This window comes from Cetorhinus maximus, chromosome 16, assembly GCF_964194155.1.
Source record: "Cetorhinus maximus chromosome 16, sCetMax3.hap1.1, whole genome shotgun sequence".
NCBI lineage: Eukaryota > Metazoa > Chordata > Chondrichthyes > Lamniformes > Cetorhinidae > Cetorhinus > Cetorhinus maximus.
The window spans coordinates 82,122,770-82,266,948 of record NC_135894.1 but is presented as its reverse complement, the minus strand read 5'-3'; positions in this window follow the sequence as shown (position 1 = coordinate 82,266,948).

The following is a 144,179-nucleotide window of genomic DNA, read 5'->3' as shown; positions in this document are numbered from 1 at the left end:
TTAGATGGAAGGAAGGACGTTGGAATCTATAACTATTTTCTCCAGTGGCTGCAATTGCCTTTCGAACAATTTGTATGTTTTCTTTGTGAACTTAAGCAAGAGTACCTTCTAACTATATTTAAGACTAAGCTGTAATTCCTTCACATGTTGAAACCTGAATTGCAAAGTCAGATTGCTATTTAATGCAAAGGACAGTGAATGGGGAAAAAACTGCAATCCACTTGAGACCATGTGAAATATGGTATGGACTTCCCCTCACTCCCAGGGAATATATGGTGCTCAGCTAAGGTTGGCACCTGTATGATATTTTTACAGTGGTGTCCCATTTTTAAGATCAGCCTGACATTTCTAAAATATAAACCAGACATTGAAATCTAGGTTTTAAAATATAATTCACCCCCACCACCACCACCGACCCCTCTCTCCTCTTTTCTCCCCCACCCCCCCCCCCCCACTCACTTCTGTTATGATATGGATACATTGGATTATTCATGTTTTCAATGGGCAGAATTTTGCCCTTATTGGGCGGGAAGCTGACCACTGCCCGCGGTCAGAGCCGGACCACAATTTCACGTTGGCGGATCAATTAAGGCCTGCCCAGCGTGAAACGCGAGCAGCAGCGCTCAGCGCTGCCTGTGTTGGGAGGGGGGGGTGGGGGAGAAGAGGGCGAGCACGAACTTCACACATGCCTACGAGTGCGCGCTTGAAAATCTCCAAGGCACAGAGCTGCCTCAGATGAACAGTTTCCAAAATAAAAAATAAAAATGTTATAAAACGTGTCCCCTCATGTGACTCTCACATGGCTGTGACTCTCACATGGCAGTGACTCTCACATGGCAGTGACTCTCACATGGCAGTGACTCTCACATGGCAGTGACTCTCACATGGCTGTGACTCTCACATGGCAGTGACTCTCACATGGCTGTGACTCTCACATGGCTGTGACTCTCACATGGCTGTGACTCTCACATGGCTGTGACTCTCACATGGCTGTGACTCTCACATGGCTGTGACTCTCACATGGCTGTGACTCTCACATGGCTGTGACTCTCACATGGCTGTGACTCTCACATGGCTGTGACTCTCACATGGCTGTGACTCTCACATGGCTGTGACTCTCACATGGCTGTGACTCTCACATGGCTGTGACTCTCACATGGCTGTGACTCTCACATGGCTGTGACTCTCACATGGCTGTGACTCTCACATGGCTGTGACTCTCACATGGCTGTGACTCTCACATGGCTGTGACTCTCACATGGCTGTGACTCTCACATGGCTGTGACTCTCACATGGCTGTGACTCTCACATGGCTGTGACTCTCACATGGCTGTGACTCTCACATGGCTGTGACTCTCACATGGCTGTGACTCTCACATGGCTGTGACTCTCACATGGCTGTGACTCTCACATGGCTGTGACTCTCACATGGCTGTGACTCTCACATGGCTGTGACTCTCACATGGCTGTGACTCTCACATGGCTGTGACTCTCACATGGCTGTGACTCTCACATGGCTGTGACTCTCACATGGCTGTGACTCTCACATGGCTGTGACTCTCACATGGCTGTGACTCTCACATGGCTGTGACTCTCACATGGCTGTGACTCTCACATGGCTGTGACTCTCACATGGCTGTGACTCTCACATGGCTGTGACTCTCACATGGCTGTGACTCTCACATGGCTGTGACTCTCACATGGCTGTGACTCTCACATGGCTGTGACTCTCACATGGCTGTGACTCTCACATGGCTGTGACTCTCACATGGCTGTGACTCTCACATGGCTGTGACTCTCACATGGCTGTGACTCTCACATGGCTGTGACTCTCACATGGCTGTGACTCTCACATGGCTGTGACTCTCACATGGCTGTGACTCTCACATGGCTGTGACTCTCACATGGCTGTGACTCTCACATGGCTGTGACTCTCACATGGCTGTGACTCTCACATGGCTGTGACTCTCACATGGCTGTGACTCTCACATGGCTGTGACTCTCACATGGCTGTGACTCTCACATGGCTGTGACTCTCACATGGCTGTGACTCTCACATGGCTGTGACTCTCACATGGCTGTGACTCTCACATGGCTGTGACTCTCACATGGCTGTGACTCTCACATGGCTGTGACTCTCACATGGCTGTGACTCTCACATGGCTGTGACTCTCACATGGCTGTGACTCTCACATGGCTGTGACTCTCACATGGCTGTGACTCTCACATGGCTGTGACTCTCACATGGCTGTGACTCTCACATGGCTGTGACTCTCACATGGCTGTGACTCTCACATGGCTGTGACTCTCACATGGCTGTGACTCTCACATGGCTGTGACTCTCACATGGCTGTGACTCTCACATGGCTGTGACTCTCACATGGCTGTGACTCTCACATGGCTGTGACTCTCACATGGCTGTGACTCTCACATGGCTGTGACTCTCACATGGCTGTGACTCTCACATGGCTGTGACTCTCACATGGCTGTGACTCTCACATGGCTGTGACTCTCACATGGCTGTGACTCTCACATGGCTGTGACTCTCACATGGCTGTGACTCTCACATGGCTGTGACTCTCACATGGCTGTGACTCTCACATGGCTGTGACTCTCACATGGCTGTGACTCTCACATGGCTGTGACTCTCACATGGCTGTGACTCTCACATGGCTGTGACTCTCACATGGCTGTGACTCTCACATGGCTGTGACTCTCACATGGCTGTGACTCTCACATGGCTGTGACTCTCACATGGCTGTGACTCTCACATGGCTGTGACTCTCACATGGCTGTGACTCTCACATGGCTGTGACTCTCACATGGCTGTGACTCTCACATGGCTGTGACTCTCACATGGCTGTGACTCTCACATGGCTGTGACTCTCACATGGCTGTGACTCTCACATGGCTGTGACTCTCACATGGCTGTGACTCTCACATGGCTGTGACTCTCACATGGCTGTGACTCTCACATGGCTGTGACTCTCACATGGCTGTGACTCTCACATGGCTGTGACTCTCACATGGCTGTGACTCTCACATGGCTGTGACTCTCACATGGCTGTGACTCTCACATGGCTGTGACTCTCACATGGCTGTGACTCTCACATGGCTGTGACTCTCACATGGCTGTGACTCTCACATGGCTGTGACTCTCACATGGCTGTGACTCTCACATGGCTGTGACTCTCACATGGCTGTGACTCTCACATGGCTGTGACTCTCACATGGCTGTGACTCTCACATGGCTGTGACTCTCACATGGCTGTGACTCTCACATGGCTGTGACTCTCACATGGCTGTGACTCTCACATGGCTGTGACTCTCACATGGCTGTGACTCTCACATGGCTGTGACTCTCACATGGCTGTGACTCTCACATGGCTGTGACTCTCACATGGCTGTGACTCTCACATGGCTGTGACTCTCACATGGCTGTGACTCTCACATGGCTGTGACTCTCACATGGCTGTGACTCTCACATGGCTGTGACTCTCACATGGCTGTGACTCTCACATGGCTGTGACTCTCACATGGCTGTGACTCTCACATGGCTGTGACTCTCACATGGCTGTGACTCTCACATGGCTGTGACTCTCACATGGCTGTGACTCTCACATGGCTGTGACTCTCACATGGCTGTGACTCTCACATGGCTGTGACTCTCACATGGCTGTGACTCTCACATGGCTGTGACTCTCACATGGCTGTGACTCTCACATGGCTGTGACTCTCACATGGCTGTGACTCTCACATGGCTGTGACTCTCACATGGCTGTGACTCTCACATGGCTGTGACTCTCACATGGCTGTGACTCTCACATGGCTGTGACTCTCACATGGCTGTGACTCTCACATGGCTGTGACTCTCACATGGCTGTGACTCTCACATGGCTGTGACTCTCACATGGCTGTGACTCTCACATGGCTGTGACTCTCACATGGCTGTGACTCTCACATGGCTGTGACTCTCACATGGCTGTGACTCTCACATGGCTGTGACTCTCACATGGCTGTGACTCTCACATGGCTGTGACTCTCACATGGCTGTGACTCTCACATGGCTGTGACTCTCACATGGCTGTGACTCTCACATGGCTGTGACTCTCACATGGCTGTGACTCTCACATGGCTGTGACTCTCACATGGCTGTGACTCTCACATGGCTGTGACTCTCACATGGCTGTGACTCTCACATGGCTGTGACTCTCACATGGCTGTGACTCTCACATGGCTGTGACTCTCACATGGCTGTGACTCTCACATGGCTGTGACTCTCACATGGCTGTGACTCTCACATGGCTGTGACTCTCACATGGCTGTGACTCTCACATGGCTGTGACTCTCACATGGCTGTGACTCTCACATGGCTGTGACTCTCACATGGCTGTGACTCTCACATGGCTGTGACTCTCACATGGCTGTGACTCTCACATGGCTGTGACTCTCACATGGCTGTGACTCTCACATGGCTGTGACTCTCACATGGCTGTGACTCTCACATGGCTGTGACTCTCACATGGCTGTGACTCTCACATGGCTGTGACTCTCACATGGCTGTGACTCTCACATGGCTGTGACTCTCACATGGCTGTGACTCTCACATGGCTGTGACTCTCACATGGCTGTGACTCTCACATGGCTGTGACTCTCACATGGCTGTGACTCTCACATGGCTGTGACTCTCACATGGCTGTGACTCTCACATGGCTGTGACTCTCACATGGCTGTGACTCTCACATGGCTGTGACTCTCACATGGCTGTGACTCTCACATGGCTGTGACTCTCACATGGCTGTGACTCTCACATGGCTGTGACTCTCACATGGCTGTGACTCTCACATGGCTGTGACTCTCACATGGCTGTGACTCTCACATGGCTGTGACTCTCACATGGCTGTGACTCTCACATGGCTGTGACTCTCACATGGCTGTGACTCTCACATGGCTGTGACTCTCACATGGCTGTGACTCTCACATGGCTGTGACTCTCACATGGCTGTGACTCTCACATGGCTGTGACTCTCACATGGCTGTGACTCTCACATGGCTGTGACTCTCACATGGCTGTGACTCTCACATGGCTGTGACTCTCACATGGCTGTGACTCTCACATGGCTGTGACTCTCACATGGCTGTGACTCTCACATGGCTGTGACTCTCACATGGCTGTGACTCTCACATGGCTGTGACTCTCACATGGCTGTGACTCTCACATGGCTGTGACTCTCACATGGCTGTGACTCTCACATGGCTGTGACTCTCACATGGCTGTGACTCTCACATGGCTGTGACTCTCACATGGCTGTGACTCTCACATGGCTGTGACTCTCACATGGCTGTGACTCTCACATGGCTGTGACTCTCACATGGCTGTGACTCTCACATGGCTGTGACTCTCACATGGCTGTGACTCTCACATGGCTGTGACTCTCACATGGCTGTGACTCTCACATGGCTGTGACTCTCACATGGCTGTGACTCTCACATGGCTGTGACTCTCACATGGCTGTGACTCTCACATGGCTGTGACTCTCACATGGCTGTGACTCTCACATGGCTGTGACTCTCACATGGCTGTGACTCTCACATGGCTGTGACTCTCACATGGCTGTGACTCTCTCATGGCTGTGACTCTCTCATGGCTGTGACTCTCTCATGGCTGTGACTCTCTCATGGCTGTGACTCTCTCATGGCTGTGACTCTCTCATGGCTGTGACTCTCTCATGGCTGTGACTCTCTCATGGCTGTGACTCTCTCATGGCTGTGACTCTCTCATGGCTGTGACTCTCTCATGGCTGTGACTCTCTCATGGCTGTGACTCTCTCATGGCTGTGACTCTCTCATGGCTGTGACTCTCTCATGGCTGTGACTCTCTCATGGCTGTGACTCTCTCATGGCTGTGACTCTCTCATGGCTGTGACTCTCTCATGGCTGTGACTCTCTCATGGCTGTGACTCTCTCATGGCTGTGACTCTCTCATGGCTGTGACTCTCTCATGGCTGTGACTCTCTCATGGCTGTGACTCTCTCATGGCTGTGACTCTCTCATGGCTGTGACTCTCTCATGGCTGTGACTCTCTCATGGCTGTGACTCTCTCATGGCTGTGACTCTCTCATGGCTGTGACTCTCTCATGGCTGTGACTCTCATACTCATGGCTGTGACTCTCTCATGGCTGTGACTCTCTCATGGCTGTGACTCTCTCATGGCTGTGACTCTCTCATGGCTGTGACTCTCTCATGGCTGTGACTCTCTCATGCTGTGACTCTCTCATGGGCTGTGACTCTCCTGTGACTCTCTCATGGCTGTGACTCTCTCATGGCTGTGACTCTCTCATGGCTGTGACTCTCTCATGGCTGTGACTCTCTCATGGCTGTGACTCTCTCATGGCTGTGACTCTCTCATGGCTGTGACTCTCTCATGGCTGTGACTCTCTCATGGCTGTGACTCTCTCATGGCTGTGACTCTCTCATGGCTGTGACTCTCTCATGGCTGTGACTCTCTCATGGCTGTGACTCTCTCATGGCTGTGACTCTCTCATGGCTGTGACTCTCTCATGGCTGTGACTCTCTCATGGCTGTGACTCTCTCATGGCTGTGACTCTCTCATGGCTGTGACTCTCTCATGGCTGTGACTCTCTCATGGCTGTGACTCTCTCATGGCTGTGACTCTCTCATGGCTGTGACTCTCTCATGGCTGTGACTCTCTCATGGCTGTGACTCTCTCATGGCTGTGACTCTCTCATGGCTGTGACTCTCTCATGGCTGTGACTCTCTCATGGCTGTGACTCTCTCATGGCTGTGACTCTCTCATGGCTGTGACTCTCTCATGGCTGTGACTCTCTCATGGCTGTGACTCTCTCATGGCTGTGACTCTCTCATGGCTGTGACTCTCTCATGGCTGTGACTCTCTCATGGCTGTGACTCTCTCATGGCTGTGACTCTCTCATGGCTGTGACTCTCTCATGGCTGTGACTCTCTCATGGCTGTGACTCTCTCATGGCTGTGACTCTCTCATGGCTGTGACTCTCTCATGGCTGTGACTCTCTCATGGCTGTGACTCTCTCATGGCTGTGACTCTCTCATGGCTGTGACTCTCTCATGGCTGTGACTCTCTCATGGCTGTGACTCTCTCATGGCTGTGACTCTCTCATGGCTGTGACTCTCTCATGGCTGTGACTCTCTCATGGCTGTGACTCTCTCATGGCTGTGACTCTCTCATGGCTGTGACTCTCTCATGGCTGTGACTCTCTCATGGCTGTGACTCTCTCATGGCTGTGACTCTCTCATGGCTGTGACTCTCTCATGGCTGTGACTCTCTCATGGCTGTGACTCTCTCATGGCTGTGACTCTCTCATGGCTGTGACTCTCTCATGGCTGTGACTCTCTCATGGCTGTGACTCTCTCATGGCTGTGACTCTCTCATGGCTGTGACTCTCTCATGGCTGTGACTCTCTCATGGCTGTGACTCTCTCATGGCTGTGACTCTCTCATGGCTGTGACTCTCTCATGGCTGTGACTCTCTCATGGCTGTGACTCTCTCATGGCTGTGACTCTCTCATGGCTGTGACTCTCTCATGGCTGTGACTCTCTCATGGCTGTGACTCTCTCATGGCTGTGACTCTCTCATGGCTGTGACTCTCTCATGGCTGTGACTCTCTCATGGCTGTGACTCTCTCATGGCTGTGACTCTCTCATGGCTGTGACTCTCTCATGGCTGTGACTCTCTCATGGCTGTGACTCTCTCATGGCTGTGACTCTCTCATGGCTGTGACTCTCTCATGGCTGTGACTCTCTCATGGCTGTGACTCTCTCATGGCTGTGACTCTCTCATGGCTGTGACTCTCTCATGGCTGTGACTCTCTCATGGCTGTGACTCTCTCATGGCTGTGACTCTCTCATGGCTGTGACTCTCTCATGGCTGTGACTCTCTCATGGCTGTGACTCTCTCATGGCTGTGACTCTCTCATGGCTGTGACTCTCTCATGGCTGTGACTCTCTCATGGCTGTGACTCTCTCATGGCTGTGACTCTCTCATGGCTGTGACTCTCTCATGGCTGTGACTCTCTCATGGCTGTGACTCTCTCATGGCTGTGACTCTCTCATGGCTGTGACTCTCTCATGGCTGTGACTCTCTCATGGCTGTGACTCTCTCATGGCTGTGACTCTCTCATGGCTGTGACTCTCTCATGGCTGTGACTCTCTCATGGCTGTGACTCTCTCATGGCTGTGACTCTCTCATGGCTGTGACTCTCTCATGGCTGTGACTCTCTCATGGCTGTGACTCTCTCATGGCTGTGACTCTCTCATGGCTGTGACTCTCTCATGGCTGTGACTCTCTCATGGCTGTGACTCTCTCATGGCTGTGACTCTCTCATGGCTGTGACTCTCTCATGGCTGTGACTCTCTCATGGCTGTGACTCTCTCATGGCTGTGACTCTCTCATGGCTGTGACTCTCTCATGGCTGTGACTCTCTCATGGCTGTGACTCTCTCATGGCTGTGACTCTCTCATGGCTGTGACTCTCTCATGGCTGTGACTCTCTCATGGCTGTGACTCTCTCATGGCTGTGACTCTCTCATGGCTGTGACTCTCTCATGGCTGTGACTCTCTCATGGCTGTGACTCTCTCATGGCTGTGACTCTCTCATGGCTGTGACTCTCTCATGGCTGTGACTCTCTCATGGCTGTGACTCTCTCATGGCTGTGACTCTCTCATGGCTGTGACTCTCTCATGGCTGTGACTCTCTCATGGCTGTGACTCTCTCATGGCTGTGACTCTCTCATGGCTGTGACTCTCTCATGGCTGTGACTCTCTCATGGCTGTGACTCTCTCATGGCTGTGACTCTCTCATGGCTGTGACTCTCTCATGGCTGTGACTCTCTCATGGCTGTGACTCTCTCATGGCTGTGACTCTCTCATGGCTGTGACTCTCTCATGGCTGTGACTCTCTCATGGCTGTGACTCTCTCATGGCTGTGACTCTCTCATGGCTGTGACTCTCTCATGGCTGTGACTCTCTCATGGCTGTGACTCTCTCATGGCTGTGACTCTCTCATGGCTGTGACTCTCTCATGGCTGTGACTCTCTCATGGCTGTGACTCTCTCATGGCTGTGACTCTCTCATGGCTGTGACTCTCTCATGGCTGTGACTCTCTCATGGCTGTGACTCTCTCATGGCTGTGACTCTCTCATGGCTGTGACTCTCTCATGGCTGTGACTCTCTCATGGCTGTGACTCTCTCATGGCTGTGACTCTCTCATGGCTGTGACTCTCTCATGGCTGTGACTCTCTCATGGCTGTGACTCTCTCATGGCTGTGACTCTCTCATGGCTGTGACTCTCTCATGGCTGTGACTCTCTCATGGCTGTGACTCTCTCATGGCTGTGACTCTCTCATGGCTGTGACTCTCTCATGGCTGTGACTCTCTCATGGCTGTGACTCTCTCATGGCTGTGACTCTCTCATGGCTGTGACTCTCTCATGGCTGTGACTCTCTCATGGCTGTGACTCTCTCATGGCTGTGACTCTCTCATGGCTGTGACTCTCTCATGGCTGTGACTCTCTCATGGCTGTGACTCTCTCATGGCTGTGACTCTCTCATGGCTGTGACTCTCTCATGGCTGTGACTCTCTCATGGCTGTGACTCTCTCATGGCTGTGACTCTCTCATGGCTGTGACTCTCTCATGGCTGTGACTCTCTCATGGCTGTGACTCTCTCATGGCTGTGACTCTCTCATGGCTGTGACTCTCTCATGGCTGTGACTCTCTCATGGCTGTGACTCTCTCATGGCTGTGACTCTCTCATGGCTGTGACTCTCTCATGGCTGTGACTCTCTCATGGCTGTGACTCTCTCATGGCTGTGACTCTCTCATGGCTGTGACTCTCTCATGGCTGTGACTCTCTCATGGCTGTGACTCTCTCATGGCTGTGACTCTCTCATGGCTGTGACTCTCTCATGGCTGTGACTCTCTCATGGCTGTGACTCTCTCATGGCTGTGACTCTCTCATGGCTGTGACTCTCTCATGGCTGTGACTCTCTCATGGCTGTGACTCTCTCATGGCTGTGACTCTCTCATGGCTGTGACTCTCTCATGGCTGTGACTCTCTCATGGCTGTGACTCTCTCATGGCTGTGACTCTCTCATGGCTGTGACTCTCTCATGGCTGTGACTCTCTCATGGCTGTGACTCTCTCATGGCTGTGACTCTCTCATGGCTGTGACTCTCTCATGGCTGTGACTCTCTCATGGCTGTGACTCTCTCATGGCTGTGACTCTCTCATGGCTGTGACTCTCTCATGGCTGTGACTCTCTCATGGCTGTGACTCTCTCATGGCTGTGACTCTCTCATGGCTGTGACTCTCTCATGGCTGTGACTCTCTCATGGCTGTGACTCTCTCATGGCTGTGACTCTCTCATGGCTGTGACTCTCTCATGGCTGTGACTCTCTCATGGCTGTGACTCTCTCATGGCTGTGACTCTCTCATGGCTGTGACTCTCTCATGGCTGTGACTCTCTCATGGCTGTGACTCTCTCATGGCTGTGACTCTCTCATGGCTGTGACTCTCTCATGGCTGTGACTCTCTCATGGCTGTGACTCTCTCATGGCTGTGACTCTCTCATGGCTGTGACTCTCTCATGGCTGTGACTCTCTCATGGCTGTGACTCTCTCATGGCTGTGACTCTCTCATGGCTGTGACTCTCTCATGGCTGTGACTCTCTCATGGCTGTGACTCTCTCATGGCTGTGACTCTCTCATGGCTGTGACTCTCTCATGGCTGTGACTCTCTCATGGCTGTGACTCTCTCATGGCTGTGACTCTCTCATGGCTGTGACTCTCTCATGGCTGTGACTCTCTCATGGCTGTGACTCTCTCATGGCTGTGACTCTCTCATGGCTGTGACTCTCTCATGGCTGTGACTCTCTCATGGCTGTGACTCTCTCATGGCTGTGACTCTCTCATGGCTGTGACTCTCTCATGGCTGTGACTCTCTCATGGCTGTGACTCTCTCATGGCTGTGACTCTCTCATGGCTGTGACTCTCTCATGGCTGTGACTCTCTCATGGCTGTGACTCTCTCATGGCTGTGACTCTCTCATGGCTGTGACTCTCTCATGGCTGTGACTCTCTCATGGCTGTGACTCTCTCATGGCTGTGACTCTCTCATGGCTGTGACTCTCTCATGGCTGTGACTCTCTCATGGCTGTGACTCTCTCATGGCTGTGACTCTCTCATGGCTGTGACTCTCTCATGGCTGTGACTCTCTCATGGCTGTGACTCTCTCATGGCTGTGACTCTCTCATGGCTGTGACTCTCTCATGGCTGTGACTCTCTCATGGCTGTGACTCTCTCATGGCTGTGACTCTCTCATGGCTGTGACTCTCTCATGGCTGTGACTCTCTCATGGCTGTGACTCTCTCATGGCTGTGACTCTCTCATGGCTGTGACTCTCTCATGGCTGTGACTCTCTCATGGCTGTGACTCTCTCATGGCTGTGACTCTCTCATGGCTGTGACTCTCTCATGGCTGTGACTCTCTCATGGCTGTGACTCTCTCATGGCTGTGACTCTCTCATGGCTGTGACTCTCTCATGGCTGTGACTCTCTCATGGCTGTGACTCTCTCATGGCTGTGACTCTCTCATGGCTGTGACTCTCTATTAATTAAATTTTTAAGTTTTTATTTTATTTTTATTTGCTGTTGGAAACCTGATCCCGCCCGCGGTTGAGGCTTCCAAAAAAACAAAACGGCCACGAGCTGCGAAAAATTTCTTTTAACTAACTTTTTGTTGGCCTTGATAGGCCTCTTGTCGTCGGACGTGCTGCCGACTCTGGCACACGGCCACCAAACAAAATATTGCGCGAGCGTGCGATGATGTCGGGGACGCTCGCCCGATGTCATCGCGCGTCATTTTACGCACGGTCAGGTCGGACACGTGCTCGTCCGCTGAGCTAAAAATTCAGCCCTGTAAATTTCATCAGCAAAGCAAATACCAGAGCTTGTGCCATGATCTCCATCTTCCCTGTCCTCATGTTTGGTTTAGACTCCTTTTAAAAGCAACAATCCTGTGTCTAGCTTCTAACAGCAGTCAACCTTAGTTTGTGTGATAAAAGCAAAATACTGCGGATGCTGGAAATCTAGAACAAAAACAAAAATACCTGGAAAAACTCAGCAGGTCTGACTGCATCTGCGGAGAGGGATACAGTTGACGTTTCGAGTCCGTATGACCCTTCATCAGAACTAAGACATATAGAAATGAGATGAAATATAAGCTGGTAGAAGGGGGATGGGACAGGAGAGCTCGATAGGGGGCCAGTGATAGGTGGAGGCCAAGAAGAGACTAATTTGTTTGAATTGGATTTAATGTATGTACTTTATACAGATCAGCATTGTAAATTTATATTGAAGATGTCATTAACAGGAAGAAACAAGCTTCATCACAGAATTTTTCCCCAGAGTAACAATGTTTTGCTACTGACAGTATCACTATCATTAAACTTCCAGTAACACACTCTCCTCTCTTGCTGTCCTAATATAGTTTAGGCTTCTTCATGTTAACAGTGACAGGTACTAACATTCGAATGAAGGCTAAGTAAATTGATGGAAAACCTTTACATCTTGTGAATTTTTTATGGGATCACATGCAAAAACATAGCATAGAGGCAGCGTTACATGTGAAGTTTCTAACTTGATCAAAGGAGTCAATTTTAACCCTATCCCTCAGCAGAAACACTCTGGGCTGGGTAGTTAAAAGTGAGCAAGTTACTTAGCTGCTTGAAATTTGATTTTTTTTTTCATGCCATTTCCCATTTTAACCTGCAGGCAAAAATGGCAGGTGGGAGGGAACGTCATGAATTCCTGCACACTCATACAGCAAAAGAACCTGGGTTAAATTTTAACTAGGACCTGAGCAAGGAAATCACTGCAGCGTTCCCACCAATCTGAAGCAGGTCTGCAGCTGGCCTGGAGACAGAAGAGGTCCTGCAAGATTAATGTAAAGTTTCCCTTTACAGGGAAAGGAAAGGAGCAGGAGTGCTGAAGTGCAGGTGCTCTGTGTCGAGCTAGGATGTTGGTAGGATGTTACAAATAACTTTTATGTTCTGAGGGGGAAATAATGGTCAACCAAAATTCATACTCCAAATCACTACCCCTTGACCCCTGTTTGTACAGTTGAAAATTAGCTAAGAATGTGATCAGGGTTCATTTGGATGCCCCTCTCACTGGTGACCACTATCAAATCAATACAGAAAGATAGCAACTGAGAGAGCTATTGAGGCCCATGGAGCAGTACTCAAAAGTTAGTCACTATTTTTAGGTGAGAAAATCTAAAGGGGGAAAAAAATTAGGAAGGGGCAGAGAAAGCAAAAGCATCCAAATCTAAGAACAGGAGCTCAATCTGCCATTCAATTAGACCATGGTTAATCTGTATCTTTTGACCTACATTAGTCCATATCCCTTAATACCCTTACTGAACAGAAATCTGTCAACCTCAGTTTTGAACTTTTTAATTGACTAGCCCCAACAGTTTTTTGGGGAAAGAGTGCTCCAGATTTCAAATTGTATATCAGAAGCCTTGGAAATAGGCTGTGAATTAACCAGCTCTAAAACTTTTCAGGCATCAGTACTATTTCAGGGTCCTGACCTTCCACAAGTCAAAGATCACTGACCACAGAGACGGCGGGCGGGCGGGTTCCCAAGGCAGCAATGCTGAATACCTCGGCTGACACCAGTGAAGGCTGGTAGTGCCCAACATGGGAAAAGTGGGAATACTGCCGAGAAACAGGCTGATGGACTGGCAAAAAGGCACTGCAGCTGCTCTAGCGTTCATGGAATGGCTGACAATTTTAATGCCTATGGTAATCACAGACAGCTGTCTCCACTATTTCAGAGCTCAATGGCAAGGCTGCAATATGAACAGACAGGAGCCTTATGCTGCCAGTGAGCTCCTCCACAGCCTGAAAAGTTACAAGACTCTGACCTCCCACTGTGAGACTGCCTCCACCTCCTTGGGGGAGGGAGTGGGCATAGGAGGAGTCCTTTGTGCTCTTCACAAGTCTCATGGCACTCAGATTAATCTTTCTAGCTGACATCTAACTTACCCTAATTGTCTGCCTGCCAATGTCGCTTATAGCCCACCTCTGGCAAAAGCGCACGGAGGTGGGAACGTGTCAGTGAGCTGAGCTGACGCACGTCTTCCCAAATTTACACTCACCCCCACCTGCGAAGCCACCCCCACAGGGCTGATAAGTTCCACCCACAGTGAGAAGTTCTTACAAGTGTCACACTTGTATCACTTTGCCCGTCACACGTTCCTCAACGCACTTGCTGATAACACTCCCATGGCTGTAAAACACTGTCTGTAAACTCATTGAGAGAATGCCACAGGAGATCTGCTAGTGTATTCAATAAAAACAAGACGTTTCATAAGACAAACCACTCTTTGCAGCAAGGATTGGGCTTTAAATGCCTGGAGAGTCACATGTTTAGAAAGTTGAGTCAAATGATCCTCCCATAGCTATTGCATGTCTGCAATTTTCATTTGCAGCTGGCACCTGAATTGTCTCATCTCTTGGTGCTTATTAAATGTGAATGGTGAAAAATTAAACATTCTTATTCCAACTTGCAACAGTGCTGGACATTCCTGCAGCACAAAATAAGACGTTTCAACTCCCACAATGGGCTGATAATCCAGCATATGCCTCCCCTGCTCTCTTGGCATTTGACAGCCAGAATTTAGACTGGTTAAATGAAATAATGAATTTGAGAAAATTTGTGATTCTGACCCAGCTCCTTTGGGAACTGTCTTTCTATAACTTGGCAACCTTCACTAAGATCCCAATCTCTATTCTCTGAATAGAGAATTCAATCTCAGATCTCCTGCAATGAGGTAGAGTGACTGTTAGAAGAGTTAGCTACCTAATACCTCATCTGACAGATCCTGAGATCATCAGTTGCTTCCGGCAAAGTATTTTTCATTTCCACTATTCATCCCTACATAGTTTAATACAGCCAGTAGTTTGGAAAAATACTAGCAGATGTGGTGTGGCAGTGAGTAGATGGAAATGCTGTTTCATGACAATAAAGGTAATAACAAAAATGTATGATAGGGAAAGTTACAGAAGCTAAATGCCACTCACAGGAATATTTTTTTAATATTATATATAAAGATATTATACATGTAATATATAATTAGCAGATGTCCTATGGCATTGTGAGTTGGAAGATACACTGCTTTATAATACATTTTATGATATGTTGCTTTAGGTGGTGTGGTGGTGATATCACTGGACAAGTAATCCAGGACAAAAACAGAATTACCTGGAAAAACTCAGCAGGTCTGGCAGCATCGGCGGAGAAGAAAAGAGTTGATGTTTCGAGTCCTCATGACCCTTCAACAGAACTGAGTAATATTAGGAGAGGGGTGAAATATAAGCTGGTTTAAGGTGGGGTGGGGGGTGGGCGAAGAGAAGTTGGTGGGGGGGGGGGGGGGGGGGGTGGTGGTTGTAGGGATAAGCAAGCAGTGATAGGAGCAGATAATCAAAAGATGTCACAGACAAAGGAACAAAGAGGTGTTAAAGGTGGTGATATTATCTAAAAGAATGTGCTAATTAAGAATGGATGGCAGGACACTGGAGCCTAGGCTAATCCTTTGGGGACAAAGGTACAAATCCCACCATGGAGGCTGATAGAATTCAAATTCAATTAACAAATCTGAAAGTGAAAGCTAGTCTCAGTGATGGTGATCATGACAACTATCATCAATTGTAAAAACCCATCTGCTTCACTTAGGGAAGGAAATCTGCCATCCTCACCTGGTCTGGACTTTTTGGGACTCCAAACCCTCAGAAATGTGGTTGACTCTTAACTGCTCTCTCAAATGGTCTAGTAAGCCACTTGGGTTCAAAGGCAATTAGGGAAGGACAATGAATGCCAGCAACACCTGCATCCCATCAAAGAATTTTTTTAAAAAGCAGTGTTTTCAAAGAAAACTGATAGGCAGAAGTGTGATGGAAACAGTAAAGGAAGTGTCCACTATGTACAAGAGTTTTATAAGCAATAAATTTAGGCATTCAGATACTGTTTTCAGATTCTTTTCTCCCCGATGTTCATGATTCATATCCTTTCTTCCCCAATGCTCATGGAGGGAAATAGAATGACGCACGCACACAGTCACAGTGACTGAAATACCAGTCGGGTGAATGTTCCCCACAATGTGGGCTTCTTCGTCCCATTTGATCATGATGGAAGGCAGTGAGGAAAATCCTGCCACAAAGGTCAGGTACCTTATGGCTTACAGGAAAGTGCTCTTTACTCTGTCTGAACCCCTGTTGGAACAAAGTCATACGTTCAGTTTTCCCACACCAGCCATCCTTTGAATGTCTCAGTGAAATTCTGGATTTTGTGCAAAATGACTGGTAATCTTGTCTGTCGGCATATGCTCATTGGGAATTAAGTTGGCTCTGCTCAGACTTATTTCATACAAAACCCTTAGAACTCATTAGAGAAAGAAGACAGCTGTCCTCTGGATGGGGTCCTAGGTTCAAGAGTCAAAAAGCAGTAATTTAACCTATTTTATCACACACTCCTTATTCAGTACTTTTCCAAATGCAAATACAGACGTGTCACTGATATCATCTATAACCTGTTTTTTTTTAAAGAAAACACTGTGGAAGAACTATCCAGAGAAAATTTGTGTACTCAGTAATTCACCTAATTTATATAAAAAGTTCTAAATTTATAAGGAAACACGAGATTTCTCATATTTTTGTCCTTTCTCTGTCATTAGTGAGTCAAACAGCCTGGGCCTATGCAGCCTGTCCATTCAGTGCTCCTATGACATTTCCATTTAAATCAAGGATAGATTAAGGATAAGAAAGAACTTGCATTTATATACTGCCTTTCACATTTTTAAACCATCCCAAAGTGCCTCACAGCAAATAATTAAAGCTTAGTCATTGTTGCTTATAGGCAAACACAATCATTAAGCCCTATCCCAACCAAAAGGTTTCAAGCTCCCCTCCAAATCCCTGATTGTCTTGACTTGTTCATATACTCCCATTACTTGAACATATACCACTGTCAGAAATCCTGAAATTCTCTACCACTGTGGGAACACCATCATCGCAAGGACTTTGCCACCTTCTCGGAGCAACCTTCCCTGCACCTCCCACATCCCAAAGAACAGATTTTTTAAAAACTACGTAAGTTTTAGAATATCCATAGGCCAATCACTGGGAAACATATCCATAGGCCAATCACTGGGAAACATATCCATAGGCCAATCACTGGGAAACATATCCATAGGCTAATCACTGGGAAACACTAGCTGTAGTTTTCAGAAACAGTGATGCACTTTAAGAATTACAACCCCTTTGGCTCATTTCCAATGAGGTGCATTCATGCTGTTTAAAGAGCTTATCAGGTGAATTAAATTTGGTAGAAGTTAATGCCAGGTAAAGTAGCCTTTTAGACATCAAGTCTGAGCACAAAAACGACACCCACATTGCACAGCTGGATTATTTTCCTGTGGCAAACGTACCTTCTAGTCCATTCAACTGCCGCTTTTAATTTGAGGGATATGTAATAATTGAGTGTTAAGTAATCTTTCTGGTGAATTTTTTAAAATAAAAAGTGGGATTCTGCATCGGTAGAGATTCCTCATCAGCATTTAATTCTTCATCAATGCTGACCTCCTCTAAAAGGGTCAGGAGCTCCTCTCTATCCCTCAGCAGCAGCATGCTGTATTGCAAAGCATTTACACTCTTGTGGTTTTATTGACGTGATGTTTACATGCAGTGCCTCATACAATGAGATGACATGATTTCTTTTGGCCTGATTGGCGTATGGAAGTATAACCACCATCTGCTCAAAATCAATCTGTCTTAACCCCATTTGTAGCCTCAGAAAATCAAACATTAGCCTGGTTTAGGCCACCCCCACTGGCTTTAAGGAAATAACTTGCAAATTCCATGAATTAATCTCCTCCAGCTCATTTGACAACTAAAGAGAGACGTCCGTCCTTTTATTTCCCTAACTCGCTATATATCTGCCTCTCCCTAAATATTTTTCCACTCCACATTTCCTGTCTCTCTACACATAGCTTAAACCACTTGATGAGTTTACACCCGCCAATTTCAACACATTTAGTCACATTCTTCTCTGCCAGCCCTTGATCTATTACTATCAACATTTCCAGACAGCGACACTGTCCGACTTTTATGAGTTCTGAGTAATATGGCGTTTCTCTCATTGTCATCAGCCTCACTCACTTTATCCTGTCCGCCATGAGGAGCCTCTCAATCATAACTCAAGCAGTCACTACCACTCATCCAAGTTCCAGTCACCTTCATGCTTCAGCATTAAGTCCATTGTCAGGGGAACTGAGAGCTTGCACTTTCTTCTGTGATGTTGACCACGCAAAACATTATCACCAGCTCAATTTTATGTTTAACAGAAACCCTTTCACTTATGTCAACTCCTCTTCTTCAGGTGCTGCCCTTTGTTCAACTGCAGCTGCATAAATCATCGGAAGATATTAGATGACATAAGTAAAATAATTTTATTTCCAATTTGTTCACTCTAAGGTCATTTATCTCCATGATAATTGCCTATGTCTGCTTGTTCCCTCTTATTGTAGTAAATGTTCTCTTACTATAACTGAGCGAGAGCAGGTACAAATCCTGTTTATACTGCCTAATAATGTTCTTTCAGATTTTTTATTTTTAATGTCCATCAAATGCAAACCTCTAAATATTTAAACCATCAGGTATGTATAAAGAGATTGCTAGGGGACAGGGGGCAGGGAGATTGCATTTTTTCTTATATATTGCTCATCCCAAATATTTGTTCCCTTAATTCTCTTGCTATCTCTCCTGAAAGCACCAACCAATGATGGGATATGGTTGCATGGACACCATTGGCCATTTCAGTACATTGATCAAGTGGTCATTACTCATCTATGAGCCGGACAGTGGATGTAGTTAACCGTACAAGACATCACAACTGAGCTCAATCCTTTTATCAATTCTATGTTTATACTTTTAAGCAGGGATCAATGTACTGTGACCCCAGCTGATTTGTTTTCTCCACCTTAGCACAGGAGCATGAAGTGCATTTACAGTGTCCCCAAATCCTGCCATGTTTAAAATTAACTAACTAAATCAGCATTGACTTGGCATTGGAACTAAGATACAGCACAACAATTTAAAAGAAAAGTGTACGCATTTTAATTAGTACAGAATCATAATGCTAATATTTAAAAATGAACTTCTCAGGGCCATAGCTTTTCATGGACAATGAGGAATAAGAGACAGCAATACATAAACACATAAATATCCCCTTCACAACTGGGAGGATTACATGGCAAATCAAAGCAATACAATTTTTTTCTGAAAATAACAGTTCAAAGCAACATTTGGATAGAGTAGGAGGGAAGGGATTGAATTCTTTTAAAGTTAACACGCAAAGAGTTACAATTAGTGATTGACAGCAACAGAATTTCATTGCTGCCAGCTTCCATTGCGGAATCAGTAACCGACCGCCGGTCACCCACGCAGGGCATGCAGCACAACAGCATTTGTCCAGATCGGCCAGTGCCACCTGTCTAATGGGGCTGCCAATACCCAGTCCTGACAAGGACAGATACGGACAGGTTGCTCTGCATTTATTTCTGGCTTTGAATAACAGGTTTTCTGTTCTACTCGCAAGAATTCCAGATGCTGCTTACTGCCAGCCTGAGATTTCAGCCTACACCACAGCAGAAGAAAGAAAATGCTCATGAAAAAGTGGTCTGCTGTGTTTGAATAAGTCCCTAATTACCCTCATTGTACTTTTGTGTGGCAAATTCAGCAGTGCTGGAAATTTCTCCCAAGTTGCTTTTTACCCACATGGGTCACATGTTTTACACTTAAAATTTTCACATGCACACGCACAGTCCCTTTCTGGAGGTGATATACTGGTATAAGTTTGACCAATTAGGCAGACAGAATAATGTACTTACTGCTATAGGGTGGCCGAGTTGTATTATTAATGATAGAGTTGATCGGCAGACACTTCTTGGGAGGAAACATTAAGTTTATTTACAATATACTCAGCAGCAACTACACATGTGCTTTCAACTCTAACTCTACACTGACTGCTGAGGTGGCCCGCGCTACTCTCCTATTGGTTACTACAGATGATGTGATCTTCCATAACAAGTATTATTCTTAAAGGTACCTTGCACATTATATAAAACCATAATTACTACATTCCTCCCCCTTTAACTCGGCTATACATATTTTTTAAGACAACATAATATTTACACTGGGTAAGGAATTTATAAGTTCAGTCTTTCAGGTAGTTTCCTGGTACGTGTGGAATGTCACAGCTCCACAACTTCAGATTCTTTGTCAGGAACGTCTTTTTCCGGAGTTGCCTGAACATCAGGTGCTTCGGTGAGAACTTGCAGTTCTATATCCTCAACTCTTACAGAAACATCAGACATGTCAGTCCAGGGTTGAGTGTCCTCAACAGGAAACGCAGACCCCATCACGATCACTGGTGGTACCAAATCTTGGTGATTTGTCTCTCTCTTCCTTAAATGGTCCATACGTTTACGGATAATCCAGCCATCCACCTCCACGTGGTAGGATAGATGTCCAGTCACTGCACTTATTTCACCCAGTAACCACTTTGGTCCTTCCCTGAAATTTTCCACAAACACCAGCTCTCCCATGGATATACCAGCTCTCCCATGGTAAATTTCCCCTCATGACTATGCCAGTCGTGTCTAGTTTTCTGGATTGCCTGACTCCTTTCCAACTGCCCCTCTAAATACGGCATTATTAGCTCAATCTTTTCCTGATACGTTTCAACAATAACTCCCTAGGTGTGGCACCTGTCGTTTTGAGGGGTAGTCCTGTAATGAAAAAGAAAGCGTGCTAGCTTGGTCACCAAGGAATCGACAGTTAGCTTTTTCATGTCTGCCTTTGAACGTTTGAATTGCCCTTTTGGCCGGTCCGTTTGAGGGAGGGTGGTACGGTGCAATTTTCACATGAATAATACCATTGAGACTGATAAATCGTTGAAACTCAGTACTCATAAATGCCGTCCCATTATCAGAAACAACTACTTCTGGTAGTCCATGAATGGCAAAACTCTGACGTAGTTTCTCAACTGTAGTGGCTGACGGTGACTTCACCTCATGTATGTCCAAACATTTTGAATGGGCATCGACAATGAGCAGAAACATTGTTCTCAGGAAAGGGCCAATGTAGTCAATGTATAACCGCACCCATGGCCTACCTGGCCACTCCCATGGTGTAATGGAGCTGTCACTGGCAACTTTTGCAGTTGCTGACATTGCACACAATGCTTTACTAAACTCTTTATTTCGCCATCCATCCCAGGCCACCATAGATAGCTGCATGCTATGGCCTTCATTTGGGAAATTCTTGGATGGGCACTGTGTAGTTCATTTAAAAGTGGCTCACTTCCCTTTGGAAGAACTATCATTTGTGCTCCCCACAATAAGATGCCATCCTGGCTGGTTATTTCATGTCTCCTATTGAAGTATGGTTTCATTTCATCAGATACGAGCTCCTGTCACCAACCATGTAGCATTTGTTCTCGTACTTGAGATAGGACTGAGTCCTGACTTGTCCAGTCTCTGATCCATTGAGAACATACCGGTGAGGAACCTAAGAAATTTAACAGTAAAACAAGTTCCTGTGGAACTGGGATGTGCTTATCATTTTCTTATAAAGGCAAATGACTAAGGGCATCAGGGTTTGTGATTTGATTACCATGCCTATGTACAAAAGTGTATTTGTATGTTGCCAGAATTAAAGCCCATCATTGTATTCTTGTGGAGGCTATGGGTGGTAAAGCATTGTTCTCACTAAACAATCCTAGCAATGGTTTGTGGTCTGAAATGATTGCAAAATGGTGGCCATGTACGTACTGGTGAAATTTATTGACACCAAAGATGATAGACACAACTTCTTTTTATATCTGGGAGTGTCCCTTTTCTGCTGAGGTGAGTGTTCTCGATACATAACCTATTAGCTGTTCCATACCATCGTCCATCCGATGAGAGAGCACTGCTCCCACTCCGTAGGGAGATGCCTCACATGTCAGCACCAATTCTTACGTCTGGTCATAATGCACTAATAAGTTGGACGAGTGCAACAATTGTTTCACCTTTATGAAAGATTCTTTCTGGAGCACCTCCCAAGACCAACATTGGCTTTTTTGAGTAGAGAATGCAGAGGGGCCAGCACTGTAACAAACTGGGTAAGAACTGCTCATAATAGTTGATTATTCCTAGGATTTGAGCATTTTTTGACGCAGGTGCCTCTATTATGGCTCTCACCTTCTCCTCAACCGGGTGGAGGCCCTGTGAATCTACCCAGTGACCTAAATAGGCTACAACCTGGGACAGAACCAGCAGTAAGCTTTCCATTGTTCTCTGAAAGGTAGCACAAGCAGAGGAGACACAGAAAGACAATCATGTATATTGGTACAAACCTTTGTGGGTATTAATGTGACAAATTCCCAGGAGGTATTATCCAACTCTCGTTGTTGATAAGCATGACACATGTCAAGCTTTGTGTACATTGTCCCTCCTAACAGCTTGGCATACAGGTCTTCGATTTTTGGAATGGGGTGTCTGTCTAGCCTAGCTACTTTATTAACCATCAGTTTGTAGTCTCAACAAATTTGGATGTTTTGGTCGGGTTTAAGGGTAGGGACTATGGATGCTGCCCATTCTGAGAGCTGAACTGCTTGTATACTGTTTGCCCAGTTTCTCTAGTCTGTTCAGTTCAATGTTGACTTTTCCTCGAAGGCATATGGCACCAGTCTTGCCCTCATGAAGCGGGGGGTTGCTCCCGGATCCACATGAATCTTGGCCTGCAGGCCTTGGATTTTCCCCAATTCATCCTTAAAGACAGTGGCTTACTTTCTAAGTAGCTCTGGTCGCCCACCTGTTTTCAATTGAAAATTTCAGCCGATTCTAACTTAATCTCATTTAACCAATTTTGCCCCAGGAGGCTTGGCCCTTCACCTGCTACCAGCATCAAGGGTAGCTTTACCGATTGGCTTCCATAATAGACAGGTATTCTGCTTATGCCTTTTACTTGAATGTCTTCGCCCGTATATGTTTTTAGCTTGGTGGCTGTTTCTTCTAAACTTAATTGATGTTCACCATTATTCAGATATCTGAAGGTATGTTCCCCAATTACTCTAGTGGAAGCTCCCGTGTTCATGTCCATTCTAACAGGTTTACCATTTGTTTTCACTGTGACAAATATTGGTTCAGTCTTTCCAACTTTCAGATTAAACAATGAGTAAATGTCTGAATTTGTTGTTTCAGGCTCTTCTACATTGTAGATTTCATTGGGCTTCTTCTTTCATTTACAAGTCTGCTTGAATCTTCCCTTGCACTGCCTCGTCATATGCCCATTTCTGTTACCATACCAGCATTCAATTTTTTTAAATCACCAATCACTAAAAGACTGATTGTTTCCACCTCTATTAAAATTATTCTTCAATTGTTCTTTATTCTTCGGCTAGCAGGGGCTGTTTCCCGCTTCTCGGCAGAGTCTCGCTTTCTCGTGCCACTTTTGGCTGAGGTTTCCCACCTGATATGGAGGACGGTGCCATTTTGTGCACCCTGTATTGCTTTTGAATCTCTTACTGCTTCTTTCCATGGCCAGCGCTATCTTTAGGGCCTTCTTGAAATCCAAGTTCACTTTGGACAATCATCTTTTCTGAAAAGAGTCCTCCTTCACACTAAATGATCTCTGAAAATGTCATTCAGAGTCGTACCGAACTCACAATGTTCCATTAGCTGCTTCAAATTTACCACGAAGCTTGCAAATATCTCACCCGAGGCCCTATTTCGCAGTTTAAATCTGAACCACTGCATCATGACTGAGGGCTTGGGTTGAAAGTGACCCTTCACAAGGTCCACAAATTCATCAAAATTCTTCCAATCTGGGGCACTATCAAACTTCAAATCAGACTGTCGGTTTTTCTCCCACAAGTACTCAAGATGATCACTCGCCTCTTCTCTTCCCCCGTAATCTCGTTCGTTTGAAAAAAGAATGTGAGGTGTTCTATGAGACTAAACATCTGTGGCAGGTTCAAAACCATGAGACGTAAGACGTAGGAGCAGAAGTAGGTCATTCGGCTCATAGAGTCTGCTCCACCATTCAATGAGATCATGGCTGATCTGATAATCCTCAACTCCACTTTCCTGCCTTTTCCCCATAACCTTTGATTCCCTTACTGATTAAAAATCTGTCTATCTCATCTTGAATATACTTAGCAACCCAGCCTCTACAGCCCTCTGTGGTAAAGAATTCCACAGATTAACTACCCTCTGAGAGAAAAAATTCCTCCTCATCTCTGTCGTAAATGAGTGACCCCTTACTCTGAGATTATGCCCTCTGGTCCTAGACTCTCCCGCAAGGGAAAACAGCCTCTCAGCATCTACCCCATCAAGCCCCCTAAGAATCTTATATGTTTCAATAAGGTCGCCTCTCATTCTTCTATACTCCAATGAGTAGGCCCAACCTACTCAACCTCTCCTCATTAGGAAATCCCTCCATACCTGGGATGAACCTTCTCTGAATTATCTCCAATGCCAGTACATCTTTCCTTAGACAAGGGGACCAAAACGGTTCACAGTATTCTAGGTGTGGGCTAACTAGTCCCTTATATAGTTTTAGCAAGACTTCCCTATTTTTATACTCCATTCCCTTTGGAATAATGGCCGACATCAATTCTTCCAAACTGTGGCATTTTGAGAGAGGATAACTCCTTCAATTCTAACAGAGCATGCTACTTACAACCACTGGGTGAGGTACAATGCCAATTTCATTTTAAACTTGATTTCTTCTGTTCATTCCTGTTTTATCCTTGTCGCCAGTTTGTTATCGGGTGGCTGAGTTGTACTATTAATGATAGAGTTGAGCGCAGACACATCTTGGGTGGAAACTTTAAGTTTATTTACAATATACTCAGCAGCAACTACACATGTGCTTTCAACTCCAACTCTAACTCTACACTGACTGCTGAGGTCGCCCGCGCTACTCTCCTATTGGTTATTACAGATGATGTAATCTTCCTTAACAAGTATTATTCTTAAAGGTACATTACACACTATACAAAACCATAATTACTACACTTACCCTTTTGGGCAGAACATTGTTATCCAATGATACACCACAGGATGCTTCTCACTGAGCCTGATTCAGATACAGAAACTAGTCCAATGTTTCCGTTAAACTGAGCTACATGCTGAACTTGTGAGTGTTCCTCAATTTAACCTTCAATGCAAATACATTAATTATCTCATGCAACACCTCCATTTACTGCAATCCTGAGAAGTAGATTTGCTCTGACTGCTATGAGTAGTGGCATTCAAAAAAATAATCTTTATGATCACACTGGGAATAGCGATTGGGGCAAGCCTCTCCCCCATAGAGCTGGAGGGAGTTAGTGAAGTAACATTGTAAACAGTGTGCACAGTGTTTTGTCGGCAACACCACAGAAGTTCAATTCACTATTTCATTTCGCTATCTCAAATGATTGTTTTCCGATAAAATCATAAATAAATGTGTCTTTTGATGCTTTTAGAGAAAATGCAACAGCACAGCATCTGACTGTTCCTGTGGTCACAATGGACAGCTGAAGAGGTTTAAGAATAGTTGATGCCGTGCTGTTCCTTTAAGGCCTGTCAGAAGCCTCTGAAGAGTTAGGTAGATTTTTTTAACAGATGGCCTGCTCTGAAAGCAAGCAGATAGTTGCCAGAAGTAGAGTTCCGGTCCCTCGAGTGTGTTATAATGAACGATGTAGACTGGACTGATCTGGATTGAAATCGAGTCCAAACTGCATGTCAGGATTAACCTTTCCTTTAGTAAATGACTGTGTAAGAGAACCCTGCCTCCCACAGCCAGCAACGTGTAGTCGGCCCCCTCCATTTCCTACTCAGAGGTTACCTGAACTTGAGTGAGGCTTGGAGACTGCATTGGCAATGAGCTCGACTCTGACCCCAAGTGTGGATTGTTCATCATTCTGCACCATGGGAAACCCAGGCTAGAAGGCTTTTCCTGCTAGCAGGGAAAAGAAGTGCTTCTTGTTTCAAAACATAAAATGTGAGACCACATTGACTTTAAAATAAATTGCCGTCTCTTCGGTTGCATGTGGTTTAGAATAACACGGAAACTATCACTGCCTTCAAGTTCAAAACATAAAGCCGCAGGCGTGAGCTTCAAACCAGCTGGGCTGAACTGCACTCATCAACATTCTTACCACCATCCACACCAGTAACCACCCCCCACCCCCCATCACACAGCACCTTGTGCCACACATGATGGCTCCCTGGATAGCAGCCATAGTCAGTAATAAACAACCTTCAAACCTGAACATTACATCATGCTGCAGCAAAAAAAAAAGTACCAAAAGTCAGCTGTAACTTAATTCCTGTGTGCAGGAGTAATTGATAGCTCCCATCATTCATCTATTTCTGAAATTAATTTAGCCCCATTTATGACCATCGACTTCATTTAAAAATGATTGACTTCTCAGCTGTCAGTTCATTCTTAATAGGGAGAGTCATATCTTTTTGATACAAGTTTGCTTCAGAAATATATCAATGCCAATGCATTTGAATGCCACAAAATATGTTACAGCTACACGATCTGACATTAGGGCTGGGTGAGCTAATATTAGCAGTGCATGGCCTAATGTCAGGGCTGCGAGGACTGACATTGGCGGCGTGAAGTCTAACACTGGGGCTGTAAGATCTAAGATTTGAAGTTTTGGTCTAACTTTGTGGGGCTATGAGAGCTAAGGTTAGTAGTGTGGGGTCTAACATTGTGGTTGTGAGAGTTCATTGGCAGTGAAGGATCTAACATTGGGACTGTGAGGGTTGACATTGGAAGAGTGGGGTTTAACACTGGGACTAAGAGCTGACATAGACCCCACATTTGTGTTACAGTCAAACACAAGTAACATCTCAAGACGATGACAAATTGCAGGAATAATTGCAAAACTGATATTTTTTTTCCTTTCATGATGTTCATTCCCGAGTTCTGGAAGCAGTACAAGTAGTCTATCACATGTTACTGTCCATCTGATTGTTTTCTCTTGGAGAAGCTTCTCCTGATTGCAAAAGACAATCTATAAGCACAAGCAGTGTGCCATAAGGACCTTTCCTTCCTTCCAATTCAGTAGAATAGATTCACCTTACTCCCACTTCCTCAACTCTAGAAAGAAGCCCTTATACGAACACACAAAAATGCCAGACATGATAAGTCCTACTGGTCCAGCCAGCCGAACCCCACACAGCTGATGCCTATGTATCTCCTGCCCAGAGGCATGTAATCTCTGGGTGAGGTGTAAAAATGGATAAAAAGTCAGACTAATTAGGGGGAAAAAGGGCGGCAACTTCCTCTCCAACTCCTCAGGTAATCAAAACTAGTACAGGTCGTCACATTCATCCTGATTTATGTTGCAGGATACCTACCTACCTCTTGCATGAGATGATCTCCACCCAAGGCAGAAACAGGTCCAGCTCTCGCTTGAAGGAATACAGCAAACTAGCGTTCACCATACTAACTAGTGGCCTGCTTATACTGAAAAAAAGACATAATTCTAAATGGCAACACCCTGTTGAATAAAGTGACTAGGGAATTTTTTGAGAGGATAATGTTACATACAAATGACATGATGAAGCATTTCAAGTTAATTTGTCACCTATTTAATTTTTTCATAAAGGTGAATGCCACAACACTAGCATCCATCACCTTGTTAACTGTGCAACTCACATGGAAACAAAGTTTTAAAACGGACATAAAAACTGGGCAATTTAAATCGGCAAGTGCTTCCTCTGCAGTACTCTTCCTTTAAGCGTCATTGTGTTTTCTTCAAGGTATTTAGTCTTTTATTTCCAGTTAAAAGACCCATTTTAAATTGAGTAGCTTTGTCAAATGCATTGCATTTTCCTTTCCCAAGACCGGATACATTTTCTAGTTTCCAAGCTAATGAGCTGGATGTTGGTCCCAGTGTGGAATTGACAGTATTTCAAAGTGTTTAATATTTTACCTGCTTTGCTGAATGCCCCTAATTAGTCCAATTACAGCTAGGCTGATTACTCATCCCTGCCAATTACTCATGAAAATGGCTGACTTAGGTTCTGCACTTTAAAAATAATTAGGAAACAATAACAATTCTACTGGTTTCAAGAGCACAGGTTTAAACACCACCAAACCCTGACCAAAGTATCTTCTGCTCATCTCAGCATCTTTTTAAAATACCATCTGTAAAAATGAATTGAATCGTATTGATCTTACATGGACAGTGTTTTGTATTGCATCTAACAAATGAGCATGGTCACTAAATGAATTATTACAAACAAATTTCTAATTATTGTACAAACTATCACAGCAGCTGAGGTGATGGCTGTCTTACAGTTTTTCATTAATGAAAAATATAATACCAAATGTATAATAAAAGCAGGATAACCAGATTCAGGATCAGAGTGACATCAAGTCCTTTAAACACATTAACCCTTATTGTCTTGGTAGTTGACAGGATGTATTTGCCTTATGTTGTAGGATGTTGGATACCATTCAGCAGGTCTTAATGAAGTGTTCGTAGCCTTAAGTAGGTTAACTGTATGTATTAATTAACTACAAGAACTATGTACATATATACCTTAAAATGTTCAGGCTAGGAGCTGTCTCAATGCTTACTTGTGCACATAACTCTGTCCAACACTGGACTGACCCCTAGGTGCAGGTCATATGTTCCCTTACATCACTGTGTGGGCAGTACAGTACTCAGTCCCACATTAACTCTGCATGTGTCAGGCCCTTATACTACACCTTCCCCCAAGTCTTCATCCAAGTTATTTCAAGTTATTTTAGTTTACTCCATGTATTTATATCTTTATTACTACCCCACCTCACTCCTTCAAGTCTCCGAGTTCATAGGTTCAGGCAGTCTGGAGGCCTTACCCTTCCCTGTCTCATTCGCACTACTGTCAGAGGAGTGATAGGCTCTGTCGTTAATTTGGAGGTTGTTCTGGCATCTGGGTATCTCTTTATCTTCCTTTTCCATTCCTTGGTATTGAACTGCTCTTTGTCGATTTGGCAGTTGTGGTGATCGGTGGTTGTTGTTCCATCCTGCTTCTTGCAGGGAGGACAAACATTGTGTTCATCTCCATGTCGTTCTTCCCTCTTCTTCTTTCGTCATGTGGGTCGTCGCGATGTCCTCTGTGGTGGAAGATGGCCATTCCTCTTCTGAGGAGTGTTTTTTTTTTAGTAAGCTCACCTTTCCGTTTGGTGGTGTGGTGTGCTGTCGACAATGGGCGGCTGCTACTTGCTTCCAGCATCATCTATGGCACTGTTATGCTGGCCAGGAGTTGCAGCATTTGCTCTGTGGTCACAGTGTTGACCTCACCAATAGTCATCGGAGCCGGAGGTTGAGGCTCTTCTGGTTGTTGCTTGCTCTCTTGTCTATCCTCCACTGGATAACCATTGAATGGTTGGCTGATCTGACCACTGAGGGCTTTCTGGCACCTTAATGAAAATGGACAAACCTGCACTACAAAGCGAGAAGACAATTCAGAGCTGAAGTCCCAGTCAGAATATTCTTTCCTGTTCTGTAAAATTTACAACAGTTGTTGTCTTGACATGTTCTGCTGTTTTGAGGAGATTCAGGGCTACCCAGACATCTCTGCTCAAGAGAGAAAAAAATGGTTACGGCTGACATACTTCCGCTCGCAGATTTGTTTGCCACCATACCTTAATGATTCCAAAATCATGCCTCTGAAGTCAGATTCCTCTGGGCCCACAGAGAGGTGTGTCTGTTGTTTGAAGCCAGAGGTGTCTCAGCAACAATTCTTTGTCCAGTAGAACCATAACATTGGCTCCCATGCCCAATTTAAAGTTAGTGAGATGGCTGTTAACCAAAATATCCACATTCCAAAACGAAATCCAGGATCTTTGAGCTCACCCAATAAGCATGGCTGTGTGTCTTCTAGGTGTGCAGTCTCAACCTCATGAATCATCTCTGGGTCTGCTGTGCATTTAGATGTTTTGGCCTTGCACAGTTTGTGAAGTGTCCAATTCTATTACATTGAACGCATTGGGCTGAACTTGCAGGACATTGATCTCGCCTGTGAGAGCGCTTTGCTCCACAGCGCTAGCATGGTCGCTCTACTGTTCGGTGACGCTATTGCTTCCCTTAGCCTGGGATGTCCCTGTTTCTGTGCTGTGTAACTAACTGCACTGTGAGGTTTCCTTTGTACTGCAGTTTACATTCTCCACTTAAAATGGACCTGAGCTGCACACAGAGTTCAGACTGACGAACAATCTGGATATCTTTCTCAAGATTTAGATCTTCCTGCGCTGCAGCTTGTCTGAGTGGGTCGGCTGCTATTCGTGCAACTATACTATTCCTGATAAGTTCAGATTTGAGCACTTCTTTTTCGTAGTCTTCTGCCATCCTGTACAGATCATTAATGAATGAGTCGACAGTTTCTCATGGCTGCTGGACACACTTATTAAATTTATGCCTTTCAAGGATTTTTCTTAGGTTGTTTCTTAGGTTAAAATAAACATCGAATGATTTTAATACTTCTTCAAATTTAGCAGATGATTTGTTGGTTCCTTGTCTAGCAATAATGCCATCCACTGCCATCCAATATGAGGCCTGCCAAGTAAAGCAGTATGTTACGAACATACGAACTAGGAGCAGGAGTAGGCCACTCGACCCTTAGAGCCCGCTCTGCCATTCAATAAGATCATGGCTGATCTGAGTGTAACCTTCCACCTACCCTATAACCTTTCATCCCCTTGTTTATCAAGAATCTATCTAACTCTGCCTCAAAAGTATTCAGAGACTCTGCTTTCGCTGCCTTTTGAGGAAGGGAGTTCCAAAGACTCACCACCTTCTGAGAGAATAAAATTCTCCTCATCTCTGTCTTAAATGGGTGACCCCTTATTTTTAAACAGTTCTAGATTCTCCCATAAGTGTAACATCTTCTCCACATCCACCCTGTCAAGGCCCCTCAGGCTCTCAAAGGTTTCAATCAAGTCACCTCTTACTCTTCCAAACGCCAGTGGATACAAGCCTAGCCTGTCCAGCCTTTCCTCATAAAGCAACCTATCCATTCCTGGTATTAGCCTAGTAAACTTTCTCTAAACTGCTTCCAATGCATTTACATCCTTCCCTAAATAAGGAGACCAATACTGTAGACAGTATTGGTCTCACCAGTGCCCTGTACAACTGAAGCACAAACTCCCTACTCTTGTATTCAATTGCCCTCACATAAACAATAACATTCTATTAGCTTCCCTAATTACTTGCTGTACCTACATGCTGATCTTTTACGATTTATGCACTAGAACGCCCAGATCCCTCTGCACCTCAGAGCTCTGCAATCTCTTACCATTTAGATAATATGCCTCTTTTTTATTCTTCCTGCCAAAATAGACAATTTCATATTTGCCCACATTATACTCCATTTGCCAGATCTTTGTCCACTCATCTAACCTATCTATGTCACTTTGCAGCCTCCTTACATCCTCTTCACAATTTACTTTCCTACGTATGTTTGTGTCATCAGCAACCATATCTTCGTTCCCTTCATCCAAGCCATTCATATAAATTGTAAAAAGTTGAGGTTCCAGCACTGATCCCTGTGGCACGCCACTCGTTACATCTTTGCAACCAGAAATTGACCCATTTATGCCCACTCTCTGTTTCCTGTTCTTTCCTGTTAGCTAGCCAATCTTCTATTCATACCAATATGTTACCCCCTACACCACGAGGTTTTATTTACCGCAATAACCTTTGATGTGGCACCTTATCAAATGCCTTCTGGAAATCCAAGTACAGCACATCCACCTGTTCCCCTTTATCCACAGCATAAGTGGTTTCTTCAAAGAACTCTACTAAATAGGTTAAACATGATTTCCCTCTCACAAAACCATGGTGACTCTGCCTGACTGATTAACTTGAATTTATCCAAGTGCCTAATAATAGCTTTGAACATTTTCCCTTTGACAGATGTTAAGCTAACTGGTCTGTAGTTTCCTGCTTTCTGTCTCCCTCCCTTTTGGAGTAAAAGAGGACCCAGCAAGCAGCTCCAACAATTTGCTCAGTACCACTTCCCTGGTGATTGTAATTTTCTGGAGTTCCTCCCTCCCTTCCTTTTCCTGATTTACAGCTATTTCTGGGATGTTACTTGTATCGCCTATAGTAAAGACCAATGAAAAATATCTGCTCAATTCACCTGCCATCTCCTTATTTTCTATTATTAACTCTGCAGACTCACTTTCTTTAGGATCAATATTCACTCTGTCAACTTTGTTCTTTTTTAAATATCTATAGAAACTCTTACTATCTGTTTTTATGGTCTGGATTTTCTGGCCCCGCCAGCGGTGGACATTGTCACGGGATTGACTTTTGGCCACTCTCCAAATTTTCCCATTTTTTATTTTATTCATTCACCGGATGTGGGCTTTGCTGGCTGGGCCAGCATTTATTGCCCATCCCTAGTTAACCTTGAGGAGGTGGTGGTGAGCCGCCTTCTTGAACCGCTGCAGTCCATGTGGTCATGCCCACCTCTGGCAGGACAGGAAAATCCCACCCATAGCTTTCCCTCACACTCTAACTTTTCCCTCCTTATTAGTCTTTTTGTCATTCTTTGCTGTTTTTTATATTCTGCCCAATCTTCTGACCTGCCACCCATCTTTGCACAATGATATGCTTTTTCTTTAAGTTTGACACTATCTTTAACTGTTTTAGTTCTCAATGGATGGTGGGTCCTCCCCTTGGAATTTTTCTTTCCCATTGGAGTGTATCTATTCTGTGCATTCTGAAATATCCCTTTAAATATCTGCCACTGCATCTCTATTGGCCTATTCCTTAACCTAATTTGTCAGATCATTTTAGCTAGCTCTGCTTTCATGTCCTCATAATTGCCCTTATTTAAGCTTAAAATACTAGCCTTAGATCCACTCTTCTCTCCCTCAAACTGAATGTAAAATGCTGCTAACTAGGGGCACTTTTACAATGAGGTAATTAATTCATCCTATCTCATTGCACAATACTAAGTCTAGTATAACCTGCTCTCTGGTTGGTGCCAGAACTTGCTGTTCTAAGAAACTATCTCAAAAACATTCTATGAATCCCTCATCTCAGGTACCTTTGCCCATCTGACTTTTCCAGTCTATATCTAGATTAAAATCCCCATGATAATCACCATACCTTTCTGACAAGCTGCCATTATTTCTTCCTATATATCCTGTCCTACCATGTGGTTATTGTTAGGAAACCTGTAAACCACTAGGCTTGTACACCACTACCACAAGTGATTTCTTGCCTTTATCATCTCTCATCTCTACCCAAACCGCTTCTACATTCTGGTTTCCTGAATTTAGGTCATCCCTCTCTATTGTGCTAATACCATCATTAATTAACACCTCCACTTTTTCCTAGTTTCCTATCCTTCCTAAGTGCCATGTACCCTTCAAATAATCAAGTCCCAACCTATGTCATTCTGCAGCCATGTCTCTGTTTGGGGGAGGTGAAGGTGTAGTGTTATTGTCGCCAGACTAGTAATCCAGAGACCCAGGTTAATACTCTGGAGACCTCCGCCACGGCAGATGGTGAAATTTGAATTGAATAAAAACCTGGAATTAAAAATCAAATGATGACCATGAAACCATTGTCGATTGTTGTAAAAACCCATCTGGTTCACTAATGTCCTTTAGGGTAGAAAATCTGCCGTCCTTACCTGGTCTGGCCTACATGTGACTTCTGACCTGCTGCTGTCCTTACCTGGTCTGGCCTACATGTAACTCCAGACCCACAGCAATGTGGTTGGCTTTTAAAATGCCCTCTGAATAAGGGCAATTAGGGATGGGCAATAAATGCTGACCTAGCCAGCGATGCCCATATCCCATGAATGAATGATAAATAAAAATAGCTCTCAGACCATACTTACTTATTTCTATTTGCGCTATCAGTTTTGTTTCAAATGCCACATGCATTCAGATACAGAGCTTTTAATTTTGTCCTTTTAATATATTTGTAACCTCTAGCCTTATCTGCTGATTTACTCTTGGATTTGTACTCTCCGTCCTCCTGTCATGGTCTATTTATCATTTCCCATATTAATACCTTTATCTCTTGCCTTGTCTCTAATCTTTGATTTACCACATCTTCCAAATTTGATCCCTTGCCCGCACTATTTAGTTTAAACTGAAATTGAACAAACACAGATGTTCCTCACCATACACCTATTGATAAACTCCAACTGATAAACTCAAACTCTATCATTTATCACTTCTTAGTTTCCTCAAGCAATCTCGTATTATTCACATATTGATATGGTATGAGGTTCTGACCCTGGAGTATTGTTTCTAATATCAGAGATTCTGCAACAAATATTTCACAGAATCACAGAATTTTAATGGCACAGAAGGAGGCCATTTGGCCCATCGTGCCTGCACCGGCTCTCCAAATAAGCATTATGACCTAGTGTCATTGCCCTGCCTTTTCCCCATACCCTTGCACATTGTTTCTATTGAAATAATCATCTAATTCCCTCTTGAATGCCTCGATTGAACCTGTCTCCACCACACTTCCAGGCAGTGCATTCCAGACCCAAACCACTCGTGTGAAAAAGTCATTTCTCGCATCACATCTGCTTCTTTTGCAAATCATTTTAAATTTGTGCCCTCTTGCTCTTGATCCTTTTACGAGCGGGAACAGTTTCTCCCTATCTACTCTGTCCAGCCCCCTCATGACTTTGAACATCTCTATCAAATCTCCTCTTAGCTGCCTTCTCTCCAAGGAAAGCAGTCCCAACCTCTCCAATCTATCCTCATAGCTGAAGTTTCTTATCCCAGGAACCATTCCTTTAAACTTCTTCTGCATTCTTTCCAATGTTTTCAAATCCTTCCTATGATGTGGTGCCCAGAACTGTACACAATATTCCAGCTGAGGTCTTACAGGTATTTTATATAAATTCAGCATAGCCTCCCTGCTCTTGTACTCTATGCCCCTATTAATAAAGCCAAGGATACAATATGCTCTCTCCATCTGTCCTGTCACCTTCAATGATCTATGCGCATATGCACCCAAGTCTTTCTGTTCCTGCACCCCCTTCAAAATTTCACTCCTTATTGTATATTGTCTGTCCATTTTCTTCCTATCAAAATGTATCACCTGACACTTCTCTGCATTGAGCTTCATCTGCCACCTAGCTGCCCATTCCACCAACTTTTCTATGCCCTCTTGAAGTTCCATACTATCCTCCTCATCCCAACAGTCCCAAGCTTTGTATCATCTGCAAACTTTGAAATTGTACCCTTCACACCAAGATCTAGATCATTAATATATATCAGGAAGCAAGGGTCCCAATAATGACCCCTGGGGAATTCCACTACAAACTTTCCTCCAGCCTGAAAAATATCCATTGACCATTACATTCTGCTTCCTATTTTTCAGCCAATTATCCACGTTGCTACTGTCCCTTTTATTCCATGAGCAATAACTTTTCTCACAAGTTTTTTCTGTGACACTGTATCAAATGTCTTTTGAAAGTCCATGTACACCACATCAACAGCATTACCCTCATTAAACTTTTTTGTTACCTCTTCAAAAAACTCCAGCAAGTTAATTAAACATGATTTCCCCTTTAGAAATCCAAGCTGGCTCTTCCTTATCAACCCATATTTTTCCATGTGACTACTAATTCTATCCCGAATAATTGTTTCTAGAATCTTGCCCACCACTGAAGTTAAACTGACTGGTCTGTAATTCCTGGGCTTATCCTTACAACCTTTTTTGAACAAGGGCATAATGTTTGCAATTCTCCAGTCCTCTGGCACCACCCCCGAGTCTAGGGAAGACTGAAAGATTATGGCCAGTGCTCCTACAATTTCTACTCTCACTTCCTTCAATATCTTTGGATGTATCTCATCCGGTCCCAGTGCCTTGTCAACTTTAAGTACTGATCATTCATTCAACACTTCGTCCTTATCGATTTTGAACCCTTCTAGTGACCAAGTTTTCTCATCTGTCACCATGGCCTGGGTAGCATCTACATCCTTGGTAAAGATGCATGCAAAGTATTCATTTAATACCTCAGCTGTGGCCCCTTCATCCATGTGTAAATTCCCTTTTAGGTCCCTAATCGGCCCTACTCCTTTTACCACCCTTTTACTATTTATATGTCTATCTAGAAAACTTTGGGATTCCCCATTATGTTGGCTGCCAGTCTTTTCTCATAATCCCTCTTTGCTTCTCCAATACGCTTTTTCACCTCCCCTCTGAACCTTCTCTATACCTCTTGGTTCTCAATTGTATTTTCTACCTGACACCTGTCATAAGCGCACTTTTTCTTTATCTTAATTTCAATCTCCTTTTTCATCCAGGAAGCTCTGGATTTGTTTGCCCTACCTTTCCCTTTAGATGGAATATACCTTGACTGTGCCCAAACCAATTCTTTTTTGAAGGTATCCCTTTGTTCAGCTACAGTTTTTCCTGCCAATCTTTCATTCCAGTCTATCAGACCCAGCTCCGTTCTTGCCCCATCGAAGTCGGCTCTCGTCCAGTTAATTATTCCTACTCTGGATTGCCTATTGTCCTTTTCTATCATCATCCTAAAACGTACAATACAATGATCACTGTCTCCTAAATGTTCCCCCAATGACACTTGATCTACTTGGCCCACCTCATTTCCAAGATCCAGGTCTAGTGTGTCCTTTCTTATTGGACTGGACACATACTGCTGTAGAAAATTCTCCTGAACACAATCTAGGAACTTTTGCCCCTCCCCGCCCTTTACACTACAGTATCCCAGTCTACATTTGGGTAATTAAAGTCCCCCATTATAATTACGCTATAATGCCCGCATCTCTCTGCAATTTCCCTGCAGATTTGTTCTTCTACAACCTTTTCACTATTTGGCGGTCTATAGACTACAATTGCACCCTTTTTGTTCCTTAGTTCTAGCCAAATTGATTCTGTCTTTGAACCCTCTGGGACATCCTCTTTCTCTAGCACTGCAATTCTCTCCTTAACCAATACCGCCACCCTTCCTCCTTTCCTTCTTTTCCTATCTCTTCTGAGCACCTCATACCCGGGAATATTTAACAAAAAATTCTGCTCTTCCTTGAGCCAGGTCTCTGTTATCGCCACAACATCACATTTCCACATGACACTCTGCGCCTGTAACTCCCCAATCTTATTTACTATACTCTGTGCATTCACATACATTTATACAGCATCAGAAATTACTTAACATGTAAAACCTTGTAAATGCAAGTGAATCACTAGTCTGTTTATTATCAGTACTGGCTTTTTTGACTCCAGTATTTTTGTAGCCTTAGTACGGCAGAGTTTAGTAACAGTAGCAAGAATCATTGAGTACTTTTACAAGTGAATTAAGCTCCATTGCAGTATAATGCCACATCAGTTCATGAGTGTGAGAATGGAATGATAGGATGCCAATGGGAGAGAGCCAAAGGCTTGTGTCTCCCGCTGATCAACTATTAAGGGCAAATCAATTCTGAATTGCTTTTTATTGCGCTTTATACATTTCATTCAAAAGGCTGAATGTGTTTAATTTAACGGTATTTTTTAGAAAGGCATTTTTGCAACCTAATCAGGTTGCTGTGCTTCTTATACCCTATTCAGCATTCAAAGGGTTACAGAGCAAACCCATTCCCCCATCAGGGGCTGTCTTGTTCATCTGCTGGTGTTAGTCAATTGGTTCCATATCAGCAAAACTGGTCCTGACAGAGCAACTGACACATTTAACAAGCAATAAATTAAGAGTTTAAACTCTATTGACACAGTTCACCTGCAGCTAAACAGCACCTCACTTGTGCTGAATAGATCCCTTTGATGATGGATTAGAATCCAATAAACTGCTAAGGCTTCTGAAAGCAGGAGAATTGCAGTACAGACAAGTATCGTACTTGCAGAGAAAGCTACCTGAAAGAATGCCTTGAAACTTGCCTTCCTTGCTGCTACCAACTCCTCCTGAACCTACCCTATATTAACATACACTGTCACCATACCAGCTATCTGTAGTATGCTTGAACTCAATGCTGTTATATACCAACAGGGAAAAATGTTGTTTCTACACAATGGATGACCATATGTGTTTATAATGGATGTTTGTAAAAAAATTTGCTGCACTTAGCAAAAGGAATCTTCCTCCTATGAATACTTCCATCAGCCACCTTCATTGATATAGCTACTTAAATAGGAACATGGGAAATAGGAGCAGAAGTAGGACATTCAGACCCTTGAGCCTGCCCGCCATTCAACTAGACCATGGCTGATCTTCTACCTCAATTCCATTTTCCAACACTAATTCCCTTGATTACCTTTTATGTCTAGAAATCTACCAACCTGTGCCTTGAATATACTCAATGACTGAGCCTCCACAACCCTCTGAGGAACAGAATTCTAAATATTCACCACCCTCTGAGTGAAGAAATTGCCCCCATCTCAGTCCCAAAAGGCCTACCTTTTATTCTGAGACTGTGACCCCGGTTTAGACCACCAACCATGGGAAACATCCTTCCTGCATCTACCCTGTCAAGCCCTGTAAGAGTTTTGTATGCTTCAAATGAGATCGCTTCTCATTCTTCTAAACTCTAGAGAATACAGGCCCAGCCTCTCAATCTCGCCTCATGGGACAATGCCACCATCCCAGGGGTCAATCTGGTGAACCTTCATTGCACTCCCTCTATGGCCAGTATATCCTTTGGCAAAGAGACCAAAACTGTACACAATACTCCAGGTGCGGTCTCACCAAGGCTCTGTACAATTGCAGCAAGACTTCTTTACTCCTGTACTCAAATCCTCTTGCAATAAAGGCCAACATGCCAATTGATTCCGAATTGCTTGCTGCACCTGCATGTTAGCTTTCAGTGACTTAAGAAAGAGGACATCCAGACCCCTTTGGACATCAATACTTTCCAATCTCTCACCATTTAAGAAATACTTTACATTTCTGTTTTTAACATATGAACATACAAATACTTTTCCACCTTATATTCCATCTGCCATGTTCTTGCCCACTCTAGCCTGTCTAAGTTCCATTGAAGCCTTTTTGCATCCTCCTCACAACTTACATTCCCACCTAGTATTGTGTCATCGACATAATTGGAAATATTACATTTGGTCCCCACATCCAAATCATTGATATAGATTGAGAGTAGCTGGGATCAAGCACTTATCCTTGCGGTACCCCATTAGTCATAGCCTGCCATCCTGAGAATGTCCCATTTATTCCTAATCCTTGTTTTCTCTCTGTTAACCAATTCTCAGTCTATGCCAGTATATTACCCCCAACCCCATGTGCTCTGATTTTCCTTACTAACCTGCTGTGTGGGACCTTATCGAAAGCCTTCTGAAAATCTAAATACACCACATCCCTTTCCCCCTTATCTATTCAGCTACTTAAATCCCCAAAAAACTCAAATAGATTTTACAAACATGAATTCCCTTTCATAAATCCATGTTGACCCTGCCCAAACCTACCAATATTTTCTAAAGTATCCAGTTATCAAATTCCTACTATTGATGTCAGGATAACAGGTCTGTAGTTTCTTGCTTTCTCTCTCCCTCCATTCTTAAATAGTGGTACCTTCCAATCTGCAGGAACCATTCCAGAACCTGTAGAATTTTGGAAGATGACCACCAACGTATCCACTAGGTGGAATTTTCCGTGCCCACCGGCGTCGAGCGTGTTCGGTGCCATGAGCGGACAATATGACGAGAAGGCCAAAAATTGGTTTCATGACGTCGTGAAAGCAGTTTGCAATCGTCCACTCAGCCCATCAATGGCGGGCCGTGTTTCCTGCTATCAGACATCGGGAACCTCATTGTAATACATCTGCATACGGCCAGCCCGCCGGAATCATCGCCCCTCCCCCACCCACTGGATCATCCGCCACCAGCATGTTTCACAACAGCATATTAAGGCTACACTTGGCATGCTATACTTTGAGGGGAACTCGGAGGTGAGTGCACAGTAACTGCGCAGCATTCGCGGGTGTTGCCTGTTGGACTTCAAGGTTGAGGGGACTTGGGGTGGGGGGGCAAGGGCTGCACTGTGGTTGAAGGTAGTGCATAAGCACGTGTGGGTCGGGGGGAGGGAAGCGGCCATGCATTAGGGAAACCTTCTGTAAAGTGACCGTTCCCCTGCAGCTGAGATAGTTCAGGCGCCTGCTTTCCAGGAACTGTCCATGACTCCTACATTCTCAGTCAGTCACAGATCCTTGACATCTTCCAGGGTCCACAGAGGCTGCAGGGATGGCTCTTTGCAGCGGACGTGGCTGATGACACTCATGTGGCGGCCTCAGGCTGCAGCAGAATGAAGGTATAACAAGGCTCATGCTGCAACTTGGTGGAGCAAACCATCGGGATGCTGAAGATGAGGTTCCAGTGCCTGGACCGGTCTGGTGGAGCCCTGCAATACAGTCAGCAGAGGGTATCACGCATCATCGTCGTTTGCTGTGCCCTTTACAACCTGGCGCTGCAACAGGAAGACGAGCTGGCTGAGGAGGAGATGGAGGAGCTGGAGGTCTTCTCTGATGAGGAAGACGTCGACAGTGATGAGGGTGAGGAGGTCCTCGAAGGCACCAATGACACAATGAGGCCCTCCTACTGGCCTGATGAGGCAGGCACACTCAGGAAGCCCTCATAACTGCTACCTTTATGGAGGATGATGACGACATTCAGCGAGGAGACACAATTGATTCTCACGTTGCATCTGTGAACATTTGACGTCTGGTTTATGGCAGAGCACATAACCTCTGTGAAAATGCTCCTGACATGGAGAAGCAGTGGAGGCCCTAATAGTTGCTCATTTGCAGGAGGATGATGATGACATGCAGTGAGGACACTCCACAGATCTTCACAATAGCCTCTGAGAATGTCCGAATTCTGTCCGACTGAGGGCAGCTCACTTGTGCTCTTGATCAGGGTCATATCATAGAGACGCAGCCATGAAACATTAAAAGCACCTGATCCTTTGTCAGCCTTCAGCATCTGTCCCCTTCAGGAGCACACCATCACTAGTCACAGATGCTTAGATGCTGAAGAGATGGGGGCCAGCCCCACCTTAAAGGTGCTGAGAGCACACAGAGAGAACGACGGAACTCTGTGACACCTACCACTACATTCTGGCAGCAATGACCAGCACCATTGAGGTGCAGACATCAGTAATGTGTCCAGTGAGTATGAGGCTGGACCATCACTTTGGTCAGAAGGTTACACACTGCACAGGGAAGAGGCCCTGGACTGGGACACCTGCCTTTATCTGTGCAGAAAATTTTCACATGTGAGTGACAGGAAGACTGCTCACCAGAACAAGGAGCCTTAGGCAGGGAGACATTGTTGAGAGTTTATTTACAATAATGAACATTATGTAAAAATGATTAACACCCGTGCCCAGGCTGTGCAACTACATCTTCTTAACCTTCCTAACCCTGCCACTACATCTTGGTGCTCCATGGACATCCACAGTGGAGGTGAGGGCAGCCTACTGACTGCTACGCCCTGTCTGTGATAACCTTGACAGGCATCCTCTGGAGGGCCGAGACCTGGGGGGCCCCGGCCTGCTTTTTGGATCCTGTTGTGTGGCAGTGGCACCCTCCTCGACCTGTGGAACTGGAGCTGCTGGGGTCACATGAAGAGGGGATTCGGATGGGCTGAACATTCCTGGAGTCGGGTGGCCCTAGGGTATACACCTGCTGATCCTCCCCTTATTGGTGCCCAAGGGCCCCTGTCTGACTCCTTGAGGAGAAGGAGAAGCTAGAGTGAGATCGAGCTGCCCCTCACCCCACTCATGCACATGCTGTTGGAGGCCAACTATGACAGTGATGGAGTTGAGCCCGCGCAGCAGTGCAGAGCAATGTCCTGGACCAAGGTCTCCATGGCGGCTGCCATCCTACCAGTGTTGACCTTGGTGCGTTAGCATGTTGGCGCTAGCAACTAAGGTATGACTAGGTCCAGAGACTCTTCATCTGACTCAGACTCAACAGATTTCTGGCCTTCAGCAGTCCTCCGAGTGCCAAAGACCTGGGAAGTCCCTGTCGCCACCTGCTGTGGATCAGAAAGTGCAATATGCTCACCAGATTGTGATCCCAAGGCTACTCTAAAGCTAGGTCCCAACGAGGTGTGTGTCTCTGTGCTGGTGGAGGGTGTGGGTGAGCGTTGTGATGGGACTTCAATGAGGGTGCCTCCAGATTCCTCTCCAGAGGTTTCTTTGGAGCTTGATTTAGACTCTGGGTCATGGACTCCATCGGCTGTTTGGCAGATCTGCCTGCGAAAACAAGGAGAGATAATTAGTGCATGGCAGTGGCCTGTGAAACAGGACATATCACTCACAGCATGGTTGTCTGATGGATGTTGTACTGCTGGATCCTCAATTGGTAGAGCAGCGCCGACCTCACCGTCAGCAGAGGAACGGTCCAGATCCTCACCGGCCAACTGGATGGCTCTGTTTTTTAAAGTCCGTGAGGACTTTGATTTCAGGAATTCCTCCACCAGTCTGCGACTTCTCCCTCTTGTTGTGTGCCAGCTTGTCCTGCATGAATAGAGATGGAGAAACTGTGAGCAGGATGCCTGCCAGGCCAGATGATAAATGTACCTGGCTTGTGTGGGTGATGAGTGGTCCCATGGATGGGCTGAGGACAGTGAAGGTGTGTGTGAGAGAGTGAATGGTGATGTCCCTTGAACCGGCAGTGAGTGAGGGCCCTGTGGATGTGTGATGGGTTTGTGAGTATGTGAATTGAGAGTGATGAGAAGAGTGACTTACCTTGGCGAAATGGAGGAGATCATTCATCCTCTTGCGGCACTGGGTGGCTGTCCTCTTCCACAGGGCATTGGCGCTGACCACCACTGCCACTGCCTCCCAAGCCGGATTGGTGATGTTGCTGCCTATCCTGTGGCCAAAGCTGGGGTAGAGGACATCCCGGCGAGCCTCCATTGCATCCAAAAGGCACTTGAGGGACGTGTCATTGAACCTGGGGGCTGCAGTCTTCTTGCCTTTTGGGGTCATGTTTGCAGTCCTGAGCTAGAAACACTGAGAGGTGTGCGCGCGGCTGCACTTTTAATATGGCATCTGGCATGAGGAAGCGGCGCGATGATGGTCTGGCGGGCAATGAGAACCCGCCCACCATCAAAACAGCATTTCCCGGGAATGCATAATTGATGCGGTGGGTAAAACGTCGTTTTTCCCGCCCACTACCGCACTTAGTGCAAATCTGGGGAGATTCCCAGGTTTGGAGTAAAGGGTTAACTCTAATGATAGCCACTGAGCATGTGCACATGTCACGGTGATGTAACTCAGTGAGAGGAGATGAGTGTGAAGCATCTCAAAGAGGAGATCCAGCTATGCCTTGATCTGTAAATGGTCCACATGTCAATAAATGTTTTTGAACAAAAAACCATTGCCTCCAATCAGATCTCTTTAGACAAGAGTGAGAATGTTCTAGATGGTTCATTCAGTGAAAAACATCAGTCGTATTTTATTGAATGGTCTGTTCCTGTGCTGTAATATTCTGGTTCTATGCTTTTCACAGGTATGCCTGGAGACTGTCAGCAGTGATAAGTTCATTTTTTGGGAAACAGAACCTGCAGTTTTGCATAACAGTAGTAACCATGAGTGATTATTGCAGGGAGCCTGCCTACATTAAACCCTGAGTTTGGAATCGTTCCAGACTTGCACTAATTCCAGTAGCGGCAGGAAAAAAGTCACTCTACCCGCTGGCCCCATCATCCCATTCCCGCCTCATTAATTAGGCAGCCACAGGAAAATGTCATCTTGCTGGCGGGCGGCCTCCGATTTCCCCGCCACGCTGTTACCTCGCCGCTCCCTCAGGCAAGATAGCATATTTAAACTGCAGCTGCGTGCACACTGCTTAATGCTTGGAGACAAGGACAACTCCAGTGAAGACCTGGCCCCAAAAGCCAAGAAGAGTGCAGCCCCCTGATTCAATGATGAATCCCTGAGACGCCTTCTGGACACCATGGATGCCCACCGCGATGTCCTCTGCCCCCGCTCTGGCCGCAAGAGTTCTATCAGTCTCGCCACTCCAGCTTGGGAGGTAGTGGCAGAGGTGGTCAGTGCCAATGCTGCACACGAGAGGTCGGCCATCCAGTGCAGAAAAGAGGTGAATGATCTCATCATTCTAAACTCACACACTCACAAGGCCATCACACATTCGCTGGCATCTCACTCACTGCCAGCTCAGGGGACATCACCACTCACTCCCTCACACACACCCTCATATCTCCATCTGAACTCATCTCCTCTGGAGACTGCCTCCTCAGCCCTCACCATCTTGAGGCCACTTGTACAGATCAACATGTGCCCCCACCCTGGGATACCCCCCTTCCACAGTACAGCCCTCACCCTGCAGCATATTCCCTTGACTGGGGCCACTTCTCCCCCTTTCCCAAGCAAGCCCTAACCCTGCAGCCATTGAAAAGTCTTATGGCTGATTTGGTAGGTAGAGTCCTGCCCGTGAGCCCCCCTAACAGTGATGTGGTGCTGCTTGTGAAGCCTGGCACTGATGACCGTGAGTGCTGCCCGAAGCAAGGTGGGCAAACAAACCTCGAAGTCCCGAGGGAAGTGCAGCTCGCCAGGTGCACATCGCTCATGTACAGCTGTGAAACACATCGGCCTGATCGTGCCTGGATGATCCAGCGTGGGGGGGGATGATTCTGATGAGCCGGGATTATAATGAGATGCTAAAGTATTGAAATTAGGTTCCCAACGTGCAGCGGCGGCAAACGCGGGCCGCCATTGATGGGTGGAGCGGATGATCGTAAACTGGTTTCACTACAGCGTGAAACCAATTTTTGGCTGTCTTGCCATCTTGTCCCCCCCTCCCCATGTCCGCCATGACGTCCAACGCCAACAGGGATGGAAAATTCCAGTCCGAGTGTTGGAAACTCACCCCCCAAATGTTTAATCCTGCTGAATATTTTCTCATTAAAGCACCCCAGCAGCTAACTTCCCTCGCATTAAGATTTTGGCTGAATAGTGACAGGCAACAAAGATATCAATAAGCAGGATCATTAATAATGATCAGCTCAAACTGGAGATTAATAGTCATTTTCTCATGAGTGTTCAACGTTTAATTTAATGTTCATCTTCGTCTCTACAATTCGCCCTTACACCGCTGATCTGCTCAGTTAACCTCTGCGGTGGTTTCTGTGGTTGTTGTTAATACTACGGACTGAAAAGCCATATTACACAGTCAGCAGTTTTGACATTGCAAAAGTAATGTGGGTGAAGAGCAGGAGCAGCTTAGACTGTGACCACGTTGCAGGTCCCCACCGACAGTATTGTAAAAGAGGACACCTCCCAAAGTCCCAGCCAATTACCGCTCAAGACAACAGCAACAGTTTGCATCTATATAGCTCACTTAACATAATAAATTGTCCCAAGGCAATCTACAGGAGCATTATCAAACAAAATTTGACACCGGGGCACACATGAAGAAATTAGGATAGGTGACTGGTAGCTTGCTCAAAGAGATAGATTTTCAGGAGCATCTTAAACAAGGACAGAGAGGTGAAGTGGATTACGGAGGGATTACCAGCACTTAGTACTGAGGCAGCAGAAGGCATGGCTGCCAATGGCAAAGAGATTAAAATCGTGGATGTGCAAGAGGCCTTGATATTAACCCAATCCAGGAATAACGGTCTCCTCTCTCCGATCACGGCAAAACTAGAATGAGAAAAGTAAACCAGACACTGGATGCCTATCTACCTTAATCCAGTGCATGAAGTTGCCCAAATTCTGCTCTTTATAGGTAGCCTTATCCAACAGATGTCCAAATATTTATGCCTGTGCTGTAAATTACAAGTATTTAACACGGCAACATGTTCTTCCAATAATTGCCCACTTAAAGGCCTCAACCAGGGTGAGGGGGCATACCACCCTAGGCCTCAGTGGTCCCATGTAAAATCGCAGCCAGGTCAGGGGCAAGCAGAAGGGAGGTGTGAAGGCCACTGGAGAATTTTATGGGCCACCCACCCACCTGCAAACCCACCAATGGGTGAACCATAAAATTCTGCCCACAGAACTGTTAGTCAGCTCATGGAGGAATTCTAGCCCCTTATCTTTCAGCTCTGCTGTCCCCTGCAAAATTCTGCAAGAATTTTTCATGATTGTTCTGCTCACTAGTGTTTTATCTTTTTGCCTAATTTCACTGGACCTATTGATTAGCGGAGCAATCATCAGAGCTGCATTACGTACAGAGAAATAATCCATCAATGCTTCTTATCATCACCGCATCACTGCTTCACACATTTACTTTTCTATCTAAAAGTAATGACTAGGGAGATAAACATATTTTTTTAAGTGAACTCACCTCCGAGACTTCATGTAAAGTAGTTATTTCTTTAAATACTCCTTCCACTAGGGAGAAAAGCTGATTCATTTCTAGACCTAAACTGTCAGCTGACCCCCACCCCCACCTCCTGTTGGCTAGCCCTAATGTCGGTTTGTTTTCAAATAACAGAATTGTTAACCCAAGGCTTAGTAATTTATGCTAATTGGCCAAAGACCGTCACCACTGTGGATAAAATGGCAAAGGCCATGCACAAATTACACAGCCGCTGAACAAAGCAACTTAATTCATCAGGCATGCAGTTAAAAGTGAGCTGGGGCGGAGTTCAGTCCCTGTCAGGCGGGCTGGGCAGGGGCAATCGTGAAGCCAACTGCCACCCGCGATCGAGGCCAGAGGCGATTTCAGGCTTGCGGGGCCAATGAAGGCCCGCCCAGTGTGAAACGCGAGCGGCCGCGCCGCCTGTGCGGGCGGGCACGGTGGGGAGTGCGAGCAGGGCGAGCGCGAACTTCCTGCCTGCGCTCAAGTGCGGGCTTGAGAATCTCCCTGAGGCACAGAGCTGCCTCAGGGAGATGAGTTTAAAAAACACATAACAAAGGTTAGAAAAATGTTAAAGCGTGTCCCCACACGTGACTCTGTCAGAGGAGTGGGGACATGGGTTATAAGCGCAATCTGAAAAATTTTATTTCATTTTTATTTGATGTTGGAAACTTCATCCAGCCCGTGGATGAGGTTTCCAAAAAAACTGCAAAGGCCGCTTGGCCTTTTCGCCTGCCCGCCAACCGTAAGACTCCGGTGCGTGCCCGTCGACCGAAATATTGCGGGATGCTCGCCCGACGTCAACGCGCGTCATTTTACGCTCGAGTGGGTCAGGCGCACACCACTGCCCACCGAGGTAAAAATTTTGCCCCTGGTGTGAAAAGGCTGGATGTTACACAGCAATGGTTAACCTATGTTAATTGTGCTGCCTCGTAGAATAAGGTAAAGCACCGTTACAATGTATTTAGAACAACAAGAATGTTGTCTCAATTTTTTCTGTTAATTTTTGTTTGGGTATGTTAGTAACCAACCCTCTCCCCTCCAAAGGAGGATTCAGCAGATGCACTTGGCAGAATTTAATCCAGCCCATCGTGTTGAGAACCATGGCAACCAGGCCCCCTTAATCGCGGGAGAGGCCCTGCATCAGTCTTCCGGCAGCAGCACAAGCTCCCATGGCTACGTCAGAGGGCGGAAGGGGCTGACACGGGATTCATGGCCACCATGGTGGAATGTCAATAGGTTCTTTAATGCCTGACAATTAAAACCTAGTATACAGTTACACCAATTTCCCATTTCTGATGCGGGATCATCGACCTGAAATGTTAACTCCGTTTTTCTCCCTTCACAGATATGTTCTATGTGTCTACATTTGAATACTATTTCTGGTTTATTTTTCTCCCCTTACAGAACAGAGAAGTCCCTCTTTGAATGATCAAGAATCTGACCATAATATACGTTAAGTTAATCACTGTTCCAGCAGACTAGAGCAGACTCTCCTGCAATCCCTATCTTAAAGCATGGAAGTTGGCCATTTCACACAAGACCATCAAAGCTAATAGAGTGAAGAGTTTTCACCTTATAAGACTGAGTCAACTTAGCTTCAGGTTTTGGATATTTAGTAGGAATCTGCTGCATTGGTCAATTCCGACCTATATTTTTTGTATTTTGTACGTGGATTCAATGACATTTTATAGGTATGGTGTTAATGTCTCAGAGGGCTTTGGATGAGTTTATGTCCTACAACAGCTCAGAAATAATGTGCTCTGAAAATTCTGCCACAATTGCCTCCATTTTGGCAGTTTGGAGAAATTTTGTGCTGCGGTTAAGACTTTATCTGCAATGGTGAGAAATCAGGCAAAGTGACTCTTGAAGTTTGGAATTTGTCTTTATTAAAACAATCCAAAAATAATAAATAGTCAACAATGACGTAGATTTGTGCTGTTTCATTGCCTCCTCCTCTGTATCAGGACATTCTGTATCAGGACATGATAAAGTGAGTATCTTACAAGGAACATTGCCCCTTCTGTGGATAAGGAGGGCGTTGGGCTGCCAATTCCAAAATCAAATCAGTACTGGCTTCCGAAATCAGCCAATGTCAATTTCATTAGGGTGCGTCAATGTCATTACTGCCATAATTAGTAAAATCAGTACCTCTCAATCACTACTAATCAACTAGAGAAAAGCAGGCACCCTTAACTCTTTAGACACTGTTGTTGTAGTAACATTCCTCATCAGGTCAAAAGATCATGAGATGACAGTATCCCAGATGTTTTCAAGAACAATGCGAATCTTGAAATGTTCCGTGCTTTTACGTGTTTCTCTACTAATGCTACTGGACCATAGTTAAGTCTGGGAATTGCACTAACGTGCACCCCAGTGATATTGTCAAGCTGAGCTCCAAAGTCCTGCTTCATTGCAGGAGGCCTGCAGGTCGAAGGGAGTGGGAATTAGCATTTGCGTCCAGGTTGCTGAGCAGAGCCCTGGTGGTCTCCCACAGTTAGGGGAAAAGCCAATGAAAACATGAAGCACTATGTGCCAGTTTCTGACACTGTCAAATACAGTTTAGGGCAGATCTTAGAGACGGGGACTCACCTGCCAGTTGAAGAACGAATGGGAGCCCCGCATTGCCTCTGTTGGGTAAGGCCCGACGGAATTAAGTGCCTGTCAGGCATTTAACTGGCCAATGTTGGGCCTTCCCCAGGATTCTGGACACGGAGGCAGAAATTCCACCCACCAAGTGCTGCCGGCCAATCAGAGACCAACAGCTCTATATTGCCGGCAGCACCATTGAGAGCAGTGGCTGCTGTCGGTAAAGCACCCAGAGAGAGGCCCGGCCTTGCAAAGGGGAGCCAGGTCAAAGGTGAGTGAGGGCTGGATGGGTGTCGTGGGGAAGGGATCACCAGCTAAATGAGGTGGCGGAGGTGGGGGGTGCAGGGACATTGGAAGAAAAGGCAGTGGTGGCTTTCAGCGTGCCCCTACACCCCTTCCCGCTATCGGGTCCCTTAATCAGGCACTGAGTGCCTTTCAACGAGGGATTCCGTGGGATGATGCAACTCCAAAAGAAATGCTTTCACCCTGATGTCTCTGTCCTCGGCCTGCTGCACTGCTCCACTGAAGCTCAACATAAGCTTGAGGAACAGCACCTCAACTTCTGGTTAAGCACTTTACAGCCTTCAGGACTCAAAATTGAGTTCAACAATTTCACCATAAACTTGGTGCCCATTTTGTTTCCTTTTCTTTGCATGTTTCGGCTTTTCTCTTATATTTTTGCTTGCAATCGGTAGCATTCCTGCTCTAGGCACATCTTTTGTTACTTTGGATGGAATTGTCACAGGTTTGCACTAAGTGCATTAGCGGGCCAGAAAAATTACATTTTGCCCGCCAGCCGCAATGGCAGCATTTTACGCCATATCAACGCAAACCCGCCACATTAATTATGTATTCCCGGGATACACGCCGTTTCGTTGGTGGACGGGCTCCGATTTGCCTGCCATGCTGTCACCTCGCCACTTCATCACTCCAGGCACCACATTTAAAGTACAGCCGTGCTCAGTTCTTCCAGCCCAGGACTGCAGCAAAGAAGACATGGCCCCAAAAGGCAAAAAGACTGCAGCCCTCGAGCACCTTTTGGACACTGTGGATGCCTGCTGTGATGTCCTCTATCCCTGTTCAGGCCGTAGGATGGGCAGCAACATTACCACTCAAGGCTTGGTTGGCGATGGCAGCGGCGGTCAGTGCCAAAGTTGCACAAAAGAGGTTGTCCATCCAATGCAGATAGAGGATGAATGATCTCATCCATGGTGCCAGGATATGGCAACCATCTCATCACTCTAAACTCACACACTCACAAGTCCATCACACATTCAATAGCATTTCACTCTGCCAGCTCAAGCGACATCAATACTCACTCTCTTACACACACCCTCACATCTCCATCTGGACTCATCTCCTCTGGAGACTGCTTCCTCAGCCCTCGCGATCTTAAGGTCACTTGCACAGATCAACATGTGCTCCCACACATACCCTGGGTTACCCCCTTCCCCAGTACAGCCCTCGTCCTGCAGCCTCTTCCCTTGCCTGAGGCCACTTTTCCCCCTTCACCAAGCAAGACCTAGCCCTGCAGCCATTAAAAAGCCACCCACACATGGCTGACCTGCCCGTGAGCCCCCCCTAAAAGTGATGTGATGTTGTCTGTGAAGCCTGGCACTAATTGATGACCGTGAGTGCTGACCGAAGCAATATAGGCAAACAAACCTTGAAGTCCCAAGCGAAATGCAGCCCGACAGGTGCACGTCGCTTAAGTGCTGTTGTGAAATACGTCGGTGTGTTTTCCCACCAATGTGGGTGGATGATCCAGCAGGGTGGAGGAGGGGTGAGTCTGGCGAGCAGCCCTGATAATGATATGCTGATGTATTATAATGAGGTTCCCAATATCCGATGGCAGGGAACGCAACCCGCCATCGGTAGGCTGAGCGGACGAACGCAAACTGGTTTCACGATATCATGAAACTGATTTTTGGTCTTCTCGCCATATTGTCTGCTCACGCCACCGAACATGCCCGATGCCAGCGGGCACGTAAATCTCGGCCTTTGTTTATTTTCGTGCCCCATCACCCTTCCCTTTGACCCCGGAAGACTAAGGGCTGAATTTTCACTCCCAAGTCGGGAGTGCAGAGCCAGGAAAATTCCCGACTCCACAAACTTGACTGGGCAGAAAGTGCCCCAGTTCTTTGGATATTCTTTCTGGGGGGTCGGGGGGTAGTTGGGAGAGTGGGTGCTGACAGGAGTTGGGCCCACCAAACCCAGAAAGGGCTTGCAAGCAGCCCAAAGGCTGCCAGGTGCCGAGGTCGGCTATTTAAAAGGCCCGTCTCCATACTCTGGGACTCCGTACCACTTACAATAAAAACAACAAGACAAAGAAGAGCCCTCTAGCCCTCACCCCCCACCACCCCCACCCACCCCCATGACCCCTCATACCCTTCATGCAAACCTATGCCCTCTCACTCATCCCCATGGGCTTTTTTGGCAAAGTACAACCCACCCATGTTCCCCCTGACGAAAATGGTGGGTACCTGGTTCACGAACGGGACTTCCAGAATCAGGGTGACGTGGGAATCTGGGCAAAAGAAATAAGGGACACTTCGTCATAGTGGGGTGCTGGCATGATCTGTGGGAGTGGGGGGTGGGGAGGTGCCAGTGAGACCATGGAAGCCAGGGGTGGGGAGGGGATGTGGAGACGGTGGGAGGGGGGACGGGGGAACCACTGGACTGCCCAGAATACATACCATCAACCTGCAGCAGCCGGCGAATGCAAAGGCACTGGCCGAGATGGAAGAAATCCGGGACAAAACGCTCCTCGTGCAGGCCCGACCCTGACCGTGGGGGTGAAAGGTCAAATAACGGGCCAGTCCCGGAGAATCCGGAAGTGTTGGTCGCCCTGTCTGGAATTGGGGCTCCGGCACCATTTTGGCTAAGGTGCTGCGGCTTTCCGTCTCCGTGAAAATTCAGTCTCCTGTCATTCAATCTCTCCTGACTTTCACCCTATCACAGACCTTCCTTTTGTCCTTGTCCCAACCGCCCCTGGCTCAAAACCTATCACATTTCTAACACTTCCCAGTTCTGGTGAAAGGTCACGGGCCCGAAATATCTGTTTCTCTCACAGATGCTGAGTATTTCCAGCGTTTGCTGTTTCTATTTTTAAAAGGTGTGAACTTTAATTGCAAAGCTTTTTGGTGTAAATTCCTAAATAATCAACCATTGTTATTTATCTCTTCTTTTTGACACTCCTGCTGTAATAGACTTCCAATTCACCCTCTAAATGTTACAGCAGGTTAACTACTGTATTAGGCTCTCTCCAGGCTATTAATCTCTAATATGGACCAAAGGCCTTTTGTTTGGGGTGACTTATTATGGATCATAATAAGTTGACTTTAGGTGCCCTCCATCTAATCCACAGACAGTGACCCTAAAGGTGTCTGATCCACCCCACTCCCCCCAACACTACCTCCCTCCCCGTAATGGCAAGTTCAAGGTCAAAGAATTGAAAGCACACAAGCAAGTGGGGAGGCTTGCTTCATGTCCTAGTTTGCAGTGGAAGAAATTTTCTGTTTGGTGAACAACATGCACACAATATATTGAATTGCGAACATGGTCTAAAATCAATAAGTGCATAATAACCACTCTTTTACCATTTAATTTCAGAAAATTCCTGCAATTAATCTAAAGTACTACTTCCTGCCAGTGTTATCACAGCTCCATTGCATCATATAATCCTGTTATAAACATTGTCTTCTGTTTATCTTAAGCAGCTGAAAATGTAATCATTTGCACATGATGTAATATGGAGTGTATGTCAACAGAGCACGATCTTAGCTGAATAGAATAATCTAACGCTGTGAAATCCTTTCAAAAGCATCAGTTCTTACTTAAGGTTGCAGGAGCCCTTGGCTGGACAATTTATAGATGTGTTGTAAATCAATAAAAAAAATTAAGTTAGCCCGAGTATGAATTTCTGTAACAAATTAAATTTTAATTTAGCCATTTATTTACTAACGGACCTGATTCAAATTTACTCTGGCTTGACATTAATTAATATATCATAGGAAAATAGAACAAGCCTTTACAGAGCTTCCACTATGTTATCTCAACGCAATTTCATTTCATTTTATTCCTTAGTAAATTTGAGTTCATTTGACTCCTACAGTGCTGTCAATCCTTAATAAGGTCATATTTTTAAGACTGAATAAAAAAATTCAATCTAAAGTAATGTGAAATTGAATCTAAGGAATGACATTTTCTCTTCACATTAAGGAAGAGCAGGGACTAATTGTAGGACAATTTAGTGGGACAATTAGGATAGATCTTTTAAAGAACAAGCATAGGTACAATGGGCCAATGACTCCCTTGTGCGCTGTGGGATTCTATAAAAGAAACCTTTCCTATTCACCTTTTAGAAGAGAATAATAAAACATGGAATGAGGAAAGGATATTTAAGCTTCTTTCATAATCCATGTACATTCTGACCAATCATGAACTCTACCTTTACCTCAGAAAGTTCTGCATTTATAATGCCCGATTTGCCACAGCAACTAAACAAAAGTGCAGGGTTTTTTTTATATCTCCATTCTTCAGCTGTGGCCTGCTGTCCACAGGCAACGTTACATCCCTTCCTTGGGATCTAACATATCCCTTTATGATTTCCACTGCCTAAGCTACGCTACATTATCTAGCCAATAGGCCACCTGCTCCCAAACAAATAATTTACAAATAATGTAATCAGTTTAAGAGTAGTGCAAGGGTGGAGGGAGAGCAATTCCCTCTGATCTTCCTATCTTCCTTTGTGACTGAATTCGGGTCTCCCACAGAAAAAATTCTCTATTCAACCAGTGTCCTTCACTTTTTTGTGTTGTTGTTCAATCTGTTTTTATCCTGTTACGGGACACAAACTGTATCACATCACTAAATGCCAACTTATCAATAAGAAATTAAATCAAGGGTCCATCTTTCCTTGAAATGCTATTTGACGGAGAGCAAGGGAGGTCTTCAGGTGTCTTGGCCAAAATTCATCTCTCAACCAACATTACCAAAAACAGATTATCTGGTCATTTATTTAATTGCTGTTTATGAGATCTTGCTCTGGGCAATTTGGTTATCAGAATTTCCTACTTGACAACAATGACAACACTTCAAATGTGCTTCATTTTCTGGGAAGGTCTTTAGGGGCTCCTGAGAATGTGAAAGATATTCAAGGTAATTTTAACCCCCAGGGCAGCTGGCGGAGGAGATGGGTTGGGAGGATTAAAAGTTAAAAAATCAGAAACCTGATCCGCCAACTCGTCTTCACCCCACCCACTTCCAGTTTTACCAGAGGCAGGGTGGTGGGGGGTGAGGGGCACCGGCCAAACTGTTCTCAGGAGACGGGTGAGTCACAAAAATCTTTTAAGGAGACTGCGTCTCTCCATATTAATTCATTTTATTCTTAACACCTGCTGGGATTTCCGGGCCTTGGGATTCCAGGATGATGAAAGGAGGTTAGACACACTATGTAATATTTCTTGCAATGATGGATACATCAATCAAAGTAGGATTCTCGAGTATTAAATAGGCTACCTCAAACCATTCCCCACCTTCAGAACAACGTAGAAGTGAGCATTTGGTAATCAGAAGCCCCTTGATGACACACACAATCACAGTTAATGGGCCTGAATTTGCTGAAAAAGTAATGCCATGGGAATGATGCAAGCCATTATTAACCTGCAAATTGGCCAATAACTTGTTGTGTCTAAGAGTTGCCTCAATAATTGCGAATCACAATTTGCTGCACTATTTGCACTGCTCCTCCATTAGCTTTGTGTAAATGGGATCTCGCCCTTAACCTCCATGTGATCTTCATGAAGTTGCTGCATTGTCACATTGAAGTGAAAAATAATTTTGCCACAGGAAGTTAAGTCTAGTAATTAATAGTGTAAGTATCCTTTTAATAATGTAATCATCATTAATGCCTGCCACTCAAATTCTCTGGTCCAGAAAGTGAACAGTTAAAAGTGTGATGGTGCTCATTCCTCAGATAGTGGAGCATTGTTGGAGATTTTGAAAATGTTATTTATCAGCTCGGAGCCCTAACCCTACAGCACCAACCTGCTGGTGAAAAAGCATTCGGCCCAATATCTCTTAAAATGGTATACAAGATGGATCTGCCATAGGGCCTGCATCTCAAATTCATAAAAGGCACACCTTTCACTAGCTGTGGAAATGCAGCAATTGCATTAAGATCTTCCAACTTGGACGAAAAGGATGAAACTGACTTTGTACAGTGAAATGGTTTGTGAACTTCTAGAAATGGCTGAGCATGCAGAGAGGCCAATGTAATCTCTTCTGGGGCAAATTGATAAAAATGCCTTTAGAGTTTCAGACAGTCAGGTTGTTGTCAAGCAGGGGGATTGCAAGCAATCATACAGCCTATGATAAGTAAGCAGTCCCTGCCACAGATTCTATAGAGGCATTTGGCCATGAGAGCCGTTTCACATTTGATTTGTATCAAAAAGTTCTGAACTGGTAAATACGATTAACAAACATGGAAACATCTATATGTCAGGAAGTAATACTTACAATTAATTCAATGACCAATTACATAAGGTGAAGCGAAAACAAACACTCGGGCAGAATTTTATGGCGGCAGGATTTTACGGTCCTGCCGAAGTCAATGGACTTTTGAACGGCTCGCCACATTTTACAGCCCCGCCCCTGCTGCAACAGGGCCGTAAAACTCCGCCCCTCATTTATCAGCACACAGGAGAAATTTTCTACCCGATTTTTAAATAGGTGATCCAGCCATCTGATTTGTTTTAGTCAGCTCTGCCTTTCAATCATTGTTCAATTCAATCTTTAGTCAATTTGCCTGAAATTATTGATGTGGGCTTGCAGTAAAAGTCTGTGTAGCTGCATCAAACGGGTAAATCTGCAGTGGCCAATTGTGGTTTGGGGACTATCCCGTACCAAGCCAGGATTTTAAGTTGGTTGTGCGGCCGCACGTCCGACCCGACAGAGCATGAAATCATGTGAGAAGACGTCGGATGCATGTCCTGATGTCATTGCGCGTTCGCGCAATATTCTGCTCAGCTGGCGCGCGACAATGAAGCAAGCAATTAAGCCCATTAAGGAGGCAATTGTAATCGATTTTACACGGCCCGTCCACCTTTACAGCCAGGCGGCCTTCACATTTTCGCTGAAACCTCGATCCAAGGTGGGATGAAATGTCCGTGTTGAAATATAATAGAAAAAGATATCTGGGGACTGATGTGTTTTGAGTTCTGCTGTCAGGTGCTTGAATGTGCTGCATGGACACTGTTTGCTGCATTTTTTTCTTGCCATTTAATCTGTCCAGGTCTGCAGCTCCCCGAGGCAGCTCCACAGCAGCTGTCTGCCTTCAGGGAGCTCGCTAGAAGCGCCCACCCGCACCCTCACTTTTCTCGGCGCTTGCCCTCTTCCAGCCCCCCTCGGCAGTGCTGAGGCCTTCTCAGCTTGCGTTTCACGCTGGTTGCTTGGTAATTGGCCAGCCAGCGTGAAATTGGCTTCGGGGGGCTGATCGCAGCCCGAAGCGCATTTCACGTCTCCTTCCGGGCCCACCAATCGCACACGCCCGACAAGCGTAAAATTCAGACCCAAATACTCTCCTTTCTTGAAGGTGGTGACTTGTGTAAAGTCTCTTTGCACACATAGTAACCACCCTTTGTTATTTTTGCCAAAGCATTCAGTTTCTTGCGCTAGCTAGTAGGTATTTCAACTGAACTCACCCTTATCCTTACGCAAAACTTATTCCCCCAAGGAATTGCTGCAAGGTAATCAGAAGCGGGGGGCCCTGATTTTTATTTCCTCTTTCCAACGCTCAGGTGCTAAGGTTAACTGTCTCAACCCTGTCTGCGATCAGCCAACTCAGGACTAAATCCAAAAACTATAGTCTTACTTCTGTGTTACACACAGCTGTTGCCAAGTGAGAGTTTCTGATCATGAGTTCCAGTATTTATCACAGCCAATCCTCTATCCAGCTGTAAAATGAGTCGCTCCTCAATTGTAACTGTCTTATCCCAGCACAACGGAAGGGACAGCTCATGCATGTCCTCACTCCACCTGACTCATCCAATGGTTGTGCTGTTTTAAGTGGGGCATAGAATGGAAATGAGCAGAAATAAACAGGAGTGAAATTGGATTTAATGATGAAGACCAGAATGTAAAGTGTTCTACGTTCACCGACTGTTACTTTTTGGCAACTGCTTTAATGGTCACTTAACATCACCATCATTAAGCGAAGACATTACATGGAGCAGAGTTTTACATCCCGCTGGCAAGTGTGCGCCCAACCCGATCGGGTGTAAAATCACACAAGAAGACGTTGGGGAGCATCCCAACGTTATCCTGTGCTTGCGCGATATTTTGCTTGGTGGGCACCTGCCCACCAAGCTGAAAATTCAGGCCTGCCCACCAAGTAAGAAAAATTAAGCGAAACCATCTCCATTAACTTCACAATAATATTATAAAAGATAACAAATACGCAAGAGCAATTGCAGGCTGTAATTTAATCTCCAGTTCAAATGACGATTGTGAACCCATCTTAAGCTTGGGTCCTGTGCTTTATGTTTTCACCTGAACCTCTCCATGAGCTTACAGCCATGTAATTGCTCATTATCCTCCATAAAATCAAAGGGGAAAAAATGTCCAATTCTTCCCTTAGGCTTAGCGTATGTAACAGGATCACCCTTGCAAGATTGTGTGGCAAACAGGTACTTCATTGAGCCTAGTTAGGCAAAGTCATTGGGCTCCAACAATTTTTCCACTAATTAGTTTGTGGGGTAAGTATGCTGGTTTAACAAGTTGCTCATTGGATAGTACATCATGATGGTGGAGAGTGATTTTCCAATATTTAGTTAGGAATTTGATGCTTTTTCTATAGGTACTCAATGCAGAGTGGCAAACAACATTTTGTTAGTAGCAGGTGCTGGCTGTTGGGTTTCCTGGTTTCATGCAGCCAGCAGATGTTGGGCGATTCCATGATTGTAAAATTGTCAACCAATGGCAAGAATTACATTTGCAACATAAAACTGGCCAGCAACTCACCAGTGGCATGACTGTGCTGCCATAAGAAGGATTTGTCCCACTTTGTTGACTGGATTGAATCCATGACCAACGAAATCTATTAATTCTAGTGAATAAACTTAGCACATTGATTCCACTGACTCAGATGCATCGGTCGAGGACAAGTGTAAGTTACTACAGATGAAGTAGTTCATTGAAACTATAGCAAATTCTGAAATTGTAATGATAGCAGAAAAGCATCAGTTTTCTAATAAGAGTCTAACTTGAAATGTTGCCCTCAAACTAGACTCCCTGCAAAGCACACCAACCGTTAACCAGACTGTTGTCAGAAACAATTCCTGCTAAGTGAGCTCAAACTTATTAGTAAGTTGTCAGTGTGTCGAACTATGCGCCAGACCCTCAAATTACCAGTATATATCTGTAAGTGCTATGTAACTGTAAGGCAATATTGTGCAATGTGCAATAACCTGAGATTGTGAGGAAAATTGTGTATATGCCAAAAGTGTTCCATTTCTGAAAAGGGATAACAAAATACCAGGGTCTGTAGGGGCAGGTGACATATTGGTGTATAAATTAATCTCAGGTGGTCATGTAAAATGGGCAATAGTAAATTGTTTTTCTGGTGGAATGTGAGAACGGGATGCCATTTCACTATCTCCCATTCGGCACAACCAGCTAAGCCAAATTTGTACCCCACTACATCTCCAACCATCCCAACCAACAAACATGGTAGAGACGTCCCTAAACTACAGCAGCCCTATTGAAAGAAAAGAAGTGTGATGGTGGGAGATGGCAGTGGTGATTTTTAAAGAAAGGTGGGGAAAGTGAAAAACAACATTCAAGGAATGAAGGCTTCACTTTTGGATCTTAAAAACCAGCAGCTTACCACACAGAGTAGCTGCAATCTACATACTAAACCCATGAGGCTGTGGCATCTGCATATGTCAGTAATCATAATTAGTTTGAGATTAAATACACAAAAGAGTTTGAACATACTGACATGAAAGGAAAAGTATTCTCCGGCTTTTAGCCTTAACTCCAGCACAAAAAGCTGAGGCTAATTGGCCACGATGGCTTATTCTTGGCTCGAGTAGCAGTTGATTTCTTTGGCGGTCTTTGAATACCTGAAAAGTGCTGTAGTGCAGGAAGGAAATTTTTGTTGAGATTAAGCTGTTATTGTTTCCTGTATAACCAACTGCATGGAGAATGAAAAAAAAAAGTCACTACACTGGGGAGGAAAGAAGTAAGCTTTGCCTGTTCTGAATCATCCCTAACAGGGCCTGGTTTTTCCCCTGCTTCCTTGGGAAGTGGCTGATTAAGCCAATAGTTTTATTCAAGGCTGTCATATTGATGTCAAGAGAAGTGATTAATGGTGAGCTTGCTTCAAATGGAAGCATGAAAGTACGTTTTTGCAAGCTCAAGAGGAATTGAAAGGAAAAATAAGACATTTTTGTCATTTAGCCAAAAAAATATGTTTATGTCAAGATAGATGTTGATGTAAGTTTGAAGGAAATACTAAATGGCAACCAGTTCAGCATATAAACTACCAGATCAAATTAAAGTAGCTACCTGTTATAACCATTAAGTACATGGATTTCTTTCAGAAAATTTTGGAGTTTGATATATAAGCTTTGTTTTAACTATGATTTGGTACACTATTCTGCACGTAATTCCTTAGACTGCAGTTTGAAAAAAAAACAATTTAAATTTACACTAGTCTAGAAAATACCTGCAAATGCTGGAGATTTGAGAATATGTACAAAATTGGAGAAGGATATATACCTCAAGATGTTAACCTCTCTTTTCACTTTAGCAATACTAATGAATCTGCTGTATATTCCTAATATGATCTATCTTGGATATATATAAATATAGCATTTTATCAAGTTACTCCGAAATGTCTCACAGAACTTCATATGCAAAGGTCCTGACAACCTGAAGCATTAACCTCACTTTCTTCTCTCCACAGTTGCAGCTTGACTTGTTAAATATTTTCCACATTTTGTTTATATTTCAAAACAATGAACTACTTCAAAGTGTAGTGACTGTTGTCATATAGGCAAATAGGGCAGTAATTGTGTGCTGACAGGGTCTGCTGAGCACCAATGAAAAGAACAATGAGCTCAATCTGTTTTGTACTGTTGTTGTTAGAAGGAATGGTGGCCAGGAAATTGGGGGGAAAAAACTCTGCCACCTTTAACATCCATTTGAACTACTGAGAGAGTTTAATGTCTCATGCAAGGCTGTCATCTCTGACAATGCAATATTTCCTCAGTCTTGCCTGGCAGTCTTGATCAAATGTCAATTTAAGTTCTGAAACAATGCACAAGTTTTCTAATTCAAAGGTGGGGAGCTACCAACTAAACCAAGTTACCCCAAAATCCAGTTGACAACATTAAACCATTTTGTACTTCTATCACTCTTCAACTGTATTTTATGATGTCAACATTCAAAAATAATAACAGAAGATTACTTCTGCAGATGTTAAATGAAGGCAGTGATGTGTGTGCATTGGAAGCTGTTCTGGACTCAAATTGATGTCAAATGATAAGTTTATTCCCTTAGGAGTCATATTGAGATTTAGTTCCTTTGCAAAAGTTAATGCGTAAGATAATTATTTTACAATATCGAAGAATATGTACCCTGCAGACTAAATTTAGATCCTACACAGGCACTCAGCGCAAAACTAATAAAAATGTAGGGTGGAAACTTGACAGCTTAGTTTTTCCGAAGGTAATGGGGGCATTTCAAAAACTCAGAAAAACTCTTAGAACAGCAATTAATCAACCTTTAATTTTCATTTATCTCCTTGTTTAACAGAAGTTAATTGTGACATCTTCAAACATGTCACGGGAATGAATTGTTGGCCTCTTGTAAAGTGATCTTTTAGTTATAACAATTCGTATCTTATCAGCATTGGATTTGGATTCATTCGATTTGACTACTTGGCAGCTTGAGCAGTCCTGAATTTTGCATTGAATGTTGAAAAACTAATAACAATAATGCTCTCCTTATACTTTAAGTAGCTCAAAACATTAACAGCGTTACAGGTTATAATGGTTGAAAATGGATTAATCTTTTTAGAGATGTCTGTGTTTAAAGTGCATTTCTAAGATGTTGTGGTAAAATTCAATATAAATTACAATGTAATATTTCATAATTATCCGCTTCTGTCTCTTTTTACGTTTGCTGGTGTTTTCAGATGCCCCACAAATTCTCGAACAAATAAATGTTTACTTGAGGGATTATAACTAGCATCAATAAGTTAGCTATGATGCTGGTGAAGTTGTCAAAATACATGAAAGAATTAACTCCTGACAAGGCTAAAACCTAAAACAGCCATCTATTTGACTATTATGGATACATTTTGGCTGCAAAATTCAGCTCTGCGATGCCGGTAGTTCTGGCACTACTGGTGTCATTTTAGTACTGAATGACGCCCTCAGTGCTTCTGCTCACTTCCAACACGGTCCGTGTCAAAAGCCATCTTGGTTCACAAGGAACCAAGTGTTGTGAGTGTGTGTCGGAAGTACACAGAGGAGGCAGATCGTAAGTCCATCAGCATTTAGCGCTGATTTGATGCCAGTGCTGCCATTTTGAACCTTGTCGCTCTAGTGAATACCATCCCTTAAAATCGCACAGCTAAGTAAGTGTTCAGTAGCAGAAAGGACCCCACCCCAGCCTTATTTAAGGGATCGTCAGCAACTTGCAAGTTAGTTGATGCTTTCTACTGGCTCAGTTTAAGTTTGTGGAAGTGCTAGGTCTTCTGAGGAGTTCTTTACAGTTGGTGAAGTCAGCGGTGCTGCAAATGGGGAAGGCGTTGCTTGTGACTTCAAGGATTTCGAAGACACCCACTTGTTCCCAGCCACAGGTGCCATAGTAGAAGGTCCCACTCAGGCCTCAGCATAAGAAGCAGATGGTGCAGAGGCTACAGATAAGAAGACAAGTTACTCACAAAGAGAGGAGGAGGGAGAAAAGGGATCTCAACAGGAGTCCTTAGCCATTTAGCGTCTTCCCGGAGCACTTTTCTTACCTCCACCTAAGCCAGGAGCAGTGTGTTTATTGTCTGCGATTCACAAAGAAGGTGTTCAAAGAAATCTGTCATGTCTTGTAACAAACCTGCAGCCCCAGAGAAGGGCAAGGGCAGCATTGGCAGTGACTGTGATGATGACCATGAGCCTGGATTTCTTTGCATCGGGATTATTCCAGGCTGGTACAGGCAACATATCTAACATCGCCATCTATTGCCGCATCAGAAAGGTCACAAAGGCTCCTTATGCCAGGAGAGAAGATTTCATTCTGTTCCCCCTGAACAGAGAGAAGCAGATGGAGTGCACACATGTCCTTTCTGCAGATCGGGCTTCCCCATGGCATAGGGTGCCAGTGACTGCACGCATGTGGATGCCGCTTCTCAATGCTGAGATGTACCACAGCCACAAAGTTTACCATTCACTGAATTTCCTTTTATGTGTTCATGGGATGTGAGCAACACAGGCAAAGCCATTATTTATTTCCCATTCCCAAGTGCCCTTGAGGAGGTGGTGGTGAGCTGTCTTCTCGAACCACTGTGGTTCATATGGTGTAGGTAACTCCACATTGCTGTTAGGGAGGGAGGTCTGGGTTTTTGATCCAGCAACAGTGAAGGAATGGCGACGTAGCTCCAAGTCAGGATAACGTGAGACTTGAAGGGGAACTTCCAGGTGGTGGTGTTCCCATGCATCTGCTCCCTTGTCCTTCTTGATGGTAGAGATCACAGGTTTGGAGGATGCTATTGAAGGAGACTTGGCGAATTGCTGCAGTCCATCTTGTAGATTGCATGCACTGCTGCCACTGTGCATCGGTGTAGGAGGGAGTGAATGTTTAAGGTAGTGGGTGGGGTGCCAATCAAGTATACTTAAATGTTACTTGCCACTTATCAGTTCAAGCCTGAATGTTGTCCAGGTCTTGCTGCATGCAGACACAGACTGCTCCAATATCTGAAGAGTTGCGGATGTGTGTAAACATTGTGCAATCGTCAATGAACATCTCCATTTCTGACCTTATGATGGAGGGAAGGTCATTGATGAAGGAGCTGAAAATGGTTGGGTCTTCAACATCACTCCACGGAACCCCTGCAGCGATGTCCTGGGCCTGAGACGATTGGCTCCCAACAACCACAACCATCTTCCTTTGTGCTAGGTATGACTCCAACCAGTGGAGATTTTCCCCCTGATTCCCATTGACTTCAATTTTGCCAGAGTTCCTTGATGCCACAGTTGGCGTATGACCACAAACAGCAAATCATGCTGATTAGCTAACCTGGTGCAGTCATGATACATTCATTCTGTGCTAGTCCATTTGTTCCAGCAACTTTTCAACCGCCACATCAAACTAAAGGGTGGCTGCTGGGTGACAAGTGCAATCCATATGACACCCAGCTCATGACTCTGTTGAGCAATCCAACCATAAGTGGCCAGCACACGTACAATGAAATCAATGCTGCTGCCACAAGAAACAGCATTGAGCAGACCACTGGGGCGTTGAAGAAATAGTTCCCTGCCTGCACCTTTCTGAAGGAGCTCTTTGGTACACAGTGGAGCGGATGTCCCACTTTTTGGTGGTCTGCTGCACCCTCCATTACCATCATGAGGGCCTTGCCCTTGCCGTGGATTTGGTGACCACCTCAGGAAGAGGAGAGGAAGGAGGAGGAATGGATGAGGCAGCCTACACATCCATGAAGACCAGGCAGATTAACTGATTGGTGAAGAAGGAATATAGACACAGCGGGCTGGATTCTTCCACAAGCTTTAAGGCCCCAATGTCAGGACCAAATGGGGATCCTGAGCCCGCATTTAATAGCAGAATGCCAGAGAGTGCAACCTTTCTGGAGGCAACCTCCTAACTGGCCGACATGAGGTGGGGGCTGTAGAGGCAGGTTGGGGACCGTGTGGGCACCTCAATATGGAGGCACCTTTGGAGATGTGTATTTAAATTTAAAATTTAAAATTATTCAGGGTAAAATTGTTGGGCTCTTTGAAGTAGAGGGAAACTCATTTGCAGCCAGCAGCCCCCTCTTTAGGGTATGGGGCCTCCAGTTCTGATGGCCCCCTGACCTGCATGGGGGGGGGCATTTCCGTGGCAGCCCCTGCACATGGTGCACTCTGCTGTCTGCAAAATGCTAGCGCACCCCCAAGTTCCGCGTCTATAATCTAAATTTGCTGCCCACCCATTTGCTGTGGGCAAGGGGATGGTAAAATTCCCCTGGTTGGGATGTGTTGGGGAGCCATCTGACATAGCTTCCCACTATTTTCCTGATTATCAACCCCCAACCACCCCCCAACCCCCGCCACCCCCAGCCCCCATCCCTGCACCACAAGGTCAGGAAAATTCAGCCCAGCATAACAGCTCTGAAGTAGAATAGAAACCTGAGTTTGAGCTGATGTGCTTGAGTCAGGTTCCAACTTGGAGTTGTTTCAGGTTAACTGCATTAATAATGGTGTCATTCCCTCACACACACATGGAAAATGATGAATGTTAAAAATAAATGTGGCAGAAATACAAGTAAGACTTTTGTGGTTCAGATGCTTGAGTTTATGTGGTTTGACCACCTTCTATTCAGCTAGTCTTGAAACAAGTATTTGGTTTCAATTAGTTCAAAGATTTCTACATTAGAAAAAAATCCAAACCACAGAGGTACAAGGCAAGATGCAGACATGTCTTCAGTCTTGACAAACTCTAAATGCTTCTGTATCAAAAAAGGTTTGCAGCTGCATGCGTCTGGGACTAGGTGCATGCACTCTTGGGCTGTGTCTGACTGGAAAGGAGCTGAGCTTTTCTGGGATGGCAGCCATCCATTCCAGACTCCTGTGTACACGAAGTTCTGCAGTTCTGAGGCTCAGAGACATGGGAGGAAATCTGAGTTAAAGTGGAAAAAGAATAAGATTGCCTGGATGCAGGTTTGTTTAATTTTTGTGCTTATCATGATGAAGGGTGTCAGTGCTAGAGCACAGAGCATAGCAGGGTTAGGGTAGCTCGGGTGGAGTTTAGCTCACTTTATAGTGCCTTGAGCTTTTTTTCATTTCTTTCATGGGATTTGGGTGTCTCTGGCTAGGCCAGCATTTGCTCCCCATCCCTAATTGCCCTTGAGAAGGTGGTGGTGAGCTGCCTTTTGAACCACGGCAGTCCATCTGGTGTATAGATACACCTACAGCGCAGTTAGGAAGGGAGTTCCAGGATTTTGACCTTGCGCCAGTGAAGGAACGGCAGTACAGCTCCAAGTCAGGATGCTGTGTGACATGGAGGGGAACTGGTGTTTTTCCCATGCATCAGCTGCCCTTGTCCTTCCAGACTGTAAAGGTTGTAGCTTTGGTGAGTTGCTGCAGTGCATCTTGTATATGGTAAATACTGCTGCCACTGTGCCTCAGCGGTGGAGTGAATCAATGCTTAAGGTGCTGGATGGGGTGCTGATCAAGAAGACTGCTTTGTCATGGATGGTGTCAAGTGTTGTTGGAGCTGCACTCATCCAGACTAGTCCATCTCACTCCTGACTTGTGCCTTGCAGGTGGAGGACAGGCTTTGGGGAGTCAGGAGGTGAGTTACTCACCTCAGAATTCCCAGCCTTTGACCTGCTCTAGAGCTTGTAGCCACAGTATTTATATGGCTGGTCCAGTTCAGTTTTTGATCATTGGTCACCCCTAGGATGTTGATAATTAAAGGTTCAGCAATGGTAATGTCATTGAATGTCAAGGGGAGATGATTGGATTTGCTATTATTGGAGATGGTCATTGCCTGGCACTTGTGTAGTGCATATGTTACTTACCACTTTTCAGCCTGAGTGTTGTTCAGGACTTGCTGCATGTGGGCACAGACTAATTCAGTATTAGAGGATTGCAAATGGCACTGAACATTGTGCAATTATCAGCAAACATCCCCAATTCTGTCCTTATGATGGAGGAAAGATCAGTGATGAAGCAGCTGAAGATGGTTGTGCCTAGGACACTACCCTGAGGAACTCCTGCAGCTATGCCCTGGAACTGAGATCACTGGCCTTCAACAACCACAACCATCTTCCTTTGTGCTAGGTATGACTCCAACCAGTGGAGAGTTTTCCCCCCGATTCCCATTGACACCAGTTTTGCATGATGAACAATTCCATTTCCTATACCAGCCATTATTATAATCTTGCTGAATGACGTTGCCAATTTATGCTGTTATACAGATACTTTTATGTCACAAACAAGTATATTACTTTGGCAGCCTTCTGTCTCCTGAGACAATGGTTTGCACTTTGGTAATCAACTCTGTGTTAAAGATATTGGTTTCAAAGAGCTGCTGGTTTCAAAGAGCTTTTGAGAAAAGATCAGTGAAAAAGAGTTGACAGGTTGTTGAGGCGATAAGGTGATTCTCCACAGGGTGCTACAACACAGGTTCCAACAGTAGTTGTTGACATTATAAATTCTCGATCTCAGCAGTGGTGAGACACCAAGGACAGGGAAAAACCACTTTGATCGGAGCAGCGCAAATCGTACCATAGCAATTGTGAATTTGAATTCCATTAAAGACGAGATCTGGAAATAAAAACCTGGCATCAATAAAAGTGACCGTGTCAGCTGCCAGATTATCATTGTAAATCAAACTGGTTTAATAATGTCCTTTCAGGAAGGAAACTTGCCAAGCTTCCTGGGTCTGGCTATATGTGACCCCAGTCTTACACCAATCAGGTTGACTTCAACTGCCCTCTGAAGTGGTATGTTCTTGTAAACTTCTATCTGTCAGCTGGGGCTCAGTTGGTAGCACGCTTACCTCTGAGTCGGCATGCTCTGGGTTCAAATCCCACTCTAGGGAGTAGAGCACAAAAATCTAGACTGACAGTCTTTCCAAAGAGAAAGTAAACCAAGTCCCTGTCTGTTTTTTTGGGGGAATGTAAAAAGATCCCTGGCATCCTGGCCAATATTTATCCCTCAATCAACATTATTAAAAGCAGATTATCTGTTCATTATCACACTTCTGTTTGTGGAAACCTGCTGTGTGCAAATTGGCTGCTACATTACCACAGTAACTATATTTTAAAAGTACTTCTTTGGCTGTGGCACATCCTGAGGTCACGAAGGGTACTATACAAGTATTTCTTTCCTTTCTTTCTTTTCACTTGGCAGTTATGGATGGGCAGAATGTCTGAAAGTGCTGGGGATATGGTTCAGAGGGACCGGGGCATGCGTTAGAAACTGGAAAGAGCGAGTGGCTATGTTGAAAAGAAAACTGGGCATGTGGGAGCGACGCTCCCTATCCATTGCGGGTAAGAACCTGGTCATCAGGTGTGAGGCACTCTCGGTGTTGCTGTACGTGGCGCAGGTCTGGCCCATTCCTCACTCATGCGCGATGGCGATCACCCGAGCCATCTTTCGCTTTATCTGGAGGTTGAAAATGGATCGGGTCCGCAGGGACGCGATGCACAAGCCTCTAGATAAAGGGGGAAAAAAACGTGCCCAACATCGCCCTCATCCTGATGGCCACCTTTGTGTGCGGCTGCATCAAACTGTGCACAGGCCCTCAGTACACAAACACCAATTGTCACCACGTGCTAAGGTTCTACCTGTCCCCGGTGTTGCGAAGGATGGGTCTGGCCACACTGCCGTGGAACGCTCCAAGGACCTGTCCCTGGTGGAAAAATTTATGCAGAGAAACACCTTTGACCACAAGTCCATCAAGCAGTGATCGGCACGTAACGTCTTAGAGGCCCTGAGGGAAAAGGAGAGGGTGGATCCTGTGGGATGGTTCCATGAGCAGACTGTCAAAGTCATTTGGCAGAATGCCTCATCGCCAGAACTTTCCAACAAGCACCAAGATATAGCTTGGCTGGTGGTGAGAAAGGCTCTCCCCGTCAGATCCTTCCTACACGCCAGGAGTCCCACCTCCTCCTCACGCTGCCCTCGATGTGGCTATGGTGGGGAAGAGACCATTGTTCACCTCCTTGTGGAATGTGCCTTTGCAAAGAAGGTCTGGAGAGAGATGCAGTGGTTTTAGTCAAGATTCATTCCAAGTAGTTCTGTGACACAGGACTCTGTGCTCTATGGGCTGTTCCTAGGGACACACATCGAGACAAACATCAACTGCAGCCGGAGGATCTTCAACTCGGTGAAAGATGCTCTTTGGTCTGCCCGAAACTTGTTGGTCTTCCAGTGCAAAGAGTTGTCCCCGACCGAGTGTTGCAGATTGGCACATTCCAAGGTCCAGGACTACGTGCTGAAGGACTCATTAAAGCTTGGGGCAGCCTCCGCAAAGGTGCAATGGGGAAAGGTCGCTGTCTAAGGTCTTTCAGCCATAGTGCACCAAGGGGCTGGGAATTGTATAGAGGTCTTGGGCTGTATGACTCACATTGAATGTATGCAGTGAATATTACATGTATCACAATTGCATTGAAGCACCTCAGAGTGCAACATGATCTATGTAGAGAACATAAATACCATTGCACTGTCTGACTGTCTGTAATAATCATGTTGAAATGTCTGGAATGTTCATTGATTGTATTGAAGCACCTCATGATCTATGTGAAAAACTTGAATATGATTGCACTTTTTGTGATGGCAGTTTTGAAATGTTTTGTAATATTCTTTCAGGTATTTTATGAATAAAGTATATTTTTCACAAAAAAAGAATAGATGAGCAATAAATGTCAGAAATATCCATTTAGTTTTATAACCTTGCCTAACAAAAATCTATCAATTTCAGTTTTCAAATTTCCGACTGACCCCCAAAGCTCAGCAGCTTTTTTGGAGAGAGGGCTCTAGATTTCCACTACTTGTGTGAAGAAGTGCTCTCTGATATCACCCCAGAATGGCCTCGCTCTGATTTTATAGTTATGCCCATCAGAGAAAATAGCTCCTCTGCATCAACCTTATCCATTCTGTTCATTATCTTAAACATTTCCCAAGAATGAATACCTATAAAAAATTCACAGCAGATTCTCCTTTCTTGCTGAGATGAGGCACTAATGTATCCTGAAAATTAAAAGCTATTATGGAAACACAGTTGCAAACAAATAATATTCTGTAATCTCCTTTCACATTAGGAAACAAGTTGCCTGGAACAGATTTTGTATAGTCTTCTAGGATTTTTGTCCTTAAATTCCTAAATCTCTCTGCTCGTTCACAGTTCCAAGCTTCTCATCATTTAGAAAATAATCTAACTTTCTTAGGTCCAAAGTGGGTGACCTCACCTTTTCCTATGTTGAACTCAGTCCGCTACTGTTTTGCCTACCCACTGAATCTGTCAATGTTCCTTTGCAACGCAATGCACATATCTACACTATTGACTGTCCCGCCAAACTTAATGGGCAGAATTTTACATCCTGTAGGTGGTCACACGCCTGACCCAATCAGGTGTAAAATAGCGCGCGATGTCATTGGGCGAGCCATCCCGACATCATCGCGCACTCGCAGGATATTTTGGTCAGCAGGCGCGAGCGAGAGTCAGCAGCGCGCCCGCTGACAATTAAGAGGCCTATTAAGGCCACTAAAGTATTAATTAAGGAATTTTTTTGCTGCCCAGCGGGCGAATCGGCTAGGCGGCCTTTGCATTTTTGAGAAAAGCTCATCCATGGGCGGATGAGGTTTCCGACATTCATTTTAAAAAAGATAAAAATGTTTTGACGTGATTTTTATTATGTATATGTTCATGTGAGTGAGTCCTATGTGGGGACATTTTTTCAGATTTTCCAAATCTTTATTGTTGATTTGAAAACTCTTCAGCTCCCTGAGGTGGCTCTCTGCCTTCAGGGAGCTTTCATTCCGTGCTCCCCCATGCCTGCGCAGACTTCGGCGCTCACCCTCCTCCCGCTCCCCCGCCCCAGCCCAGCAGCACTGAGCCTTTCAGCACGCGTTTCACACCGGCCGTTAATTGGCCAGCCAGTGTGAAGTCGCAGTTGGGGCCCGATCATGGGTGGCAGACCATTTCCCAGCTGCTCCCAGGCCCGCCTGCCTGACAACCTGAAAGTCCTACCCAATGTCTTCACCCAAGTCATTTATAAGCACAATGAAATTGTTGTAGTCTCAGTGCAAATCTCTGGGGGGATCTAGTCACATCCTGTCAATTTGAGTAAACATCTATTATCTACGCTCTCCCACGCACCTTCTAACCAATTCGCTATCCAGGTTGCCTGCAAGTTCATATGCTTTCATTCTTGTTAACAGGCTCTTCTATGGAACCTTGTTGAATGCCTTATTGAAGTCCATAATATCCAGGGCAAATCCCTTATCTGCCACGGTAGTTACTCCTCAAAAAATTCAACTAAGGTTGTTAGACTTGATTTACCTTATAAAAATCCATGCTTGCTCTCCCTGATCACCTCATATTCACTCAAGCCAAACTTTACCATATAATATAGTCCAAATTTGTCAAATGCAAATGCTAAACTCTCTTATACACAAACTGTAATCTCCAAATGTACATTTACTTCAGTATAAGGTGGAATATGGCAGAGTAATAAAACATGTGCCTCGTTCATTACAATTATGGTAGCTTTAAGCAGGCTGGACTAAATCTACCATTCAGAAAAAAAGTGCATTTGCTTGTCATGAGGATCTGTAGTCAGATTTGATACTGGCTGGCTATTTTGGTCTGAGTGGGAGCTGAATGTTTCCTGTCTGCTGAAGGCGTTCACTCATTCCTTCCACAGCTGTGTATACAGAGTGGCGGCACAGTCTAATATTTAACCCAGCACTCAGCCCTCCAATATTACTGTGAAACTGGAGCCAAGAACACTTGTGAGCAACAGCACGTCATTTCCCGACTCTGATTGCTTCCTACACCCGTAACTGCTCTGTCATATTTTGGCTTTATTGAGGGGTAGAATTGAAAACAAGTTATACTGAGCTTATTACACAGAACATAAACTTCCTTAATAGACGGAAGTATTATGCCTTTCAATAAAAGAATTGGATACCCCAGAAAATGGTGTTGGCATGAAAGAAAACAGTTGAAGTTGTTTTGTTCAGTTTAACTCTTTCCATCACCAATAGTTATCCAATTATTTTTTTTACAAATCTGTTACTTAAGGGCATTGGCCAACAACCACCAGCAGATTTTTCTAATAACTTTCACTGGCACTTTACAATAAAACCTGAAATTTTAGGTATTCATCAGCAATAAAAGTGAGATAATCAGCAAAGATTGCATCAGACTCATAATTGTGTCACCTGTAACAATGAAAGACAGGCATTTGAGTTTTCCCCTCCTACTGAGTGGTCAGTCCAATCTAACGGGGCATCTAATGAAGTTCGATCGTGGTAGCAGATTTAAGATGCAGGCATGACCCCATAGAATGGCAGCCGCGAGGAGCCAAATCGCCTACTTCTGTTCCTAGTTCTGATGCTCTTATGTTCTTAGACAACAAGTGGTAATTGATTTTCTGGTTTAGAAGATAATCAAATATGAATAAGAAAATGCCCTTCTGGTTAACAAATGCATAACTTCCATAAAACATGCTCATTGTGACCTTCTATGGAATCTATCCAATGTTATCTGTCCCCTGGGGCAGGTAATGTCCAGGAAAATAAAGCTGTGTATAAACCTCCATCCTGAGAATAATGTAACAAAATCCCAGAATGATAATTGAACCTTACGCCCACACTTACAGCTCTGACCAACTGCATTCCGCAGGTGACTCACCCATGGCTCCAGCAGACTCTGAACATGGTGTTCCATAGACCGGTGTCTGTGCTCATTCATTTCCTATTAAATTCTTTTCTGAAGAATGAATTCCTCGAATGAATTGCCATATAATTAATCACTTTTGTTGGTAGCTTATTTCTCATAAACACTACCCAGTGGGGCCAAAAAAAAGTACTCCTCTCACAAACTAGTTTAAATAACTTATTTATATACATTAAGATAAGAGCAAAATACTGCGGATGCTGGAAATCTAGAAAAAAACAAAACTACCTGGAAAAACTGAGCAGGTCTAACAGCATCTGCGGAGAGGAATAAAACTGTGTTCCTCTCCGCAGATGCTATCAGACCTGCTGAGTTTTTCCAGGTATTTTTGTTTTTGCTCTATTTATATACATGTTGTTCATGCCTCTCCTCATTTTGTAGAACAACATCACATCCATTCTCAGCGTTATTTCCTTGAGTACATCTTCACTATACATTTGCTGGACCCCTTCTGTGCAGTACTATTCAATGATTCTATTTCACTTTTCTCTGAAATGCCTTCAAGGTGTCAGTGTTCTTCTTTAGAAAATGGAGTGGGCATAAATACACATGGGGCTGCATCTTCCGGTCGGTGAGCGGGGGGGGCGGGGCCCGGGGCCCATTCGCCGATGCGTGTAAAATGACGCGGGGTGACGTTGGGCGTGCATCCCGACATCACCCTGCATCATTTACATTTTCAGGTCAGCGGGCGTGCAGCCGACTCGGCTGTGCACCCGCCGACCTGTCACCGGCCACTTAAGGCCATTAATAAAGTAATTAAATCAATCAATGGACCTGCCCGTCCAACCTTAAGGATGGCGGGCAGGCCGGGAGCCCAGGCGAGCTTCCGAAGAAACATGAAACCTCATCCACGGGCGGGATGAGGTTTTATGAGGGTATTAAAATTTGCATTAAATATCTAAATAAAAGAATTTGACATGTCCCAGTTCATGTGACAGTGGCACATGAGGGGACATGTCAGTAATTTTTTCTAATCTTTATTCAATGTTTCAAATCTGAACCGATCTCCCTGAGGCAGCATTTTGCCTCAGGGAGATCGGTGCTCTCTTTCGCATGCATGCGCGAAAGAGCGCACTCCCAGCTCAGGGAATCCCCTCCCCACCCGCACAGGGAGCGCATAGCACTTCCTGGCAGATGTCACACTGGGCGGGCCTTAATTGGACCACTCACGTAAAATGGTGACGCGCCTGCGCCCGCTCCCGCACATCCATCCCGACGGGGGGGAAAATGTTGCCCATGGTGGGGGTGAATCTAGCCTTTGCCAAAAGCACAAAATGGCCAATAGCTAATGGCACACTGTTTTATACCACTCAGGATTCTACTTCCTGCCAACATATATAGCTATATCGTCACTCTTTCATTGCTACTGGGTCAAGATCCTGGAGGTCCTTTTCTAACAGGACTGTGGTGTACCTAAAACGCATGAACCTGCAGCAGTTCAACAAGGCAGCTCACCTCCACCTTCTCAAAGGCAATTAAGGATGGGCAACAAATAATGGCCTTGCTGGTAGTGCTCGCATCCCGTGAAAAAATATTTTTAAAAATGGCCATTCAGTGCCCCATCTTCTGCCTCCTGCATTCCTCTAGCAGCCACGCATGTCGGTGCGAGTACCTGCCAGAGATATTCAACTATGATGGCCTAACCCTGACCATGTATACTCTGGTGGGGTCATGAGTAATTGCTCTACTGTATTTCTACTAGCATAGCAGGCCCGAGGAAATTTCAGGCCATTACCTTCCCTCAGCACAACTGAACGTCTGGTCCTTTGGATGAGATAACGCATCCTTAAAATTGCCTTATTATTTGATCCTAAATGAATCAAAGTTGAATACAGATTTACTGGCCTTGATTTGATGGAAAACAACCTACCCAACTAAATGTCCAGCCAATCAAGGGACAATTTCTGCAGCTTCAAAATGGAGCCTGGAATGCAAAATAAAACATAAGGCTGAATTTTAACATTTTGACTCTCTCACAGCGTGGGAGACTGGCAGTGTCAGGTTAGCAGTGCAACGGGAACCCGAAAGTTTGAACAGCAAATTTCTTAGTGTCTTTTTAACTCAGCCACAGCATTAGCATCCCACTTCAGGGATTACTGGCCAATTGGAACGTGTGGGCGTGAAGATAGTCCGCCCTTGTGCGATTCGACAGATGTTACCAGCAGATTCCTTCAAGGATCCAGAGGTGAAGAAATTAAGTGCTCTGGTGATACTGGCTGCCACCGACAATGCATGCCCGTCTGGTATAGTTGGCAGGAAGTCTTGTTCCAGGAGGCTGTGAATATTCCTCATCAGAGGCCCAAGATAGAACCACATAAGTTGCTCTCACGTGGCTGAGAAGGTTGACAGCTGGGAAGTGCAGATCAAAGGCAAAAACACTCCAAGGTAAGAGAAATGACCTCCACACCAATAAAAGCACACTCTCAGATAAAGGCCGGGATTATCCCCCCGTCAAGGGGGGAGGTTGAAATGCAGGTGCACTAGAGGCGCGCCTCTGATTGGTGCCCCCAATCGGAGGCACGCCGCCATTTTACGTGGGTAGGCCTTAATTGGCCTTAATCACGTGACGTCCGCACAGAAGTGCTATGCGCTCCCTGTGCGGGCGGGTGGGGGTCGGTGGGGGGAGTCGGTAAACCCGAGAGTGCCCTCTTTCGCACATGCGCACAAAAGCGCACACTCATCTCCCTGAGGCTAAGTGCAGCCTCAGGGAGATTGGCTCTACTGTCAAAAATATTAAAAATAAAAAACAAAATCCCTGACAAGTCCCCTCATGTGACACTGTCACATGAGTTGGGACAAGTTCATAACTTTTTTAAAAACTTTAATTAAATTTTTAAAAACCTACATGAAACCTCATCCCGCCGGTGGATGAGGTTTCATGTTTTTACTAATTCCCGCCGGGGCTCCTGGCCTGCCCGCCAACCTTCGATTGGATGGGCAGGTCCATTAATTACTTCAGTGACTCTGTCAATGACCTCAATTGTCATCCCGCATTATTTTACGCATCGGCAAATTGCCCCCCCACCCCCCCCCGCCCCCCCAACTGGCCGACGGGAAAATCCTGCCCATTGACTTCTAGCGGGACCGGATTTTTTTTTAATTCGTCCACAGGATGTGGGCTTCGCTAGCTGGGCCAGCATTCATTGCCCATCCCCAGTTGCCCTTGAGCAGGGGGTGGTGAGCTGCCTTCTTGAACCACTGCAGTCCATGTGGTGTAGATACACCCACAGTGCTGTTAGGGAGGGAGTTCCAGGATTTTGACCCAGCAACAGTGAAGGAACAGCGATATATTTCCAAGTCAGGACGGTGAGTGACTTGCTGGGGAACTTACCATCTATCTGCTGCCCTTGTCCTTCTAGGTGGTCGTGGTCGTGGGCTTGGAAGGTGCTGTCGAAGGAGCCTTGGTGAATTCCTGAAGTGTATCCTGTAGATGGTACACGCTGCTGCTACTGTGCGTCAACAGTGGAGGGAGTGAATGTTTGTGGATGGGGTGCCAATCAAGCGGGCTGCTTTGTCCTGGGCGGTGTCCAGCTTATTGAGTGCTTGACTCCGCCCAATTGAATTGAATGGATGATCCCAACGGCAGGTGGGGCCGGAAAATCCCAGCCAATGTCTTGTGAGCAAAAGCCTTTATCTTCGGCAAGGAAGCAGCTGCCATATCTCAGTTTTTAAGGCTTTCCAGCCTGTTAATTCTCAGCCTTGTCAATCCCCACTGTCCTTTCACCATGTTCAACATGGCAATTTGCAGGAAGCTGAGCAAACCTGTATGCTGACAGCTAACGACCTAATGCAGAGTTCAAAACACACTCAGCTGCCTTGTAGCATATGTTAAATTGTGGTATAAGGGAGTGGCACATCAATGGCCATCTAACAAATTTTAAATTAGATTCAGGTGCCAATGTGCCAGTCCCGGGCGCAAGGGACCTGTAATGCTCCATCTCCTACTCACAGGGCTTCAAAAATATTTGAAGCCCTCTTGCTAATCCCTGCAATAAGCTATTCTGTTATCCTTTTTGCCCCTACCTATACAACTTTTATTCGCCCTCCACTGGCTTTTCTGGTGCGCCCAATCCTCAAATTCTTAGCCCTGAATTTTACCTTTGGTGGGCGTGCCCACTCGGCGGGCCCAGGAGCAGCCGGGAAACAGACTGCGACCACAATCGGCCCCTGACCGTGATTTCACGCTGGCTGTCCAATTAACGGCCAGCCAGTGTGAAACGCACGCTGAAATGCTCAGCGCTGCTGGAGTGGGGGCGGGGAGAGGGTGGTGGATGATGTTTCCACGGGCGCAGGTGAGCGATGTGACAAAGTTTCCTGAAGGCAGATGCCTCAGGGAGTTGAAGACCTGAAAAAGCTAAAATAAAGGTTTTAAAAGCTGAAAAGGTGTCCATGCATCAAAATCAATTACCTGAAAATATAGCTGATAAAAATGCCGCCCACAGACATTTATTTTTATTTTATTTCATCACATAAATTCATCCTGCCCTTGATGAAAAATGCAAAGGCCGCCTGGCCAATTCGCCCATCTGCCAACTGTAAGGGTTGGACAGGCAACAAAAAATTGGAGTCAGTTGCGTTGTTAATGGGCTTAATTGCCCCTTTAACTGTCGGCGGGCATGATTCCGACTTATGCATATGCCCAACAAGCAAAGTATCACGCGCATGCGCGATGACTTCGGGCCGCTCGCCCAACGTCTTCTCGCGGGATTTTACGCCCGATCGGGTTGGGCACGCGCCCAATTACTGGACATAAATTCTGCCCTTCGTTTCCTTGTGGAGATTTTCATCTATACAGCGAAAGGAGAAATGATGATAGAAAATGTTGATAATGTACAGTAGAACTATCAGTATCCAAAAGAATTCAAAGCAGGTTAACACTTTGGGTCTAGGCCTTTGACATGAGCTTCTAAATAGGTTTTGGAACTTGAATTCAACGAATGTTCCAATGAATATGCTGTTAGTTTTTGGTTGCTACAATCAACACGTTCCTTGTGACCATATCCACTCCTGAAAGTGGACTTCATATTTCCTACAAGCCATAGTGAGCCTTTATTCACCCAATATCTAGGTAAATGTAACAAGCCCCAGAGATCAAACAGGAACCCTTGCCACTGTACTTTAATTACTGGGCATATCAGGTTTATCTCTTTGATTTCAGAAGCCAGAAAAGAAGAACAGACATGCATTTATATAGCATGTTTCATAACTTCAAGACATCCTAAACCAACTTACAGACAGTTAAATACTTTTGAAGTATAGTAATTGGAAAGTAGGAAATGAATTTATACACAGCTAGGTCTGCGAAGAGTAACATGGTAATAAACAGATGATTAGTTTTTAACAATGTTGGTGAGAGATAAATATTGCTCAAGTCTTAAGGATGACTACGGTATCAGATTGCACCTTAGATTATAAACTCCTGATTGATGCAGTAATAATTAAACAAGTAAATAATAATGATAAATGTAGGCCTACAGACATTACTGTTCTCCTTGAAATGTCAAAAAATAGTAAAGACATTGCTCCTGTGCTAACATTCAACATGAAATTGAGCCTTGAAGCATGATTTCTTTCATTCTTACCCAGCTATGTACTAACTTGGAGTCTCCAGCACTTCCTATCACTTGTCAATCAAATATATACTTTATAAATATTACAAAAGATGCTTGTATTTGAATTGAGTGGCTGGACCTCACTCCTCCTTGGAGGTTTTTTACAAAATTCATTTACAGGATTTGGGCATCATTAGCTAGGTCAGTATTTATTGCCGATTGCTAATTGCCCTTGAGAAGGTGGTGGTGAGCTGTCTTCTTGAACCACTGCAGGCCACATGGTGTAAGTACACCCACAGTGCCATTAGGGAGGGAGTTCCAGGATTTGGCCCCAGCAACAGGACGGTGAGTGGCTTGGAGGGGAACTTCCAGGTGGTGGTGTTCCCATATACCTGCTACCCTTGTCCTTCTAGATGGTAGAGGTCATGGGTTTGAAAGGTGCTGCCTAAGGAGCCTTGCTGAGTTTCTCAGTGAATCTTATAGATGGTACACACTGCTGCCACGGTGCGCCGGTGGTGGAGGGAGTGAATGTTTGTGGAAAGGGTGCCATTCAAGTGGGCTGCTTTGCCCTGGATGGTGTCAATCTTCTTGAGTGTTGTGGGAGCTGCACTCATCCAGGCAAGTGGGGAGTATTCTGTCACCCTCCTGATTGGTGCCTTGTAGATGGTGGTCAGGCTTTGGGGAGTCAGGAGGTGAATTACTCACCGCAGGATTCCTAGCCTCTGACCTGCTTTTGTAGCAACAGTATTTCTATGGCTAGTCCAGTTCAGTTTCTGCTCAATGACAATCCCCAGGACGTTGATAGTGGGGATTCAGTGATGGTAATGCTATTGAATGTCAAAGAGAAATAGTTAGATTCGCTCTCTCTTGTTGGAGGTGGTCATTGCCTGACACTTGTGTGGCACAAATGTTACTTGCCACTTGTCAGCCCAAGCCTGGATATAGTCCAGGTCTTTCTGCATTTGAACATGGATTGCTTCACTCTCTGAGGAGTCATAAATGATGTTAAACGTTGTGCAACCAGTAGTGAACATCCCCACTTCTGACCTTATGATGAATGGAAGGTCATTGATGAAGTAGCTGGAAATGGTTGGGCCTAGGACATTACCCTGAGGAACCCCAGCAGTGATGTCCTGGAACTGAGAAGATTGACCTCCAACAACCACAACCATCTTCCTTTGTGCTAAGTATGACTCCAACCAGCGGAGAGGTTTCCCCTGATTCCCATTAACTCCAGTTTTGCTAGGGCTCATTGATGCCACACTCGGTCGAATGCTGCCTTGATGTCAAGCACAGTCACTCTCATCTCGCCTCTGGAGTTCAGCTCTTTTGTCCATGTTTGAACCAAGGCTGTAACGAGGTCAGAAGCTGAGTGACCCTGGCAGAACCCAAACTGAGCATCAGTGAGCAGATTATTGCTAAGCAAGTGCTGCTTGATAGCATTGTTAATGACCCCTTCCATCGCTTTACTGATGATCGAGAATAGGCTGATAAGGCGGTAATTGGCCAGGTTGGATTTGTCCTGCTTTTACTGTACAGGACATACCTGGGCAATTTTCCACATAGCTGGGTAGATACCAGTGTTGTAGCTGGACTGGAACAGCTTGGCTAGGAGTGCGGCAAATTCTGGAGCACAAGTCTTCAGTACTATTGCTGGGATATTGTCAGGGCCCATAGCCTTTACAGTATCCAGTGCCTTCAACCGTTTCTTGATTTCACGTGGATTGAATGAAATTGGCTGAAGACTGGCATTTGTGATGCTGCGACATCTGGAGGAGGCCGAGATGTATCATCCACTCAGCACTTCTGGCTGAAGATTGTTGCGAATGCTTCAGCCTTATCTTTTGTACTGATGAGCTGGGCTCCTCCATCATTGAGGATGGGGATATTTTGGAGCTTCCTCCTCCAGTGAGTTGTTTAATTGTCCACCACCATTCAGGACTGGATGTGGCAGGACTGCAGAGCTTAGATTTGATCCGTTGGTTGTGGAATCTCTTAGCTCTGTCTATCACTTGCTGCTTATGCTGTTTGGCACGCAAGTAGTCCTGTGTTGTAGCTTCACCAGGTTGACACCTCATTTTTAGATATGTCTGCCTGGCATGCCTCCTGCGCTCTTCATTGAACCAGGATTGATCCCCTGGCTTGATGGTAATGGTAGAGTAGCAGTTATGCTGGCCCATGAGGCTGCAGTTTGTGGTTGAATACAATCCTGCTGCTGCTGAGGCCCACAGCACCTCAAGGATGCCCAGTCTTGAGTTGCTAGATCTGTTTGAAATCTATCCCATTTAGCATGGTGGTAGTGCCACACAACACGATGGAGGGTAACCTCAATGTGAAACCAGGACTTGTCTCCACAACGACTGTGTGGTGATCACTCCTACCAATATTGCCACGGACAGATGCATCTGCAGCAGGCAGGTTGGTGAGGATGAGGTCAAGCAGATTTTTCCCTCTTGTTGGTTCCCTCACCATCTGCCACAGACCCAGTCTAGCAGCTATGTCCTTTAGGGCTTGGCCAGTTCGGTCTGTGATGGTACAACCAAGCCACTCTTGGTGATGGACATTGAAGTCCCCCACACAGAGTACATTCTGCACCCTTGTCACCCTCAGTGCTTCCTTCAGTGATACATCAGCTGAGGGAGGGCGGTACGTGGTAATCAGCAGGAGGTTTCCTTGCCCACGTTTGACCTGATGCCATGAGATTTCATGGGGTCCAGACTCAATGTTGAGGACTCCCAGGGAAACTCCCTCCCGACTGTATACCACTGTGCTGCCAGTGGGACAGGACATACCCAGGGATGGGGATGTTGGTGTCTGGGACATTCGGCGGAAGTTTTCACACCCGCCCGCCGCCATGATCTTCTGGTCTCGCCGCAAGTCAATGGACTTCAGGCTGGGGCGCTGCCTCGCATGCGGCTGGTACCACCCGCAAAAATCCCGGCCATTGTCTGTAATGTATTAACATTGTCTCTAAAGTACGAAATAGATTAGTCTGTCCTTGAATTCTTTTAACTGCCTTCGAGATAGCTTATAATCCAAGTTTGATGGCAGTAATTACCACCCATATATCAAGGCTTTCCTGAACTATGTTTTATCCATGTCCTGTCCTAACTTGCACAACAGTCAGAGTAAGCAAATTCCTTAAGGGAATTTAAGTAACAAACATGTTGACAACCTACTCTGATTTTCAGTACACAGGATAGAGGAAATTCAGGTATAAATCACTTACCCCTGTTTTTGCATTACATTCCAAATTTCCCTGAACCAATTTAGCGTGACCTCCACCGAAGCCCTCTTTTGCTCACTAACATAATTTCACACATCCCCCCCACCTCACAAAAAGCCTGAGAACATGCGTTTCCTGCATTTAAGGCCATTCTGAATAGGTCTGAATTTCTGCCGTAATTTTAACCGTAGTAGGACCCAAAGTCTATTTCTAGAGTTTGAGGATTTTTTTTAAACAATTTTTAAAATGTCTTCTTGTTGAGGCCTAAATTGTATTTTCTGTATATTTGAGTGCATTCCGTGACATCAGTCATTTGGAGTAAAGATTGCAAAACTTCGATGGTTGCATTTTCTTAAACATACTGTACCTAATGTGCATAAAGGATAGCTTGATGGCCTCAAACATTAATTTTCATTCAGGAAAGACTGAATATGATGTAAGTTGTACACAGGTCCCAACTTCTTAATTGCTTGTTTTATGTTGCTATACATTTTGATGTAAATATTCGTGTGACTTGCCTGTTACACTGTTTGAGAAAGTTTTGGCAGACCTGTTTTTACTCATAGTGCACAGAAAGGTTACAATAATTAAATCTAATAGGAAACAAAAGTGATTATTTTTTGTCATAGGATCTACAACTTAATTTTGCCTGTCACAGCAGAAAGAAGCAGGCAGCTTCCAATCTGCCTGAAAATTTTTTTTAACGTTTTAAAAAGAATTTGGAACAACCTTCCGGGTCCCATGCAAAGCCACCTCTGAGAGCAATTGGTGGGTCTCATGCTAAGTAAGCCCTGTGGGCTATTGTCCACTGACCTTAAAACACTGGATGCCAAATCCTAATAGGTGGCTGTTACATAGAAGTTTCAAGCAGGGCAAATGGCAGGAAATACGGTGAAGACTGTATTTCACTCATTTTAAGTATGTTTCTCCTGTGTCCAGCATAAGTGGATCAGCATATTTTACACAATTCAGCCACTCATCCAGGAATTGCAGTGGAGGTGGAGAAGGAGCAGAGTGGATCCCCGCTCAATTTCTTGATCTCCTGAAACCAGATCCATTGGACATCTGATGGGCGGGAGCCAGAAAGCTTAGGCCTAATCAACTTTGTGTGGCAATGTGATGAATTAACATGAAAACTGAGCATCCTGGAGCATTAGGGTTCACCTTTCTATCAACGGAAGGGAACTTTTGACACAAAATACTTGGTTGCAGGTACCTTCCACCAAATCTGTCGATCCTTTGCTGGATAGGCAGTTGCGGTGTCTAAGATTATGCAACTTCACAAGATCATGAGATATTCATGAAGAGAGAAAATCTTAATTTCATTTATCTCATTCTTCCAATTAGCAACCGTATCATCCTGCCAGCTATCGCATCCAATGCTGTTTTTTTACAATGAGTCCAGTCCATCATTCTGGCCTCAGTCATGCTCCAGGGCAAACTGTTCCAACTGTTGTGCAATGTTTGCATAAAGAAATACTCCTGTTGTCTGCCCTAAACAGCTCAGAGCTGCCAGGTTCATCATCTGCATCCTTCCTGTTGAAGAACTTGGATACCAAAAAAAAATTGGATAGGTATCTCACACTTCGAAATTTTTAGTAAATAATTACAGTACATTTTAATACACATGGGAGACATCGCCATAAAATCAAGGCTGATTGAGAAATGAATGTGTATTGTATTCTTCCAATAAAATATAAAATATTTTTCTCTTCTAACAATAACAATTCTCATTTTATATAGCAGCTTTAAGATTGGAAAACATCCAGTCAAGCTCAGATAAAAACTGGGACTGAGCCAAAGAATTAGAAAGGAAACTAAAAACTTGGTCTAAGAGGTAGGTCTTTAGGAGGGTCTTAGAGGAGGTGAGAAAGGTAGGGATGTGCAAAGGTTTAGGGAGGGAAGTCAAGAGCTGAGAACTTAGATGGCTGAAGGCATGGCTACCAATGTTGGGATGAAACAAGTACGGGAGGCATGAAAGGTCAAAATTGGAGGAGTGAAGAGTTTTCAGATGGTTGCAAGGCTGGAAGAGTCTAGAGAGCTGGGAGGAATGAGGGGATTTTAACACAAGGGGGAAAGTTTTAAGTTTGAGCCATTGGGACCTGAGTGAATGTAAATCAGCAAGTACAGGTTTGATAGTTGAGCAGGCCTTGGTGCAGGTTATAATAAGAGTCAGACTTTCAGATGAACTTAATTTTATGGAAGGTGAAGGATGGCTGGTAACCAGGAGAGAATTGAAGTCATCCTGTGGTGACATAAACATGAATGAGGATGTCAGCAGCAGATGGGCTGAGGCAGAGGCAGAGACTGGTAATATTACGGAGGTAGAAGTAGGCAGTCTTCCAGTGTCTGGTGATGGATTAGAGAGCTCAGCTCAGGGTCAAATAGGATGCCAAGTATGCGAACAGCTTTGTTCAAAACGAGTCAGTGGTTGGGGAGTGGTTGGAATCGGTGGCAAGGGAACAAAATTTGTGAGGAATGCAGTGGGGGTGTATGGACGTAGTGAAGACAATGTCTTTGGTCTTCCCAATGTTTATTTGGAGGAACTGGCATCTTATTCAGGATTAGATGCTGGGTGAGAATGGTGACAGAAGAGAGGCAGTGAAAAGGTCAAATCACTTGCGATGAGGTAGAGCTGGATGTCGTCCACATACACATGGAACCTAACCTTCTGTCTTTGGATACTTTTCCCCAGGAGCAGTATGTAGAAAAGGAATAAAAGAGGGTCATGGATAGATCATTCATGTACTCCAGAAGTAATAGTGGGAAGAGTAGCTATTGCAGGAGATTATCTGACTATGCTTAGGTGGGCAAGAGTTGGACAATGATGGAGAGGTATTGGAGCAAGAAACCCTGTTCAACTGTGTCAAAGACTGCAGCGAGAATGCAGAAGTATGAGGAAGAATAATCATAATCACAGTCATTAAGAATGTCATCCGTGACCTTCATTAAGGTTTTTTTAGTTCCGCAGCAGTGGAAGAAACTTGATTGGAGAGGTTCAACCACGGAATTGGAAGTAAGATGGGCTAGAATTTGTGTGGGCAACATCACAATCAAAGACTTTGAAAGAAAGGGGAGGTTGGAGGTGGACAGCAGTTTGTATGGACAAAGAGGTCAAGGGTAGGTTTTTTTTGGGGGGGGGGAGCGTTGCTGACGACCATTTTGAAAGGGAGAACAGTACCTGAGGAGAAGGAACCACTTACAACGTTTGCTAGCATGGGGAAGTTATTGGTCAGCAGGTTAGTGAGAATAGGATCGAACAGTAGTAGTTCTCGTGGACAAGATGAGCTTGTAGAGGGAATCAGGGGAGTTAGAAGAGAAACTAGAAAAAGTTGCGGGTTCGGGGCTAGTGTGTGGGAGACCTTGAGAGAAACTTGGCTTGATGTGCAAGGGGAAAGGAGAGATGTGGCAGAGGCCAACAGAATGGATAGTCTCAATCTTAGGGCAGAATCATCCCAGATTTGCACTAAGTGTGGTAGCAGCCAGGAAAAAGAATGTTTTATCCACTGGCTGCATGGCAGCTTCTCAGGCCGTATCGTCCCAATCCCGCCTTATTAGTTATGCATTCTCAGGAAACACGCCACTTTCATGGCAGGCGGTCTCTCATTTGTCCGCCACGCTGTCAGCTCACCTCTCCCTCATGCCAAGAGCCATATTTAAAGAGCAGCTATGCAGACACCTCTCAGTGCTTCCAGCCCAGGACTGCTGCACAGAAGACATGGCCCCAAAAGCCAAGAAGACTGCAGGCCCCTGATTCAGTGACGTGTCCCTGGAACACCGTTTGGACAGCGTGGAGGCCCGCCATGATGTCCTCTACCCCCGCTCTGGCCACAGGAGGGGCAGCAAACTCACCACACTGGCTTGGTTGGCCAAGGCAACGGTGCTTGGTGTCAATGCTGCACAGAAGAGGTTGGCCATCCGATGCAGAAAGAGGATGAATGATCTCAACCGTGCTGCCAGGGTAAGGCAGCCATCTCATCACTCTAAACTCACACACTCAAAAGCCCATCACACATTCACTAGCATCTCACTCACGCCAGCTCAAGGGATATCACCACTCACTCTCTCACACACACCCTCACATCTCCATCTAGCCTCATCTCCTCTGGAGACTGCCTCCTCAGCCCTCACCATCTTGAGGCCACTTGCACAGATCAACGTGTGCCCCCCACACACACCCTGGGACACTCCTCTTAGCCGGTACCCCTTGCCCTGCAGCCTCTTTCCTTGCCTGAGGCCATTTCTCCCCCTTCCCCAAGCAAACCCCAGCCCTGCAGGCATTGAGAAGCCACTCCAACCTTACGGCTGGTCTGTTAGGTAGAGATCCGCCCGTGAGCCCCCCTAAAAGTTATGTGGTGCTGCCTGCGAAGCCTGGCACTGATGACCGTGAGTACTGCCCGAAGCAAGGTAGGCAAACAAACCTCGAAGTCCCGAGCGAAGTGCAGCTCGCCAAGTGTTCGTCGTTTATGTACAGTTGTGAAACAGGTCAGCGTGCAATCACGCAGCGTGCTCAGATGACCAGCGTGGGGAGATGATTCCAACGAGCTGGGCTTATAATGATATACAGATGTATTACCATGAAGTTCCCGATGTCCGACGGCAAGAAATGTGGCCCGCCATTGATGGGCAGAGCAGACAATTGCAAAGTGGTTTCACAACATCGGCAAACTGATTTTTAGCCTTCCCACCATATTGTCCGCTCATGCCGCCAAACATGTCTATCGCCATCGGGCACAGAAAATTCCGCCCTTAGCGACAGAGAATTCCATAAACTCCTCACACTTGTTGGAAGTGAGGGTGATGGGAACAGGGTAGAAGAGTTTAAAAAGACATTGGAGCTAAGAAGAAAAAAAGCTAACTTACTTGTCAGTTGCTTTGTTTATTCTTTTCCTCACTCATTAATATTCAATTTCAGCTCAATTCCATAAATTTGGAATCTGCAGAATCTACAGGTAACACATTCAATCAAGGTTGGTCTATCAGATGATTGCAATAAGATTTAAATACATTTTAAACAAAATGTTATTGAGATGAAATGTTGACAGGTGACATTATCCTACAATTCATTACAACATAATCTATAGACAGAGGAAACTGGCTGGAACCTTTAATGGAGTTTTTTTACCATTAGGAATATATCCATCAGGCTGGATTTTCCTGACAGCTAAAAATGTAGGTCTGGTATTAATCTAATAGAAAAGGATTACAGGGGACTTATAGCTTTAAATTCACAATAGAAAAAATAATAATACATCAGCTCAGGTTTAGTGCTTCTCCAGTGTTGAATTTTACAGTTGATCTGATTATATTCTTATAATAACTAATGATCTCAAAGCAGCTCTAAAATCTGCTCCAAAAGTGAATGACAGGTTCCAACATCTGTGAAAACAATTCTAAAATGAAATACATTAAGGTTTCAATTTTCCCACTGGTGTTAACCAGGAGCTTTGTTAGATAGCTCGTGATACTATTTTACAGCCAGAAAATGGGCTACCTCCAGACTTCCATTTTTAATGTCTAAAATGCTATCTTTGCTGAAAACGAACATCAGGGAAGAGAAATCAGATTGGTCACAGGTAGGACAGGTTGGCAGTGAAAGCGCTCAATCCTCCCCCTTGCCAGTTGTTGTTATTAACCATGAGTCACTGCTCACTGAAAACTGGTCTGCAGGTGCCCCCACAGCATGAAACTTGTGCCTCCAGCCCGGTAACATGCTCTCTGCTCCTTAATACAACAGGAGTTCAGATGTCCAGTGTTTACATTCTAAACTAACAGGAAGCAGACAAAAGAGAAAAGTATGCCACAAGCAACTAAAGCAGCGCTGAACTGTGGTGTGGGCACCTTCAGCTCACTGAGCAGCCATTTACTTATTTAAGTTCCAATTTGTCTGCCACAAGAAGTAAACAGATAGATTTATTACGAGAGAATTTTCAATTGCCTGGGGAGTCAACTTGGCCTATGTATCATTCCTGGAAGCGGCACCATGAGAACAAATTTTTCCCCTTGACAAAGAGAACTTGCATTTATACAAGCACCTTCCCAGACATATGGACGCCCTGAAGTGGTTCACAGCCAATGAGTATAGTCACTGTTTGTATTCCCAGAATCCTGGACCCTGTTATGCTTTCATTTCTATCTGTCTTATTCTCCCATCTCCTCCACTATTCCTATCATCATGGTGTCTCGTAAACTTCTTTGATTTTTCTCATTGTGCTTTCTATTGCCTCATTCAGAGGAAACAGTGGCCCAGTGGTAATATCACCAAACGAGTAATCCAGAGGCTCAGGCTAATGCTTTGAAGACATGGGTTCAAATCCTAATGTGCAGCAGGTAAAACTTAAATCAATTAATTAATAAATCTGAAATTGAAAGCTAGCCTTAGTAATGGTGACCGTATGAAACTATCATTGATTGTTGTAAAAGCCCATCTGGTTCACTAATGTGTTTTAGTGAAGGAAATCTGCCATCCTTACCTGATCTAGCCTACATGTGACTCCAGACCCACAGCAATATGGTTGACTCTTATCTGCCTCTGAAATGGCCTAGTAAGCCATTCAGATTTGCAGATGACACAAAGCTGGGTGGGAGGGTGAGCTGTGAGGAGGATGCAGAGATGCTTCAGAGTGATTTGGACAAGCTGAGTGAGTGGGCAAATGCATGGCAGATGCAGTATAATGTGGATAAATGTGAGGTTATCCACTTTGGTGGCAAAAACAGGAAGGCAGATTATTGTCTGAATGGCTATAAATTGAGAGAGGGGAATGAGCAACAAGACTTGGGTGTCCTTGTACACCAGTCGCTGAAGGTAAGCATGCAGGTGCAGCAGGCGGTAAAGAAGGCAAATGGTATGCTGGTCTTCATAGCGAGAGGATTCGAGTACAGGAGCAGGGATGTCTTGCTGCAATTATACAGGGCCTTGGTGAGACCACACCTGGAATATTGTGTGCAGCTTTGGTCTCCTTATCTGAGAAAGGATGTTCTTGCTATAAAGGGAGTGCAGCGAAGGTTTACCAGACTGATTCCTGGGATGGCAGGACTGACATATGAGGAGAGATTGAGTCAGTTAGGATTATATTCACTGGAGTTCAGAAGAAAGAGGGGGATCTCATAGAAACCTGTAAAATCCTAACAGGACTAGACAGGGTAGATGCAGGAAGGATGTTCCCGATGGTGGGGGAGTCCAGAACCAGGGGTCACAGTCTGAGGATATGGGGTAGACCATTTAGGACTGAGATGAGGAGAAATTTCTTCACCCAGAGAGTGGAGAGCCTGTGGAATTCACTACAAGAGCAGGTTAGAGGCTTGGAATTCTACAGTGAGTAATTCACCTCCTGCCTCCCCAAAGTCGGTCCACCGACTACAAAGGCACAGGTCAGGAATGTGATGGAATGCTCTATACTTGCCAGGATGAGTGCAGCTCTCACAACACTCAAGAAGCTCAACACCATCCAGGGCAAAGTAGCCCACTTGATTGATGCCCCATCACTACCTTAAACATTCACTCCACCACTGACGTACAGTGGCTGCAGTGTGCACCATATACAAGATGCACTTCAGCAACTCACCAAGGGTCCTTCTACAGCATCTTCCAAACCTGTGACCTCTATGGCCTAGAAGGGCAAGGGCAGCAGGTGTATGGGAACACCACCACCTGAAAGTTCCCCTCCAAGCCACTTGCCATTCTGACTTGGAAATATATCGCCGTTCCTTCACTGTCGCTGAGTCAAAATCCTGGAACTCCCTCCCTAACAGCACTGCGGGTGTACCTACACCACATGGACTGCAGCGGTTCAAGAAGACAGCTCACCACCACCTTTTCAAGGGCAACTAGGGATAGGAAATAAATGATGGCCTACCCAGCAATTCCCACATCCCATGAATGAATATATATTTTAAAATAAATGGACAAATTATTTAAATAGGTGATCCAGAAGCAGATAGCTGAAGCAGCTTAGTGAATCTTTTCAAATTTTGTCAAGAGATGTTGAGTGGGCTCTGGAAATATTTCTTGAGTGATGAAAAAGCAAAAACTAACTGCACCAGCAAATGGCCCTTCATCTCAGTATAGAGTGAATTCGAGAATCTGTTAACATTTCAGCCAGGCACACAACTAACACTGTACGCAATACAAAAACTTTTAGTTTTAATTAATTATGAGTCAATAACATATAAATCAGTGGGACAACGCATATTAACTTCCCATCGTTCACTTGTCACTGAGCATCAATGCACACCGGTTAATAGCTCATTATTTCAAGTGGCACCACTTAAAGCACAGCGCAAAGTGTTCGCATTATGGAGTTCCTTCAGTCTTTGTGCGTCTCCTGCTGCTTCTGAGTAGGATATCACACCGGTCCGGAACATGTCGGACCAATGTGGGGTGGAGTCAGGACTCACCTGGATGAAGATCTGGGGCAGCCTGTGGAGCGTGGAAGCTGGAGGCCTCCTGAGACCATGGACCCTGGTACGCCACGTGCAGCAGTGGGTGCGTGGGGCATCTATCATGTGATCTTCTCACTGCAGGGGCTTCCGAGACATGGATCTTCACGCTGAAGTGGTCGACTGCATGAGGTACTGTTGGGTGGCGATAGCTTGTGCTGGGGCGGGGGTCACAAATTAGATGGGGAGGAGAGGAATGAAGAAGCGGGACAGGTGTGGGGACCTGCTGGGGGGGTGGGGGAGGTTGGGCGTGGTAGGGGAAAGAGAGAGATGCTGCGGGTGTCGTGGAATGGGTGAGGTGATTTATAGAACAGGAGAGTGGAAAGGGCCATGATCTAGTGCGGAACAGGGGGGAGAGCGGTGGGGTGTGCAATTATGAACAGGCATGGGGGGTTGTGTGCAGGCGTGATCGGGAATGGGGGGGTTGTGCAGGCGTGATCGGGAATGGGGGGGTTGTGCAGGCGTGATCGGGAATGGGGGGTTGTGCAGGCGTGATCGGGAATGGGGGGGTTGTGCAGGCGTGATCGGGAATGGGGGGGTTGTGCAGGCGTGATCGGGAATGGGGGGGCTTGTGCAGGCATGATCGGGAATGGGGGGGTTGTGCAGGCGTGATCGGGAATGGGGGGGTTGTGCAGGCGTGATCGGGAATGGGGGGGCTTGTGCAGGCGTGATCGGGAATGGGGGGGTTGTGCAGGCGTGATCGGGAATGGGGGGATTGTGCAGGCGCGATCGGGAATGGGGGGCTTGTGCAGGCATAATCGGGAATGGACGGGTTGTGCAGGGTAGGAAGAGGGGAAAGGGGTTTAGAAGGAGTGGGCCGGGGTGTCAGCTGATGAGTCCTGGGGGCATACTGAGGGAATTGTTGATAGGAAGGCATGATGAGGGTTAAAGAGGGCAGTAGGGTGGGAGGGTAAGGGTCCTACAATGGGTGAAAGGACGCTGAAGATTGTCGCAGGGGACACGGATGTAAAACTTCTGGGGGCAGGCAGGATGAGGATGGGCATGTCTATCGTCACAGGAGTGGACTCCTCGGGAAGGTGGGGGACGTTGACATTCACCTGCATGGGTCAGAGGGTGATGGGGGAGGGTTGTAGGGTGGCTGTAGGGAGGTCAAAGGTCAAACCAGGAGGGTCAATGATAATGGAGAAGAGGGTATGGGTCACGGGGAGAGGTTGGAAGGGGTTGGACTCTATCTGAAAAGACACACGCACCATGGCCACTTGCAACTACCTAGAGCCTCAAGGTGGAGATCTTGAGATACTGCGTGGGAATTGGGTCATCGGATGTGGGCGAAGCGGCAGGTCAGCTCAACTGGACAACTGAAGGGGAACCCCAGCACGTAGTACTGACAATGCTAGGGTGCCTCAATAGATGAGCGTGTAAAGGGCAAAGGCTCATCGTGTGTGTGGGAGACTTCTTGCACATGGCTCGCAAGGGGCCTGAAAAAGACATTTGCCTCCCTGCACATACATGATTCCGGGGGATATAGACCTGGGGTGTCCCTTGGAAGGTGGGGGCAGGGTGTGCACAGGCTTAATGACTACGAATTACAATTAAACCAGATCAGACCTCATTAAAATGTAAGTCTAGTCTATTTACAAAAGTGTAAGGACATTAACAATTATAGTGCACCCGTGCAGCCACATGTGAAATCATAACTTCTTAATCCTTCGTTCTCCACCACTTCTTCTAGGTGCTCCCCCAACATCGGCAGCAGGGGTGGAGGCAGTCCGCTGACCAGTTTGCCCTGTTGTCTTGGATGACCATGGCAGGCGTCCTCTGGAGACCCAAGGCCTAGAGGGGCCTGGCTTACTTTGGCTGTCCTGCTGTAGGGCAGCTGCTTCCTCTGAGGTCACAGAGGATGAAGCTGAAGAGGTCACAGGTAAGAGGGATTCGGAAGGGCCAGACATCCTCAGAGAGTCCAGAGTGGAGGTCCCGGGGTGTCCAACAGCCGCTCCTGCATCCTTTGGGTGCCCAAGGGCCCTTGCCACACTCCTTGAGGAGGGAGGGAATTCGAGGTGCCCCATCCCCCTCTCACGTAGCCACAGTAAGATCTCATCCAAGGCTACAGTGATGAAGTGCAGTCTGTGCACATCTCTGGCAAAAACTTGGTGATCTGCTGGATGAGGTTCTCCATGGCGTCGCCATCCTCCCCATGGAGGCCTCCAGGTACGCACAGGTTGGAAACACTTCATGACAGAGCAGGCAGATGGACCTCTCCACCTCACATGCCACTCTGTTGAGGGTCTTCGCCACCTCAGCCTGATCTTTCACTGCCTCTCCCAGAATTGCGTGCAGGGCCAATCACAGAGGCTTGTCATCCAACTCGGTTGTGTCGCTGATGCCTCTTCCCCAGTAGCCCCCCCAAGCGCCCGTGAGTTTAATTGACCCTGCCTCCTCCTGCTGCGGACACGTGTCCGTGCAGTGACCACCAGAATGACCACCTAACCCTACCTGAACTAGATCTAGTACCCACTGAGGGGTGTGCCTCTGGGCTGGTGTACGGTGCAGATGACTGCTGTGATGGCTCTACGGGTGCACATTCTTCCTCCTCCCCAATGTCCTCGGGCCTCTGTGGGCTGGAGATACTGCTGGACAGGGCTTCTTCTTCTGACTTTCCCCTCTTCCTGCTGACACCTGTAAGTGAGAGAGGAGAAAGCAAGTGACTGCATGAGCTGCCACCAACATGGAGGAACGCACGACCCTTAGGTTTCCACGTGATTACATTATGCCTGGATCTTTACTGGATGGAGGCCGCCCACTGACCCCTCCATCTGCTCAAGCTCAGTCCCGTTCCTAGCCTGCCAGGTCAACTGGCTGCTCCTCGAACTCTGTAAGGTTCCTCAGTTCAGGCTAGCCCCCTCCCATCTTCTCTCTCTCTCCTGTTCAGCCTCAACTTTTCCTGTGCAAAGAGAGAAGATGGGGTTGAGAGCAATTGGTTTCAGATATCTTTCTCATGCTTCCAGTCTAACAAATAACCCACTGGATTATGTGCCATCTGATTGATGCACTGCAGGTTGTCCAGAAGAGTTCTGGGGCAGCACCCTCCAGAGTGGTAAGCCCATGCAGATAGAAGGTTAAGGCTCACAGAGGCGTGCAATTAGCAGTGCTTGCTGGTCCCCTCAGCTCCTAACCCCTTCCCCCCCAACCCCCAGGCAGCATCTGAGCTCTCTGTGTTGAAGGGTCAGGGGCCCACAGTGGCCTCTCCACCTGCTGACTAGATAGGCTGGAGTGGGGCTATGAGGCATCACCTTATCATGCTGAGGAGCTCTTTTGTGTATGGGCCGCACGGATGGTGGCCTTGCCACTCAGGCCCATGTCCCCTCTACCATTCAGTGAGTTGAGTGTGAGCAGTTGAGGGTTCACTTACCCTGCTGGCACGGATGAGGTCATTCATCCATTTGCTGCATTGCAGGGCAACCCTCTGGTGGTGATGGCCCTGGGCACTGACCACCCTGGCAACTTCCTCCCATGCAGGGTTGGTCTGATGGCTCGGCCTCCTCCTTCCATCCTCGGGGTACAGGATGCCCCTCCTGGCCTCAACTGCATTGCGCAGTAGATGAGTCTGGGGGCCGGAGCTCTCTGGGGATCGCCGGACCATCTCCTCCTTCCATGGTGGGTTCACAACAAAGAAGCTGATGTCCAGGCGCCTTTTAACTGTTGTGGCCGAATATGACAGTGGGGTGCATGTCATCCAGCCTGCCCTGCTGTACAAAACGTCGGGAAACCCCTGACTGCATAATTAATGAGTATCACATGATCCGGTGTGAATTCCCAACAGGCTCCATGGCAGGAAACGCTCCCAGTTCCCACCCCCGCCTTGGGACTAAGCCCCAGAATGGAAAACCCTGGCCGTAATCACTTCTCAAAATAATAAACATTTCAAAACAAAGTCATTGCTTTATGACTTTACATTTTGCCTGTATGTATTGGGAATTTCACCAGCCACCATGAGAGGATCAGAAGCAAAATACTGAGGATGCTGGAAATCTGAAATTAAAACAGAATATGCTGGAAGTCAGTATGACTGGAGAGAGAAACAGAGTTAATGTATGGAAGATACAAATATAAAAGCAAATGATGGGTCCATAGAAGGTGAAAACTGTTACAGTGGTGTAGCAGAGGAGGATCCATGAAAAATCTGGCAAAGAGGAGGCTACCATGGCCAAGAAATGGGGCAGGAGTCCCCAGAAAATAGGGGAGGCTGGTCATTGAATTTATTCAAGGCTGAATTAGATAGATTTTTGATAGGCAAGGGAGTCAAGGGTTATGGGGGCGGACAGGAAGATGGAGTTCAGGGCACAATCAGATCAGCCATGACCTTATTGAACGGTGGAGCAGGCTTGAACAGCTGAATGACCTACTCCTGCTCCTAAGCTCTATGTTCCTGTGTGGAAAGAAGATAGATAGACCTCAGGACCCATCTTTTCTTTCTTTGTTTTTTTTTCATTATCACCTCATTCTGCCTGGCACCATTATCAATTTTGTTACTTAATCAAATAAAATCATAAAAACCTACAGCACAGAAGGAGGCCATTCAGCCCATGGTGGCTCTTTGAAAGGACAAATCTGCATAATCCCACATCCCAACTTTTTGTCAGTAACCCTGGAAGTTCCTCATCCTCAAATACCTGTCCAACTCACTTTTAAAAATATTTACCACCTTCCACCACCTTTTCAGGCAGAGCATTCCTAATCCCAACAACTCTGAGTAAGAAGATTTCTCCTCATCTTGTCTCATGGTTTTTTTGGCAATGATTTCAAATCAATGACATTTGGTTATGATCCACTTGCCAAAATGAACAGTTTATGTCTCCCTACTCTGAAAAAACCTCTCATAATCTTGGTTACCTCTAAACCTTCTCTGGAGAACATTCCTAACTTTTTTAACCTCTCCTCATTACTGCACTCCCTTATCATTAGTAACACCCTGGTAAACCTCCTCTGTACCCTTTCCTGAAGTGTTGGGTGGCCATAACATCTTTCCTGAGGTGTGGTGCCCAGAACAGACCTCAATACCCAAATTGAGGCCTAACTACCGATTTTAAAAATTCTGCCATGATGTGAACGTAAGAAATAGGAACAGGAGCAGGCTATTCGGCCCCTCAAGCCTACTTCACCGTCCAATAAGAGCATGACTGATTCTCAACCTCAAATCCACGCTCCCACCTTATTCCCATGGAGTCCAAAAATCAATCAGTCTCAATCTTGAAAATGCTCAATAACTGAACAACCTCTGAGGTAAAAAATCGCGAGTGAAGGCATTTCTCCTTGTCTGAGTCCAAAACAGTTGTACCGTCACCCTGAGGCCACATTGTTGGATGTCCCAACATCAGTGTTGTTCAATACTTCAGCTAGTCCTTCTTTCTTGTCATCACGGTATTGTAGCTCTGGCAGGATGCATTCATGACTTGTTGACCTGAGAAGATTGAGGGAGCTGAGGGGCCAGAGAATTCTGAACTTCTGCCAAACTCAGTCAATTTACCTTTTTTGTTCACATTATTACATTATTAACAACATGGAAAGCCTACGAACCTATAGTAAACACAGAATAGAAAAGAAATTACTGTAAAATGTGTGCACTCTCCACATATATTAGTGTTTTAAGAACATGAATATAAGGCACCATTTTTCATAATATATAGCCTTCTAATATATATTCCTACATCACAGGATTATGGAACTTTATGTGTTTGTAATCTATTAAACATTTGATGTATTGGGTGCTCCTCTATGATCTCTGTCATTTCTGTGTTCCACATATTTCTCATTTCTGTGTTTACTCTTCCTTACTGTTTCATCCCTTGTATTTATCTCAGTGCCTGTTTCTTCTCTTTGTGCTTCTGTCTTGTGTCTATATCTTTTTCTTTGTTCTATGCTTCTGTAACTTTTCTCTCACGTTTGTGTCTCTCTTCTCTGTCTTATGTCTGCCTCATCTCTCTCTGTGTCACATTTTTCTCTCTGCTTTATGTACATATTTGCCACATCTCTGTTGCTGTCCCATGTCTGTATGTCTCTTATCTCTGACCCAAGCCAGTGCCTCGTCTCTTTCACTAACTTGTGACTCTTACACACACACACGACTGAGTTTTCTGGGGGGAGTGTACTGCTCACCTGCGCCACCCCCACCCCCCGGTTGAAAAGTCGGTTTTGAGCTCACCGGCCTTAAAAAGGTCTGCCCCACAACGATAATACACTGGGGCTGGCCTCTGCAAGGTGAGAGTGGGACTCCCATCCCTCAGGGAAAGGAAGTCCAGCATTCGAGAGCTGTCAGCCAATCTGCTTGGCTGGCAGCTGAATAGCCCCAGCAGCGCCAGAACACAGCAATGGCTGGGACTGCAAGGAGTCCTGAGAAGGAAGATCATGGATGCTGGGCTTATAGGTAAGTCTAGGGATTTTGGTCAGTGAGGGTTCAGGGACTCTAGGGAGGCGGGGAAGGGGATTTGATGTAAGGTTTTGGAGGCTGGGTGGGATAGAGGTAGACACAAAGCAGCGGTATTATCTTGGGGTGGGGGGTGCCCCTGATGGGCAGGGACCCTTCCCCTCCAAAGGATAGGGGTCCCTCTTCCCTCCCGCCTTTTAGCCCGGGTTGCAAAAGGAGCAGACAGGCCTGCCTCATTCCGCTTTCCCCAGCTGGATGCATTAATGCGGTGGAGCTGGAATGAGGCCCTTAACTGGCCATTGATTGGCCAGTTAAGGGTCTCAAGAGACCTAGGTGCTGGTGGGCAGGCTGCCTTCCACTCACCCCGTAGTATGAGGACAGTTTGCGGGTGGGCAGGAAGGCAGTGGGCTAGCCACCCATTTCACTTTAGGTGCTTCCCCTGAAAAATTCACCCTCTAGTCTTGTGACCTTGTCTCTTCTGTGCCACTCACAGTGCTGTGGTTGTCTCTTCTCCAAATCTCTTGTCAGTTCAGAAAATGTAAATAAAGACACAGCTTATATGACGGATTTTACACTACATTAAAATACATCTACTTCCTGCTATAATGCAATATTTTATCCACATCAGCACCGAAGGGGTTACTGAGTGGCAGTTTGCAGTATTCATTACCTCATGGGGAGGCGGTGGTGTGGTAGTATTGTCATTGGACTAGTATTCCAGAGTTCCAGGGTGATTCTCTGGAGACCTGGGTTTGAATCCAACCATGGCAGATGGTGAAATTTGAATTTAATAAAAAATCTGGAATTAAAAGTCTAACGATGACTGTGAAACCATTGTTGATTGTTGTAAAAACCCACCTGGTTCACTAATGTCCTTTAGGGAAGGAAATCTGCCATCCTTACCTGGTCTGGCCTACATGTGACTTCAAACTCACAGTAATGTGGTTGACTCTGAAATAGCCTATGAAGCCACTCAGTTCTCAAGGGCAATTAGGGATGGGCAATAAATGTGGCCCAGCCAGCAACACCCACATCCCATGGACATGAATAAAAAAGACACAACAGCAGAAACATAAAAATATCAATTAGACTGATTAAGTTATGTTAACTTTTTTTAAGAGTTGAAAATAAAATGGTGTTCTTTGAACAATTAAAATAAAATTTTACTGTAGTGTACACTTAAACGTTCAACTGTTCATACAACATCAGGTACAGATGCAGGTACAATGATAAGCAATTAGATCTTGGCCATATACATTACACATTGAAGATAAAAGGACAAGCTATTTGCCGATGGGATTGAGAAATTTACTGCGAGGAACATGCAATGACAATTCTCATTAAGCCACTGGATATGTTGTTTTGTAATGTTGATGAATTCATCATAAAATAACTTGTACTTTTATAGCACCCCATTACATGATGTGCCAGGATGTCTCAAAGCAATTTACAATGCATTGCAACACAGTAATCATGGATATGTGAGCAAAAACAACCAATTTATGCACAGCAAGATCCCATAAATAGAAAATGGTAAAGTTGGTTGGAAGAGGATAATGCCACAGGTTCTTTTGTATCCCCATGAAGGTGCAGAAAGAGCCTCAGTTTAACATTTCAACCAAAAGGCTGCACATCCCACATTACAGCAATCCCTCAGTGCTGCATTGAGTTTTTTTTTATTCATTCACAGGATGTGGGCATCACTGGTTAGGCCAGCATTTATTGTCCTTCCCCTATTTCCCTTGTTTAGGGGGAATTTAAGAGTCAACCATATTGCTATGGGTCTGGAATCTCATTGGCCAGTTCAGGTAAGGGCAGCTGATTTCATTCCCTGAAGGACATTAGTGAACCAGAAGGGTTTTTACAACAATCAACAATGGTTTCGTGGTCATCATTAGACTTTTAATTTCATATTTTTATTGAATTCAAATTCCACCATCTGCCGTGATGGAATTTGGACCCAGGTGCCCAGAGCATTACCCTGGGTCTCTAGATTACTAATCCAGCAACAATACCACTACACCATCGCCTTAGGTTATGTAGTGAAGTAATGCTGAACCCATAACCCCTGACTCTGAAGCAAGAGGTGTTACCACTAACCCAAGCTTACCCTGGATACCAGAAAGCACAAAATGCGCTATTATATTGCATCATTATTAGTTATTCTATGTTCCTCTTTTCCATTCTTTATTTGCCATCCAGTTGGCATCCTGCTTTCTCTTCCTGTCTCACATTTTTGATGCTGTCTGTATATCTGCGAACACATTGCCACTGCTTTCTTACATTCACTCCCCTTTGTATAAGCTTCTCTCCTTGATTCTGTCTCCTCCCTGCTTGTACGTTTCTCACCGTTTCTATCTTCTACTTTATGGCCGGGATTTTCCGGCTCCATCGCGGGTGGGACCCGCCGCAGGGTGAGGCGGCCCCCCCAGCCAGAAGCCCATTGACTTGTAGCGGGACAGGAAGATCCAGGCGGCGGGCGGGCGTGGAAAATCCCACCCTATATCTTTCTCTCTGTCTTCCTTCATTATCCCAGGTATCATTATCATCTCATTATCCCAACCTTGCATTTTCACCTACGGAGATCTGAAGGCAGAATTGGAACGCCAGACTTCCGTCTCTCTGTGTGTAGACAGCTGGGTGTGTGCCATATTCCATTTTTGCATAAAAACGCTGAGAACCAGATGTTGAATTGGGAAGGAGCGAAAGGCATACAAATCAGGTTGGTATTGAATGTGAAAGGAGGGAACAAGTTTGGGGTTGCAGCTCTAACTATATTATTAACTAACTTATTTTTATTAATGCTGTGTGATGATTGTACTTATTACCAATTATTATTACTGGGCTGCAGTTTTGCCCGTGCGTTATATATTACTGTTGCTGTGCTCTGTTCTATAATTATATACACCCTCATGTCTATACTTAATTAGGTTTTTCTCTGTCAGTCACTTCAGCTATAATTCAAAAGTTCTTGCTGTACATTGCTTCTTGCTTTTAAACAAAAACATTCGCAACTGCCTTCAAGTACTGCCTGCTCCCAATGATACGGACAGTTCTTCTTCGCCGCTGGTTGGAGTGGTGGGGGAGAGGAGGTTATGGCTTACTAACAGCTGGCCTGAACTGTGAATGAACACTTTTGGCGTCAATCATGCTTTTCCCAGTCACAAAATGTGTTGGTGTTTATTAATCTTAAAAGTAGGCAACCTTAATCAGACATCCACAGAGGGGCTTGCACACTGACGTGGCCGCGTTCTGGGAGTTGCGGTCTGCTAACTGGTTGAGGCTTTGCACACACAGCAATGGTTTTGAAGAACATGGCTGACAAGCCTATGTGCGCCTCCTGTAGGAATTTTTGGAGAAACATGGTGCACACAAAAAGCAGTTGTGTAGCTAGGTTTAAGATTTTGTTGCAATTTTTAAAAATATATATTTACTCTTTTACAAGGCTTACTTTTAGCATTATATTGATAGTGAGTGAAAGAATTTCACTGGCTCCCTTGCTTTTCCTTCCTGTTGTTTTTATAACAAGTATTTGTTGCCTGTGAATTTTTGATTGGCAGTTGTCGGATCCTTTAGTAATTATTCACTGATAAGTTCCCCAGCTGTTCAGTGGTGAAATTTTTGAATGTAACATTTGAGTCAATAACATGTGCATGTGACTGATACTTTACATATACAAATGTGAAATTTTAAGGTGCAACAGACATGAACTCGATGTAAGATTATTATATATATATAACTGGTTAGAAGGGTTGCTATTAATTTAAGCACCTAGTCTAAGCAATTAAGCTCATTAAATACTATTTAAAATGCAGCATTGTATAAAGGTATTTGGAAAAATCTTATTTCCACTCCAATATTGTTTGCCTAATAGATACATCATACTGTATAGATGAGGAGGGAGAAAGGTAACTCCACCAGGGGTGGGGGCAGCAAATTAGTTGCCCATTATACACCCAGCCTGATTTACTTTTCCATTGATTCCAACACTCTTCAAGTGCGTGTGCCTCCAAATCACAGACTACTGTTCTCCCCACTGGCTTATTTTCAGCTTTCTGTGCATGACCTAGTTCTGAGTAACTATGAAAATACTGGGATATGGAAAAAAAATTACAACATCAACTGTACAAAGGGATGCTTCTACTGAGGCCAAATAACTCCTTTGTGAAAATAATCATTTTGATCAAAACATAGACATTTGAAGGCCATTGGTTCACCTAGCATACTGTTTCAAACAACCAAACAGGTTCATTGCCTAATCCTGGAGCAAAATGCCTCACAGCATTGGCCTATCAGAAATCTATCCAGTTCTGTAAGTTACTGTAGTTTCTGCTCCAATGTAAACACTTTCACAGTTCTTTCACTCCCTAAATGTTCTACCTTCTTTTGAAACCCTTAAGTTCCCAGCCTTTGAACCCTGAGCCCAACAGAGGAACTTCCACATTATTTTATACCTGCAGACTTCCACCTTTCTCCTCTCCAGAGTGTAAAATTCCCTTGTACACAATCTTTCTTCATAGAACAGCCCTCTAATTTCAGGAATCAGTCCTCCCCTTTACTCAAATAATTCTCTACCTTGCCTGTAATAGGAAGACCATAACTGAACTCTTCAGATATAGCCTCACCATGGCCAGATATAACATCCCCGTAATTGCATATTTCAACATCTAACTCTCAACGAATATTGAATAAAGAGTTTAGCAACCTATCCGCCAAAATTTCAGATGTCTTTCCAGCTTTGTTACTTCACATTCTCACTTTTGCTGTCCTTATACTGATGTGTGTTGAATTCCGCCTGTCACCGCACTGTGCATTGACCTCGCCTGTCCAAGTCCTGTTAAATCATTGCTCATGGGTCCGCATCGTTGGTCCCTACACCAATTTGATGTTGTCTGCAAAGTTACACAGAGAAAGCATTTTCAAAAATGCAAAAGATAAAGCAGTGAAGATTGAATCCATTATTTTCAGAAGTTCAGTGTTTCCAACAAGTTCTGTTTTTACAGGATAGCTGCAACCTTGTTGGCACTGGGCAACCCCTGTGCTTATTGCACAACACTCCCTTGGATTGTGTTTTGTTTTTCCGTGACTTTGCAATCTGTTTCTCTTTGTTTCCCTCTCTCTACCTTTTCTCTCTCATATGTGAACAGAAGACCCAAAAAACACAGACTAAAACCAGAACATTGCATAGAATTTCAGTCGATCAAATTACCAACATACGAAGCTGCAAAACCATCCTGTCCATGAAAACACGAGTACAATTAACTTTCAAAATCACAGCTAAGCAAAATTACCATCAGGAAACTATACATTATGGGGCTGAATAACACAGGGGTGTCGGGGGATATGAGGTGGTGGGCAGCACACGCCGCAACCCTACCTCCAGCCCTGGAAACCAGGCCATAACCCACCCCGGAGCCATAAAGCGCCATGGGGCCTGGCTAATGAGGTCCGAGTGGGACTTCCAGCCAATCAGATTGGCTGGCAGCTCCACCAGTCCTGGTAGTGCCAGGAAGGTATCAGTGGCCGCTGCCAGGATTGCTGGTGAAGAAAGGACCCCACGGCCTTGGAGCCCCAGAGCAGGTAACTCCAGGGTCTTGGGCCAAGAGGTTTGCGTAGGTTAGGGAGAGGAGCAGTGGGGGAGGGGGGAGGGTGTGGGTTTAAGGGAGGGAGAGGGTAGAAAGGAAAGGAGGGGTTCAACCTCAGGGAGGCAGCTTTCAGTCAGCAAAGGGTAGCCCCCGAAAACCAACGCCCCTTCCTTCCCGCTCTTTAACCACGTAAAGTAAAAAACGGACTTCCCGCTCCCACCCTGTTGCCCACACCAAACATTTTATGGTGTGCACAATGTATTATCAGGGTCAATTGGCTTGATAACATTTAAATATGGCATGCGAGATGCTGATTTCAGTGCCCACCCACCACCGACCCCCCCCCACCCAGTATTATGGGGGTGAGCTCGGGGGTGGCGGGAAGGTGATGGGATGGGTGCTCATCCCATTTTATGTGCTCCCTCCAAGGGAAACGCGACTGTTGGGGGCACATAACATTCAGCCTATGGTCAATAAGCAGCCTCAGATGCATACTTATGAGTCAAAAGATTCTTTTCTGTGATTTACTAATCACCAACACACATTTTTCAGACACAACATTCAGTAACTCTTGTAATAGAGAGATCATAAGAAATAGGAGCAGAAGTAGGTCATAGGGTGCCTCCAGCCTGCTCCACACCATTCAATAGTATCATGGCTAAGGACAAGGAACCAGTTAATGCTGCTTGTGTATTGAATAAGAAAGATAAGAAGTATTTCATTAGAGTAAAAGGATCTGTGATAGTTGAACGTTAGCATCACCTCTATCATTCCTATGATAGAATAAATGCAAAAATCAAGACTAGTCCCACTGACATATCCTGAAACAAATTCTAACCTTTGACATTGAAACGGAATGCAACTGAAGTGATGGATGAGTTAAATTGGTCAGAAAAATATCTCACATTGGCAAGCATACAGTGAAAATATGAACCAAATTCAAGTCAACCTGTTTTGCCAGTTCCCAGGTCAGCTGAATCAGCAGTTTGGCTAATGTGGAAACAAACAAGATGACCACAGCCCCCACATTTCTCTTTCCGATAATTATTTTGTTCAATTTCCAAGTTGCATTCCTGCCCACTTGATTTTCATTGGACCAACAACAGCAACTCTAAACATTAGCATGTTTATCATGAACTGAGTCAATTTGTGGAAGATGTACGAAGTATAGTATGTTTCTATTAGTGGGCATAGATGGAATGGATTGATTATTCCTCCTGGATACACCCTCATCCTCTTTCCTGTAACTTCGTTGGATTGAAACTATGACTTATGTCATTCTTTCATTTTTTCCCAGGACCTCAGTAATATGAAGGGCCTTGGCTTTTGGCTTTCCCTTACTCTCACAACACGTATCTTTTTATAGCCCATGTTTGGAGTCACTTAATCACTCTCCCTTTATTTATCTCCTCAGGCTTTGCAATGTCTTGCGGGAAGGGCTTTGCTCTTTGGTACCCATTCCTCTCCACAAAAATTTAAAGTTAGAATTTAACCTGTTGCACTTTAAATTCTGCACAACATCAAACTCCTGTTGCAGGAGTTTCTTATGGTTTTGAACAAAAAAATATAGCTCAGCATTATCTTCATAGCTCATCATATGCTAACGTGTAGTTATTTAGCATTCTGAGGTACTTTGCTGCTATTCGCTTAGAGTGAAGAAATGTAATCATACAGGTTGACATCAATAAATTAAAATTGTGATAACTTTTTCATCCTTTGACAGTTGAGCGTGGGTTCATCCATTATACACAACGATAAAGAAGCATGACTTAATTAGCTAACCAGACCCATGATATCCTGTCAGAATTTATGCATGCACACACTTATCAAGAACTCTAGACAGCAGACGTCAGACATAATTACCTGAGGCAACAAAGCATCACAAACAACGACAGCTGAATATCAAGTGAATGTAACACTAAATAATATCTTTGTATGCCAGTCACGCCACTTAAGCACTGATCTAAAATAAACATCAATGAAGAATAATGTTTTTGAGTTCAGCTAATAAGCCTTTTGTATTTCTCCATGAATAAATATATGACAGCAATTTAGTTGGTAGTACACTGACATCTGTCATAAGTGGCATTCCCTAAACTGCTGTGCCGCAAAACAGTATTTCTCACATGAATGTTGTTTTTTGGGAAAATCGAACATAATTTTATGGTTTTGAGCATTAAGAATCCGGCAAAAGAAACAGTAAACAATACACAGAAATTTCAAAAGATCAATCATATTGAAATGTAGTTAATAATCCTGTCTAATCTAATTAGATGTCCGTATATTGGTGGCATATGTAAGTAGAATGGAAACAACTGTCAAATATCAGAGAAGTGAAGAGGACACAGAGAAAAGCAAGTTGTATCTTATATTAAAGATAGACAGCCATTCTGAAAGCTCAAAACAGATATTACCAAGGGAGAAAACCTACTTAACCGCATGCAGTGCCAGTGCCCCATACCTTGGGGGATTCGTTCTCAAGACACCACCATGAAATCTTTTCACTATTTTAACTTATTCTATTAAAACTGCTTATAATGTGACTCATTATAAATGCACATTTATTCAAAGCAGTCCATCTCTAACCACTCATTCATTTTAACACCCCACATTCTCTTTCCATCCTTTATCACCTGATCCACCATTTGTGAGATCAGTCTCTCAAGCCACTGCAGAATTAAAGACATTCAGCACGCCTCGATCAAACTGTCCTTCCACGTTTCTGGAAGCAATTTTGATAAAGCAAAGTTATAAATAAACCTAGAGATTTCTTGGCAATATCTTTTGAAGAAGACAATCAGGCCAAGATACTGAGCACAAAAGCAGTGCATTGTTAAAAAGAAAGCCTTTCATTGATTTATGACTTGGGACATCCCAGAGTGCCTTACAACTGTTGAAGTACTTTTGAAGTGCTCCTATAATGTAGGAAACACAGCAGCTAATTTACACACAAAAGGTTCCCACTAACAGCAAGGTGACAATTTGTCTTTTTGTGATGTTGATTGAGGGATAAATATTGGCCAGGATATTTGAAATAGTGCCATGGGATCTTTTGAGAGAGAGAGCACCAAAGAGAGCAAACAAGGTCTCAGGGTAACATCCCATCCAAAAGATGGTACCTCTGACAGTGCAAGACTCCCTCAGCACTGCATTGGACTTTCAGCCTAGATTTTAGTGCCCAGGTCTCTGGAATGGCACTTGAACCCACAACCATCTTGACTCAGAGGTGACAGTGCTACCAACTGAGCCATGGCTGATATTTTTCCTTTAGCAGTGTCTGGGTTAGGTTTTTCTGGAAAGGCTTTCCATTCTGAAATGATCTGAATAACCAAACAGGTCAAAGTAAGTCAATATTATGCTAAATAATCAGAACACCTAATTTTATCTGTCAAACATTAATTAGAATTCATTCAGTGTTTATCACAAGCAGGAAAACCTCTTCTATTAAGGTGAAGTTGAGTGTACTGGAATCTTTGAGATTGTTTTATTTATTCGGTAGTGCAGAACCTGAGTATTGCTGACAAAAGAAACAAGACGAAGTTTTTTGTCTTGCACTCATCAGGACACTTCTTAAGAATACCCATATAAGGGGAAAACAACAATTTATACTGTATGTGAAGAGAATGCTGATTGGTTGGCAAGTGGACTCTGATTAGTAGAGGCGTTGCCATGGGGAATGGTGATGATGATGATGATGACTGACAGTTAACTGCCAAGCATTGTTTGAAATTTAAAGCAAACCACTTGACCCTGATTGGTCAAGGCACTGCCCTGAGGAATGAATCAGTGAAGGACTGTCACTTATTTTGTTTAGCTGAAACAAGCACAATGTGTGTAAATGTTCTTTCTGTCTACAAGGAACAGGGCCTGTGTATTAATACATGCAGTTTCCAATGCACACAAATGTGTCACACTACGAGCCCGACTGACAACCTTAAATTGGTTGTCAGCATAATTCTTAGCACATTGTTGTTTTCCCCTTATATTGGTATTCTTTAAGTGTGCTGGAGAGTGCAAGATGAATAGCTTTGACATGTCTTTTTTCAGCAATACTCGTAGTTTTATCTATTAATCATTCTCAGGATGTGGGTGTCACTGGCAAGGTTGGCATTTATTCTTAGGTGCCCTTGAAAAGGCTGTTACCTTCTCCTTGAGCCACTGCAGTCCATATGGTGAAGGTGTTCCCACAATTCAGGTGTGAACAGAGAAAGGGTGGTGATATATGCCTGTGCCAGGATGTTCTGTGCTTTGGAGGGGAACTTCGAAGTGATATTGTTCTCATGCACCTGCTGCCCTTGTCCCTCAAGATGAGGGAGGTAATAGATTTGGGAGGTTCTGCTGGAGATGCCTTAGCAAGTTGCTGCATTGCATTCTGTAGATAGTACACACTCCAACCACAAGCATGGGATAATTGGGTGTTTGCACCACTGAATTGTCCTTACAATTGCTGCAGACTTACCAGTTAAATTGATATCTAATCCTAGTGCATGGGCCAGCATTGCTCAACACACCAAGCAATGAAAATTGCTAATCTGCCTGTACTGATCAGAGAAGCAGAAGGAAACCAATTAGGCTGCCTAATAGAAGAAAGTAGGTTGAATCATGACCACAGGATATCTCAAAGCACTTCACTGGTGTAATGTAGGAAACACGACAGCCAATTTTCACACAGGGCAGACTCACACAAACAGCACTGAGTTAATGACCAGATAATTTGTTTTTATGATGTGGTAAAGGGATAAATATTGGCCAGGGTACGGGGGAATTACTCCCCTGCTCTTCTTTGAATTAACCCCGTAGGATGTTTTACATCCACCTGCGTGGGCAGATGGGGCCTCGGTTAACCTCTGTCAGTCTTGCACTGGAGTGTCAGCCAAGATTTTTGTACTCAAGTGCTCAAGCTGGATTTTCACTGCAGGAAGTGGGTCTGCAGGGAAGTGGGCAGCCAAACAAAACGGCATCGGCATCATCACCTCCGTTTGTGATGTCAGAAATTTTCATGAGGGCACATAAGGGTGACTCTGCAATCTTAATGTCATTGAGTTTCTTAAAAGTCCCACTTTTTACCTGGAGGCGGCCGGCATTCAGGAGCTCTCTGCCTCAGAGTACAGGAAGGTAGATGTGGACCAAGTTGGGTGTGAGTCAGTGAGGCAAGAAAGGTTATTGGGAGGTAAAGGCCTAAAGGCCAATCAGAGCTGAAAGGGCTTAGCCCTTTGAAGGAATAGTTACAGCAGCCTATTACAAGTCAGAGGAGGAGTCAGCATTAAGATCTTTGCCAGTTCAGGGGAGTCACCTAGCATCACATGGGCATTGGATCAGTGGGCAAGGCTGTTTGGGCTCCATTTGAGCACCAGGGAAGGTGCAGCTGGAAATGGGTGCTACTCCCTCAGGAATTGAGGCCAGTGAAATGAGAAACAGCAGTTCTGCTGAGACATCAGTGCATTGGTTGTGAACAATTTCAGAAGTCTTGAAACGGTAGCCACAGCAATGTCAGCTGTTGCACTTATAAATATAGCCCACTCTGAAGGTGACCCACCTCCATTTCAACTCTTTAAGCCACTAATTGGCCAGCAGACCCTACTCCTGTACAATTAACCACTTGCCTCCGCGATAACAACAAAGACTTCCTTGCTAAGCTTTGCTGAAAAAAGAGACATTTTTTGTTCAAGCTTTTCATCTTGCACTCATCAGGACAATTCACAAGAAAATACCAATGTCGAGGAAACAACATCTTTATACTGTATGAGAAGAGAGTGTTGATTGTTTTCAAACATTGCTTGGCAGGTAACTGTCAGTCACAATCAACTGGTACATTCTCCATGGCAACACCTCTACCAATCAGAGTCCACTTGCCAACTAATCAGCACTCTCTTCTCATACAGTATATATATGTTGTTTCTCCTGACATCGGTATTTTCTTGCAAATTGTCCTGATAAGTGCAAGACAAAAAACTTTGACAAAAAATGTCTCTTTTTTCAGCAATACTCAACTACCTGGTTCCTGTAGGGGGTAGGTTTGTGATCCAGACAGAAACTCGCCTCCCAAATCCATACTCCTCCACCAAACTCTGGTGCCTGGAATAGGGCTTGAACCCACGACTTTCTGAATGAGAAGTGAGAATGATAGCCAAAGAGCAATGGCTGGTGTTCTATTGCACTTCTTATATCTTGCCTGATTTATTTGTAAAATGTATGATTTTTTAAATCAAAATTGAATTGGCATGCAACTGTTACTATTTGTCAAACTAAATGATCCATTGTTTAATGAATCAAACAAAAGCTGAACTGCTTTCTTTTGCTGTCTAACTCCAGAATCAGTGATATAAAAACAAAAATTGCTGGAAATACTCAGCAGGTCAGGCAGCATCTGTGGAGAGCAACAGATGACCTACCATCAGAACAGAAGAAAGACAGAAATGTAATAGATTTTGAGCCGATGGGTAGGGGGAAGGGCAGGAAGAACAAAACGGAAGGTCTGTGATAAGGTAGAGGGAAGGAGAGATTAATAAACAAAAGATTTCGTGGTGCAAAAGCCAATGAGGGTGGTAATGGGTCAGTAAAGAAACAAAAGATGTGTCCAGATGTGGCATGAATGGCTACTTAGCGGCCATCTGAATGGAACATTGAGGGATAAAGAAAGAAACAGGACAAGACAAACTCAGTGAGAAAACCATATAGAACCATTTGCTAAGGAAAAGCATTATGGGATATGGAACCAGGATGGGTAAATGGTGTTAACATTTAGATCAACCATGATTTAATTGAACAGGCTTGAGTTGCTGAATGCCCTACTTATATTCTTATGTACTTTCAATGTTCCTAATCCTGCCATTGGTTTGCTTTTGCAGGCTGCTATACCATAGCACCATCACCCTCTCGCTGCATCTAATGATACTTTGTGTAATTGTATTGACAGCCATTGTTCAGTCAATAGAAGCAAATCAGACCAGTAATGGACTGTTAAAATAACTTCCCCTAAAAGCCTTGAGGATTAATCAAGGTGAAATATGAAAATGCGAAGTCTTTTAGTTCAGTTGTAAAGATAAAAGGGAAAGCAATTCAGACATAAAGACACTGCAGTTAATACCCCTCGGCATGGTTGCCCATCAATAAACAGGAGATAAAAATTGCAATGGTATTGATGTTCTTATTGGGTTCTTTTTCCTCTAACATGAAATAATATTTCCTAACACTAGTCCAGGCATGCAACGCTCCGTTCCTCATTTGTAAACCATGATGCCTTGTGTCTGACAAACCACTAAGAGTAATAATAATGATGTTGAGTAGCTCCACTTTCACTTAAGAATAGTATTGTGGTCAGCTGAGGCCTGTCAGACCACTGCTGTGGGTCCTGTGTTCTCAGCTGGGTAGGCTGACATCTGACAAATCTTGGAATGCACATCTTCCCTTGTTTATGCAGAGAAAGCAGCCCAACACGTTTCAAAAAGAATCACGTGGCACAGTTATCTCAAAATGATTTCTACGGAAAGGTTGTTATGTGCCAACACTTACTAGCTGCTAATAGTAACCATAATTTAATTACAGCAACAAATAGACAGTGGATAATTTTATTCTTGCTATTACATTCCAGCATTGATCGGCTGTACTTTTTTTTAAGCATTTACTTTCAAACATTTTCTTGACACTGCTGCAGTTAGTGGTGAATCCTGGATGAGGAATATCAATGCCAAGTACAAATAGGCCCTATCATTAATCCTAAGAACAGAGGAACAGGAGTAGGCTATTCATCCCCTCAAGCCTGTTTGACCCTTCAGTTAGATAAATCCATCTTAATTGTATTGACAGCCATTGTCTTAAATCCATCTACCTGTCTTCTTTTTGTAACCTCTTGCTTAACAAACATGCAGTTTTGAAATTTCCAATTGACCAGTGTCACCAGTTTTTTGGGTTAGAGAGTTCTGGATTTCCATGACCCTTTGTGTGAAAAACTGTTTCCTGGGACTGGGTTTTTGACCCAAGTTCAGCAAACGCGAGACGAGGCAGTTCCCGACTTCGCCCACCTGAACCAGTCACCTCAGCCCATATCTGCCATATTTTCATCTCCCAGAGATGTGAGCAGGCAAGGTTCAGGTCTGCTGCCTCCCTAGGCAGCCTAAGGCAGAGTTGGAGGAGTGTGGGCGGCAAGATGGGCTGTTTAGAAGGCCTGACTTGGTTCTAGGGGATATCAGCCCAGGTCGTCACATCATTCTTATGCCCACTAACCCTCACCCTCAGACCCCACTGACCCTCATGCCCCTACCATGCCCCTCATATCACATGCCCCCTCCATGCCCCTTCATACTCTCCATGCCCCTTCCATGTTCCCCCTTCCATGTTTCATCCATGGCCACTCACCCAGTATCTACTATAGACAAACCTCAGGAGCCATGTAATAGCAATGGGAAGCCTTTGAAATGGACTTTAGATAGAAGTTTAATTGTTTAATGAAACTGTCAAACAAACACACAGCCATTCATACTCCACAGAATAAAATATCCAGGTCATTAAGCTGTGAAAACAAACGAATGTCTATTCAGAAACCAGATTTCAGACAGACCTGGTTATAACCTGTTAAGCAGTCAATCGAACTAGCCCCCTGATTAACTGTGTGAACAGACCCCCGCTGAGCTAAGTGGTTGTAAAGCATTTGAAACTCAGCCAAGCATTCATAATTAGCTCAGATGTCAAAACAAACCAATACAGATCCAGACAATGGTGCCTATTGAAACTGAAAGATTTTTTTTTTTTCTATTTCAAAGCAGATGGTCTATAAATCAATGGAGTTGAGCAGGTGGCTGTTTTGTTTTCTATGATTAAGCAGCAGACCAATTTGTTTCTAAGTTAAAGCACTCTAGACATGTAAATCACTGCTCAGATAATGACAGGAGAATTCCGAAGCACTGTTTCCTTCAGTTTTGAAAACATAATAGTACTTTTTCCAATTGGAACAGTACTCTAATGCATCACAACACTTACACAATGCTAGTCAATGTAATGGTCAATTTACCTTTGTAGAACATGGCTCTGTGATCAATTTCTGCAGTAAAAATACAACTAATTTATAATGACATTTGAAGTTGCCAAAACATTTAAGACTCACCTGTGGGAATGTTCCCACTCCTCAGCTGCCAGGGTTCCCGAACCCCAAGGTTCCCGAACCCTCTTATCTGGTGGGCTTTCCAAAAGCTTCAAAACCCAACCCAACCCTATAAAAATACTGTGGGACATAAAATACAAATTTGCCCTAGGCCTGTCAATGGTGACCCCAACATCACAGCCCGTGCATGCATGCTTGCGATCTGAACCTAACCCAAACATCTTTTCACCTATGGGAAGTTTGTGTGGGGTTCTTTTTGAGGGGCAAATTCAAAACATTGTTTGGTTGAAGTCAAAGTAATGAGTTATTTCTTTCCAAATATTTTTCTGTAGGTTTCAATGGCATGGGAAGTCTAGAATGGAGGTCATAGAGAAAAACTTTGAGGAGATAGGCTCTAGACTTAAGGGTAGTAATCTCTGCATTATTCTCCTGCTATATACTAGAGAGTTTAGGAAGGAACAGATACAGCATGTCAATACATGGCTAACTAAATGGTATAGAAGGAAGGATTTGTGATTCCTAGGACAATGGTGCATGTCCAGGGGGATTAAGAACTCCACAGATGAAATGGGGATCACCCGAATGGACTTGGATGTCCTTGTAGAATGGATAAATAAAACATTTTAAGAGGTTTAAACTCTAAGGCAGGAGGAAGAGGCTAATGGAACTTAGAAAGAGGGAAAATAAAGGATGATGGGGTAGGGACTAGATAGAGGTTAAATAGGAAAGAAAGAGGAAAGCACTTACATTGTTATAATATATTTCATGACCTCAAGAACTTAACAGCTAATAATATTGTACTTAGAGGCTGGTAGATACCAGTTCTAGAGCAGACAGTGATGCAGCAGATAAGTCTATGAACTGACCCCACAGGGAATATTGCAAAAGAAACAAATATCTCTCTAGAAAATAAAAGAAATGGCTATTTTAAAGTTATATAAATGAATGCTTGAAGTCTTGAGCGTAACATGGGATTTCAGAAGGTGTTTGCTGGGTGGGGTGGCTATGATATAGGCATCACTGGGACTTGGTTCAAAAATGATGCTGTTGCACTAGTATTTCAGGCACAAAACAGACAGCTATGATGGGCGGGGATTGTACATTACACACCAGAAGTGCACTGCCCACCATATTTGTAAAGGCAGAAAAACAGGTGTCCTGGACCCCTGCCTGAAATGCATATGGAATAGTGGGCCTAATGCCTGTTAAGGTCCCCTTTGCAAAATAAAGTATTCCTGAATGCAGCTGGCAATCGGTCAGCTTTGTTCAGGAAAAGGTGATTTACATGCAGCTTGACCAGCAGCCTCCAGTCGCTCGAACAAAACCCTCACTTGCCTTCTTTGTCTATGTCCAGCAAGATGCCAATTATCAAATCTTTGGCTGCTTTAGCCCCTTTTAATACCTAGGCCCTGTTCTGGTGCTGCACTGGTGATGAACCTACCAGGCATCTACTATGTTTGAATTAGGGTGATGAATCCTGACTCAGGACATTGGTTCAGGATCCTGCTGGTGTTGGAAGTACAGTCAGTAGTCCCTTCCCATGGGAATACCTCCGGTGGGTGTTAATCCTGACCAATCTCTTATGGCATTATTCCCAGATTGTTTACATTGCTGCCCACATTGGTGTTTTCTGCCTTCTACCTTTCTTCCTGTTCTGTGTACTCTTCTTCCATGCCATTTGCAAACAGCAAGCTCCCACAAACAGCAAGGTGATATTGACCAGTTCATTTGTTTTTGTGATGTCGATTGAGGGATAAATATTGGCCAGATCACAGAGGATAACTCCTCTGCTCTTCTTTAAAATAGTGCAATCTTTTGCATCCACCTAAGAGAGCAGGAAGGGCCTCAGCTTAGTGTTACATCCAAAAGTACTGCACTTGGATGGCAGCATTGATTTTTGTGCTCAAGTCCTAGACAGGGATTTGAAACCATAACCTTGTGACTCAGATGTGAAAGAGCTACCAGCTGAGCCACAGTAAACAGCTCTCCAAATTGAGAAAGAGGACAAAATGCCAGCAGTACAGGCGAAAATAAAAAAATGAATATAAAGGCTAAAGAGATTATGCTAGAACTTTATAAATCACTGATCAGGTCAGTGACCTACTCAGGCTACAAGAGCAAATGTCAGGAATGTATAATAATTTTCATAATGTTATTGACATTTACTGTAAAGTAGAGTAATAGTGGGATATGTGTCTATGGGTATATGTGTGTGTGTGTGTGTATGTGTGGGACTTAATTGAATTAAATACAACTGGTCTGAAGACTTTGATGTAGGAAGAGAAGCTAGGTTTGAAATGCTAAATAGGTAAACATGGGTGAAGTTTTAGAATGTGAGGTATAAAGGGAACATTTGCCCTTTTAAATAAACCAGAGTACCTTGAATTTAAAAGAAGAGATGAAATGTGACACCTAACCAGAGGAAATTAAGAAACAGTGTGTTTATTTTTCCTAAAGATTACTGGTAAAATTAGTACTATGATAGATTTTTATTATTAGAGAGGTAGAATCCAAAGACATAGTGAAACAATGGGAATTTTCATTCAAAGGGGAAAATGTGTATAAAGGAGTGAAATCTGTATGTAAGGGCAGGCATTTTAAGATCTAACACAAGTGTGAAAAGCCTCCAGCATCTAAGCCTCAAGCTGCTGTCTACAAAGAACTGAAGTTAAGTTAACTCACTTTGAATTCGACTGTTCAGGGTATTTTGTTACTTTGCCTGGGTCTTTTAAAATCTATATGTTTTACTGTTGCCTGAACGGAGTTATAACTGGGAGTTAGATTAATCAGGGGAGCTAGGAGTTATCATAGTAGTCATTTGTAGACCTATGTATGTGCTCAAAATTATTTCTTTCATTAATAAATGCTTAATTTAGTTTTCTGAAAACCCTCTAAGACTCAGTGGACTTATTACTACTGAATTCAAGACACACATCTCGAAATAAATATATAAATTGCAAAACAGTTGTGGCAGTTGTTTCAAGTTTCCCTTTGTGATCTGGGTAGCTCAGCATTTATGATTGGCTGTGCCATAACAGCAGGTTAGAGGCTAGGAAATCTGCAACGAGCAACCCACCTCCTGACTCTCCAAAGTCTGTCCACCACCTACAAGGCACAAGTCAGAGTGTGATGGAATACTCACCACTTGCCTGGATGGGGTTTGTAAATGCTCCATCATTGAATAGATTTAAGGCACAAATTCTGGTCTCTCAGGGAAAACGGAGTTGAACCCAAGATCGACCATGGTCATATTGAATGGTGGAGCAGACCCAATGGGCCATATGATCTATTCCTACTCCTATTTCTTGTGTTCTTATGCTCTTACCCTCCAATGATGCTGTCCAGTTAGAGGCCATGGTTTTTTTTTTAAGACAAGCTCTCCCTTGTTCTACTAGGTCTGCTTACCTACGTTGTATTCCTTTTTCCCTCTCACAGTTGAGAGACCTAATAATATTGATGCCGTCAGATCCCCTGGAAATTCACACAATTGATTAATCTAGAAGTGATTTTGTACATTTGTACATGACTGATACTTATTTCCGAATATCATGGCATATTTAAAGACACTATAATGTAAAGTGTTATACAAGTGCACATCAATTATTTACATGGTTATCTGGTAAAAAAGAAACCATGTAACCCGTTTGCCAGAAGAGTCCAGAAAGTCCGGAACTCAGCCATTTTGCAGGATTGTCGCTACAGTGCCATCCTGTTTTTTTTATTGAAGTGATTGCCATCTTTAAACCAAAACTGAAAGGGCTCTAGCCATCATTACAAATATTTTCTAACTGTGAATGAGGTGGACTATCCTTTATCATTCTCAACAGCCTTCGGCATAGTCAATCACACCATCCTCCTTCATGACTTTTTTCTTTATTCATTCAGGGGATGTGGGCATCGCTGGCTAGGCCAGCATTTATTACCCATCCCTAATTGCCCTCGTTCAGAGGGCATTTAAGAATCAACCACATTGCTGTGAGTCTGGAGTCACATGTAGGCCAGACTAGGTAAGGACAGCAGATGTCATTCCCTAAAGGACATTAGTGAACCAGATGGGTTTTTACAACAATCAACAATGGCTTCACGGTCATCATCAGACTTCTAATTCCAGATTTTTATTGAACTCAAATTCCACCACCTGCCATGGCAGGATTAGAACGTGGGTCCCCAGAGCGTTACACTGGGTCGCTGGATTATTAGTCCAGCTACAATACCACTGCACCATCGCCTCCCCATTGAATTCAGTCTCCCTCGCCATAATCCTTTGCTTTCATTCATTTACGGGATTTGGGTACCTCTGGCTCAGCCAGCATTTATTGCCATCCCTAATTACCCTTGATAAGGTGGTGGTGAGCTGCCTTCTTGAAATGCTGGTATAGGTACACCCACAGTGCTGTTAGGGAGGGAGTTCCAGGATTTTGACCCAGCGACAATGAAGGAACGGCGATATATTTCCAGTCAGGATGGTGAGTGACTTGGAGGGGAACTTCCAGGTGGTGGTGTTCCCATGTATCTGCTGCCCTTCTAGATGGCAGTGGTCATGTGCTTGGAAGTTGATGCCTAAGGAGCCTTGGTGAATTTCTGCAGTGCATCTTGTAGATGGTACTCACTGCTGCCAATGTTCATCGGTGGTGGACGGAGTGAATGTTTGTGGATGAGGTGCCAATTAAGGGGCTGCTTTGTCCTGGATGGTATCAAGCTTCTTGAATGTTGTGGGAGCCGTACCATCCAGGCAATTGGAGAGTATTCCATCACACTCCTGACTTGTCCCTTGTAGATGGTGGAAAGGCTTTGGGGAGTCAGGAGGTGAGTTACTCACCACATGATTCCCAGCCCCTGACCTGCTCTTGTAGCCACAGTATTTATATGGCTGGTCCAGTTCAGTTTCTGATCAATGGTAACCCCCAGGATGTTGATAGTGGGGGATTCTGTGATTGTAATGCCATTGAATATCAAGGGGCAATGGTTAGACTCTCTCTTGTTGGAGATGATCATTGCCTGACACTTGTGTGGCATGAATGATACTTGCCACTTGTCAGCCCAAGCCTGGATATTGACCACGTCATGCTGCTTTTGAACATGGACTGCTTCAGTATCTGAAGAGCCACGAATGGTGCTGAACATTGTGCAATCATGAGTGAACATCTGCACTTCTGACCTTATGATGGAAGGAAGGTCATTGATGAAGCAGCTGAAAATGGCTCAGCCTAGGACACTACCCTGAGGAACTCCTGCAGTGGTGTTCGGGGACTGAAATGACTGACTTCCAACATTGACAGCCATCTTCCTTTGTGCTAGGTATGACTCCAACCAGCAGAGAGTTTTCCCCCTGATTCCCATTGACTCCAGTTTTGCTAGGACTCGATACCACACTCGGTCGAATGCTGCCTTGATATCAATGGCAGTCACTCTCACCTCACCTCTGGAGTTCAGCTCTTTTGTCCATTTTTGAACCAAGGCTGTAATGAGGTCAGGAGCTGAATGACACTAGCGGAACCCAAACTAAGCATCAGTGAATAGGTTATTGCTAAGCAAGTGCCGCTTGATAGCACTGTTGACGACCCCTTCCATTGCTTTACTGGTGATTGAGAGTAGACCGATGGGGCAGTAATTGGTTGGGTTGGATTTGTCCTACTTTTTGTGTATAGGACACACCTGGGCAATTTTCCACATTGCCGGATAGATGCCATTGTTGTAGCTGTACTGGAACAGCTTGGCTAGGGGTGTGGCAAGTTCTGGAGCACAATCCTCAGTACTATTGCCAGAATATTGTCAAGGCCCATAGCCTTTGCACTATCCAGCGCCTTCAATCATTTCTTGATATCATGTGGAGAGAATCGAATTGGCTAAAGACTGGCATCTGTGATTCTGGGGACCTCCGGAGGAAGCCAAGATGGATCATCCAATCAGCACTTCTGGCTGAAGATTGTTGCAAATACTTCAGCCTTATCTTTTGCATTGATGTACCGGGCCCCTCCATCATTGAGGATTTTTGGAGCCTCCTCCTCCAGCGAGTTGTTTAATTGTCCACCACCATTCACGACTGGATGTGGCAGGACTGCAGAGCTTAGATCTGATCCGTTGGTTGTGGGGTCGCTTAGCCCTGTCTATCACTTGCTGCTTATGCTGTTTGGCATGCAAGTAGTGCTGTGTTGAAGCTTCACCAGGTTGACACCTCATTTATTGGTATGCCTGGTGCTGCTCCTGGCATGCCCACCTGCACTCTTCATTGAACAACAGTTGATCCCCTGGCTTGATGGTGATGGTAGAGTGGGGGATATGCCGGGCCATGAGGTTACAGATTGTTCGAGTATAATTCTGCTACTGCTGATGGCCCACAGCACCTCATGGATGTCCAGTCTTGACTTGCTAGATCTGTTCAAAATCTAAGCCACTCAGCACGGTGGTAGTGATACACAACACGATGGAGGATATCCTCAATGTGAAGCCGGGACTTCATCTCCACAATGACTGTGCGGTGGTCATGGACAGATACATCTGCGGCAGGCAGGTTGGTGAGGATGAGGTCAAGTAGGTTTTCTCCTCTTGTTGGTTCCCTCACCAACAGACTGCTGCAGACCCAGGCTAGCAGCTATGTCCTTTAGGACTGGGCCAGCTTGGTCTGTGGTGGTGCTACCGAGCCACTCTTGGTGATGGACATTGAGTTCCCCCACCCAGGGTACATTCTGCACCCTTGCCACCCTCAGTGCTTCCTCCAAGTGGTGTTTAACATGGAGGAGCACTGATTCATCAGCTAGAGGGAGCGGGGACATGAAACGTGGTAATCAGCAGGATATTTCCTTGCCTATTTTTGACCTGATGCCATGAGACTTCATGGGGTCCAGAGTCAATGTTAAGGACTCCCAGGGCAACTCCCTCCCGACTGTATACCACTGTGCCGCCACCTCTATTGGGTCTGCTCTACCGGCGGGACAGGACATACTCAGGGATGGTGATGGTGGTATCTACACATTATCTATAAGGAATGATTCTGTGAGTATGACTATGTCAGGCTGTTGCTTGCCTAGCCTGCGAGACAGCTCTCCCAATTTGGCACAAGACCCTGTCTTCTTATCACCAAATATCATTCTCCTTCTAACCACTGCCTCAGATTGAACCAGATGGTTTGCAAACTCAGAATCCTGTTCAGCCTGAGATCAGTTTTTAACTCCATCTCTAACTCAAAGACTACCTACTTCCTCATATACAACATGATTGTACCCCGTCTGTCATAGAAACCTGCATCCATGCCTTTGACACCTAAATACAATTCCAACACTGTCCTAGACAGCCTCCCATTCTCCTCTCTCTAGAACTTTCACCATCAAAAACCTTGCTGCTTACATCCTATCCCAGCACAAGTTCCACTCACCCATCACCATTGTCTCTGCTGACCCATTTGCCTTTCAATATCTCAAATTTAAAACCAACATCCATGTTTGAATCCCTCCATTTTCTCATCCTTTCCTATTTCTAACCTCCTCCTGTTCTCCACCTCCAAAGCCCTGTAGTATATGCCCCTATCACCCTTCAGCCCATCATTGGTGGCCATGTTATTGGCTTCTGGACCCTGAACACTAGAAGTTCCTTCCAAACTCCTCCTACTCATTCTTAAAGCCCAGCTCTCCTGTCAGGCTCTTAGTTGTCCTTCCTGATGTTTTCTTGTTCGGCTGAGCAACCATTTTCCTTGGCACATCAGGAAAATGTTGTGGGATGTTTCTCAACAGTGAAGGCCCTACATAAGCAGTTTCTTTACGGGTGTGCATCAACCATTCCCATATAGAATAGATCAGAATGGTTACAGCACAGAAGGAGGCCATTCAGCCTGTCAATTCTGCATTGGCAAGCCCACTTCATCAAAAGAAAATGCATCTGATACATGTTACATGTCATTGCCCTCATTCCCACCCCTCAAAACCTCTGGTGAAATCAAGCGCCACCACATGCCTCTTAATCACTCCTTCACCAGGATTCCAAAACCAAAGTCTGCATGAACCTCTTTGATCCTTTCTTCCTCAGCAATCCAAGGTTTTTAAAACCCAAATTCTGTTGCTCTGCCGCTATTTCATGATTTACTTGGTCTTCTAGTTTTTTTTTCAGCCTTTGCTGGTGTCCTGTAATATGGAGCCTTGGCTCTTTGCCCATGATTGTCAAAGAGGAAAAGAAAAATCACATAAAAGTTTGTGTTGTTTGCAATGACTTTGACCTATATTACTATGTACAGTCACTTGACCTTCTCTCCCTTTGTGGGTTGGAAGGGGTTAGCTGCTAAGAAACTATGTCATGAGAAGAAACTGTGAGCCAATCTTACAGAAGGTATGCAGCACAGCATAAGACTGACTCAGTGTGATTCACATTAAAATACAAACCTTTTAAATGCACTCTGACACAGAAAAGACAATCCTCACGCACAACCTTCTACAGCACTCTAGGTACCCATTTGTCATCGTTTTGCCACAAGCAACCACAATAATTTTATTTTTTTCCTTTCTTCTATTAAAGGGATCAATATGTAGGTTTCCAAAGAGTCTCGAGTTATTATAAGATAGAGCTGCTGTTTAATCACAGATGAAAGTATTGGTTGTCATTAGCTGCATAATTGATCTGAGGAGACAGCAGACGTACTGAAAGTAGTTATAAATTTCCATCTGACCATCATTGACCAGACTCTGTCCACTGACCTTTCACCTTAAAGATAATTAGGTATGGATAACAGATTACTTTAGCAGGAGACAAAAAAAATGGTGGATCAGGGATATGCAATAACACAGACTTTCGTAAATCAATAATAAACTTTAAGTTTATAAGCTTGTACTGTACACATGTTGATCATAGTTGCTAAAATAAAGCAAAAATTCTTGTCTTCATTTACACTTTTTCTAATGAATAAGCCAGTTGAAAGGAAGCTTAACAATAGCTATTTTCTTCAATAACAAATGTTTCTTGATGTTAGCAATCAACACATGTTTTTGACTGATCCCCTTAGATTACCTGGGTGTAGCACCATAAGGTATTCTATGAGATACTACTGAGTCCCTCAAGATGCAGTATCTTGAGCTGGCTGTCTGACCCACATTTTTACCTGTGTTTTTTTCTCACGCACCTTGTCTCATCCTTGTAATCATCATTAAATTGTTATTTCCTCATTCATCTCATCACTTTTATTCTTAGTACTAACCTGTCCCCTAAGGTTTGTGCCCTTTACCTCAATTTGAAAAACATATTCAGGCAACAAACAAATTCTTTATTGATTAGCCCAGTTTGACTGTAATACTTGAGGTAGTGTAAAGGACACCATGGAGTCTACGGGTTCGATTTTTGCAGAGCCAGGATGACTCTAGAGACTTTTAAAAATGGCAGGGAGGACCTAGATGCAAAGTCTCACCCCCATTTCTGGGCGATACAGTTTTCATCGGTAGGGGAAAAAGGGGTGGGGGGGATGTGAATCACAAGAGCACAAAAGAATCTGATGGGCCATTGGAAAACATGACTGAATTTAAACAGAACCTATTTTTGCTGTTCCAAGAGCCTTAACCTGAAGTGTGGGAGACACGAATTTATGAAAGAGGCGTAAACACTCTTGAAGGGCAGATAAAGCTTTTTTACGTGTCATGATCAAAAAAAAATTACCAGCTATTCCTGCAGCTTCAATGGACTTCATTTTCCAAGGGCTGTTATTACAGCTGAGCCCATTATGAATGCTTAGCTGAGTTTCAAAAGGTCCAAAGCTACATATCCCAGCAATTGAGGGGGGGCGGGGGGGGGGGGGGTGGGGGGATGCTGAGTTCACATTTACATTCACATTGACAGTTTTAAGAAGCTTTAAAAAGATTAGATGTCATTGATTTGTTACTGAATAGAAGTTTGTCTGTTTTTATAACAGATTGACCATTTGAGGAGACTTGAATGGTTTCATGAATGAGATTTTTTCTTCTGTATCAAGTGTGTATGAGTGAGAGCTCTATTAGACTATTAGAAGTTTATTTCATTACATTTCCACATGGCCCCTGAGGTCTGCCCATAGTGGATACTGGCTGAGCGGCCATGGAGGTGACACAGGGGTGTGAGGTGACATGAAGACAGCATGGGGGGGGGTGTGAGATGGCATGGAGGGGCATGGGTGGGGAGGTGAGGTGTGAGCACTAGCGAGCCTAACAACCTTTTACAAAACTGGGACAAAGCCTCAGAGAACTGAGAACTAACTAGCCATCTCGGCACTCTCCCACCTCTGCAGCTACATGAAAACTGCCTTTGGAGCTGCAGGCCTGACTCAATTGAGTTCCTGCCTCTCTGGAGCGAAAATTGTGTGTCACAGATCTTTTTATGTGAAGGCAGGCCTGCCAAGTTGGGAAATTTCCCAACTTGAGCTAAGTGCCTTGGTAGTGAAAACCTAGCCCGACAGATTCTAGCTTCAGATTCTAACATGGAGTTTAATTTTTGGAACTCAGAGCCTATATTTTGAATACAGATGTGGATTGCTTTTTTGGAGCAATCGATCCAAATTAAATGTTCTGTTTTGAAAGTTGGTATTTTCTGGCTAGGGTTTTATGAAAAAGTTCAAATGTTGCCTGAGAGAAGCGGGGTAATGTCTAAACTCAGAATTTATCTGACACGGGCAAAATTGAGAAAAAAATAACAGATGTGAGCTTGATGAGCTTGTTTTTTCTTTTCATTGTGCCAAAAGTAGGTCTGACTTGCCCCAGTTTGAATTCAAAAATAACCTCAGGATCTGTGTTTACGTAGTTGCTAATATATTTATACTCAGAATCTGGATACATTGGCATAGTGGGTATGTTACTGGACAAGTAACCTAGAGGCTGGGACTAAAGATCTGGAGACATGGTTTAAATCCCCCACGGCAGCTGGTACCAGTGATGGTGACCATGAACCTACCAGATTATTGTAGAAACTCATCTGGTTCACTAATATCCTTTAGGGAAGGAAATTTGCTGTTATTACCTGGCCTGGCGTACAAGTGACTCCAGACCCACAGCAATGTGGTTGACTCTTAACTGATCTTTGATATGACTTAACAAGCTACTCATTTGTATTCTTCTCAAGAATACAAGTATTGCCTTCTCAAAGGCAATTAGGGATGGGGAATAAATGCTGGCCTTGCTAGCAACGCCATCCTCTGAATGAATTAAAATTGAAGTCCGCTTGAGTAGCATTAGGAGGTTATCCAGTGAGCAAATTACTGGTTTTCAAGGAAGCTGTGATAAGACTGTAGACATTGATATTATGATCCTTGTATAGACTGATAACTTTTAAAAAGATAGCTAAATTTCCAGTGACTTACTGCAAGGATCACACAACAAGATTTCAAGTTTTAAGACTTTACTATAATAAACAAACTAAAAGCAACATTGTCTAAACACTATTCAGTAGTCAGTTTATACACTAAGCTACAGAAAAGATCTCCCAATCAACCTGTAAAACAACTGAGAAACAACCTTACTGTACTCTGTCCCTTCATTCTCCAGGAACAAGTCCCAAGCTCCCAATGACTTGCTTCCGTTTACCTTTTCCAGCTGGATAACTTCTAATCCCTGAACTGACTTTCACGATGAGGGTTACCATGGAGATTCCTCCATCTAGCTAAAGCTAGGTGAATCTTCCAGATTTGTTTAAATACTCACGAATTTGGTCTCTTCAATTTGAGCATGAGCTCCCAACCACATTCTGCATGGTGAACAATAGAGACTGGCTGCCTCTATCTCTTTGCTCTCTATCTTTCGCTCAGATTCTTGCAAACTGACCTTTGAGGTTCAGGGATTTCTTAAGAAAACCTGCAATACAATCCTACAATGGCTTCCTATGTCCTTTGTCTTTCCCAGAGCCCATCTCCATGGCAACATGAATCATATGGGTCTTTTATCCAAGTAGAAATGTTGATTAATTGCTTCTAAACCCCCAACTCCATTCTATCTTGTAATTAAATAGTTCAAAATAAACCACTAAGTCATTTGGTAGTACGGAGCTTGAGTATTGCTGGAAAAAGAGGCATGCTTTCAAAGCTTTTCGTCTTGCACTCATCAGGACAGCTCGCAAGAAACTGGCAATAGTAAAGGGGGAACAACAATTTATACTGCATGAGAGAGAATGCTGACTGGTTGGCAAGTGGACTGTAGTTGGTGGAGGCGTTGCTGTGGCGAATGCAGCACGGAACAGTTAACTGCCCAGCTTCATTCAAATTCAAACCGGGCAGGTTGACTCTTGATTGGTCAAGGCATTGCCCGGCAGAATGAACTAGGGAATGACTGTTACCCAAGCTTTTAAACCATTTCTAAAACTTGACATCCCTAACACCTCTATGTGAGACGTGGAGACTAAGGGCTGTATTTAATGGGGCCTTTAATAGTGGAAGATGTGACGGGCAGGGGGACTTAATTGGTGGGAGCCAAAATCTCGGCTTCCTGATGGCGTGAGATGTAGAGTTTATGTCAGCGGCATTGCAGCAGTGGGTCAGGCTTCACATCATTCGGTGGCATTTGCACCCCATTAATATCATTATCTTAAAACTTTTTCAAATTAAGCCCTCCCTTCAAGATTAAGTCAGCAGCACACAGGAAACTCATGCCTCCTGTTTCATGGTTGTTTAAAGGTGGCGTGCACCAGCTGAGTTTGTCCACTTGGATGTGAGGTGAGCGGTTCATTCTGTGGAAACCTGCAACACAGTGGAGGGCAGCAGGAGATTGCCAGCTTGGATGGAGGGTCAGAAGGGGCAAGGGTATGATGGGGGTGGTTGAGGCAGGGGCATCTCTCTGTAGGGGCCAGGAGTCTTGCGATAGGAGATGCTCCTGAAATGTGAGCTCAAATCCCACCGGGGCAGCCGGGAATTTAAATTCAGTTAATTAATTAAAGCTTGAATATAAAGCTAGAACCACGTGTCAGTTTTAAGTAGGCGTCAGAACATTGCTGCGGAAATTTCTCATGTCATGTTGGCAGGCTGCCCACTGGTAGCTTGTCAATCATAATAAAATGGGGCCCTGAAATTAAAATTGCATTGGCCTCACTCCAACAATGTCATGGGAGTTCCTTCACCAGCTGCACCTCACAATAGTTTGTGCCCTGTGTTAAAATTAGGTCTCTAATACCTTTTGGAATTTAAGTATAAAACATGATCCTTCCTCAATTCCTACTACATACATAAACTTTTGCACCGATAGGGCCATTCTACCAACTAGAAAACTGGGGAATTTTAAGCTGAGAAAGTGAGTGGGTTCGAGAGCTGGCAGCTGGTTAAAAAGAGTTAAAATTGTTGGTGTGTCAGGAAGCTGGTTTGACCCACAAACTTCTGCCCTTAATTTCAAACGTTCTGGAGAAAATTCCCCCCCGCCATGGGAAAGGTGAGTTTCCAATTATAACATGTATCGAGGTCATTACCAACTGCTTCAACTATGGATTTCAACTTTAACTGTGAGTGCATGGGTTTCTTGGGCTTTGTGGGACTCACCAGTGAAATCAAGGTGAAGGAATAATGGGATTTGAATGGGCTGAACAAGTGATAGGCAAAAATTCTTTAAATAATGATATCTTACAACTGCTTCCATGCCTAAGTCAAAGACTTTTCCTAAAGGACATGTTCTGAGAGTTTTCACTACTTTCAAGGCGATCTTCACTGCTTTCCTACATCTTAGCTTTAGTGGGTCTGACCTACATTTTCTATCTGTCAAACATCAGTTCACCATGGGAGCTGTTTATGCAGCTTTATCTTGGACCTCAGATGAGAACTAAGGGCTGTATTTAATGGGGCCTTTAAGAGTGGAAAATGTAATGGGCAGGGGGGCTTAATTAGTGGGAGCTAAAACCTTGGCTTCCTGACGGCGTGAGATGTAGAGATTAAGTCAGCGGCATTGCAGCGCTAGGTCAGGCTTCACATCATCCGGTGGCATGATGATCGAGCAGCAGCAAAAGCAATACCAGCAGCAGGAGCAGCAACAACAGGAGTAGCAGCAACCATCCCTTCACCAGCTACCGCTCTCCAGGGGAGAGGGAATGAGCACAGAGCTCCAACTCGCAGATGGTAATACTCCCAACACAGGGTCTATAGGCAGAGGATCAGTTGGGAAACTTCCCTGGAAGCGGGAATGCATCGGAGAGCCATCCTGATGTGGCTCACCCTATTTTCCCACCCCCTCCACTTCTAACCCTGTCTCCATGGGGCTGGGAAAATCCATCCTCTTAACTCTGTTTTTCTCTCCACTGATGCTGCCAGATCTCTTTATTTCCAACATTTTCTGCTTTTATTTAGTAAAACAGATAATCTGGTTGTTTTTAAGACCTGGCTGTGTGCAATTTGGCTGCCACGTTTCTCTTCAATACAATAGATGGGGGAAGTGGTGGCATAGAGGTAACATCACTGGATTAGTAATGCAGAGACCCTGGCTAGTCAAGCAACAGCCTGACATAGTCGCGGAATCATACCTTATAGGTGATGTCTAGATACTACCATCATTATCCCTGGGTATGTCCTGTCCCACCGGCATGACAGATCCAGTAGAGGTGGCGGCAGAGTGGTATACAGTCGGGAGGGAGATGCCCTTGGAGTCCTTAACATTGACTCCAGACCCCATGAAGTCTCATGGCATCAGGTCAAAAATAGGCAAGGAAAAATCCTGCTGATTACCATGTTTCATGTCCCCCCTCCCTCTAGCTGATGAATCAGTGCTCCTCCATGTTAAACACCACTTGGAGGAAGCACTGAGAGTGGCAAGGGCACAGAATGTACTCTAGGTGGGGGACTTCAATGTCCATCACCAAGAGTGACCATTACTGGCTAAGCCCTAAAGGGCATAGCCGCTAGCCTGGGTCTGCAGCAGGTGTTGAGAGAACCAACAAGAGGGAAAAACATACTTGACCTTGTCTTCACCTGTCGCAGGTGCAACTGTTCATGACAGTATTGGTAGTAGTGACCACCGCACAATCCTTGCAGAGACAAAGTCCCATCATCATGTTGAGGATACCCTCCATGCGTTGTGTGGCACTACCATCGTGTTAAATGGGACAGATCTAACAACTCAAAACTGGGCATCCATGAGGTGCTGTGGGCCATCAACAGAAACAGAATTGTATACAAGCATAATCTGTAACCTCATGGCCTGGCACACCCACCCTGCCATTACCAACCCACCAGGGGATCAACTCTGGCTCAATGAAGAATGCAGGAGGGTATGCCAGGAGCAGCACCAGGCATACCAGTAAATGTGGTGTCAACCTGGTGAAGCTACAACACAGGACTACTTGCATGCCAAACAGCATAAGTATCAAGTGATAGACAGAGCTAAGCAATTCCACAACCAACGGATCAGATCTAAGCCCAGCAGTCCTGCCACATCCAGTCATTAATTGTGGTGGACAATTAAACAACTCACTGGAGGAGGAGCCTCCAAAAATCCTCAATGATGGAGGAGCCCGGCACATCAGTGTAAAAGATAAGGCTGAAACATGTGCAACAGTCTTCAGCCAGAAGTGCCGAATAGATGATCCATCTCAGCTTCCTCTAGAAAGCCCCTGCAAGACAGATGCCAGTCTTCAGCCAATTTGATTCACTCCACATGATATCAAGAAATGTTTGAAGGCACTGGATACTGCAAAAGCTATGGGGCCTGGCAATATTCCAGCAATGGTACTAAAGACTTGTGCTCCAGAACTTGCCGTGCCCCCAGCCAAGCTGTTCCAGTACAGCTACAACACTGGCATCTACCCAGCTATGTGGAAAACTGCCCAGGTATGTCCTGTACATGAAAATCAGGACAAATCCAACCCAGCCAATTACCACCAATTACTGCCCCATCTGTCTACTCTTGATCATCAGCAGCAAGACCTAGACAATACTCGGGACTGGGCTATAAATGGTACATTCACGCCACACAAGTGCCAAGCATTGACCATTTCCAACAAGAGAGAATCCAACCATCTCCCCTTTACAATCAATGGCATTACCATCACTGAACCCCCCACTGTAAATATCCTGGGGTGACCATTGACCAGAAACTGAACTGGACCAGCCATATAAATATTGTGGCCACAAGAACAGGTCAGGGACTCACCCTCCTTTTTCCCCAAAGCCTGTTCACCTTCTACAAGGCATAAGTCTTGTAGATGGTGAACTTATGATGGAATACCCCCCACTTGCCTGGATTAGTGCAACTCCAACAACCCTCAAGAAACTCAACGCCACCCAGGACAAAGCAGCCCACTTGATTGGTACCCCATCTATCACCTTCGATATTCACTTCCTCCACCACTGACTTACCGTTGTAGCAGTGTGTACCATCTACAAGATGCACTGCAGCAACTTACCAAGGCTCCTTCAACAGTGCTTTCCAAACCTGTGACCTCTACCACCTAGAGGACAAGGGCAGCAGATGCATGGGAACACCACCACCAGCAAGTTCACCTGCAAGCCACCATCCTAACTGGTAACTATATCGCCGTTCCTTCACTGTCGCTGGGTCAAAATCCTGGAACTCCCTTCCTAACAGCATTGTGGGTGTACCTACAACACATGGACTGCAGCAATTCAGAAAGGCAGCTCACCACCACCTTCTCAAGTGCAACTAGGGATGGGCAATAAATGTTGGCTTAACCAGCGATGCACACGTCTGATAAAAGAATAATAAAAAAGTGCTTAATTGGTTGTAAAGAGCTTTGGGACATCCTGAAGGCATGAAAGCACTATACAGGTGCCAAGTCTTTCTTTACTGTAAGAAAAGCAAAATATTGTGGATGCTGGAAATCTGAAATAAAAACAGAAAATGCTGGTCTGACAGCACCTGTGGGAGGAGAAACAGGCCTGAATTTTACCCTTGGCGGGCACGCGCGATTGACAGCCCCACAACTGGTCAGGAAATGGGCCACTGCCTGCAATCGGCCCCCAACCGCATTTTCACGCTGGCTGGCCAAGTAAGGCCCGTCCAGCATGAAACACGTCTTCCCAATGGTCGAAAAGGGCCGCGTGGGGACGGGGGCCTGTTGGCCGCCAGGACCAATGACGACCCGGCATGTGGTTTAAAAACGACACAGGCAACTCCTTGAATGTTGCCAGGGAAGAAAATGTTTGAAGCGTTCTGAAGACCGAAATTATGGCCTCAAGTGCGGCTGGAGACGCCAGGCGGGAGGGCAGGTTAGGTGGGCACTTGGCCCCCTGCTTTACGGACAAGTGCGTCGTAGTCCCCCTGGAGGACGTGGCTGCCAGGGGGGACACCCTTGTCCCCAGGGATGGATGGAGAAGGCCACCGCAACTGACAAGAAGAATTTGGGAGGAGGTGGCAGCCTGGGTCAGCAGCCACGATGTTGTGCAGTGCACATGGGCCCAGTGCCGCATAAGGTTTAATGACCTGCTGCATTTGGCAAGGGTGAGTACCATGTTGGCATGGATCAGTGTGTTGAAGTGTTAAGGCCTGGCCGTCCCCCCGTGAAGTCCATGGACGTTAGAGTCTGAGTGCCAACTGTCAATGATGCCGGAGCTGGCCAAGGGGGTGAGCCCTGGCTGCTCGGGCTGAGTGCCTTGCAGCTCGAGGGCCATGACTCAGATGTGCCCTTCAAATTGTTCCTCAGGTGGGGTTGGCCAGGTTGCAATGGCGCTGCAGGTAGAGAGGGGACTAATCAATGTTCCTCTGTCCTTTCAGGAGAAGACAACCCATAACAACATTGAGAGGTCGCAGACAGGCAGATCCTAACCAGATTTGAGCAGGACGCCTTGGAGCTGGAGAGGTGCCACGCACCTCGGTCAGCCGGTCGCGGAGAGGCTGGGGTGTCAGACGAAGGTAAGAGCGCAGTGCACAGAGGTGAGAGTTTCGAGTGGTGCAAACACTCTTGTGTCATCTCATCATTGATAGGAGCCTCAAAACTGGAGCCCCATAGCTCATTGAAAGACAATGGCACCATGATGCAGATCTCCATTGTGTCACCAGGGTGCCTAGCATGCACAGTGACAGTGTGATGACTTAAACTAATGATATGTTCTTCTCCCTTAGATTCACCAGCAGACACCCAATTGCAGGACCCCGAAGAGCCACTCCCGATGCCCGAAGCCCACCAGGCTCCAGATGCACCTGCATCACACCCGCTCTCTGAAGCAGGCACATGCGCAGATACCAGCACCTCGGTGGGCATTAGGTTGTCAGCTAGAATGTTGGTGCATAGGGGTGAGGGCACTTCACACTTACTTGAGGAGCAGGCAGAGGTAAAGAGTGCCCAGGGCGCCAGCAGTCGGAGGGCCACTGGAGACCAGGATAATGCTGAGTCTAAGGCAGATGAGGAGCCTCTGAAATTGTCCATTAGGCGGCAGATGCTGGATGTCCAACGAAATGTTCGGCAGGATCTGGCGGAGATCCATGAGGGTATGCGTACCATCGTCTCTCTATGGAGCATAAGCACTGTGTTGACTCTCTATGGAGCATAAGCACTGTGTTGACTCTCTATGGAGCATAAGCACTGTGTTGACTCTCTATGGAGCATAAGCACTGTGTTGACTCTCTATGGAGCATAAGCACTGTGTTGACTCTCATGGCTGAGCGCACTGCCTCCTCCATTGAGAGACTGGCAAGGCAGCTTCAGGGACTCAATCAGGGGTTCCTGGTGTTGCGCTCGGACCTGCAAGCCTTCACACAGGCAATGACCTCAGGTGGTCAGTGCCAGTGTGGGAGATGGATGAGGCACCCAGTATCCCAGCTGGGTGCCCGTCCGTCAACGGCGAGCGGGGAGGTCCAGAACGACCTCAAATTGGTGCACGGGCCAACTGTCGTCTCTGCGGGCTCCTCTCAGTGCGCTCTGGATGATGGCAGCAGCTCCTCCGCCCCTCTGCCAGTGACCGTGGCATCTGATGAGGCTGCGATGACTGGGGAAATGCCAGCTGTGGCAATGGCCACTCCCTCCCAGGCGGGGCCAGCACAGGCTCCACTGGCCAGAGGACGACCGCCAAGGTCATCAAGGCCAACAAGACACCAGAGTCAGCAGGCTGTCTCCAATGCTGCTGCCAACAAAGTTAGGGGATACCAAGACAAAGCACTCGCAAATATAAGTTTAAGGCACCATGAGCACAAGAGGGACTGGTCACGGGTGATCTCCTGTTGTGTAATGTTTTGTTTATATTTACTAGTCTGAGAATGAAGGCCAGAGAAGGTTATGTTAATTTGCTTGGATTGTCAAAATAAGGCTGAGAGGTGACTTGATTGAGGTGTACAAAATTATGAGGGGAATAGATAGAGTGGACAGGATAAAATTGTTTCCCTTGATGGAGAATTCTAGAACCAGGGGACATAGATTCAAGATAAGTGGCAGAAGGTGTTGGGGGGATATGAGGAAGAACTTTTTTATGCAGAGGGTAGTGGGTGTCTGGAATTCGCTGCCCAAGTTGGTGGTAGAGGCAGAAACTTTAAACTCTTTTTAAAAATACCTGGATCTGCACCTAAAGTGCTGTCAGCTGCAGGGCTATGGGCTGGGTGCAGGAAGGTGGGATTAGAAAGGGCACCTGGGTGTCCTCGGGCTGGCATAGACAAGATGGGCCAAATGGCCTCCTTCTGTGCTGTAATTTTTCTATGGTTCTATGGTTCTATGAACAATTTTGTTTTTGTCGTAATGGCCTGAGTATGTTCACCTTTTTATTTTTTTGTTGCAGGTTACGCCAGTATGTAATGCTGGACATGAGTGGCTCTAAACTTTATTGCACAGGCACTGAATGGATTTTGGGTTCAAATGAAAGGGTCATTTCAGACATCCAGGATGGAGGCAGCAGCCCTGGCACGAGGTGTAAGCAGATCTTTGGCAGCCTATCTGAATGAGTGTTGGATCAAGGCATCCTGGTTTCCCTGCCTCCCTGGAAGTTACAGAGGTCTGCCTCCACGCCCTCAGCGTTCTCCTCCCCATGCTCCTCTTCTCACTCACAACTGGATTCATCATCTAGGGTCTGTGGAGTTGCGTCAACATCCTTTTCCTCCAGTGGGTCCCCCCTTGCCAGTGCCAGATTGTGGAGAGCGCAGCATGCAACCACTATCAGTGACACCCGTTCTGGGGGGTATTGTAGTGCTCCCCCTGAACAGTACAGGCACCAGAAACGCATCTTCAGAAGACCTATGGTCCTCTCTACCACCGCTCTTGTAGAGGCATAACTCCTTTGTAACGCCGTTCTGCCTCTGCTCTTGGGTGGCGGAGAGGCGTCATCAGCCACCTTTTCAACGGATAGCTCTTGTCACCCAGCAGCCATCCATCCAATCGAGCTGGAGCACTTAATAGCCTCGGCACCTGAGAGTGTCTGAAGATATAAGTGTTATGGGAGCTGCTGGGGTACCGTGCACAGACTTGCAGAATCTGCATCCTATGGTCACAGGCTATCTGGTCGTTCATCGAGTGGAATCCCTTCCTGTTGACGAATGCACCCGATTGACCCACTGGTGCCTTGATGGCCACATGTGTACAGCCGATTGCACCCTGGATGCGGGGGAACCCAGCAATCACTGAAAACCCTCTGGCTCGCTCAGCCTGGCTGGCCTCGTCTGTATGGAAATGAATAAATGTCAGTACCCACCTGAACATAGCTTCTGTCACCAGCTTGATGCAATTGTGCACAGCTGATTGGGACACTTCAGATCCACCACTGGCCCCTTGAAAGAGCCAGAGGCATAGAAGTTGAGGGCCACTGTGACCTTCAGAACGACAGGCATGGGTTTTCCACCCACACAGCTGGAGGTGATCTCAGGGCCTATCATCTAACAAATGGAGGTCACGGTCTCCATGGAGAGGCAGAGCCTCTTTCGGCACTGCATCTCAGACACATTGAGTTAGCTGCATCGCTGCCTGTAAACCCTGGCAGCAAGATAATGGTGTCTTCTGCAGCCCCTTACACCTTGGACTACCAGCTGGCCCTGCACTCCTTGTGCCTGCGCCTCTCCTCCCACAGGTCCATCCCCTGGAAGCTGCATCGGGACACCTGGCTTCCTCTCCCTTCTGTCCCTCTCTTCCTCCTCAGAGGAGGTGCCTCCAGCAGAGAGCACAATCCCCATGACCAGGGTAAGGGAAGGCTGTCCGATACCTGGAAGAGCCCACACATCTGAATCCTCCGGGGGCCTTGGAGGCACCAATGATTCCTGGAATGAAGCCTGAAAATGCTAAGAATGAAGCTCAGAACAGAGGTGAAGCTGTCAAATTCAAATAAGCAACCAGCAGCAAACTATCTCCTGAAATCTTCACTACCCACACTGGCAAAGCTGCTGACCCTTTTTATCCCGTCCTTGGGTGATGTTTTGCAAAATGTGGGCTGCCAGCCTGCCCGTTTTGCCCATGTGATGAGTGCAAAATCACACAGGCAACGTAAAACCGGATTCAAATGGGTTTTTAATAGCCTTAAGTGGCGCGGCTCCGACATTGGCATGTGCCTGCTGACCTGAAGATTGATCGCCTGCGGATTGGCTCGCCGCATTGGGTCAGGCGTGCACCCGCCCACAAGGCGTAAAATTCTGCCTCGAGTTAATGTTTCGAGTCCATATGACTCTTCTTCAGAACAATACTCTGAATAAGCGTCATACGGGCTCAAATCGTTAACTCTGTTTCTCTCTCCACAGATGCTGTCAGACCTGCTGAGTTTATCCAGCATTTTCGGTTTTATTTCTTTCTTTGCTATGTTGTTGGAATGGCCGTCTTCCAGGCAAAGTTGTCTCCATTTGCCTGTTCGGGAGGATGTAAAAGATTTGCTGAATAGGAAGGAATTCACCCAATGTCCTGGTCAATGCTTATGCCTCAACCAATATCAGCAAAATTGTTTACGATATCTTCCTGTGTACTGATCGGTTCTTGCGATGGTCTAACAAGTCGCCACACCTCAAAAGCAATTTTTTGACTGTGAAGCACCTTGTGAGGAAAGCTATACAGATGCCTGAGCCAGCACTCTCAAAAGAGGAGAGGTGCAGAGACTGAAAATTAGGATTGTGGGCAAGTTATTAATGTGGAACAATATTCTACAAAGAAAAGGCCGTATGTAATATCCACCATCTGGGAAAATATACCAGCCAAAGATGTCACCTCAGGCAGTTCATGATCTGATTCTTTTATGGGAAAACACATTCTTGTGGTCTGTTAATCAATTCAGATGCTTAAAACATCAAAATACATTTACATTACTTTGTAAGGTCTGTGAGGATAAACTACCCCAGTCTATTTATCATTGTGCAGTGACAATTGATCAGCCAGTGACATATTTAAGGTAATTTGTGTAATTCTGTTTTCTAAGGACTCAACACAGCAAAGAACCAAAAAGACTATCGTTGACCAGAATGCCTAAAGATAGGACATGAAAGATCAAGGAGACTTTGCTAAATGGGTTTCCAGTAAATGAAGAAAGTCATCTTCTGGTTTCTAAAATAGGAAATATTTACAGTTTAATTTACCAATCTATTTTTTTTTAATTAATTCCAGGGTTGTGGGCATTACTGGCACTGCTCATCCATGTACCTATTGTAAGTTGTGTCAGTATACTTAATACAACCTAGCCTAATTCTAGTCTAGTTATTTCCTAGTCAGGTAATTGCTATCCTTTATACCTTGACTTGCCTACATGAACTATCTTCAATTGATGTACATAAAGAATGGTATATGTTTTAGTTAAATTTAGATTCATTGTTTTAAATCCAACCCATCAGTCTCTCACTAGTAGGGTCATGAGGCTTAGCAGTGAGATTTCATGGTCTGGTCTGAACAATCTAAACTGGTGGAAAGTTCAATTTTATTTGCCAAGTCAAAATGTTGCTGCATGGGAATGTTACTCAGTGATAACGTGATGAAACACAAAGTAACAAGTACAAGTCCAATGTCAATGATCACCTCAATGTGAATTTGCTGCATTCCCAGCCTTAATGCGGTGTGATTGAAAGACACTTCAGTCCAAGGAATAACAACTTATAACCATTATTGTACTCTTAGGATACAGAGAAAAGGCTCAAAGAACTTCAGAGGCCAGTAGGAGGGAGGACAATGGTTGTGAGGCTGCGGTCAAAAGCCTGGTCACGTTGACTGGTTGTTAGGACTATTAACTGTTATAATCTATGCTGAGGTTGTACTCCTACCTGGTCCAACTTCTAAGTCTTCAGCAGAGCTAGAGGCAGGCAGCATGTTTCCCTGCTCTGACAGCTGAGATGTTCATGGCAGACAGCCACGGTGTTTTGAAGCCTGTGAAGGCCTTGCCAAAGATGGCCCCACCTCTATCTGTGCAGGAGCAGACTCGGTAATTGGAGCAGGAGGCAGCATATTGGGCTCTGTCTGATGTGGAGAGTGGGGGGTTGGAATGAGTAGTGGGAGGCACCTTAAGAAAGGTCCCCATTTCCATATGCCCTTTCTCTATCTTCCTACTCATAGCTCATCTGAACATCCCTGCCAGCCAAGAGCAGGAGAGCACTTGGCTGCTCGTCATTGAGGCACTGAACCACCAAGGCAAGGTTTTACTCCATCCTGTGTAGGGTGGCAGCCAGGGTATCCAGGCCATTGGTCTGGGCCAGCATGCACCCAGTAGTCTGCTGAGTCTGATTCTTCATGCAACTTTTTCCATGGAGGTGGACAATAGCACAAATACCTGATATCCTGGCACTCATGCTAGAGATGGACTCCTCCAATCTCTCTCCAAAGGTCTGCACTGGCTCTGGAAATGCTGACAGAGCCTTACACATTTTCCACTGATGCCCCACTAGCTCTCTTTTTGTGGATGACCTCTGAAGCTCAGCATCTGTATCCAGCTGAACAGAGCTTGGAGGGTTCTGCATCCTCTTACGGGGACTCTCCACTGCTGTCCCTGTCTCTAGGACCCACACTAGCTCACATGTGATGTGCTCCTCACCATGTTAAAGCTAGTTATCGCTAATACAGAACCCACCCAGGTGTGTATAACACTGTGTATAACATGAGTCATGTGAAAGTGCATCCTCAGAGTGCATGGCCTCTTCTAAGGACTTTTGAGCTAGTCCCTCATCATCTCCATTGTCACCCCTGAAGGACTTGTGGGAGATTAAAGGCATGAGATAGTGCTGACATTGGAAAGGATACAAACTCAGCATGGTGCGTATAATGATATTTCAGTAACTGGTGACATCAAATCAACATGAGTGACTATTAAGTGCCATGTGGCAGTGATTATCCAATGTTATCACCAGGTCTCTGGGTCACCTCCGTCCCTTCATTGCCTACACCTAGTATGCATGTTATCCTGCCGATTTCAGGGTGTCCAATGCAGTCAGGGTGGCTATGGCTGCAGGTCCACCTCTGGTTTTCTGCCTCTCCTTGGAGTTGTGCGCTCTCATCTGCAATGACAGAAAGCCAAGAGTTGTGATTGTAAAAAATGGAATGTGTGCTGAGGATGAAATGAGAACATTTGAGGAAAGTACTGTAAGGGGTGGATGCAAGATGAGAATAGAGCGAGAGTGAGTGAGGGTTGGCTATTGAGATGGAGATTTGGAAAGACGGCTGGAAAGAAAGGAATTTGTATAACTATAAGGTTAATCCCTGTGGTGTAGGTATACTTACAAGAAGGCAGATCACCACCATCTTCCCAAAGGTAATTAGGGATGGGGAATAAATGCTGGCCTAGTCAGCGATGCCCACATCCTGTAAATAAAAATAATAAAAAAGGTACATCAGAGGAGTGCTGTACAAGAAAATGCTGGGGAGATGAGTGAGTGATGGCTGCCAGCTGAGAATGGCATGGCACTCACTTTGCAAACCTACCTTATCATAGCGTAGATTCAGAGATAGAAGTAAATTAAACTGGAGATTTGGGTCTATTACCATAACTCATTCTAGTTTCCAACCCAGTTCTGATTGATGGGCTGAAAGTTTCCATGCTGTACAAAAATGTTACAGAAAATGTGTTTGGGCAGGCTGAAGACAGATTCAAATAGGCATAAACTGATAACACTGAACCACCAACAATTTGACACCAATTGTCTCTATGATCATTAACCCCGCAGACTTTTTATAAGGATAACTGGAATGGGGAATTTTAAAATTCACACAGATGCATTTGGATATGCTCTCTGAGGCACATTATGGGGCAGCAAGGTGGTTAATCCATTATATGCCATCAGTGTGTTTAAATTTAATATTAGATATGGTGATGAGTCCCTTTAATCAGTACTTGCATTCCCCACCATGGTCGCAAATGAAATCACAAGTAACTGCAAAAATAATCCTTTCACTTTCCCTACTATATCGACAGAGACTAAATCCAAATTTAAGGCGAGGACAGAGAGGTCAAGCCTTTCTGTCAGCTATTTAACCTCAACAAATTTGTTAAATAACTGCCTGCCATTTATATGTCCTTTTTTAACCATTCCTTTTAATTTGGTGTTCAGTTGTGTTAGAACTGCCAATAGTAGTTAAAGGGATGACATGACCTTGAAATTGAGAAAGATCAGCTCTGTATGCAAAGCTAATAATTTACAATATTTAAGGTTTGCATTGCTGAGTTACCTCAGTAATTTATTTTCCAATATGTAAGGGTATTGAATCAACATTCTGGACAAAAAAAAAATCATTACCAATGCAAGGAAATCTGGTAGGCAGAAATTAAGTTAGAAGTCAGGTAGGGTAGAACAATACTGTAGCTGCTGTGTGTAAAAATGAAGGATTAAAGTTAATATGGTTATGCCAATGTACATATGATTTGTGCATGTCAACTTATCTAAGAAGAAACCTAGGGTGATATAAACTAATCTAAAAAGGGTATCAGGCTCCTAATTAACATATTAGGCAGCTACCAGTGAAACCTGAAAAGTTGTTTAACCCAATATGAGGTCAGTCATCGTTCAAGTATTCTTGGCATGTGCGAAATAACCCCACAAATATTGTCCTCAGTGCCCCAACTTTCTCCATTGAAAACACACAACAAGATTCAATATTGCCTATTTGGATAGCTGACTAAAAGCTTGGCCAAACATGTGATTAAGTTCAAAGAGGCCTGAGAAATATAGAAGGATTCACTTAAAAGTCTGTATTTCAGAATCTTCTACAATATTCAACATACTTCGGTTCTCATTTAGGGAACAGATTCATTAAAACACAAGATTTTCATAGTAGAGTATATGTCTCTTCCAGTTATCAGGGTACCTGACTCTATAAATTGTAGCTTAGAAAGCTGTAGAAAGTTATGCCAATATACCTCTTAATTTTCAATGAACTTTCTCTCTGTTCAAACATTGTTCAGCTGCTCATGGAGCTTTTAATGTTTAATTGAAATGTGCTTTCTACCATTTTCCTGCAAATGTTAGTTTCCACAAAAACTGTTTTTATTGCAGCATTTCTTTAATCAGTGGTCTTTGATTTGGTCTGGCCTATTTTCAAAAGCAAAGCACTTGATAGTAATTTGGAGATGGCATTGTGCTGTTGGCTCTGATAGAGGCAACTTTGAGGGTAAAATTGGTCTACGTCAACATCACAAAATTGGCTTGCATCAGCAGCCAATTTTTCACTGGGCCAGTTTTTATTTTCCACTTTGACTTGGAAAATATTGCCAGGATTTTTAATTTCAAATCAGTTAAAAGCAACGGTGAGACTAAGAAATGAAAGGAGTTCAAACTATCATTCTGTGAACTTCAGTGGAAAGAGGATCGGTATAGTGAAAAATCAGCTGCCAATTCACTGCAGGCCCATTTCCTGCTGCTTTGTGGACCAATTTCACCCATTTCATGTCCAAACTGCATCGCACAGATTGTGTCCAATGAGTTCCCACTGGGCGAGTCTATACTCCGGTATGCTCAGAAGCACATTACAAATATGGTGCAAAGAATAACTAAGAATAAATAGTGTCAGCAAATAAGTTCAGAAGAGGGTCTTTCCATTCCAGCGAAGGGTAAGGTTAAATCAAGCCATGATGGTATCATTGGCATTTGGTGAAGTGAGAGAGACAGAACTGGTAAACTCAAATCAACCCCTGTTGACACAGTCAAAACTACTCAATACTGCTCTGTGCAGGTCTTGTCACAAGCCTTCATAGCAAATTAGAGCTGACAGCCAGAAACTGTTCACATAGATTTCCTGTTTCACATCTCAACTATGGTGTATTAAATCACACCAAAAGGGCTGACATCTTAAAATCCTTTCTCAGCCAGTAATTTGAAAGTCTACCTGCTTTGCTGAAGGTCATTTTAGAAGCAAGGTCATCACTACTATTAAACCCTGCCTAAAAACATCGTACTTTCCTCGCTAATTCGAAAAAAAGAGTTCTGGGCTGCAACCTTTGATCGAATTGGCATTTTTTAAAAATCTTATGTGTGAAAACAACTATCACTGTCTTTCTACTAGTCAAACATTGTGTATTCCATGGACTTGGCAACTTTTACAGGTATAGATTTCATACCTATTTAGTCATGTGTTACTTTGTTCTGAAAATAAAGCATTATGTCATTTTTAACATCCCACTAGTGGTACAGAGATCAGTACTTTATTGAAAAGAAAATTCAATTAAAGGTCTAACTTACCGTCGCTTTGGTAATAAATTGTTTAGCTGCCAACTGCAGTTAAAATCCTTCAGGGATAAAACCTCTCATTTACATGGATGTTCAACAATCTGGGTTGGTTATAACACAGGCAGGTTTGAAATCTACTTGGACTCACTGTTCTTGCTGTAACAAATATCTACAATGTAAGAAAATACGGCACAAATGGACTGTCATTTCGATCTTTGTAATATGTCCCCTTGAATTTTTTTAAAACGACTTTATTTTCGTACAATACTGCATCATGTACAGCCATCACAAGGAAGTGCACAATATTATTTCCAGCAGTACACTTATACTGTTAAAGAACAATGCAGGGTTAGCACACAAATCACATATTAACGGGAAAGGTCACAAGTGGGTAATGCACTTTGAACACTGTAATCAGCATAAAGCAGCAAATCACCTTAATCAATCAAATTATGTGGAGGTATAAAAAGGGACTGATTTTCTTTTTGGAAATTAAGCTTGATTTAACTGTTAGACATACATAATCTTTTTGTAAGGACAATATTTTACAATGAATCTATCAAGTTAACCTCAGGCATTCAAATCAAAGCCATTTTAGAAAGATGCAATTTGATACGGTGTCTAGTAGAAAACCAAAGAACTTTCCTACGGAAGGATCTCACATGATTTCCAAGAGGAGCCCAAAGTGCAGTCTAGACCTAAATCTGTAAAATTTCAGTTGGCATCACAGAATCACACACTACAGGAGACCATAAGACCATAAGACGTAGGAGCAGAAGTAGGCCATTCTGCCCATCGTGTCTGCTCCACCATTCAGTGAGATCATGGCTGATCTGATAATCATCAACTCTATTTTCCTGCCTTTTCCCCATAACCCTTGATTCCCTTACTGATTAAAAACCTGTCTATCTCAGCCTTGAAGCTACTTAACAACCCAGCCAGAAGGAGGCCATTTGGCCCATTGTCCCGGTGTCGCTTCTTTGAAAGAGCTATCCAATTAATTCCACTCCTCTGCTTTTTCGCTATGGCCCTGGAAATGTTGCCTTTTGAAGTATTTACTCAACCTCCTTTTGAAAATTACTATTGAGTCTATATCCACCGCCCTTTCAGGGCTGTGCAATCTTCTGCCCTCTCTAGTGGCATGTTTGGAGCCGTGGGGGGCATTTACTCGGGTGGGAAATTGGCAAGTGAGCACCCTGCTGCCTACCCGCCGCCTCCACCCCAATTACGTCTGGGGTGGGAACGCCTGTGGTCAGCCCTCCTGCCCCACTGCCAATTGAGGCCCTTAAAGTGAACAATTAATGGCTACTTAAGGACCATCCCACCTCCACTAGTATTAATCCAGCTGTGGGAGAGCTGGTCACCATGCAGCAAGCATGACAAGTAAATCTGTGCAGGCTGTTTGTGTGGTCTCCTGGGGGGTTGAGGGGGAATCCCTCCTTCAAAGGCACTCAGTGCCTGATCAAGGGACTCAGCATCGAGGCAGGGGGTGGGGGGGAGCCCCCTGAGACCCACCCCCCCTGTCCTAGCTTCCAACACCCCCACAGCCCCCAACCCCCAACCCGTAAAACACCTCTGGCCATTACTTATCTCTGGCCTGGGTTACATGCGAACATATGAAGTAGGAGCAGAAGTAGGCCATTCGGCCCCTCGAGCCTGTTCCGCCATTCAATAAGATCATGGCTGATCTGTTTGTATTTCGAATTCCACATTCCCATCAACACTCGACAGCCTTTTATTCCCTTGCCTAACAAGAATCTATCTACCTTTGCCTTAAAAATAATCAATGACCCCGCCTCCACCAACTTCTGAGGCAGAGAGCTCCAAAGTCGCACAACCCTCTGAAAGAAAAAAAATTCTCCTCATCTCTGTCCTAAAAGGGCAAATCCTAATTTTAAGGCAGTGCCTCCTAGTTCTAGATTCACCAACAACAGGAAACATCCTTTCCACATCCACCTTGTCAGGATCTTTTATACATCAGTCAAGTCACCCTCACTCTTCTAAACTCCAGCGGAAACAAACCTAGTCTGTCCAAACTTTCCTCATGAGACAACCCGCTCATTCCAGGTATCAATCTAGTAAACCCCCTCTGAACTGCTTCCAACACATTTACATCCTTCCTTAAATAAGGAAGCCAAAACTGCACACAGTATTCGAGATGAGGTCTCACCAATGCCCTATATAACTGAAGCATAACATCCTTACTTTTATGTTCAATTCCTCTCGTAATAAAGATAGCCTTCTATTAGCCTTCTTAATTACTTGCTGCACCTGCATATTAACTTTCTGTGGCTCATGCACTAGAACACTTAGATCCCTCTGCACCTCAGAAATCTGCAGTCATTCCCCGTTTAAGTAATACTCTGCTTTTTTATTCTTCCTGCCAAAGTGAACAACTTCATATTTTCCCACATTATTCTCTATCTGCCAGATTTTTGCCCACTCACTCAACCTATCTATATCCGACTGCAACCTCCATATGTCCTCTTCACAACATACTTTGCCAGCTATCTTTGTGTCATCTGCAAACTTAGCTACCATGCCTTCACTCCCTCATCTAAGTCATTGATATAAATTGTAAAAACTTGAGATCCCATCACAGGCCCCTGCGGGATTCCACTCGTCACTTCTTGCCAATCAGGAAAAGACCAATTTATGCATACTCTCTGTTTTCTGCCAGCCAGCCAATCTTCTATCCATGCTAATATGTTGCCCCCTACACCACGAGCTTTTATTTTCCACAATGATCTTTGATGTGGCACCTTATCGAATGCCTACTGAAAATTCGAGTACAGTACGTCTAAAGGCTCCTCTTTGTCCACTGTGCATGTTACTCCTTCAAAGAACTCCAATAAATTGATTAAACATGATTTCCTTTTCACAAAACCATGCTGACTCTTCCCAATTACCTTGAGTTTTTCTAAGTGCCCGGCTATAGCCTCTTTAAGGATCAATTCTAAAACCTTGCCCACAACAGACATCAAGCTAACTGGCCTATAATTTCCTGTTTTCTGCCTCCCTCCCTTCTTGAATAGAGGGGTTATATTTGCTACTTTCCAGTCTGATGAAACCTTTCCAGAGTCTAGCAAATTTTTGAAAATTAACACCAATGCGTCTACTACCTCATTAACCACCTCTTTTAAGACCCTCGGATCAAGTCCATCAGGACCCGGAGACTTGTCAGACCACAGCTCCATCAGTTTGCTCAGCACCACTTCCCGAGTGATCGTAATTTCACCAGGTTCCTCTCTCCTTTCCACCTCCTGATTTACAGCTATTACTGGAATGTTTTTTATCCTCTATAGTGAAGACAAAAGCAAAATATTTGTTCATTTCATCCACGATTTCCTTGTTATCTACAATTAACTCCCCATCCTCACTCTCTAGAGGGCCGACAGTCATTTTACTTACTCTTTTCCTTTTTAAGTACCTGTGGAAACTCTTGCTATCCATTTTTACATTTCTAGCTAGCTTCCTCTCATGCTCCAAATTCTTTCTCATGATAAACCTTTTAGTCATTCTCTGCCGTTCTTTATATTCTCACCAATAATCTACCCTACCACTCATCTTTGCGCAGTTATATGCTTTTCCTTTAAGTTTAATGCTTTCCTTAAGTTCTTTAGTTAACTATGGATGATGGGACCTCCCCTTCAAATTTTTCTTTATAGTAGGAATATACTTATTCTGAGTATACTGAAATATCCCCTTAAATGTCTGCCACTGCTTTTCTATTGATCTATCCCCTAGCCTGGTATCCCAGTTCACTTCAGCTAGCTCAACTTTCATGCCCACATAGTTACCCTTATTTAAGTTTAAAATACTAGTCTTAGAGCCACATTTCTCCCTTTCAAACGGGATGTAAAATTCAATCATATTGTGGGCGCTGCTACCTAAGGGTGCCTTTACTCTGAGGTCACTAATTAATCCTGTCACATTATACAATACCAAGTCTGATATAACCTGCTCACTGGTTGGTTCCAGAATGTGCGGCTCTAAGAAATTATCTCAAAAGCATTCTGTGAACTCCTCATCCAGGCAACTACTGCCAATCTGAATTTTCCAGTTTGTGTGTAGATTAAAATCACCCATGATTATTGCCATCCCTTTATCACAAGCACCCAATATTTATCTTTGTATACTTCAAACTACATTGCGGTTACTGTTAGGGGGCCTGTACACCACTCCCACTAGTGGCTTCGTTCCCCTACTATTCCTCAACTCCACCCAAACCGATTCTACATCCTGATCTCCTGAACCAAGGTCATCTCTAACTAGTGCACCAATGCCATCCTTGATTAACAGTGCTACCCCTCCACCTTTACTAGCTTCCTATTCTTCTTGAATGTCATATATCCCTCAATGTTCAGGACGTAATCCTTGTCATCCTGCAGCCACGTCTCCATAATGGCTATCAGATCATATTTATTTACTTCAAATTGCACTATCAATTCATTTACTTTGTATGAATGCTATGTGCATTCAGATACAGAGCCTTTAGTTTTGTCATTTTTGTTATATTTGTAACGTCTTGTCTTGACTGTGGTGAATTCTTAGATTTTTTTTCTCTCTATCCCTTCCTGGCATAATCTGACCCTCATTTGCCATATTGCTATTTTGCTGTCCTGCCTTGACTCTAGCTCTTGACTTGCTACATCTACCCAAGTTTGATCCCTCACCCCCCTTGTTTAGTTTAAAACCCTCTCTACTTCCCTAGTTATACAGCTCGCTACAACATTGGTCCTAGCACAGTTCAGGTATAGACCATCCCAATAGTACAACCCCCACTTTCCCCAGTACTGATGCCAGTGCCCCACGAACCGGAACACACTTTTCCCACTTCCCCTCTCTAATCTTATTTCCCTATGCCAATTTGGACGCAGCTCAGATAATAATCCCGAGATATTTACCTTTGAGGTTCTGCTTCTCAATTTGGTGCCTAGCTCTTCATACTGACTATGCAGAACCTCCTTCCTTGTCCTGCCTATCTTCTTGGTACTTACATGTGCCACAACAACTGGATCCTCCCGCTACCATTGTAAATTTTTCTCCAGCCCTGAGCAAATGTCCCAAACCCTGGCACCGGGCAAGCAACACAGCTATTTAGGTTCTCACTCTTTGCTGCAGAGAACAGTGTCAATCCCCCTCACTATACTGTCCCCTACTACCACAACATTCCTTTTGCTACCCAACACACCTCCGCCCCCCCCCACCAATGAATGGATTTCTGTACCATGGTGCCATGGCCAGTCTGCTCACCCACCCTGGGGACCTCGCTTTCATTCACACAGGTAGGAAGTACCTCAAACCTGTTTAGAAATTATAAAATCGGAGGCTCTTCCACAACTATCCCTTTACCTGTCTCATGCACGATCACACCCACCCATCCCTCATCGCTGTCCAAACAGATGATCCTATTTAAAGAGGTGAGACCGTCTTTTGGAACAAAGTGCCCAAGTATTTCTCCCCCTCCCTTACGTTGCGCAGTGTCTGCAGTTCGGCTTCCAGATCAATAATCTTGATCCAGAATTCCTCTAGCTGCTTACACTTTCTGCAGACGTGTTTGTCCTGGGTCACTATGGCTTCTAGAAGATCCCACATTCCACAGCTGCAACATAACACCTGACCTGCTATTGTTTTTTATGTTATTTAGTTAATTTAATTTAATTATTTTCTTAATTAACGCAGAATAATTACTATGTATACTGCAATTTACTTTGCTTATTAAAAGTTAGTACCACCTACAACTAAACGTTTACTTTTCTTAATTACACAGATATGTGTTTTATTTTATTTTAGCTATTTTTAATTATTTATATATTTTTATAATTTATTTTAATGAATAAACCCTACTACTCCTAATAAGTTTTACTACTGCTATTACAAAAACCTTATTATGAAGAAAACCTTACAGTTACCAATAAATTGGACCAGTATTTAAAAGATAAATGCGATCCTGGGCCTTGGGTGTCTGTCATCCCAGGAGTAGCCACCACCTCCTCAGTGACTCTGCTGAGCAAAAGCCTCAGATTGGCTGGCAGTTCTTGGTAGGCAGGACCTCTGCCCACAGGGTCCTGACGCCAGTGGCCTCTCAACTGCATGACTAGCTCATGGTTTGGGAGGCCTTCCCCAAAGGAGGCAACGTGGGTCACTCATCAGCTCGCCAGCTGGCAGGCAAGGCCCCTGTCACCTCCACAAGATTCCACCTCAGATCATAGCTACTTATTGCATCAAAACAAATTCCATTGTCACCTCTAGTTCTTTAGCCAATTACTTTAAATCTGTGTCCTATAGCTAATAACTCTTCTGCCACTGAACGTAGTTTCTTATTATTTACTTTACCAAAAACTTTCATAATTTTGAAAACTTCTTTCAAATCTCCCCTTAACCTTCTCTGCCTTAAGGGGAACAACCTCAGTTGTTCATTGTTATATAATATTAATTGTTACATGCATCTGTATTTAGTATTCAAAGGAATGTGATTATGTGCTTTAAGAGGCAGGTAAAATGAATCTCCTTAAGATTATATAGAGTCCATAGTTATGTACTTATAAACAAATAACTTTGAACTTTGCCTGCTGAGCTGGGTGATAAAGACTCCATGCAATATTTGAAGAAGAGTAGAAAAAACTTCAAGTGTCCTGGACACCATTCCTCCTTCAACCCAATATTAACAATACAAAACAAATGGGACACACACCACATTACTCTTGTGGAATCCTGTTGTGTACAAAATGGCT